The sequence below is a fragment of the Coregonus clupeaformis genome, chromosome 31, assembly GCF_020615455.1.
Source record: "Coregonus clupeaformis isolate EN_2021a chromosome 31, ASM2061545v1, whole genome shotgun sequence".
Taxonomy (NCBI): domain Eukaryota; kingdom Metazoa; phylum Chordata; class Actinopteri; order Salmoniformes; family Salmonidae; genus Coregonus; species Coregonus clupeaformis.
The window spans coordinates 46,414,019-46,558,197 of NC_059222.1; the positions used below are offsets into that span (position 1 = coordinate 46,414,019).

Sequence of the window (144,179 nt, forward strand, 5' to 3'; positions counted from 1 at the left end):
ATCATCACAAACACCAGATAGGTGCAGTGAATGTGTTGTTTTACAGGGTCAGCCATAGTAATACGGGCCCCTGGATCAAATTAGGGTTAAATGCCTAGCTCAAGGGCACATCAACAGATTTTTTACCGTGTCGGCTCAGTTTATCGAACCAGCAACCTTTCAGTTACTGGCCCAACGCTCTAACTGCTAGGCTACCTGGCACCCTATTAGGTCTGTTCATAGCTCTTGAACTTACTACAAGCTCTACGCAAACGCAAGATTCTGAGTGTTGCAATGTCGATTTTCATCACAAAATAATACGTTCCTGCGTTCAACATACTTTTTTACTACCTGAAAATTGAGACACGCACTATCATTCCTTCTGCAGCCGTGGGGGCGGTGTTGTCGCTTGGGTCCTTGATCTGATCTACTGTATAGGCTATATCGGCTGTTCATCAAAGTAGCCTATTTTGCATTGATAACCAAATATAATCTCAGCGACTGTTCAAACAGTAAACCAAACAACAAGAATCCAACCAAAAAGGGTATTTTGTTTAGAAGTAATAACTAGGGATTACAGACTATTGTGAAATGGTAGAACCTGCTGTAGCCAACTAGCTAACCATGTGCTTTTTTCTCCGTGACCAAAACATGATGATGTTCTATTTTTAGCTGATATGGGAATGATTATACAAGCAGCATATCAAACAGGGATAATGTTTTAGGTTACACCGGCAAGTATAAGAATATTTGACAGGGCATATTGTTTCATTATGAATCAGATTATTTCACATGAAGATGTGGGAAGCTAAAAAGGCTAGCTAGCTTGCTATGTTTTTAGCTATGCTTAAGCCAGCTAGCTACTACTAGAAAGGGAAGGTGACTCTTTCTTGCTTTCACCAAATGAAAAGACAAAAATAAAAAACATTGCTACTGCCCCCTTGTGAATGGGAGTCTGACCGGCGAGGATATATTGTTACCAAATAGTGTAGATCAACGAAGTGAAGCTTGTGGTAACCTTTACACACATTTCTGGCACAGCGGTGCAAGCTTTCAAATGTATGAACAATAAAGAACAGAATCTTAATTCCATCTATAAATGTCAATTTTGATTGCAATCAAAATAATTCCACTGCAGTTGGCAGTTAGCAGAAGACATATACTTTTTGACTGTTTATTACTAGCGTTCAGAGTGACATTCTGTATTTTGAGATATTCAAGTAAAATATAGCTGGTCAGAGTGGAAGTCTGTATGTTGAGAGACACTGAAGTAATATACAGTAGGCCCAAGACAGTAAATCACCAATGTACAGCAGATATTCATCATATTGGCATCTTTGGTTGGATGTAATTGAGATTTAGCTGTTGTTTTATAAACGTTGACAGGAGTCCAGGACCATTTCATTTTAAATATTCTGCTCCTTGACCTGCGCTAGATCTAACTCCTCTAAATCCACAGAGCGCCACAACCAGAGTCCACCCTCTCCAGCCATCCAGCTAGCCTTGCAAAACAAGATGTGCAAAACAAGATGGCCTAGCCACAGTTGAACATTTCGCTAACATCCTCCAAAGACCACAATCTATGGAGCCACCTGTGTATTCACGGTCACGAGCGCCAATGTGTTCTACAGCTGCGACCTGATGAAAATGCACGTTGACAGGTAAGTGGACCGGGGACCGGGGTTTGGCCAGAGTAAAGGCCATATTGACCCAGATCTAGACTAGGTCCATCTCTGCTGGTCTCTGGGTGGTTGGCAGTTTCCTTCCTCTCTCCTTCTCTCTATAAAGTCCTACTGACAGCATCTCCATGCAGAGTGCTCATATCATACAGTACAAACATTGATTTATGGCAATAAATTGATTAATGAGAATAAAAAAAATGTGAATGTATTTTTGAATGTTTTTCTACACAGGCGGACGGGATGGGACGCTTGCACAACACATGCGGTCATGTTGCTGTAGGTAAGTGATAAATCACTCCACTGTGAGGATATGGCATACGGCGGTGGGGTTAGAAATTAAAACATGGAGGTTGTTTGCTCGGGGGGGGCAGGCACTTCCTGTGAGGGGCACACGCATCCCGGTAATACGTCCCGGCAGTATGTCCTCCTCAGCAAAGAGTGGCGCGTCGTCAAGGGCGAAACTGAAATACTGTATGTATGCTTTTAGCCTGATAAAGCATGATAAATGAGTTGAGGGTTTCAGAGATGTTTGGATGTAAAATTGGTGTTAAGTTATTTCATACGGAATGAAACCAGGCCGCCAGTATCATTGTTATCAGATGTTAGCCTTCTAGTCAAAATAATATGAATGATTTGTGTCACTAAAGTATTTTACATACATTTTGTCTAACACATGGTTGAACTTGTATATAATATAATATATAATATGCCATTTAGCATATGCTTTTATCCAAAGCGACTTACAGTCATGTGTGCATACATTTTTGTATTTGTTTTTATAGTCCCTGAGGGGCAATTTGGATGTAGAATCTAAATATTCTCAGTTATTCGTCCACGGCTTCAGTCTCGGCTTCTCAAATTACTCAATCTAACATTATCAGATAGATCAATCAGGAAAATATCAACAACATCAAGTGTCACTACTGTTTTGTCTCACTGCGTAATCTTGTTTGACTTCCATACGTCATGCATGCGTTTCACAGAGCTTAGAATCTTGACGATTCAATAGGTTCATTAAAGGGTCAACATGGGTTCAAGTGTTCGCTTAGGCGGCTTGTAGAGCACGGCGCTTGTAACGCCAAGGTAGTGGGTTCGATCCCCGGGACCACCCATACACAAAAAAAAATGTATGCACGCATGACTGTAAGTCGCTTTGGATAAAAGCATCTGCTAAATGGCATATTTATTTTTATTTTTAACTCAACTAGTCGACCCTCACGAGACGCTATGGATCTCAGCTCAAGCCTAGTTGGCCTGCTGTGGCCTAGTCAGGGCAATTGGGTATGTGCTTCTCTCAGCCTCCCCTCTCCTTTGTTCTATAACTAGGTTGGTTAGGAAAACAAACAGTCTTTGAATTGATTTCCCACCCTGTCGCCTTTCAAATGTACCCTCCATGTTTTCGCAGATGAAACATCTACTGTGCCTTCAGAAAGAATTCATACCCCTAGACTTATTCCACATTTTGTTGTGATACAGCCTGAATTCAAAATGGATTAAATGGAGAAAAATGTTTTCTCACCCATCTACACACAATACCCCATAATGACAAAGTGAAAATATGTTTTTTGAATTTTTCAAGAAAGAATTTCAGGAAGAATTTACATTCCGAGGACAAGGATGCTTGTTTGGTCGTTCGTAAAAATCTGTCAGTAAATTTAAGATGACAGGTACATCAATATGTTGAGCTAAGGACTAAGATAAGACATGTCTGCTGTCTCCAGTCTGTCGTTAGTTAAGTTTCCCAGTATTGTCTAAGATAGCCTCTGTTCCGCATTCCCAAATGGCACCCTATTCCCTATTTAGTGCACTACTTTTGTCCAGAGCCCTATGAGCCCTGGTCAAAAGTAGTGCACTATGTAGGGAATAGGGTGCCTTTTGGAACATAGTCCCAGTCTAACTCCATGACTCTGTGATGTATACACACAGATACCAGAGCAAATCCCCTGAATCCAACCTTAAACAACATTCTGTCAATGGAATTTCAGCAAAGTCAAAATATATATCGACCAAAGCAATGGTTGAATAACAAGAAAAAACATCCCTCTCCCAAAGTGCATCCCAAATGGCATCTAATTCAAAAGTAGTGCACTAGAGAAAAGTTTCAAGACCTTACCATCAGAAAACAAACTCATTAGCTAACAAAAGTGTCAGAGCGAATGCACTTACAAGCAATTACCTAACGGCATTGACGCAAGCCAGAAAGACGTAAGACTATGGGCTAAGTCCTTGCTTGGTTTGCATCCAACAATACACTTTCCCTCATTGGTTTGAATTACTTTTTTTATGCACTCATCCAACACTCGTGTTAACTGCTTGCTCTGAAACAATCATATGATGATTGGCCCACCTTGCAGACTTTAAAAGAGGTCAAGTAGATGACCTAAGAAGTAAACGAGACAGAGAGGACAGCAGTATCTGTCTCCTCTCCTCCCAAAAGAAAAAACAAAAGCGTCATGTGGTCCCATTAAAGACTGGAGAAAGGCAGCCAGGAGGAATGTTCTCCTTACTTAAGCAGAAGGGCTCTGAAACAGTGGGCTTGTTTCTCCTAGGGGATTATCCTTGACAGAATCTGGCAAACGTTTCTGGGAAATGGCCTGAATACCTCCCTCCTCCCCTCCTCGGTCAAGTCGCTCCGATCTTCTCCTCAGCGCGTTCTAATTTTCCCAGTTTCCCTCCAGTTTCCCATTCGAGGAGGGGTGGCGGTGAAACAGGACCTGGTTTTTAACGCTATAGAGGGAAAACAAAGCGTTCTGTTGCCCTCGTTGGGAAGAAACGCCTGTGGGATGTGACCCACCATTCAGGGTTTGCCTGTTATGATAATGTTGTCTATTAAAACTGCGTTACCACAAATGAGCCATTGCCTCACTCTCAATACACACTTTACGATGGTCTCGGAGGAGACGTGAAAAATGTACATCTTTCAATGTTCAAAAAAAATATCCTGGTTATATATATTGGAGTATTTAACCACGAGGTTGCAGTATAAAATAATAAACCAAGACATTTCCTCAGATCCAAGTGTTTGAACTTGAATCCAGGGATGTGTCCCAAATGGCACCCTATTCCCTATACAGTGCACTACTTTGGACCAGAGCCCTGGGTGCCATTTGGGTCGCAGTCCAGTTATTTTCCCTCCACTTCTCAGAAGGGTGATGACCCTTACTATTATAGGGACTTCTTTGATGGCTTTATGGAGGGGAAGGAGATGAAGGGTGATGAAGGTGTCCATCATGGCTGACGCCACAGGGAGCCGTCACTCAGCCCCCCAGCATACAGAGGGGCTGACACAGCTGTAGTTTCAGCTCCCATCTTTCAAGTCTATTGTATAACCTCATACTATAGTGTAGTAGAATAATATCAGGAGTATCAACAGATGAGAACCAAGAGGCCAAATGTGTCAAGTCTGGGGTTTCATCGGTTTTTCTCTTTTCTTTGGCAGCGGACCTTTTGCAATTTTGCATTTCAATGCTCATTTCTTATATTTTGACATTCCAGTTGCTCAACGTTCGTGTGGGGTGAGGAGGACATCTTTTTTAAGCATGGCTCTGCTAGTCCAACGCTTGTCCTCCGGCCAAACCCTGTGCGCAGTCAAAGAGACACGGATATACGGATACATGCAAACACACACACACAAACACATGTGAGCGCACACACACACACAGGTACTGTACTATGTCTTCACACACACCTCTCTCCCAATCTGCCTGCATCTCACTGTGTTGACATACATCGTTTTCTAGAGTATTAAATGCTTGTTTCTTATACCCATAAAAGCTTAATGGGATGTCGTAGTATGTCGCCAGGTTTCAGTCAGTCATGGGAATATTCAGAAAGCCTCACTCTGTCTGTCTTCCAACGCTGATAAATTCCCCAAATTCACATTCCAAGTGACTGTTCCGGAGAGAACCTCTGATGAGGGAAGCCAGTGACACTACAAGATTCGTTGTGTGCAAGAGGCTATCAGCTAAGTCATCACTACAATGCGCTCTCTCTTTCGTAATCGGCATCTGCCCTTCACATATAGGCTGTGTCCCAAACACCACCCTATTCCCTATAGGGCCCTGACAAAAGTAGTGCATTAAACAGGGAATAAGGTGCAATTTGGGAGGAAGCCAAGGCCTTGTACTGCTTGATTTCCTGTGTTATGGAGACACATACTTTCAACAGCTTTTGACCGAAAGAGCCATAAATTCCAGGTCCTGCTGGGCCGGTTTGTGCCTAATGAAAGGAATGCGTCACGGTCTAATTTGTTTTTCCACAACCTTAAGTGCTTCTTCCTCCATTACGAGGTTATGATAGGACGTTTGGGGAGCCACATACAACTACGTAGGTCAAAGGTCGAGAAATGCCGAAGAGAGATTCATTGAGCTTCATTTGAAGAGTGGAGCAGAGCTAATATGCTAGCATTAATTAAGCTGTGTCATTTGTACACTGACAGATAAAAATCACATTTGCAGTTGTACGCTGTCAAACTGTTATAGAGACAAAGCAAAATAGAGAACAGCGAGAATAAGGCGGTGTCCCCAATGCCATCCTATTACCTATGTAGTGCCCATGTGTAAGCCCATAGGGCTCTGGTCAAAAGTAGTGCACTTCATAGGAAATAGGGCGCCATTTGGGAAGCATTTCTTTCTAATCTAATTGTACTTTAGGTCATTAGCTCCTTCCATCTGTTAGTCTGACAGTCATCTAATGAGTGCATAGTCTGTGTCCCAAATGGCACTCTATTCCCTACAGAGTGCATTACTTTTGACCAGGGCCCTTAGTGCTCTGGTCATAAGTAGTGCATAATATAGGGAAGAGAGTGCCATTTGGGATGCCCTGTGGTGTGTTGAACTTTTCACCCACAGCTCATTGCAGAAAGCAGTACTCAACACAGCCAGGGAGGGAATTGATACCTTAGCAATAAGCCATTAGATCTGCCAAACCAGACTCATTTCAGGACTTTGTAGCCTTTTCTGCACTATTTCAGAATTCATTGATTAATTACTCCACCTTTTTAATTTAGAGGAAAAAATCACATGAATCACATCGAAATAGCTGAGTCACACATTATGTTTATTATCGTAACAGCCAACGTTTTTAAAAGTAATATTACTACCCACACAACTCCTGCCATTTTATTTACTGGATGTAGATAGACCTGCTTTTTTTGTCAAACAACTCACATTCACTCTCCTGTGTGTGTGTGTGTGTGTGTGTGTAGGGGGGGGGAGAGCGAGAAAGAGCGAGAGAGCGAGAGAGAGGGAGAGTGTCCTGGTCGGTGCAATGCGTGCACGTCTCTCTCTGAGCCTGCCTGGTCGTGATGGGGTGACCCATGCTACATAAACAATAGTAACAAATCCTCTGGCCTGTTCTACTCGGTAATCACCTCTTTAACGTCTGGTAATTACCCACAACCCTCTGGGGGAAGCAGGCTGCCTGGTCAAGGTCCTTAAGCCTGAGACATTCAGACGTTTTCAAGACTGACCTGAAAATCCTACGACTTTAGGGCATAAACTCCCAGGCAGGCTGTTTAATGAAATACTTTGATCGTTCTATGTATGAAGAGCTGTGCTATTTGTGGCATTTGTATAAGGGGATAATATCAATTATTCTACCTTTACTTGGTCATTGAATGTTTCCCTCAGCATTTGGACCTCAAACACATTGCTATAACAACCACTTGCGGAAAGCAGAAACCCACACATGTTTAGACTTTCTCAAGGAGGAAACGACTACATGTAATAACACACGGAATAATCCTACAAATCTGTGTGATGTAAATGTATATTTGGAGTGTGGTGGTTTTATCGCTAACATATTTAACCAGGGCCTGTTGGCCGGCGTGAGGGAGATGTATGCTCTTTAGTTGCAGTGTTTAGTGAACTGGGAGCCAGGCTAATCCCCATTCAGAGGTCTTAAACATAAACTTCCCAGGATGACTGATTTCTATACGAATGCCAGCAGACCCAGAGGTTGGGATAGGAGGGGATCTGTGGGGGCCTTGTGTTGTGGTGTTGCGGCCATTCACGGATCACGTCAAAGCTGCCCGGTCTGCCTTTGAAGGTGGGTTGCTCACTGGCCTGCGAGTAATTTGCTGGGCAAATTTGTTGCTGGGCAAATATGCCAGGTCAAATGGAGACCTGGTACATGACTGTTTTGACGCTTTTGATGAAGTGGGGCACTAGAATGTCAAATGATCCAAGGCTTCCTCTCAGACGCATGTATGCTTCCCAAAGCCCTTCAGGAAAGAGGAAGGGGAGGGGAGAGGAGGGTAGGGGATAGGAGGGTAGGGGAGAGAGGGTAAGGGAGAGGAGGGTAGGGTAGGGGAGAGGAGGATAGGGGAAAGAGGAAGGGGAGAGGATGGTAGGGGAGAGGAGGGGAGGGGAGAGAGGAAGGGGAGATGAGGGTAGGGGAGAGAGGAAGGGGAGAGGAGGGTAGGGGAGAGGATGGGAGAGGAGAGGAGAGGAGAGGAGAGGAGAGGAGAGGAGAGGAGAGGAGAGGAGAGGAGAGGAGAGGAGAGGAGAGGAGAGGAGAGGAGAGGAGAGGAGAGGAGAGGAGAGGAGAGGAGAGGAGAGGAGAGGAGAGGAGGGTAGGGTAGGGTAGGGTAGGGTAGGGTAGGGGTAGGGTAGGGTAGGGGAGGGGAGAGAGGAAGGAGAGAGGAGGGTAGGGGGGAGAGGAGAGGAGAGGAGAGGAGAGGAGAGGAGAGGAGAGGAGAGGAGAGGAGAGGAGAGGAGAGGAGAGGAGAGGAGAGGAGAGGGAGAGGAGAGGAGAGGAGAGGAGAGGAGAGGAGAGGAGAGGAGAGGAGGGAGAGGAGAGGGAGGGTAGGGGAGAGGGGAGGGAGGGGAGAGGAGAGGACGGTTGAAGAGAGGAGGGTAGGGGAGGGGAGAGGACGGTAGAGGAGAGGAGAGGAGAGGAGAGGAGAGGAGAGGAGAGGAGAGGAGAGGAGAGGAGAGGAGAGGAGAGGAGAGGAGAGGAGAGGAGAGGAGAGGAGAGGAGAGGAGAGGAGAGGAGAGGAGAGGAGAGGAGTGGAGAGGAGAGGAGAGGAAAGGAGAGGAGAGGAGAGGAGAGAGAGGGGAGAGGGGAGGGTAGGGGAGGGGAGGGGAGGGGAGGGGAGGGGAGGGGACGGTAGGGGAGAGGAAGGTAGGGGAGAGGAGGGGAGGGGAGAGGAATGTATGGGGAGAGGAGGGGAGGGGAGGGGAGAGGAGTGTAGGGGGAGAGAGGAAGGGAGGGGAGCGGAGGGGAGGGGAGAGAGGAAGGGGAGAGGAGGGTAGGGGAGAGGAGAGGAGGGTAGGGGAGAGGAGGGGAGGTGAGAGGGGGGAGGGGAGAGGAGGGTGGGGGAGAAGAAGGGAGGGGAGAGAAGGGTAGGGGAGAGGAGAGGAGAGGAGAGGAGAGGAGAGGAGAGGAGAGGAGAGGAGAGGAGAGGAGAGGAGAGGAGAGGAGAGGAGAGGAGAGGAGAGGAGAGGAGAGGAGAGGAGAGGAGAGGAGAGGAGAGGAGAGGAGAGGAGAGGAAATTAGCGGAGAGAGGAAGGGGAGTGGAGGGTAGGGCAGAGGGGAGGGGAGAGGTGGGTAGGGGGAGAGGGGAGGGGAGAGGTGGGTAGGGAGAGGAGGATAGGGGAGAGGAGGGTAGGGGAGAGGAAGAGTGGGGAGGGGAGAGGAGGGTAGTGGAGAGAGGAAGGGGAGAGGATGATAGGGGAGATTGGAAGGGGAGATGAGGGTATGGGAGAGAGGAAGTGTGAGAGGAAGGGAGAGGAGGGTTGGGGAGAGGAGGGTAGAGGAAAGAGGAAGGGAGAGAGGAAGGGAGAGAAGGGGAGGGGAGAGGTGAGGTGGGTAGGGGAGAGAGGAAGGGGTGAGGAGCGTAGGGGGAGAGTAGGGTACGGGAGAGAGGAAGGGGAGAGGAGGGAGGGGGAGAGGAGGGGAGGGAGAGAGGAAGGAGAGAGGAAGGGAGAGGGGGTTAGGGGAGAGGAGGAGAGGGGAGAGGAGGGTAGGGGGAGAGAGGAATGGGTGGGGATGGGAGGGGATGGGAGGGGAGAGGAGGGGAGAGAGGAAGGGGAGAGGAGGAAGGAGAGGGGGAGAGAGGAAGGAAGAGAAGGGTAGGGGAGAGGAGGGTAGGTGAGAGGAGGGTAGGGGAGAGAGGAAGGGGAGAGGAAGGGAGAGGAGGGTAGGGGGAGAGAGGAAGGGGAGAGGAGAGGAGAGGAGAGGAGAGGATAGGAGAGGAGAGGAGAGGAGAGGAGAGGAGAGGAGAGGAGAGAGAGAGGAGAGGAGAGGAGAGGAGAGGAGAGGAGAGGAGAGGAGAGGAGAGGAGAGGAGAGGAGAGGAGAGGAGAGGAGGGAGGGGAGGGAGGGAGAGGAGGGGAGAGGAGAGAGAGAGGAGAGGAGAGGGAGAGGAGAGGAGAGGAGAGGAGAGGAGAGGAGAGGAGAGGAGAGGAGAGGAGAGGAGAGGAGAGGAGAGGAGAGGAATGAGGGGAGAGAGGAAGGGGGAGAGGAGGGTAGGGGAGAGGGAGGGAGAGGTGGGTAGGGGAGAGGAGGTGAGGGGATTGTACGGTAGGGGAGAGGAAGGTAGGGGAGAGGAGGGGAGGGGAGAGGAAGGTAGGGGAGAGGAGGGGAGGGGAGAGGAGGGGAGGGGAGAGAGGAAGGGAGGGGAGGGAGGGAGAGAGGAAGGGGAGAGGAGGGTAGGGGAGAGGAGAGGAGGGTAGGTGAGAGGATGGGAGGGGAGAGGGGGGAGGGGGAGAGGAGGGTAGGGGGAGAAGAAGGGAGGGGAGAGTAGGGTAGGGGGAGAGGAGAGGAGAGAGAGGAGAGGAGAGGAGAGGAGAGGAGAGGAGAGGGAGAGGAGAGGAGAGGAGAGGAGAGGAGAGGAGAGGAGAGGAGAGGAGAGGAGAGGAGAGGAGAGGAGAGGAGAGGAGAGGAGAGGAATGAGGGGAGAGAGGAAGGGGAGAGGAGGGTAGGGGAGAGGGAGGGGAGAGGTGGGTAGGGGAGAGGAGGTGAGGGGATTGTACGGTAGGGGAGAGGAAGGTAGGGGAGAGGAGGGGAGGGGAGAGGAAGGTAGGGGAGAGGAGGGGAGGGGAGAGGAGGGGAGGGGAGAGAGGAAGGGAGGGAGGGAGGGGAGAGAGGAAGGGGAGAGGAGGGTAGGGGAGAGGAGAGGAGGGTAGGTGAGAGGATGGGAGGGAGAGGGGGAGGGGAGAGGAGGGTAGGGGAGAAGAAGGGAGGGGAGAGTAGGGTAGGGGAGAGGAGAGGAGAGGAGAGGAGAGGAGAGGAGAGAGGAGAGGAGAGGAGAGGAGAGGAGAGGAGAGGAGAGGAGAGGAGAGGAGAGGAGAGGAGAGGAGAGGAGAGGAGAGGAGAGGAGAGGAGAGGAGAGGAGAGGAGAGGAGAGGAGAGGAGAGGAGAGAGAGAGGAGAGGAGAGGAGAGGAGAGGAGAGGAGAGGAGGGGAGGGAGGGAGAGAGGAAGGGGGGGAGCGGAGGGGAGAGAGGAAGGGAGAGAGGAAGGGAGAGGAGAGGAGCGTAGGGGAGAGATGATGGGGAGAGGAGGGTAGGGGAGAGGAGGGTAGGGGAGAGGAGGAGTGGGGAGGGGAGAGGAGGGTAGTGGAGAGAGGAAGGGGAGAGGATGATAGGGGAGATAGGAAGGGGAGATGAGGGTATGGGAGAGAGGAAGGGTGAGAGGAAGGGAGAGGAGGGTTGGGGAGAGGAGAGGAGGGGAGGGGTGAGGAGGGTAGAGGAGAGAGGAAGGGAGAGAGGAAGGGAGAGAAGGGGAGGGGAGAGGTGGGTAGGGGAGAGAGGAAGGGGTGAGGACCGTAGGGGAGAGGAGGGTACGGGAGAGAGGAAGGTGAGAGGAGGGGTGGGGAGAGGAGGGGAGGGGAGAGAGGAAGGGAGAGAGGAAGGGAGAGGGGTTAGGGGGAGAGGAGGAGAGGGGAGAGGAGGGTAGGGGAGAGAGGAAGGGGTGGGGATGGGAGGGGAGAGGAGGGGAGAGAGGAAGGGGAGAGGAGGGAAGAGAGGGGAGAGAGGAAGGAAGAGGAGGGTAGGGGAGAGGAGGGTAGGTGAGAGGAGGGTAGGGGAGAGAGGAAGGGGAGAGGAAGGGAGAGGAGGGTAGGGGAGAGAGGAAGGGGAGAGGAGGGGAGGGGAGAGAGGAAGGAAGAGGAGGGTAGGGGGAGAGGAGGGGAGGGGAGAGAGGAAGGGGAGAGGAGGGGAGGGGAGAGAGGAAGGGGAGAGGAGGGGAGGGGAGAGAGGAAGGAAGAGGAGGGTAGGGGAGAGGAGGGTAGGGGAGAGGAGGGTAGGTGAGAGGAGGGTAGGGGAGAGAGGAAGGGGAGAGGAAGGTATGGGAGAGGAGGGGAGGGCAGAGAGGAAGGCGAGAGGAGAGGAGGGGAGAGAGGAAGGGAGAGAGGAAGGGGTGAGGAGGGTTGGGGAGAGGAGGGGAGGGGAGAGAGGAAGGGATGAGGAAGGTATATATTTTGACTTGGCTGAAATACCATTGACAGAATGTTGTTTAAGGTTGGATTCAGGGGAGAATTTAGGGGGATTTGCTCCATTATCTGTGTGTGTACATCACAGAGCCATGGAGTTAGTCTAGGGCACATTCAAAATGGCACCATATTCCCTACACAGTGCACTATTTTTGACCAAAGTCCTATGGGCCCTTGTCAGAAGTAGTGCACTGTTTAGGGAATAGGGTTCCATTTGGGACACAACATTGGAATTAGATAGAGACTGTGAAATACCAGAGCTCTTTAACAAGTGTCATGGCTGAGTCTCACACAAGGCATGTTTATGAGACCATAGCACAATCAGCCACACAGACAGAGCTCTAGGTAGATTAAGCTGAAACCCCAAGATTACAGAAGTTCAACACTGAACATTTTGCAAGGTTTTAGTCTAAAATGGATTATGCACTGAAAGAAACTTGCTGTAATGAAGACTGCCTGAGTGAAAAAGTAGAGAAGAATCACTCAACACATCTCCAACTTCTCCTCATGAACTATTACCCATGTTCCTTGCAAATGGAGGTATTTCTGTCTTAGATACTCATTGTAAAGAACATGAAACATTTCCCTCCAACACAGAAACACAACCAGCCCTCACACACAGGGCATTTCCAAATTTCCCTCCAACACAGAAACACAACCAGCCCTCACACACAGGGCATTTCCAAATTTCCCTCCAACACAGAAACACAACCAGCCCTCACACACAGTGCATTTCCACATTTCCCTCCAACACAGAAACACAACCAGCCCTCACACACAGGGCATTTCCACATTTCCCTCCAACACAGAAAGACAACCAGTCCTCACACACAGGGCATTTCCACATTTCCCTCCAACACAGAAACACAACCAGCCCTCACACACAGGGCATTTCCACATTTCCCTCCAACACAGAAACACAACCAGCCCTCACACACAGGGCATTTCCACATTTCCCTCCAACACAGAAACACAACCAGCCCTCACACACAGGGCATTTCCACATTTCCCTCCAACACAGAAACACAACCAGCCCTCACACAAAGGGCATTTCCACATTTCCCTCCAACACAGAAACACAACCAGCCCTCACACACAGGGCATTTCCACATTTCCCTCCAACACAGAAACACAACCAGCCCTCACACACAGCATTTCCAAATTTCCCTCCAACACAGAAACACAACCAGCCCTCACACACAGGGCATTTCCACATTTCCCTCCAACACAGAAACACAACCAGCCCTCACACACATTGCATTTCCACATTTCCCTTTTTATTTCAGGGTAATTAATTGTGTTTGGCATCAACATACTCAACAAAGAACTCTTATCTTGCACCATACATGTTTTCCCTCCATAGATTGCCATGCATCCGTGGCCTCTGCTGGCCCCTAGTAGTCTCAAGCTGATTAAGCTGGTAGTTCTAAACTAGGCAACGAAGGCTAAAAGACAATGTCATCATTTGTAATCCCGGCTCAATTTCCTCCCTCATATACAGTATGCTGCCTTACCCACATGTATGGGTGCATTGTACAATATGGCGTAGACGATTAATCTTGAAACTTGAAACTGAATATGATTACTTCTAGAGAGTTTTAAACTCTTTTAGAGCAGTTAATGATTTAACTCCTATTTAAATAATGAAGTCACATCTTTAAAAAGTTAAGAAAATGAAGGAAGGAAAGGAAGCAGAGGATTGTGGGACTGAGTCCCCACCACCCCGTCATCCAAATCGATCGCCGCCCAGACACGGCTGAACCTGGGGAGGTTTTCTGAGCCGAAGGGGGGGGGGGCAGATGGGAGGGCTGTGTGGACACACACACACTCACTGCAAATTCCACTTTTAACAGGGGCCACCAGTTCCCAAAGCAGAGGCTACAGTCATATGGCCCCTGTCCATTGTTCCCCAGTTCCGCCCAGGAGTCATTCCCACTGTGGGAACTAGCTGTACACATATGGGCAGACAGGCTTCGCTGGGCCATGGGATGCTGCTAGTAGTGTAGTAGCCCCCTCATATATATACATTCCTGAGTGGCCGTCACTCCTTCCTTTAGGGGGGGGGATAGTGGGAGTCTTATGGAGTGCTTATGTTTAACATTTTAAACATTTAGCAGACACTCTTATCCAGAGCGACTTACAGTTAGTGAGTGCATACATTTTTTTTTCATACTGGTCCCCCATGGGAATCGAACCCACAACCCTGGCGTTGCAAGTGCCATGCTCTACCAACTGAGCTACACAGGACTTTCACGGCTCGTGGAAAGTCAAAGTGCCATCCCTCACAGTGGTTTTGTGTGTTGAAATTTTGCAGAGGTGCGACTGTGAGTATAGACCAATCAGAGGAGAGGGTGAAGAAAAGGAAGACAAGTCTTCATGGATGAGAGATGTGTCCATTGTATGGGTTAGCATTACATTTAAATTTTTGTCATTTAGCAGACGCTCTTATCCAGAGCGACTTACAGTTAGTGAATACATATATATTTTTTATTTGATTTGATTTTTGATTTTTTTTTACTGGCCCCCCGTGGGAAACGAACCCACACCCCTGGCGTTGCAAACGCCATACTCTATCAACTGAGCTACATCCCTGCGGCCATTCCCTCCCCTACCCTGGGCCAATTGTGCGCCGCCCATGAGTCTCCCGGTCGCGGCCGGCTGCGACAGAGCCTGGATTCGAACCAGGATCTCTAGTGGCACAGTTAGCACTGCGATGCAGTGCCTTAGACCACTGCGATGCAGTGCCTTAGACCACTGCGCCACTCAGGAGTTAGCAAATAGGGGAACTTTTACCACGCGTGGGAAAATCGAAATGGACAATGAATAATGTCAACAAAGGGTTTTAAATTGGTATTGGCGGACAAATCTACACACTGAGTGTTCCACATCTACATGCATTGACTTGTTGACACTAAAATAGTGGTTTACAGTAGGTTGTCTAAGTAATGAGTGGAAAGAGTAGCAGCTTACATTGTCAAAAGCGGGCGATTATTGTAAAACTAGAAGACAAAGCCAGACGGAGCGAGAGCATTGTTGGAGGGGACGGATTTGACTTTAAATACTTTAAACCCGTTTCAGCTTTAAATTGAGGTTGCTGCTCAGTTTAATCCATGTTGACATCTTTTTGTGTTGCTGTTCAGATATTCTGACAGGAAGTTGATCCGGAGCCACCTCTTTAAATGACACTGTGTTTAGCGGTCCACCATTATAGGTCAGTGAGAATTTCCCAGCCGTCCACTTCCATCCTTCTAGACATTTAACCTCAGAACTCTGCGACAGTGATGGACACAACAATGGCCATTGCCATGGATGACCTGGTGGATGTGATTGGCTATATCAAAGAAAACATGCCATCATTCTGTCAGGAAAGAAAATAAACACACAGGCCCAAAACAGAAAATGTAAATAAAGTGGCCTTATTAAAGTCCAAGAATGTTATCATGTTGCAATTTTCCATAAGGAATACGTCAAAGAATAAGGAAGTCACAAAAACACGATAAGTGCTAATGACCAGTGGCGGCTGGCCGATAGAGGGCGCTAGGGCGCCGCCCCCTTAAATAAAATTATTTTAAAAAATAAAAAAATAAAAAATAATAATAATAATAATAATAAAAACATCAGTATGTCAATATTTGTGTGTTTGAAATATGGAATGCACACAGTAATATGTGTAAGATATGATAGAAAATCATATTCGCAACCTTTCCTCTGCCTGTCAAACGCCTCGTCAGCTCTGGGCGATACAGAAAGTGCCCCGAGGAGGCGGGTCTACGTAGCAGTTAAGCCAATTGCTAATTTAAGATATGAATGTATGACATAAAATGTAGTCAATAAGCGATCTTAAATCGAATCCAAGGAGGGCGATTATTTTACCGCCCTCAAGCTCGCCCCCTGATAAAATAAGGACCGGGGTCCAGTGACGCCATTTTTACTAGACAACAATGGCGAACGCAAAGCGTTACTCCTCCAAGACCCAACCCTAACTCGGTGAAATCTCTCCTCCAAGATCCGTTTGAGAGGAGAACTTTGTCAGAGAAAGTTCGGGTGAAAGAGCTGGGCCCAGATCAACCTGACCTCTCAATCAGACAGCAGGCTAGCGAGAAAGGGAAGCAGTATATGCGCGGCTTCTCCCGTAGCTGGTACACCAGGAAGGCTTGGCTAGCTGGGTGCACTGATGCTAATGCTTTATTTTGCTTTCCGTGCTTGCTTTTTAAAACGACGGGGTCAGATTCAGCATGGACAGGTACCGGAGTGAGGGATATGAAGCACCTGTCAGAGAAGGTAAAGAAACATGAGAACACCAGGGCACACATGGACAACTCTGTAAAGCTAGCTGTATTAGGAAGGGTGAACATTGCTACGCAGCTGGATGACGGCCACAGGATTGCGGTGAGGAAACACAATGAGGAGGTGGATAAAAACAGGCACATTCTATCCAAAATTATCGATTGTGTGAAGTTCTGTGGGGCTTTTGAGTTGGCCTTGCGTGGGCACGAGGAGACTGACTCCTCAGACAACCCCGGCATTTTCCGGGGCTTAGTGGATTTTGTTGCCTCCCTCGACAGTGTGCTGGAGGAGCACCTGAAGACAGCTACCGTTTTTAAGGGCACGTCAAAGACGATACAGAACGAGCTGTTGGACTGTATGCTGTCAATGCTTAAGGATTACATCCTGGAGGAAGTAAAGAGTGCTGATTTTATCGCCATTCAAGCTGACGAGACGACTGACGCTTTCCACCCACTGCCAGTTGGTGCTTGTGTGAGTGATTATCATAGAGCCGTCACAATTATATTTGTTTTAGTATTTTAAAAGGAAAGAGAAGACACAATCAGACGTTGATAATAATGCAGGAAAGTACTACACAGTTTGTAATAATTATTCAGGTGTCCACCAGGTCAATTTCTAGAAGAGGCCTAGTTGTTATTGAATATTAACTTTATTGCTAAGTGAACAGCAGAACAAAATTATGTTGCATCCCTCTCACAAATGTAATAGAAAAAGGCTTTAAAACGTAATAACATCAGTTAATTATGTACATCACAGGTTAAAAGCAGTTACTAGACATAGTTTGTGTGTATATACACACTGTCTGTCTGTCTGTCTGTCTGTCTGTCTGTCTATATATATATATATAAGTCACTGGTTGTGTGTTGAGGGGGAATTACAGTGAGTTAAGAAGTCTGATTGCAAGTTATCAAATTAAACTTTATTTTTTGGACCCAGGGCCTCAATTCCCTCTTTGTGTGGGGACAGCGCATCTGACGAGCAGCAACAGCCCATCAAGCGACGGAGGATGCTGGGACCAGGAGAACAACAGAGGTTGGCTATAGAGGTAAGTTGTGATGTAATTGTCAGTGTTTCCCACCTAGAACTTTTTTCAGGCCTGGTAGTATGTAGCCAAAACCCTGAACAATCAGCACCTTGGTAATCATATACTTGAGTTGGACATAGGCATGTGTCAGTCAGGATCACTTGCATCAAAATAGCTTAATTGCAAATTAAAGCTGATGATGTATCTTTTACAGGTATGTGATACCATCCTGAGTCATGCCAAAGAGAGGTTCTCCTTCACCCAGCACCTCATCAGCGCAACACTATTGCACGGAGAGTTGTTCCCACAACACAGTGTGAAGTTCCCGATACAGCGCTTGAAACAACCGTGGAGGCGTACCCCATGTTGAACAAGGCCAAGCTCAAAACCAAACTGTCCCTCATCTATGAGAACAGTGAGTTCAAGGCTTGTAGTGGTGCAGTGCCCCTGTACCAGTTCTTCATGGAGAACAACCTTCAGAGCACTTTCACAGAGACTGCCAGCCTCCTCAAGATCCTCATCACCACACCCATGACAACTGCTGAGTCAGAAAGGTGCTTCTCTACACTGAAAAGGATCAAGACCTTCCTGAGAAACAGCATGACACAGGATCGCCTGAACGCTCTGGCCATGCTCTCCATGGAGAAGAAACTTGTCAGGGACATTCCTGACTTTAATCAAAGGGGTCATTGAGAGGTTTGCCACTCAGAAGGACAGACGGGCAAAATTCCTGTACAAATAAGATGACAGACACACACACACAGAGCAGCTCTGGCCGCATGTTTCTTTGTATATAGTTGACCTTAGCATAAAAAATCCAGTTATATATGGTACTCTAGAAAGTCTTAATAGTGTCTTTGCTAATATTACTGTATATATGTTGTTTTGTATCAATTAATTGTTGCAGTTCTGGAGCACATTAACAATTAGTCACATTTAGTATGATCATAAAATACTGTATGCTATTCTTCCAGTCAAAGGTTTGAGTTCATCCACTTGATATCCATTTCTATATTATACATCCTTTCATACAGTGTAAGATTTCCTATAAACTTTATAATAATTTCATGTTATTGTCCACTTTCCACTCTGTTCTGACAGCATGCCTGTTGCGTTGCCTGTTTACTACCAATGGTGAAAAGTTCACTTTAAATGCAAATGAAAGGCTTGGGTTTGTGTAATATGTTTTTGTGTAAGAATGCCTCAACTTTTTAATATTGGCATTAAATAATTACTGAATGTTTCACTGAGCACTGCTGTCCTGCAGTTTGTGTTAAAATATATCGCGATGGTTACAGGAAAAAAAAAGTATGGCACAGCCCCACCGAGAATATTTTTCACCAGCCGCCACTGCTAATGACTTCCTTTGAGTGCCAGCTCAAAACAGACTTCTGGTACCAAGGGACTTCTGGTACTTTAGTATGCAGAAAGGTTACAGAGGGACAAATACTTCGACTTTGTGAGTCATACAGACAACCGTGAATCGGTAGGAACATACACATGTATCTGACTTCAACTTCTTCTAACTCTGAGGCTGTCCTAATATGGACACAGTATTTATAGCATTTACTGATCAGGTATAAGAACGGTATAGCTGCATGGTTGCCTGGTAACGTGTAATAACATATACAGCAGCAGTGCTAACGTTCAACAAAACAGTTATTGTGAAATAGTCTGGCATTGGTTATGTCTGCGAATAGACTCCATATTGACAGCTATCCCAAAGGGGAAATCAACATGTGAAACAACATTTGCAAATACACGCTGGTTTAGTTTACATTACGTGCTACAAATTCTTGGTACACAAGAAAACAAAGCAAGATCATGTATCAGATTTACAATTAGAGGCCGAGTCGAAGTTTTGATTCCACCCCAGCTCTTGGCAAAATATTTTATTTACAATCATTCAGCTTGTGGTAGTAATACAATTGAAAATGTCAAAACAGAGGTGACCCGTGACCTGAGTCACTCCCAGCAATACCAGCGACCTCTTTAGTCATGGGCCATTCATAACAGGCCTTAGGGTTTAGGACTCAAGGCGCAATGGTTCAGCCTACAGGGCTTGGGGAGAAAATCCCTTCATCCACCTCAGCATGGTTCAGCTGTTGGTGGATATGGCAAATAGATGTACTCCTTATCCTAGTGTGGGGCATATGGCATATCTACTAGCAGCTAAAGCATGCTGAGGTGTCAGTCGGTCATTGCCAACTGATTCGATGTCTGATGTCTATTATAAAATAATGACTCAATTTCTACTTTAGATTGAACTTCACCCAACTCACCCAACGTCTAGAAATCCAAAGGTTGCGTGTTCGAATCTCATCACGGACAACTTTAGCATTTTAGCAACTTTCCAAAGACTTACTACTTTGTAGCTACTTTACAAATACTTAGCATGTTAGCTAACCCTTCCCCCAACCCTAACCTTAACCCTTTAACCTAACCCTAACCTAACCCTAAACTTAAACATTTTAGCTAATTAGCAACATTGCAAATAATTACAACGTTTTAGCTACTTTGCAACTACTTAACATGTTAGCTAACCTTTCCCCTAACCTTAACCCCTAACCCCAACCCCATAGCACAGCTAACATTAGCATTATCCACCTAGCCACCTAGATAACGTTAGCCACAACAAATCATTCGTTTTGCAAATTCTTAATATATTATCATACGAAATGGATGATGGACACAAATCAATACATACCATAAGAAACGTAACATACCATACTAATTGGAGTGTCCCGGATTTACTTTTACTATGTTATGTCTAACCCTGAGTCCAGGTTGCTATGTCCTAGTGCCATAGCATTGCCAAATGCTGATATTACTGCAACTTGCTACAGTGCCAGACTCCTTATGTTTTAGCTGTGTGTCAGGGACACCAAACAAGAGGATGGACAGTCTCATGGTCAGTCCTTATCCTTGGTGATCACACACCAAAACACCAACATAAAACACAGCGAACATGAAAACACAGTGCACATAAAAAGACGTCACCGCAACACGTGTGATTAACTCGTATTATATAGGTTGACATCCCGTAAACGTTACAATATATCGTGCTCAATTGATGTAGCTGGAACAAATTCTAACTAAGTGCCTAGCATAATACAAAACAGTTTAACAGCGTGTGTTTAACAAATCCATTCAAACTATGTGTGGTTCTCTAGCTAAGTGAAGAGGGGCCACTTACATGACTGTTAAGGTGGAAAGAAATCCTTCAGAGTGGCTTGCATTCCAAAGTATTATAAGAGCCCTCAATGAACTTGAGGATTGAGCATGTCGAGTGACCCCCTGCAGAGCAGAGCTCTCCAAACCATATAAGAATATTGTAGTAAAGTAATCTATTATATACTTAATGGCTCAGGCTTGAGATCATAAAACCCCACTCGCATTATGATATGGATTGTTATGGGTTAAATAAAATCTGTAAATCATTAGTAGGTGCCACAGAATGCACCTTGCAAAAGTTTGTAATGATGGCAATACAGGGAAATTATTCTTATCCTTAGGGTTTGATAATTGGAAAAAGTGTTGACTCATGGCGATATTAAGCATAGTTCCGCTATATAGATATGCATTACAGTCAGTGTACAACCATAGAAATACAGCAAGGACATTTCACTCCACATGTTGTGTCCACAAGGGATTCGCCTCCAACGTCTCCAAGAGAAGGTGCGAGTGTCCCAACTCATATTTCTAGAAGTAAATTGCAGCTATTCCGTGGAGAAACAGACTGAGCTGCTGGAAAGAAAAAACGCATGCAGGGGGAGGAGGAAAATCTAGTGACACCGTGAAATTGCATTAAACATGCCATTCTCTGCTCCGAGGACGTTCATGCTCCCCAAACTCTCATCTGCTCGCTGGATGGATGCCACCGCCGACACAGAAATTTGACGCAGCAAGCTCACAAGTGAAAAGAGTTGTCTTCAGCAGCTTTCGTTTCACCGAGAAAATAACGGCCTTATTTTTACCTGTCATCACCGCACCATCATTTTTATGACAGCGGCTCATGAAAATTCGGATATCTGATGCGAATTAATTTTCTTTGGAGGAAAAAGGACTTGAGAAACAGCGCTTGACCAAAAGAGGTCAATAAATAAGGAGTACGGTTTTTGCTCCGGATAAAGACTTCTAAAATGCACTTATTTGGAATATATGTTCTCCTTGCCAATTCCGTGATTCTCTACGCAAATCTAGCCAGTGAATCGAGTCACGAATTCAGTCATGACTATTATGATTATGATCAGGATCAAGGGGATGCACCGGTATGTATTTGGATAAAAGTTTTTTATTTTACGCATGCTATATATATTATTTTATGCATGGCTATTTTGCATTGTAAATGATTCAATTGATATTCAAACACATTTGAACATTATAATGGGGAATGTGGGATGGAGTGGAGGGTATAAATGTCATAATATTTGACTTTCTACAAATTTGGTGATGATGTAAGTTACTGAATGTAGGCTATCATGGATGAGATGGAGAGAGAGAACAGTGAGAATTCCTCCCAGTGAAAGGATGCAGAGGAGATTAGAGAAGAGCACTTTTAAATTAGCAGAAGAAATGGGGGGTGGAGGCAGGTGTCACTGAGTCAAAACCTGTGTGTGTGTGTGTGTGTGTGTGTGCCACAGTGTGTGTGTGTGTGTGTTCCTCAGTGTATGTGTGTGTGTGTGTGTGTGTGTGTTCCTCAGTGTGTATGTGTGTGTGTCAGTGTTTGTGTGTGTGTTCCTCAATGTGTGTGTGTGTGTGTGTTCCTCAGTGTGTATGTGTGTGTTCCCCAGTAGCAGTAGGAGATAGGGATCATCTTAAACACGTGGCTATTTGATCGTATAATATGACACTTAATTGGTGGGATTAACATTGCTACTAGTTCACTTGTAGTGTCTTAAATGACCCTGCAGCTGTAATGATGCACTGAAAACACAGGTTCTCATTCTTAAACCCTCTTCTCCTTTCTGTGTGTGTGTGTGTGTGTTCAGTAATGATCTTGTTATGTACTCCCATTTGCTCATAAAGGCTATTTACAGTCATACATCTGTATGACCTGACAAAACAAAATGTCCTGTCTGGATAGTTTCACTTACAGTGCCTACCTCTGATATCAAAGTAGTATCATTATGGCTTATGAAATTCATTGTGTAAATAAATGACCTCATATGCCATACATTTAGAAAATCTAATGAAAACGTTAAACACCTCCCATAGGGACTGGTGTGATTGGTCTGAGTGTGTGTGTGTGGGTTTGTCTTTGTGTTTGTCTGTATGTAATCACAGTTATGTTAACCCCCTGGAGTCGTTATCAAATTCAAAGTAATTAAGATACATTTCATTGGAATTCAAGTTCATGTTCAACCTTAATTGTTTTTTTTCTTCAATCCAAGCGGGAGGTATTTATCCTACGGTGACTATGGTTACGATACAGCGGTGAATATTTGTCCAATAACTACACTGGAACCCAGACCATGTGTGATTTTACAGTATGAAGCACATCCTGTGCAGGATCAGTGTCTGCTTCTTCAGTACTGTAACTACACTATAACTCATATATAACTATAAGTCATCTGGCTGCATCACTCAGTGTTGGGTTCAGTGTTGGGTTCAGTGTTGGGTTCTGCAGGGCGCACAGTAGAGATTATTATGATATTCTCCATTTTACTCCTCAGCACCTAGTGTGATTCATCAACTTCATGGGCACACGACACACACACACACACACACACACACACACACACACACACACACACACACACACACACACACACACACACACACACACACACACACACACACACACACACACACACACACACACACACACACACACACACAATAAACAACATGTTGAGGTGAGACATCCACTTCGAAATAGTACCAAGGATGAATGGCTGTTCTCATGGGGCTAGAGAGTAGAGCGAGGCTGAGTTGAGAGGGGCTACGTCCATGGGGGGGGATTGGGAGTTGGGGGTGCTGTTAGAGATAAGAAGGGCGGCTGTAATTTGTGGTCACCTTGAGGTTTGGATCTGACTTCAACCCAACCGTAGCGTAGACCTCTGTGCATGCCGGTGGATCTGTCTCAATAGTCTGGTCTGAATAATTGGTCTGGAGCTATTTCATGTTGAAACGTTGATTGCTTTGTGACTATTTGCTTTATTTCACATACACACACACACACACGCACACCCACACACACACCCACACGCACGCACACGCACGCACACACGCGCACACACAAACACATACACACACATACACACACACACACACCCCTAACCCTTACACACACACCTCTGTAAGGGGGGGCTCTTGGTAGTGTAAGTACAAGAGGCCTGGGTGTTTGTGTTACAGTTGGTGAAGAATGCAGGGTGAAAACCTCCTGAGGCAATGGAGCGCACAGACCTGGAGTGTTAGAGAGTGGCTGTGGGATAGGGTCCATTACCTACTACTCCCTAAGACAATGGACCTGACCTGGACTTAGCACTTAGCCTAGCTTCACACTGTGTTGTTAAGGGGAATCCCTCTGGACATTGGAAGCTAGGGCCCCTGTATAGAGACAACCCCTAGCTCCTAGCACAACCTTTACCCCCTAGGCTAGGGCCCCTGTATAGAGACAACCCCTAGCTCCTAGCACAACCTTTACCCCCTAGGCTAGGGCCCCTGTATAGAGACAACCCCTAGCTCCTAGCCCAACCTTTAAGGGCTGTTTCCTGTCTTCTCCATGACGGTCAGTATAGTATGTGAAGAGACTAGGTAGGGAGTAGGGGTTAAGGGCTGTTTCCTGTCTTCTCCATGACGGTCAGTATAGTATGTGAAGAGACTAGGTAGGGAGTAGGGGTTAAGGGCTGTTTCCTGTCTTCTCCATGACGGTCAGTATAGTATGTGAAGAGACTAGGTAGGGAGTAGGGGTTAAGGGCTGTTTCCTGTCTTCTCCATGATGGTCAGTGTAGTATGTGAAGTAATACGGAGTTGTTCTGGTAAACCCAACAGTTAGATCCCAGGTGGAAGAGATGACCTCACGTCTGCTTTCCTCAGCTCTACTTTATCTCTAAGTTATCTCCGTTACACAACCCACCTGTCCTAACTCCTAGTCTTAAGACTGGATATCAAACCACCTCTTTTCAACACTATCCGTTTTCACCAAGAAAGAACAATGAGTCAGAGTATCAAAAAGGAGCTAAATGAGAAGGTGACATAATGTTGTAGGGTTTGGATGTAGCTTAGGCGAAGTGAGAGAGGGTTAAAGTTCAGCTGTCCTTTGAGTTAGGACACTGTTGCAATTACAGTCGGTATTACAAGAGAGCTGTCACTTTTATGGACAAACTAGCCATTTCACTGTGGTTACGAAATGTCTACAATGGCAAGTATTTGAGTGCCTGCCAAAATTGTAAAAAAAAATATTAAAAAATCTTACTTGTCAAAGGGTCAGTGCAGTACATGGGAGTCTCAAGCATTGGAATACAATAAGAGGACAAAAATATATACAAACATATACAAGGCATTTTCTTTAGATGATGTTGATGTTGCTTCAATAATTGAGTTGTTAATGTTTAGATGCCTTAATGTATACATGCCTGTACCCAGGCAGGAGTACAATGTTCACTCTCTCCATTTCTCTCCCACGCAAACACGTTTCTCTCTCTCTCTCTCTCTCTCTCTCTCTCTCTCTCTCTCTCTCTCTCTCTCTCTCTCTCTCTCTCTCTCTCTCTCTCTCTCTCTCTCTCTCTCTCTCTCTCTCTCTCTCTCTCTGACCCTCTCAAAAACCCAGGCCATATAGTGAACCTTATGAACAACAAGCAGTCAATGATCCTCAGTTGAATCCTCAGTGTGTCCATATGTCTGTGACAGTAGCACAGTGGGAGGCCTTTGACTACCAGTACTGTTTGTCTGTCTGCTTCTGAACCCTCTAGCTCCCTCGCACAGCAGCCAGCAGGTGGTAGCTCATAACAGAACTAGAGCTGACATACCATAAGCTAGGATCAACATCACTGTCAGATGTATGGCTGTGTGCTAACTCTGTGTGGTTAATGTAAAGCTGAGAACAGAGAGAATAATGTATTCCCATGGTCCTTCAGGACAACTAATGGTTCCTCTCTGACACTCTCTTGCCCTCACCTCACCAACTTCCTGGAAGCAGTGCAGTCAGGAAGAGGCCAAATGAGTTCACGGTCCTCAGAAGAAGTTTTGGACGTTTTCAAAACACGTTTATCTGCAGTGGAGACCCTTTAGTTCAGCTCATGTGAGCTGGAAATGAATGGGGCCGTAGTGCCAGGTGTTCAGGGCGTAGTGTGACCAAACAATGCTTAATTCCTATTGTTAAGATGATGCAACAGGTATTTAATGATTTAATGAAGGCTGAACGCATTTTCTCTTGAAGTGCCAAAGCCCCCTAAAAATATTGTGCCTAATTGGTGCAATAAAAATAAGAAATTGCTTTGTGTTTGCCGTTTGATGTTAGCACCAGCTAGCAGTGATGTTATAAAAGTCAAATTTCTTCCTAAGACAGAACATCTGTCATGCTTTCGTGGGGTTACTGAGAAGGTTTGTCCCTTCATACAGGTTTAATCCTAACAGTAATTCACTAATCTGCCTCTTTCACCATCTTTTCTGTACTGTGTTTGACAAAGAACAGAACATCCCATAATAATGGAGGAACTGAACTGCCAAGGACTGTTCCTTTCTTTTCACAACCTATTTGGATTAATGCTTGAACTAATAAACACAAAATCTCTCAAAACACAAAAACAACAAACACAGGCTAGAGAATATCAGTATAAATATTGACCTTTAGCATGGTATCACCTACTATGATATTACATAGCATGTCATTTCAAAGTTTCAACGTTTATTTGTAACGTGCACATGAGACAGCAGGTGTAAAACGGTAGAGTGAAATGTTTACTTGCAAGCTATTTCACAACAATGCAGTATTCAATATCAAGGTGAGAGAAAATAATGTTAAGGAAATAATAAAAGTAAGAATATAAAGTAAGAAAACACACGAGAAATACGGAGAAAAAAACACAGCAATGAAAGCTATACACTGAGTGTACAAAACATTAAGAACACCTTCCTAATATTGAGTTGGATGGACTCTACAAGGTGCCGTAACCCTTCCACAGGGATGCTGGCCCATGTCGACTCCAATGCTTCCCGCAGTTGTGTCAAGTTGGCTGGATGTCCTTTGGGTGCTGGACCGTCCTTGATACACACTAGAAACTGTTGAGTGTGAAAAACCCAGCAGCGTTGCAGTTCTTGACACAAACCGGTGCACCTGGCACCTACTACCATACCCCATTCAAAGGCACTTAAATATTTTGTCTTGTCCGTTCAACCTCTAAATGGCACACATACACAATCCATGTCTCAATTGCCTCAAGGCAAAACAAATATTTCTTTAACCTGTCTCCTCCCCTTCATCTACACTGATTGAAGTGGATTTAACAAGTGACATCAATAAGGGATTCACCTGGAAAGAGCAGGTGTTCTTAATGTTTTGTACACTCAGGGAATTGAGCCTCTAGCTTAAACTGGCAGATTTCGATGGGGATTTCTGTATTATGTTACTTAGATTGATGCACGGGTGTGTCAATAGACTCTTAATTATTAATTAGATACGGCAAAATAATTCAATATCTTAATTTAGGATGATAGTAAATGAAGCAATTTACAGATTTTTTACAATAATCAAATATATGTATCACTAGCTTAACCATTTAGAGATTTAAAAAATGCTCCCAAGCACCATTTCACCAGTTACTCTAGACTAGAGCGTCCGTAGGGTCTGTGCAGCAGGCTGAACGTTTGACGTCCCTAGTATACCTAACATCTTCAGACTGAAGAGTAAAGAGTTTGATTAGACTCACAAAGGATATACAAAACTCCCAACTCCCATTTTCTGCAGTGGGGATATTGAATGGGGGTCAATGAGGTTAGAATGCATAATAAATAGGCTCAGTTGAGGGTACTTGTTGGTAGCAGACATTGTATAAAACAGTGCTCTTGAGCTCTTCAGGTGTTAACATTTAACCTGCTTCTTTTTGTTATAATGATCCTGGCTCTCCACAACAGGTATTTTCTGACTAGGAAAAAAAAGCAGACTAAAGAGAAAGTGAAAGGTGCCTAAGTTGTTTTTCTGTGGGTGAATACATAATCAGATCCAACTCTCTGTAGTCAGAAATCTGTACTAGACATTGTCATGGTCCTTGAATGTAAGCAATTTTGCTATGATAACATCTTAGAGTTTGAGAATATCTTCAGGGACTAGATATTACATATTAGGTAGCATTTCAAAGCTGGACAGATGGGACCCATTTCATATGGGAGACGAATTCTAACAGAATCACAACAGCTCAGATGAGAGACCACACTAGTCTACAGAGACCAACCTAGTCTACAGAGACCACCCTAGTCTACAGAGACTACCCTAGTCTACAGAGACCACACTAGTCTACAGAGACCACACTAGTCTACAGAGACCACCCTAGTCTACAGAGACCACCCTAGTCTACAGAGACCACACTAGTCTACAGAGACCAACCTAGTCTACAGAGACTACCCTAGTCTACAGAGACCACACTAGTCTACAGAGACCACACTAGTCTACAGAGACCACACTAGTCTACAGAGACCACGCTAGTCTACAGAGATCACGCTAGTCTACAGAGACCATACTAGTCTACAGAGACCACACTAGTCTACAGAGACCACTCTAGTCTACAGAGACCACGCTAGTCTACAGACACCACGCTAGTCTACAGAGACCACGATAGTCTACAGAGACCACGCTAGTCTACAGAGACCACTCTAGTCTACAGAGATCACACTAGTCTACAGAGACCACGCTAGTCTACAGAGACCACTCTAGTCTACAGAGACCACACTAGTCTACAGAGACCACACTAGTCTACAGAGACCACGATAGTCTACAGAGACCACGCTAGTCTACAGAGACCACACTAGTCTACAGAGACCACTCTAGTCTACAGAGACCACGATAGTCTACAGAGACCACGATAGTCTACAGAGACCACGCTAGTCTACAGAGACCACTCTAGTCTACAGAAACCACTCTAGTCTACAGAGACCACGATCGTCTACAGAGAATACGCTAGTCTACAGAGACCACACTAGTCTACAGAGATCACGCTAGTCTACAGAGACCACTCTAGTCTGCAGAAACCACTCTAGTCTGCAGAAACCACGCTAGTCTACAGAGACCACGCTAGTCTACAGAGACCACGCTAGTCTACAGAGACCACTCTAGTCTACAGAGACCACGATAGTCTACAGAGACCACGCTAGTCTACAGAGACCACGCTAGTCTACAGAGACCACTCTAGTCTACAGAGACCACGATAGTCTACAGAGACCACGATAGTCTACAGAGACCACGCTAGTCTACAGAGACCAGTCCTGGAAGACATCAATAGCAGGAGACAAGAGATCTGCCTTTCACAACTATATCAGTTTCCTGTCTTTTCTTCTCGTTCCTGTTCAGCCTGTTCTGTTCACATATGGAAGTACATCTGGTCCCCTACAAGTGTTTTACCACTTCTAAAACAGTAGCGTATAAGAGCATCCATCAGCTGAAGTTTGATTAGAAAAGAGAGAACTTAGAGAGGGAAGAAGAATGAGATGTGGAGGAGAGGGACTTTAACCTGCCAGCCGCTCCTCCTAAACTCTTGGCCTCTCTGCGTTGACTTTGTGCATGCGCCTTTAAATGCAGCCCTACAGAACCGAGGTGATTGGCGGTTTTATTCAGAGATTTTTTTTTACATACCGCGGACATAAAGACTTGCCATTTGGAAGTGCACAAAGGGGGTAGAGGTGCAGAGAGGGGGAAAAGCCCCCCATTCATTCTTAGCCTGGTTTCCTTTAAGCTCTGCTGGTTTAAAGAAAGGGGTCATTTCAAATGTCCTGGACCTCAGACAGAGGCACGGGGCAGTCAGAGGGAAAAGCTTTACTGGTTGACTGGAGAAGACCCAGGGTCATTTTAGATAGTATTTCTTTATTGTGGCAATATTACTGTCGTAATGGAATTCAATCAATAATTTCTCTGTCTGCTGCCTTATAACCTAAGCCTGTCATGGTACGTGCTACATACGAACTCCTCCATAGTGATAGTTTTAGTGGGTACACCGAATTGATTGACTTTCATTACAAGTTTCACAATTTACTGTTCTGTTTGTCATGGGTACGTGTTTAGGGGCCCCAGTAACTCTGAATATAGTGACACCATGACTAAACAAGAGGGTTAGCTAGGTGGTCTCCTCATCAGGAGTAGCAGAGTGTGCATGTAAACTGTGTGTAAACTGGTTTGGAGACAACGGGTTAGCTTAGCAGTCTAAGATTCATTGAGAACTCACTAAGGCAAGACGTTTGTTTAGAAGAGGAGTGAGAGTGACTGGTCTGAAGACACGCCACAGTGACACAAACACACATACTCACAGATGCGTGCACACACACACACACACACACACACACACACACACACACACACAGCTCTGCACTCCTAAGTCAGCTTACACCACGACTGCCAGCGTGTAACCGCAGCACTCCAGCGCTGAAACAACAAGTCGTGGGGTAATGCCCTCGCAGCCAATAATGCTAAAAGCGATGAGCTCTGGCGCGTGTGCTCCCTCTGTACTGTCTCATGAAGCTTAGCACTTCCAACTACTCTATGAAAACAAGTACAATTAGAATTCTGTGAGTATAATTCAGATTTTCACACAATTCTCTCTGGACAATAAATGAAATTCAAGTTATGCAAGTGTATCTCAAGGACTTGCACATACTCTATGTTTGTACATGGGTCTTCCCTGTCAAGAGAAACCAACAGGTTAACTATCAGGCTCCAACCAGGACAATTAGCATAGAACAGCATGTAAGACACACTTTTTCTCCTGTCCTCTGCTTTGAGGTTTTCCCTCACCCTTCAACCTGCTGTAGTATTTGAAGGTTGAGATTAAGTTGAAAAGCCTCAGCATGCATTGGCAGACCAGTGGAGGGGTCATGGCTAGAAGAGATCCAGCTTTTGTAAAATGTACGTCATTTAATTAGATTTTTTTGCATTTTAGCTAACCCAGTGGAGGCTAGCTAACCCAGTGGAGGCTAGCTAACCCAGTGGAGGCTAGCTAACCCAGTGGAGGCTAGCTAACCCAGTGGAGGCTAGCTAACCCAGTGGAGGCTAGCTAACCCAGTGGAGGTTAGCTAACCCAGTGGAGGCTAGCTAACCCAGTGGAGGCTAGCTAACCCAGTGGAGGCTAGCTAACCCAGTGGAGGCTAGCTAACCCAGTGGAGGTTAGCTAACCCAGTGGAGGCTAGCTAACCCAGTGGAGGCTAGCTAACCCAGTGGAGGCTAGCTAACCCAGTGGAGGCTGGAGGCTGATGTTTGGGGATGTAAAGTCGGCCAGGCAGAACACCCTGGAAGGGGAGCTCTGGCTCAGAAGGTGGGCTATGCTACATTAGGCTGTAGTTCCCGGTGGTCCTATAGAGCCAGATAAATAGGCTGAACTGATTGCTTTATTGCACGGCAGAAACCCAAAAGCAAGCAGCCGTTCACAGATAAACATATCTAATCCCACTAAAAACACGTCCCTCATGTCCTCCAAGCTGTCAGATATCTGCGAAACGAATCTACAAAGTCAAAGTGGAAGGGTGACAAAATGTAAGTCAGTTGAGGATTACAAGATCAGGGTTCAAAATCCCTTTTTAGCCAAGTTCTTCTGCGAAGCTGATTGTATCTGGGTAATTATTAAATAATAGTTTATTGGGGTTTTCAAAGCTAATCCTATACTGTATACATTGACACTGACTATGATATTTTATTTGCTCAGTCTTTGCACAGTGCCAGTTTTATATCTAATGGCTATAGCAGCTCTAGCGCTAGGAATGGAAAAGCGATTCCCACAAGGAAGAAGGCAAGTGGGGGAGTGAGTGTGGAAGAAGAAGGAGGAGGGTGGAATGATGCTGATCTTATGATGAGCTGTAGCGTGATGTACATGAGGAATGTGTTGGAGTCTTCCTACCTACCGGGAAACATCTCAATAACACCAGGGCTGCATCTCAAATGGCACCCTATGCTCTAGGCAAAAGTAGTGCACTAAAAAGGGAGTAAGGTGCCATTTGAGACGCAACCCAGGAAATGATTAGTGATGAATAGCATTATTCAAATGAAACCTGCGGTCTGTCTGGGTTCTGGTCTGCTGAGCGGTCCGTACATGATGATTTGTATCTCCGGGGACACAGTTCATTTCGGGTCTGTATCAGTAGAATAGGATAGATATCCCTGATATTGGCTTACTATGCACACCAGATGGATGGAGGCATGGTGGTACATGTGCCCTCTCTTCCCCTTACAACCCCCAGTCCTTCTATCTATATTGTGGTGGGTGTCTGCTCAACCATCCAGAGCTGGTGTTTGTGCTGTGTAGCTAGGTCAGTGGAGTCTGATCTTTGTCCTGTTTTACTGTAGCTAGGTCAGTGGAGTCTGATCTTTGTCCTGTCTTACTATAGCTAGGTCAGTGGAGTCTGATCTTTGTCCTGTCTTACTATAGCTAGGTCAGCTCCCCCAGTGCAGTGCTCTCACACCCCCTCAATGGTCCTGCTTCTCCCCCTATGCTCATTCCCCCCACCCCTTCAACAGTCAGGACATGTATTTATTCCTCCCTGCTACAGTTATAATGTATATAGTGCTATTTCTGTTTATATTGTTGTTGTTTTTTATTACCATTTTTATTATTTTATTTCACTTAGTCCTGCATGTTGGAGCTCGGAGCCTAAGATTTTCACTGTACCCTGTAATCACACCTGCAACCCTGTACATGTGATTAAACACTCTGAATCTGAATCGCTCTAAACCAGTCCTGTCTTACTGTAGCTAGGTCAGCTCACCCAGTGCAGTGCTCTCTAAACCTGTCCTGTCTTACTGTAGCTAGGTCAGCTCCCCCAGTGCAGTGCTCTCTAAACCTGTCCTGTCTTCCTCTAGCTAAGTCCGGAGTCGTTTATATGTAGATATATGAATATGGTTCTGGCTAGGTCTGTTTCCCCAGTACAGTGTTCTCTAAGCCTGTCCTGTCTTACTCTAGCTAGGTTGGTTCTAGGTCCATTACCCCCTGCTCTCTGTCCCTAAGCCTGTCCTGTCCAACACTAGCTAGGCATGTTCTAGGTCCATTACCCCCTGCTCTCTGTCTCTAAGCCTGTCCTGTCCTACACTAGCTAGACATGTTCTAGGTCCATTACCCCATGCTCTCTGTCTCTAAGCCTGTCCTGTCCTACACTAGCTAGGCATGTTCTAGGTCCATTACCCCATGCTCTCTGTCTCTAAGCCTGTCCTGTCCTACACTAGCTAGGCATGTTCTAGGTCCATTACCCCCTGCTCTCTGTCTCTAAGCCTGTCCTGAGGGTCTAATAAATATGGATCAAAGTAATGGCTGCAACAGATGCTACACGTGTCATTCCTGTGTTTGTGCAGTTAGCTAGTAGTGGGATCAGGCTATGGAGAAAAAGCCCATATCCTGCTTTAGCAGCCTTCTGTTCCACCTTGCCTTTGGCTACATGCCATTCCATAACCTCTTATCCTCATCTTGCAGTTATGGTTCCTCCTCATGTACAGACCATGGATGACATGCAGACATCAGAGCTTTATGGTCCATCATAGATCTGTTTTGGTTTGAATATTTAGTGGTTTCACATCTGTGGCTATAACATAATGTCATCAGATCAAACTTCAGATGACTGAATGTTGGACCTGACTTGACTTGACCCAAAGAGGATATGCCTTGGTTTTAAAGGATCTGTTTAGTGAGTTCTGTCCTGATGTACAACAGCGAATACAATTCTATGTTTGGTTTCAAATCAATTTAAGCAGATTTGGGAAGTGGAAAACGATTAAGTTTTAAATTGTTGGATGAAGTTAACAGAGTATGTTACTATCACAAGCTAAGGACAGGAAGTTTAAGGTTTTCCTGTCATTCCATTGACATCAAATAGATAATTTGTTGAGTAACTATCATACATATTGCCAATTGGCCACTGCTACAGTGTTTTGCCAAACCACGATGCTTGTTTGTTCTTAAGGGAACCATTTTAAATTGGTTATTTTACTTTAAATATGACTCATATCATTAGATTATGCGGTTAGGACATATTAGGAAATCTTTAATTCACTATTTTTGCATTATTAATGATTCACTGTCTGACTTTGGCAGTATTTTGACTTTGTTTTTATTGATTATGTCATCACTTTTGGGAATGGAAAAATCTTGTCAGGCAGTTTGCTCACTAAATGTCACTCTAATGCAGAACATGACATCAGGCTCTGTCTTTAGGCAGTGTAAACAGATACAAACGGACCATGGCAATACATTCATGGTAATATATTTGAAGAGGTAGATTCTAGTTGAATCCTGGCAACACGGATGAAATCCCTGGCCCTGCAGGAGAACGGAAGAGAGGAATTCCAGGCTCAGATTGGGAAGATCGTTTTGGGCCACTGGATCCTGGATCTTAGAGCATCCGGGATGCCGGTGAACCAGAGGGGGAGGGGGAAGGAGGGAGGAGATGGGGAGGACAGGGGCTTGCCTGGTATCCATAAGTATCCATAAACCTGTTCTGCTCTGCTCTGCTTAGTCAGAGGAAGCACAAACACTGCTGCTTCACCGTTCAGCAAAGGCCCAGGCTGAGGTTTATACTCAGGGCCTGTCATCATAGGACATACCTAGAGCCATACTGTACAGTATAGGATGTATAAGCCTTCCAGTAACTCAGTACTGAGGCCATCACTAAGGCCACAGGTTTTTCCTGTTCATTACTAAATGTAACTCCCACGAACATGATTACATCTGCACATTGTTTATTGTCCGTTTTCCCTGACAAAGGGAATCTCACAGCCCTAGTTGTAGTCTATACAACCAGGGACTGGAGTTTTTCCTGGTCAGATCACATGGTCAGGGAAAACTCCTGGCCCTAGCCATTCCCTCCTAATGGTGTCAAGTGAACAATTGAAAGTCAGTTCAATTTACAATACTGTTAAGAGGTCATTCAAGTACATACAAGTGCAAAGACAACAGCTTTTGGGCAAGGGAGCACATGTTTGTTCGGTAATTGGAACCACACATGCTGATGATTAAACCACACTGGCATTTTATTACTGTCATAGTGGTCAGGATGATTTCCTGTACCTACTTGTCATGTGGCTATAATGTTCCATTACCATCACTCAGTCATACTTTCACCTTCCTGTGTCTGTTGCAGCGCATTCCACTAACAGCAGAGATACGTCCCAAATGGCACCCTATTCCCTATATAGTGCACTACTTTTGACCAGAGCCCATTCGGCTATAAAGGGAATACTGTGCCAATTTGGATGAAGACCAGGACTGACAAAAATGAACTTTGACTGAGATTTTATGCGTTACATTTTGAACATTATTTTATCTGGTCTGTATATCCGTCCACACGGTCATTCATATCCTGTGAATTCAAACTTTCACCGTATGAACCCTAGTCATAATACTCAGTATAAGTGTCATCAGTGGGATTGCTTGGCAGAGTTCTAAACTGCATGGAGCAAATTAAAGTGGTGTGTTTTGTGGTGGACGTGACTGATTTGAAGCCTTTTACTGCAGTGGGATAAATCAGGGTCAAACAGAGTGTTTCTCTGTAGTCTTTAACAAATCTACTTTGAAACAAAAGTATACACCTCACACACATGTTTATGGGCTTAAAAAAAGAAGACACCTGTACCATGTCAGATATAGAGTTGAAATGTATTACATTTTGAGTTTGCATTCCAATATTACACTTTATATACACCACAGTAGACTGAAATATAGCAAAACTGTTTGACATAGAAACACCAGATTTTGGCCATAAAAAAAGAGGAAAAAAGTATTAATAACATTCCACCCATGAGGCCACAGGGTAATTTGACTGCAGGAAAGGGCTACCTATATAATGTTCTTAGAAAGCAGTAGGTGCCTGTCTACTGTGCTATACTGTACAGCATCTACTGCCTGGTGCATGCATTCCACTGTGGATCCTTACTGTGTGTTTCCATATTGGTCTTCTGTACTCTGTGCTCCCATGTCAATAGTAAAACAATGGATTCTATTTGTAGTTAAACGGCACGTTTAGTTCGAGCTACGATTGTTGATTGTTTTCCTTTGTCACTTAAAATTGATTTATGACGTCAGACGTTTCTTTTCCCTAGTGAATGAACGTGAGGCTAGGGTGGACCAAGGTGTGAATATGCTTACACACGCATGCACGCGCACACACACACACACACACACACACACACACAGTGTCCATTGTTTCTGGTAGGAAACAGAACATTGCGTGTTATCTCTGGAAACATTGTAAACTACCACATGGAAGGAGTTTAATACAATAGTCTCGTTCAGGGTTTCTCTGGTGTTTGAGTTTCCTGAATAAATAAAGGGGAAAATGCCTGCTTCCTACAAGGAATAGAATTCTTCCTCTTCACCTGATACTTTGATGAGAAAGCAGTGCTCGGGAGAGAGATGCTGCATGTCCAGAGGACCAGAGTGGTGCACCACTGCCATACAGGCTGTATACTATAGATTCCAAGATATGAACGACTCTAAGGTTCCACAATAACCTGATACAAAGGTCAAGCTCTTTCTCTCTTTGAATTCAAAGTATTTTTGTTATTGGCAGGTTTTTGGATTATGTCAATCACAGAGGAGCTGAGGTCATATTGTCAATTAACTATTGGCGATACAGGAGTAAAAGATGGAACTGCTATTCCATCCAGTTATTTGCTTTGCCTTGTTTATTAAGTCATGACATCTGATGTCAAAGCAAAGGCTTGAACCTGTGTCCTTGGAAAGTATCAGAGTCCAATAAGCATTCCCTGAACTGAATAATACAATCAGTATGTTTATAATCTGTCCATTTTCTGCAAACTCCCCTCTCAGTTCAATCCTTTGCCTTATCTGTTTTGCAAACAGCTCATGGCTCATCTTTGAAGACAAGATGAACTAGACATATCAAGATATCAAGTAACTTTTCCTGGAAACAACTAAACTAGGGAAAACAGAATGGTTAATGTCTTTGTTTAATTTTCCAATCCAGTCCAAATGTTTTAAAACACTACACATCCCATAAACTTTAAGGCAAACGTATGAGTCATGTGTATTTATAAATGATCATGTTCCCCAAGCCAAGCAGTTCAATTAGAGTCAAGAACCTTACACAGCCATCTGTAAACATGGTGGTCAGCACAGAATAAGATGTCATGTCTATTTAATCATCTCAGCCCGGTCTTGGATAATAAACTATGATGAATTACTCAGAGTCTGTCCGAAATAAAATAAAACATTTATCACCCCTTTTTTCTCACTTTCGCTTTTTGTCACCTCGGGCGGAGACGAATGTGGGGGAGGGAGGTTTTCACTCTCTTTCTCTCTGTTTTTTGGTTATCATCGGGGGTGATCAGTCATGAGGGTAACTGGGCATGTTTCCTGGAATGTTCCAGACAGCAGTATCACTTTTCATCGGCAACTCCTGTACGCTCTGTTAGACAGCGCTCATGTTTTCACACTTTGCAAACTCGTATCCCCCAAGGAGTAACGGGGTGATGGGAGAGTTACGTTAGAAGGGGAGGCACGGCTGCGCGATGAAACATTCTCGCTGCAGACGCTGCTTCATCTCAAGATCTCAACTCCCAGGCCGCGTTTAACACCCTGCTCGGTTTACTGAGTAAGCAGCCTGTCAATTGGTTGGTAGGCGAGGGACGACCGGGCGCTGAAAGTGTTCTAGACAATCCTTATGCATATGTCTTCCAGGGCTTGGTTGTGCCGTTGGAGGAGAACAGGTCATTAGCTATAGTAGCTACCCTCACACCAAGCGTTCTGTTGTATTCACGTCTTCCTACCAGTTCAGACAATATTGGTCTGCCTCTCCTCCATGTGTCAGGACACCCTGATGGCGTAAGCCAATAGGCATTGGTGTATTTTAATAATGTCTTAGCCCATAAGTTAAATGCTTTTTATCTTTCAAACCCACACAATTGCCTGGACATTGATTTTTTTTATAACGCTGCACCTATTTGTGGTTATAATTTTTCATTTTGCTTTTCAATACTGGTCGGTGGTTGATACAGCTGTTAAAGGTGATACAAGGGGATTCTCAGCGTTGAATGAGATTATGTTTTGGAATGAATACTACAATTAATACAGTTAGTAGATTTAACGGATTCATGGCAGGTCATGGGAGATCAACAAGTACAGGAACCTACTAAGGGCTGGTTTGCAGTCCATGAATGAATGAGTGACTGATTGCTCAAAGAGCTTACATATTGGGCAGCAGGTAGCCTAGCAGTTAAGAGCATTGGGCCATTAACTGAAATGTCGTTGGTACGAATCCCCGAGCTGATTAGGTGAAGCATCTGTCAATGTGTTCTTGAGCAAGGTACTTAACCCTAGTTGCTCATGTAAGTCACTCTGGATAAGCGTGTCTGCTAAACCTAAAATGCATATCTCCTGATTCAACAGCATCTTTTAATAGTGTTGGCTGTCAGGACAGGAAATGCTTTACCAATGCAATTTAAATGGTTTTATCCAAAAGGCCAACACCAGCACACAGCAGAACCCAAACTATATCAACCAATGAAAAGGCTCAGTATGACTAAACAAGCATTTATCACACTTACTTGGGGGTTATTGACATGTCTATGTCCGTGAGCCAAAACCATCACCATGAGATTCCTTTCTAAATACTCTTCCTCCTCCTAACAAATAACAATAAGATCTAAGTCAATTCATCAGATCATAGTATTGTCTCAGACTGAGTTGACTCCGGTAACACAGTTCCTCATTAACCCTGACTGTATCATTCACCGCACTGTTGTGGGACATCTCCTCAAACCAAATACCTTCATATCATCTCCCCAGTTCTTATTGTGCTGATAACGGTAGCAGTACATCAGTCCTTATATGCTCTCTCTGTTCTCTCCATCCAGGAACCGTCGGAGCCAGACCTTGAGCAGCAGCTGCGCTCCGTGGCCAGTGTTGACGAACTGATGAGGATAGTGTACCCTAACTACTACAGCGTGCTCAAGTGCCGGTCAAAGCGGGGCGCACGCTTCCCCCTGAGAGGGGAACACATAGCCACGGAAACGCGGTCGAGCGACGAACCGCCGGCGTTCGCTGCAGCTTACTTCAACTTTGACATACTGAAAAGTAAGTGTCTGTTTTCAGGAGATGATTTTTCTGTCACTATTGGCCAGTCTAGATTTGTTTGTTGTTGACCAACTGACCTTGTAGCCTAGTAACATTTGACTATAACAACCAATAAGATCAATGCTTAGTTTAGCAAACACATTTATTTCACCTAAAAAAGAAAATACATTTGATTGGCCACTTATCTTGACTGATGTCAATACAGGAAGTGCAATACAATACATGGTTTGTCGAATGATGATGTCATTTTAATGCTCTGGTCTTCCTGTCTGATTCTCTCAACGTGCATCCAACAGGTATTGAGTCAGAGTGGAGAAAGACCCTGTGCATGCCACGAGAAGTTTGTTTAGATGTGGGGAAAGAGTTTGGGGCGGCTACAAACACCTTCTATAAACCACCCTGCGTGTCTGTCTACAGATGTGGGGGCTGCTGCAACAGCGAGGAGCGCCAGTGTATGAACATCAGCACCTCCTACATCAGCAAGACGGTGAGTTACACAAAACCTGGGGGACCGCAAGAGAGAGGGTGGACTGTGGTGTGTGGGGGTGGGGGGCTCTGTGTGTGTGTGTGTGTGTGTGTGTTTGTGTGTGTGTGTGTGCGAGAGTGTGCGTGTGTGTGTTGGCTATGTTGGAGTGGGGTTCTTAAACAGCGGCGGTACTCAACTTCCATCCTCACAGGCCGCAGTATCTTCAGGTTTGCTTTGTTCCTAGGGGCTTAATTGATCAATTAAAGTCATTGATTGACCACAGATCACTCACAGATCATCATTTTACTAGTTGAACGGCAAGACCTGAACACCGTTAAGACACAGAAGCCCCTGAGGACTGGAGTTGGGTTAAAGCATTGCTTCATATGATTTAGAAACGGTTTAATTGATTTGCATGCAAACGCCAAAACAATGCATTGTTTTTACAGTGTGTGATCTGTGGAAATTCCAATGACGTATTGGATGTACTCTGATGGGCTTATAGCTTCTTTAAAGCCTGTGCTTGCTTAGTTTTTCTCTACTAGACTGAGGGGAGTGAGGTGTTCATTCTCAGTGTCCCACCTTGATTTAGGGGGTAAACGGAGGGCAGGGGGTCTTCTGCTAGGTCGTGTGTGTGCCGAGTTATTAGCGGCTAGCACGCTCTTAATTGTCCACTTATTTTGGGTGGGCTGACCCCAGCCGGGCTATTCTGAGTCTGTGTGATTTAAAGCATGACACTCTCACAGTCAGGGGCTTGAGTCTGTGTCCTCCCGGTCAAGGCCTTAACATTACAACTGTTGTTAGACTTCTAATGTTGCTATGGAGACCTACCACAGCCTCTGAAAGTGTAGCTCAATGACCTACTTGACTTAATCCTGGTAACCCCTGGGAACCTAAGGTTTTTTCCTATAATATTTACTGGTCTAACACAGTTTTTTAAATATATATATAGTCCCCTGTAGCTCAGTTGGTAGAGCATGGTGCTTGCAACTCCAGGGTTGTGGGTTCGTTTCCCACGGGGGGCCAGTATGAAAATGAATGCACTCACTAACTGTAAGTCGCTCTGGATAAGAGCGTCTGCTAAATGACTAAAATGTAAATGTAAATAACATGAACCATCAAGAGATTTGATTCTCTATTTTAGGGGATCAGCAAAAAAAACGAATAGTTGTGTAATTCTTTTGTTGTAACTCAATAGTGCAGTGTTTTTTTATGACCAGTGAGCCAGACTCATAGGGCCCTGAGATGTGATCTGCTCTGTGTGGTACAGTAACTGATGTCTCTGTTTATGCTGTGTTTGCGTCAGAGAATAAGTATGCGTCAACATTCAAGGAGACACTGGGGGAGCCTAGATGTTAGATTAGGACTCATCAGTTGAGTGCTGGCGTGCCCTGATCTATGCAGATAAAACATATGTTCTCCATCCAAAGTGGTCAGATTTAAGTGAAGGGTTCTATATTTCCATATAGCTCTCATTAGCAAAACGCAGGGCACCAAGAATGAAATTGAAACCTGCTGTTCAATAACACAGCTAAGTAATATAGCATACATGTGTTTGGTAACCTAACTACTTGTTAAACATTGGCGGTTGGATACAAACCAAATGTGATTTGATTCAGATAGAAAATGTAAGCATTCATTTTCCATGTTATTTTGTCCATACAGATTTGATTGATTTCAAGCCCAACTACAGCTCCCATGACTCTTTGTTGATAGGCTTACTTGGAGACTCATAGCTAAAACACTGACTCATGCTACTGCTGGGGTATCCCCAGAGAAAGACTAGCTTGTTGTGTCTATTCCCCCTGACATCACCCACAACCTTTGGATTACCTGTTGGTCTGTAGCCAGGCAGGTTGGTCTGTAGCCAGGCAGGTTGGTCTGTAGCCATGCAGGTTGGTCTGTAGCTAGGCAGGTTGGTCTGTAGCCATGCAGGTTGGTCTGTAGCCAGGCAGGTTGGTCTGTAGCCAGGCAGGTTGGTCTGTAGCCAGGCAGGTTGGTCTGTAGCCATGCAGGTTGGTCTGTAGCCAGGCAGGTTGGTCTGTAGCCATGCAGGTTGGTCTGTAGCCAGGCAGGTTGGTCTGTAGCCATGCAGGTTGGTCTGTAGCCATGCAGGTTGGTCTGTAGCCAGGCAGGTTGGTCTGTAGCCAGGCCGGTTGGTCTGTTGCCATGCAGGTTGGTCTGTAGCCAAGCAGGTTGGTCTGTAGCCAAGCAGGTTGGTCTGTAGCCAGGCAGGTTGGTCTGTAGGCAGGCAGGTTAGTCTGTAGCCAGGCAGGTTGGTCTGTAGCCATGCAGGTTGGTCTGTAGCCATGCAGGTTGGTCTGTAGCCAGGCAGATTGGTCTGTAGCCATGCAGGTTGGTCTGTAGCCAGGCAGGTTGGTCTGTAGCCATGCAGGTTGGTCTGTAGCCAGGCAGGTTGGTCTGTATCCATGCAGGTTGGTCTGTAGCCATGCAGGTTGGTCTGTAGCCATGCAGGTTGGTCTGTAGCCATGCAGGTTGGTCTGTAGCCAGGCAGGTTGGTCTGTAGCCAGGCAGGTTGGTCTGTAGCCATGCAGGTTGGTCTGTAGCCATTCAGGTTGGTCTGTAGCCAGGCAGGTTGGTCTGTAGCCAGGCAGGTTGGTCTGTAGCCAGGCAGGTTGGTCTGTAGCCAGGCAGGTTGGTCTGTAGGCCTACTGTTAGGTTCCCACTACCAGAACTAATGGCCAATCTAAAGCATCTCCAGTTACCTCTTATCTGGCTTTATTCCCACCTGAGCCCAGACAATGTGCAGGCTCAGTGGATTGTAAATGCCTCAATGACAGGGCCGGGAGTCAGACAGATTGACTCGCTGAATAGTTAGGATGAACTAAATTAGTAAATAGTTTATCTGACTTTTATTTTACGTGACCTGCAGTATAGCTAGTTGATTTTACGGATCTTTTAAGCATTTCTTTCCTATGCCCTCAATTAACTATTCTGCAGGTACAGTATGAGTGTTTTTTAAGACAGCTCTTTGGTAGTGCTCACTTCCTTTCCCCCGATGTAAAAGTCCATTGTCAGGTACAGTACATCAAGACGCCTTAAGGAATCTCTCTCATGTACGTTGCCAGCCTAATGAGGGGTTAGTGTGTTGTCTTTAGAGCGGTGGGGTGGATGTGTGATGCGGTGTAAGTGCGTAAGCAGGGCTGTAAGGAGCCGGGAGTGGATGGGAAGGAGTGGCGGGTAGGGGAAGGTAGGGAAGCACCCCTCCCTGTCACCAGGGAGGACATTCTGAGGCAACGTTAGGGCATGGGGGTCAGATCATCCCATTAATACAGTATTTCTGGTATTCCCCTCACTTATAAACCATTCCCAATCTCGTCAATGTATTGAGATAAGGGCTGCAGTATTTACTGCGGGTGCACGTGTCAGGTTTTAGCGGTTTCTTAAAAGGAAGCTGGAATGGCCTCTGCCAAAGCCCATGTCAAGGTGCTGAGACTAATCAGACTGGGATGCCTTGGTAACGTCTGCCAGGAGGAGGATCGGGGTGATTGCTTAGGTCAGTTTTAATCATCCTAAAGGGCTATAGTCCTCATTGAGTGGTCTATTATTTTATTGAGTGAATGTGGACTGACTTGTTTTATTGAAGGGAAGAAAAGTCTGTTTAAAAGAGTCTGGATTCAAGTCACTAAGACTTTTGTTTTCTATTCATGCTTTGGGGCCAATGGCCATTCACAGACTCACTCTCAAGAACTGCTTGAGTCTACTCCATTCCTCCCTAAAACTCTATGCGGCCCTAGAACTGAGTAACCTCAAAGAATAGTGTTGAATTGATCAAGGCATGATACAGAAAGCTCCTGCAGACACTAATAAAAACAAGCTCCCTTGCCTCATTCCCTCTTTTGTTGCTGCTATCCACTCCACTTCAATGGTGTATATAGTTGGGGTTAGAGAGTTTATACACAGTGTGGTTGTGTGTTAGCGGTCTGTGGATTTAGAGTTGCACAACATGCCCCATTCTTAGCCTCACTTATCTGGTTGTTTTTAGATTTAATCTTCAGCCTTCAAATGATCCTGACTAGAATGCTGCAAAGAAACTGTGGCAAAAGGTTGATCATCATGTTTGGTTGCGCCGTGACATCAACTAGACAAATACAGGTTCTACAAAGTACTATGATGTAGATAGTAGGTATGAGCTGGAAGTAGAGGCCTAAGCATTATTGTTCACTAGTTTACTCCAAGTAGGGAAAGGGTAGTGGGGTTGGAAAGTAATAAAGGGGAATATATATATATTTTTAAAGGATATGTATGTGTATGTATGTATGTATGTATGTATGTATGTGTGTGTGTATGTGTGTATATGTGTATATATATGTGTGTATGTATATATCCATGTATATATACAGTGGGGAGAACAAGTATTTGATACACTGCCGATTTTGCAGGTTTTCCTACTTACAAAGCATGTAGAGGTCTGTATTTTTTATCATAGGTACACTTCAACTGTGAGAGATGGAATCTAAAACAAAAATCCAGAAAATCACATGATGTATGATTTTTAAGTAATTAATTTGCATTTTATTGCATGACATAAGTATTTGATCACCTACCAACCAGTAAGAATTCCAGCTCTCACAGACCTGTTAGTTTTTCTTTAAGAAGCCCTCCTGTTCTCCACTCATTACCTGTATTAACTGCACCTGTTTGAACTCGTTACCTGTGTAAAAGACACCTGTCCACACACTCAATCAAACAGACTCCAACCTCTCCACAATGGCCAAGACCAGAGAGCTGTGTAAGGACATCAGGGATACAATTGTAGACCTGCACAAGGCTGGGATGGGCTACAGGACAATAGGCAAGCAGCTTAGTGAGAAGGCAACAACTGTTTGCGCAATTATTAGAAAATGGAAGAAGTTCAAGATGACGGTCAATCACCCTCGGTCTGGGGCTCCATGCAAGATCTCACCTCGTGGGGTATCAATGATCATGAGGAAGGTGAGGGATCAGCCCAGAACTACACGGCAGGACCTGGTCAATGACCTGAAGAGAGCTGGGACCACAGTCTCAAAGAAAACCATTAGTAACACACTACGCCGTCATGGATTAAAATCCTGCAGCGCACGCAAGGTCCCCCTGCTCAAGCCAGCGCATGTCCAGGCCCGTCTGAAGTTTGCCAATGACCATCTGGATGATCCAGAGGAGGAATGGGAGAAGGTCATGTGGTCTGATGAGACAAAAATAGAGCTTTTTGGTCTAAACTCCACTCGCCGTGTTTGGAGGAAGAAGAAGGATGAGTACAACCCCAAGAACACCATCCCAACCGTGAAGCATGGAGGTGGAAACATCATTCTTTGGGGATGCTTTTCTGCAAAAGGGACAGGACGACTGCACCGTATTGAGGGGAGGATGGATGGGTCCATGTATCGCGAGATCTTGGCCAACAACCTCCTTCCCTTAGTAAGAGCATTGAAGATGGGTCGTGGCTGGGTCTTCCAGCATGACAACGACCCGAAACACACAGCCAGGGCAACTAAGGAGTGGCTCCGTAAGAAGCATCTCAAGGTCCTGGAGAGGCCTAGCCAGTCTCCAGACCTGAACCCAATAGAAAATCTTTGGAGGGAGCTGAAAGTCCGTATTGCCCAGCTACAGCCCCGAAACCTGAAGGATCTGGAGAAGGTCTGTATGGAGGAGTGGGCCAAAATCCCTGCTGCAGTGTGTGCAAACCTGGTCAAGACCTACAGGAATCGTATGATCTCTGTAATTGCAAACAAAGGTTTCTGTACCAAATATTAAGTTCTGTTTTTCTGATGTATCAAATACTTATGTCATGCAATAAAATGCAAATTAATTACTTAAAAATCATACAATGTGATTTTCTGGATTTTTGTTTTAGATTCCGTCTCTCACAGTTGAAGTGTACCTATGATAAAAATTACAGACCTCTACATGCTTTGTAAGTAGGAAAACCTGCAAAATCGGCAGTGTATCAAATACTTGTTCTCCCCACTGTATATATATAAACATATATAAACATGGGGGATTGGAAGTGATACAGACAATTACATTGATGGAAGTTACAATCTATCTGCAATATTAAGCTGATCTACCCCCAAATAGATTGAAAAAAAAAGAAAAAAAAGAGTACTATGATCTCTGTCAGTAGCTTGATAATTGGGTTTTTTCACAGTTATGTTGACTGAAGAAAACTGTCTAAAAGTCCTACTATCTGTTACTTGACTCATCTTCACTCTCTGTTTCTCCTAGCTGTTTGAAATCACAGTTCCCATCACGCAAATGACCAAGCCAGTGACTATCAGCTTTGCCAACCACACTGTGTGCCGCTGTCTGTCCAAACTGGACGTCTACAGACAAGTACACTCCATCATACGACGATCTCTACCAGAGTAAGTGTTCCTTTTCTTAATCCAGTCCACTAACTTAGCTATGTTGATCTGCTCCTACCTCTATAGGAGTTAGCGATAGTAGTAATAGTAGGAGTAGTTCAGTAAAGTATCTTCTCTGCAATATATAGGCCTCTTTAAGTGCCCTTTTTGGGGATTCTAAATCCAGTCTATCCATTGTGTTTTTCTGTCCAATGCAGTGGTTCCGTTGAAGTAACTGCTAAAAGCATTATAACAGATATCTGTCACAGGGACTTTTGTAAATGCCCAGAAAGTGAGAAGGAAGCATTGCCCACCACAGGACAGGAAGTACACTTCAAGAACAGTTTGCAAGATGTTGCGGATGTATTTAAGCCTGCAGAAAGCTCGCTCTCGTACCAAGAAACTTAGGATAGCGTCTCCGCTGTCAGCATGCTAACCAAAAATCCCCAGTTCCAACACATTTGCTCAGTTTTTCCAGGCAGTTTCTGGATTCTGGTTCTCTTTATTGGGAGTATATGTGGCGAAAAGGTTGTGTATGTTTTGGATACAGTGGGAGGTTGCCTTGTGTTGTACAGCAACAGTATTTTCCCTTGAAAGGATATAGAGGTTCATATTGGCCAATTTAGTGTGGACACCTATTGTTCCTGTGCTGTGAAGGCTTCCTGTCAGTGTGTTGATATTGGAGGTGTTACTACAGGAAATCCCAGCAGTGAACCTTGATTAACTTTCCATCTAGGCAGGGCAGTGCACTGTGGAGCATTATGGACTGAGTCCATAATCACTACGTGGAGTGAGGACAGTTAAATGGATGGTGTTTCTGTCATCAGACCTGAAAGCACTTTGACATAATTAGAGTTAGTGTCATTGCCTCCATCATACACACACCTGTGCAGCACCCACTTGGGTGATGCGAAGATGAGATGTTGCTACTTCTGCAGTGAACGTCCCACCTTACCTTATGAAAACGACAGTATATTGTGAGCAAGAGGTTACACAGGAGCTGTATCTACAGACAGATTCTCATTTAGTCTGTGTGCTGTGTTTACGTCAGAGGAGTAGAGGAGTGTAGACTTGGCCCCGGACCCAAACCCCCAGCCCGGCACCCAGTCTCACGCCACCACATGTACTGTACATTAGTAGTACAGTAGTAACAGTAGCAGTAGCAGCAGTAGAAGTAGCAGTAGCAGTAGCAGTAACAGTGGTGATATATGGAGCAGCAGGGTGGGGACGGCCTGTCAACGCCCCAGGGAGAGGAGAGCAAGACCAAGGCTGCGCAAGGCAAGCAAACAGGCTGAAGAGCAACACTCCATAAACACTTAGAATTTACTATAGACAATGAGCTCATAGCTGACCAGGGATAAGGGAAAACTCGGGCCCTATGTATAACTCTGGAGCCTACGTATAATCAACAAGGGCCCAGAGTTTGACCTGTTTCAGTTCACGTGTTCAGGAAAAACTCCTCGCCCTAAATTGAATGGCTAATTTCAAACCTAAATAAGAAACTGTACACCAACCAACGAATTCACTGGCCTTGCCATGTCAAGGACTGTCAATTCATAGTCTCTAAAGTGACACAATGTTTAGATCAATTGTTGAATAATTATGTTGGTGGGATAAATTCTCTGTAAGTCTCATACAAGTCTTAGTATACTAACAAGGGATCTTGCTCTCTATTTCTGCTCGGTATTGCGCTGTTACAGTTTGACTAGTGTAAATGTTTATTGCCCTTGTGTCAGCCCCACAGACTGAAGGATTAGCCTTTCGCCCGTTCTCGACATGCGCCGGCATGCCGAGAAATGACTCATTTCCCAACGAGAAAAACTCTCCTGCAGCAATGCAATGGCAATTGGAACACCATTGATCTGTAAACCGTAATGTTCTCCATGTCCTAAAGCTGTGGTGTTGTTGTGACCGACCAGGGAGGACAGTATTGCCAAGAGAGAGCTGCAGATCGATCCCAGATGAGAGGCCTGCCACGGCCAGGTCCAGGATTACGTTCCAAATGGCACCCTATTCCCTGTATAGTGCTCTACTTTTGACAAGGGCCCATAGGGAATAGGGTGCCATTTGGGATGCAGACCAGAGGTCCAGGTCACGACTACCTGGCTGAAAGATCTATGGCAGGATGTGAGCCGTGCTACAACAAGGCTGTTTCTCACTAGCCGTGTCATAGGGGCCAGTCGATAGGATAGGTTGAAACACGATGAATTACAATAAAGGTGACTGAGTGTTTTGGGAAAGTTTACTCATGGTATAATGCTTGAGTTCAATAGTAATGTTTAGCAATGTGTGATTAATGGATAGAATCTTACATGACGTGACTAATTGAAATGCCTGGCCTCTTTATGTCATTGTGTTTTCAGTCAACTTACCTTGGAAAATAAGGGTAAAATTAAATTAAATACATATCAAATTATGGAATAAAGGTCTTATTTCAGAGGAGAGGAAGTTGACAAATGATCAGTGTTCGTCCCCTAAGACACTGAGTTGGTCCTAGAGTTGTCAGAATTATCCTTCCAGAGAGAGTCAGCAAACCTGTTTATTATTATGTGATATTTTACTACAGTATTTTTCTGCCTGCTCCTCTGTCAGAGGGATTTTCAATAGCAGAAGTAAGGGGGGGGGGGGGAACGCATCATTCCTCAGCGAGTGATCTGCTCTCTCTCTCACACATCGGCAGGCTTCGCTCAGCTCCTCGTGTAAGAAAAAGCAGATGTGTTCCTACGGAGACCAGAACTTTTTTCTGCTGGGATACATCCCAAATGGCACCCTTTTTCCTTTATAGTGCACTACTTTTGACCAAGGCCCATTTGGCTCTGGTCAAAAGTAGTGCACTATATAGGGAATAGGGTGCCATTTGGGACGCATCCCTGGTGTTTTTCTTCTTTGCCTTGACACTAAAGGGTCTCTCTTTCCACAATTCCTCTCTGCCTGTAGCTTCAGTGGGGGTATAGTTACATAGCAGCAACAGTTTATGTTCTGATTGCGGATATAGAGGCATTAAAGCTGTATACAACATCTAGAAGTGACCTAATGGAGTCTAGTCTAGACCAATCCATCCCCAGAATTATTACGGATTACAGAAATAGTACCAAATTAAGCTGTGAGGGCTAATGATAATTGATTAGTTTGGGCTGCGGATTCAGCTAGCTGCTAAAGACTTAAACAGACCCGTGGGTCCAATGGTAGAGCTTTGATCTTTCTCTGGTCGGTTTCTCTGCGGTTCTTTTCCATGGACCTTTACTCTTTACTGTTGTGAATGCTCAGGACACCCAGACCATTGCAAGCACAGGTCTCTCAACATGTGTACGGACCTCACCTATTGATGGCAATACATATCAGTGGAAACATCATGAGGAGATGCTACGGAATGGTAGTCTAATACATGAGTTGGCCGGTTCAGCTGTGATATAAATAGACATGTATCAAAACCTATGGAGAATGCGGTTGTCCGAATGGCAACATCTTGTGATCATATAGTCTGTAGGCTGCCAGCGTTAACACAAGGTGGTCTAACATTACTTATCAAGACCCAGGGCCAAGAAGTGCCAAGGAAGGAGCTCTCTGCCCTCACACATACTGGACATAATAAACCATTAGAGAGATGAGCTACTCTTCAGAGTGAAGAGAAATGCTTTCAACTTGAGAGTGTAAGGTCATCCCAATTCCTCAAATGTGAAATATTAGAGTGTGTTATCCATATCTGTTCTCAGGCAGCTACCGCGGTGAGGTGAAAAGACTGGTAATAATTACAGGTTTTGTGAGTTACTCACAGGCGTAATGAAAAAATCTCTCTCTGGGATATCATAGGATAAACAGTTAGCCATTAGCCGAGCGAGAGGAACGAGGGGGAGCTCAAAGTGCATCCAATCCGTTACCTAAGATGACATTTATCCTGCCGTGCTGCTGTCAGTCAGTCAGTCGGTGGAAGAAAACCTCAGTGCCAGTAAAACGCTTGATGTCAAGAGACGCAGTACAGATGTGCTGCTAAAGCTTTCTGTTTTCTCAAATTTTAAAAGATAAATACTGTGGCTTGCGAAAGTATTCACCCCCCTTGGCATTTTTCCTATTTTGTTGCCTTACAACCTGGAATTAAAATTACTTTTTTGGGGGTTCCTATCATTTTATTTACACAACATGCCTACCACTTTGAAGATACAAATGATTTATTATTGTGAAACAAACAAGAAATAAGACAAAAAAACAGAAAACTTGAGTGTGCATAACTATTCACCCCCCCCAAAGTCAATACTCTGTAGAGCCACCTTTTGCAGCAATTACAGCTGCAAGTCTCTTGGGGTATGTCTCTATAAGCTTGGCACATCTAGCCACTGGGATTTTTGCCCATTCTTCAAGGCAAAACTGCTCCAGCTCCTTCAAGTTGGATGGGTTCCGCTGGTGTACAGCAATCTTTAAGCCATACCACAGATTCTCAATTGGATTGAGGTCTGGGCTTTGACTAGGCCATTCCAAGACATTTAAATGTTTCCCCTTAAACCACTCAAGTGTTGCTTTAGAAGTATGTTAAGGGTCATTGTCCTGCTGGAAGGTGAACCTCAGTCCCAGTCTCAAAACTCTGGAACACTGAAACAGGTTTCCCTCAAGAATTTCACTATATTTAGTGCCATCCATCATTCCTTCAATTCTGACCAGTTTCCCAGTCCTTGCCGATAAATAACATCTCCACAGCATGATGCTGCCACCACCATGCTTCACTGTGGGGATGGTGTTCTCTGGGTGATGAGAGGTGTTGGGTTTGCGCCAGACATAGCGTTTTCCTTGATGGCCAAAAGCTCAATTATAGTCTCATTTGACCAGAGCACCTTCTTCCATATGTTTGGGGAATCTCCCACATGGCTTTTGGCGAACACCAAAGGTGTTTGCTTATTTTTTTCTTTAAGCAATGGCTTTTTTTCTGGCCACTCTTCTGTAAAGCCCAGCTCTGTGGAGTGTACAGCTTAAAGTGGTCCTATGGACAGATACTCCAATTTCCGCTGTGGAGCTTTGCAGCTCCTTCAGGGTTATCTTTGGTGTCTTTGTTGCCTCTCTGATTAATGCTGGCCTTGCTTGGTCCGTGAGTTTTGGTGGGAGGCCCTCTCTTGGCAGGTTTGTTGTGGTGCCATATTCTTTCAATTTTTTAATAATGGATTTAATGGTGCTCCGTGGGATGTTCAAAGTTTGGGATATTTTTTTATAACCCAACCCTGATCTGTACTTCTCCACAACTTTGTCCCTGACCTGTTTGGAGAGCTCCTTGGTCTTCATGGTGCCGCTTGCTTGGTGGTGCCTCTTGCTTAGTGGTGTTGCAGACTCTGGGGCCTTTCAGAACATGTGTATATATACTGAGATCATGTGACACTTAGATTGCATACAGGTGGACTTTATTTAACTAATTATGTGACTTCTGTATGTAATTGGTGGCACCAGATCTTATATAGGGCCTTCATAGCGAAGGGGGTGAATACATACGCACGCACCACTTTTCCGTTACTTATTTTTTAGAATTTTTTGAAACAAGTTATTTTTTTCATTTCACTTCACCAATTTGGACTGTTTTGTGTATGTCCATTACATGACATCCAAATAAAAATCAATTTAAATTACAGGTTGTAATGCAACAAAATAGGAAAAACACCAAGGGGGATGAATACTTTTGCAAGGCACTGTATCTTTGCTTGAGCTTGAGTAGATGTGGGTAAAATGTTGAGTGAAGCTAGTCTTTCGACTCTGAAAGATGAAGGTTTTTTGCAACTGATGCATAGCTAGTTTTACAGATGAACATTTAATGGGGGACCTATTCAAGAAGAGGACGTTTGGCATATGGAATGTTGACGCGCATACTCTGTAGACCTGTGCCATAAATTGGAGCAGGAAAGGACATTACAGCAGGTAACGGCAAGACGGCAGAGCTATAATATATAACATTATGTACAGTGATGCTCTATATCACCAGATACATTTATCGTCAAAAAAGCTACTAAATCAGGTGGATACCTCATCTAACGCACATAGTCTACCTTCTATCGTATGTACACGGTTATTATTTATTTCAATTCATCACATTCCAGGCGAGGCCCTGTACATACCAATCCATTCCTCATAGGAAATATAGACAGTACTTGATTTGGTATATGAATCAAAACAACACATACCAAGAGAGGCCTGCACATTCCACATACAAATCCCATCCTGATATGAATTATAGACAGTAGTTGTACTATATTAATCAAATCACATGCAGCAAAGTTTTATTATTATTATACTATTATATTATTATTTCCCGGCTGCAGTAGAATTAACATGTTCTTGGGATTACCACAGCCTTTGTAATATCAAGGTGGTGACACCTTGGCTGTCTAAACGGACACGTCTGTTGTGTGTTATGAAAGGTGCACAGTGCACGTGCTATTAATCAGATTACGTGTCTTCCTCCGAAGCCACAAACATGTCAGGAGGGTGCGTTTCTTTCCTTCTTTTTCACCCACTTGGAATGTGTTGTCTGTTTAAGCCACTGCGTGTATGGTAATTGGAAGCACATTGACAATCCCTCGAACGTGTAGAGCTGCCAATGAGCCGTTTCATGGCAACTTCAGCAATTTGTTTTATTTCAAATAAATAGTTGAAAGGGTATGTTTCTGTTTTGCGTAGATAATCAACGCAAAACTTTAATTAAGCCAACATCTGTTTGCATTGTTGCATTTGAAACTAATGCTTTTGTGAATTCAAAGCAGTTATTTTTTTCTGAAGTGCTCTAACCACTAACTGTAATTTGTTATCAGGTCGACTAAGCTCATGGATGCTTACTGTGAGCTGCACACCAATAGTGGTATGTCTCAGATATGTTTTCGGAGGTTCAGAGGTTCTGACCTCAGAGGCCTGACTAATTTTGTTATTGCCAGGATTTCCATAATAAAAGCGCCCACCCATCCCCCTTACTCATCACCCCAACACCCTCTGATGACAGAATGTTGTACCAGGGTCATACATCAGACAGGACCTCCATTTGAAGACAGGATGATCTTAGACCTGGGGAGAAGAAGGGGGGCATGAAGCCCGTGATATGGGGGAGGTGAAGGAGGCTTCATGCCTCCCAACCTGAGTCCCAGGTCTCCCTGACCGTCTGTGTCTGATAAACCCCTGACCGTGCCACTCATCTCACTCCCTCACCCCGTCACCCCCCGACAAAGGGGGCTCAATCAATCGCAGAGAGGGGGTAACCTTAGCTGTTACATCCGTCCACTTTCTCAGTTGTGGCTCGGTGCAAAGGTGAGGGGGTGCTCCTCGGAGCATGGATTGGAGGCATGGAGCGGAACATGGGTCTGGGTCCTCCTGTCCCTCAAGTGGACTCGTAGTCAGTCAGCCTGAGGCTGAACCCCTGAACCCCTACCTGCTGGGGCTGATATTGGGGTGATATTGGGGGTGAGGCCCTGGTCGTCCGTGGAGTTGCTTGCCATGACTGGACCACTTAAATCAAACTGCCAGAGCAGAGGGGGAGACGGAGGGGAGATGGAGATAGAGACTGTGGGGGAGACGGAGGTTGAGATGGAGGGGGAGAGTCATAAATCACTACCAGAGAAGGGTAAGACCTGCTTTTTCACTTCCAGGAGGAAACAAACGGTCTAGTTCCCCTGTCTGTCTGTTAGTTCACCTCTCGCAGGGCTCTTGTATGGTTGGCATTTCCTCAGGATAGAGTTATAGAAAAAGGGTATATTACTGAACCAGAGGCCCGTTTTTTAACAGTGGGTTTGCCCTTACGGATGCCTTTTCAACCGCACTAACTGTCTGAATGCACTGTAACACTTTAGTTATACAGTTGTACTGCACGTCGAATGAAGCCTTAGACCGGCATGCACTCACAGTACAGTGGCTAGTTACACAAGTGTGCGTTGAACGCAGCCTTATCAAACTGTTTAGGAATGTTCCGTGCTGGGGGTACTAGAGTTTGTTAGCATTTTTGCACCTAAACACATGAAGCTTCAAGTGTGAGTTCCAGGAGCTACAGTGGAAGCCATAGCTCTAAAACAGTACTTACCCTCGTGTGTAACATACCGGAAAGTAAATGCAATAATTCATTTTATACACGTCTTTTCTTTACCGTAAACTTCCCACCTGCTCCATTCGTATTCTCCACCCTCTTGAAAGGATTACAACAACGATCCCCCCATAGAGGCACTAAAGTGCTATTTGTTGGCTCTCTCTTAAGAGGCTGAATGGAGTTAGTGTGGTTCTCTTTTTATTGCATTTTCATTAGTGGTGATATACTCAGTCTGGCAGGAACTACTGACTAGAGTATACAGGTATATGTAATATCTCTGGTTCTCCGGAAATGTAGTATATTGTCTTTGGAGGTTGGTAAATGGAAAGAAGAAACTGCGGTGTATACAAAGAATCTGATAGTTGAACTAAATACTAATTCACTTCAATCCATTTTAACTGGATTTATAGCCATTTTATTTTTGTATCAAAACACTTGCAGTTCTACTGCTGTTACATTCATGTGGGTCAGATGTTGCATAGCAACAATCATTTTCCATATAAAGTTAATATAAAGTTGACCTGTATTAAATGCACTCCACTGCATCTTCGATAGTACAAACATGTCCCATTTCAGTCCACAACTCCACCATGCTGAGAGCTAACCCTTTTCTTTCACAGCAGTTAAAGCATCCAGAATCAAGTTCATCTTGGTATGCGACTGTGCTTTCACTGGCCAGCGGTTGTACTGTAGCACGAGTCGTGCGTTTGTCTCAGAGCAAAAAGACAGATGGCTGGAGCTGACACTGGCTCTGATAAAGTCAGTGTGGGTCGATTGCCAGTATGTGATTTCAACTGTATTCTCAGCATTGGTCTAGCCTAATGTGTAACGGTCGGAGAAAAAACAAAGCACTGTGCTCCGAAATGGATGATTTCAGACATGTCAAAAACAAAATAGATCCATATTGGTCTGGCAAGTGTCAGATGTGCTTGTGAAACACACTGTCCACGATGGTCAATAATTTGGCTGATGTGTTTTGTCAATGGGAAGCCAATGGAAAGTGTGTGAGTAGTATATTATTGTGGAGGTTGTGAACTCTGAGGGAGGGAGGGAGGGAGGGAGGGAGGGAGGGAGGGAGGGAGGGAGGGAGGGAGGGAGGGAGGGAGGGAGGGAGAGAGGGAGGGAGGGAGGGAGACAGAGAGAGAGAGAGAGGGAGGGAGGGAGAGAGACAGAGAGAGAGAGAGAGAGAGAGAGAGAGAGAGAGAGAGAGAGAGAGGGAGGGAGAGATAGAGAGAGAGGGAGGGAGAGGGAGAGAGAGAGAGGGCTCTGTTCACAAACACAAACAGACCCCACACAGCCCCAGGACAACAACAACAACACAATTAGACCCAACCAAATCATGAGAAAACAAAAAGAGAATTACTTGACACATTGGAAAGAACAAACAAAAAAACAGAGCAAACTAGAATGCTATTTGGCCCTAAACAGAGAGTACACAGTGGCAGAATACCTGACCACTGTGACTGACCCAAACTTAAGGAAAGCTTTGACTATGTACAGACTCAGTGAGCATAGCCTTGCTATTGAGAAAGGCCGCCGTAGGCAGACCTGGCTCTCAAGAGAAGACAGGCTATGTGCACACTGCCCACAAAATGAGGTGGAAACTGAGCTGCACTTCCTAACCTCCTGCCAAATGTATGACCATATTAGAGACACATATTTCCCTCAGATTACAGCGATCCACAAAGAATTAGAAAACAAACCCAATTTTGATAAACTCCCTTATCTACTGGGTGAAAAACCACAGTGTGCCATCACAGCTGCAAGATTTGTGACCTGTTGCCACAAGAAAAGGGCAACCAGTGAAGAACAAACACCATTCTAAGTACAACCCATATTTATGTTTATTTATTTTCCCATTTGTACTTTAACTATTTGCACATTGTTACAACACTGTATATATACATAATATGACATTTGAAATGTCTTTATTCTTTTGAAACTTCTGAGTGTAATGTTTACTTTTAATATTTATTGTTTATTTCACTTTTGTTTACTATCTACTTCACTTGCTTTGGCAATGTTAACACACGTTTCCCATGCCAATAAAGCCCTTAAATTGAAATTGAATTGAAATTGAGAGAGAGAGGTGACGTACGTGCCAGCCTCACCATGTGCTTCGAGTTAGAGCGGCAAAGTGTCTCAGACTTTTATTATTTTCACTTTCCTCCCCCTAAATGATCATCCTCATTGACAGATCCATTTACATTTACATTTACGTCATTTAGCAGACGCTCTTATCCAGAGCGACTTACAAATAGGTGCATTCACCCTATAGCCAGTGGGATAACCACTTTACAATATCTTTTTTTTTTGTTTGGGGGGGTAGAAGGATTACTTTATCCTATCCCAGGTATTCCTTAAAGAGGTGGGGTTTCAAATGTCTCCGGAAGGTGGTGAGTGACTCCGCTGTCCTGGCGTCGTGAGGGAGCTTGTTCCACCATTGGGGTACCAGAGCAGCGAACAGTTTTGACTGGGCTGAGCGGGAACTATGCTTCCGCAGAGGAAGGGGAGCCAGCAGGCCAGAGGTGGATGAACGCAATGCCCTCGTTTGGATGTAGGGACTGATCAGAGCCTGAAGGTACAGAGGTGCCGATCCCCTCACTGCTCCATAGGCAAGCACCATGGTCTTGTAACAGATGCGAGCTTCAACTGGAAGCCAGTGGAGTGTGCGGAGGAGCGGGGTGACGTGAGAGAACTTGGGAAGGTTGAACACCAGACGGGCTGCGGCATTCTGGATGAGTTGTAGGGGTTTAATGGCACAGGCAGGGAGCCCAGCCAACAGCGAGTTGCAGTAATCCAGACGGGAGATGACAAGTGCCTGGATTAGGACCTGTGCCGCTTCCTGTGTAAGGCAGGGTCGTACTCTCCGAATGTTGTAGAGCATGAACCTGCAGGATCGGGTCACCGCCTTGATGTTAGCGGAGAACGACAGGGTGTTGTCCAGGGTCACGCCAAGGCTCTTCGCACTCTGGGAGGAGGACACAATGGAGTTGTCAACCGTGATGGCGAGATCATGGAACGGGCAGTCCTTCCCCGGGAGGAAGAGCAGCTCCGTCTTGCCAAGGTTCAGCTTGAGGTGGTGATCCGTCATCCATACTGATATGTCTGCCAGACATGCAGAGATGCGATTCGCCACCTGGTTATCAGAAGGGGGAAAGGAGAAGATTAGTTGTGTATCGTCAGCGTAGCAATGATAGGAGAGGCCATGTGAGGATATGACAGAGCCAAGTGACTTGGTGTATAGGGAGAATAGGAGAGGGCCTAGAACTGAGCCCTGGGGGACACCAGTGGTGAGAGCACGTGGTGCGGAGACAGCGTCTCGCCACGCCACTTGGTAGGAGCGACCGGTCAGGTAGGACGCGATCCAGGAGTGAGCCGCGCCGGAGATGCCCAGCTCGGAGAGGGTGGAGAGGAGGATCTGATGGTTCACAGTATCAAAGGCAGCAGACAGGTCTAGAAGGACAAGAGCAGAGGAGAGAGAGTTAGCTTTAGCAGTGCGGAGAGCCTCCGTGACACAGAGAAGAGCAGTCTCAGTTGAATGACCAGTCCTGAAACCTGACTGGTTTGGATCAAGAAGGTCATTCTGAGAGAGATAGCAAGAGAGTTGGCTAAAGACGGCACGCTCAATAGTTTTGGAAAGAAAAGAAAGAAGGGATACTGGTCTGTAGTTGTTGACATCAGTGGGATCGAGTGTTGGTTTTTTGAGAAGGGGTGCAACTCTCGCTCTCTTGAAGACGGAAGGGACATAGCCAGCGGTCAAGGATGAGTTGATCAGCGAGGTGAGGTAGGGGAGAAGGTCACCGGAGATGGTCTGGAGAAGAGAGGAGGGGATGGGGTCAAGCGGGCAGGTTGTTGGGCGGCCTGCAGTCACAAGTCGCAAGATTTTATCTGGAGAGAGAGGGGAGAAAGAAGTCAAAGCATAGGGTAGGGCAGTGTGAGCAGGACCAGCAGTGTCATTAGACTTAACAAACGAGGATCGGATGTCGTCAACCTTCTTTTCAAAGTGGTTGACGAAGTCATCCACAGAGAGAGAGAGGAGGGGGGGGGGGGGGGGGGGATTCAGCAGGGAGGAGAATGTGGCAAAGAGCTTCCTAGGGTTAGAGGCAGATGCTTGGAATTTAGAGTGGTAGAAAGTGGCCTTAGCAGCAGAAACAGATGAAGAAAATGTAGAGAGGAGGGAGTGAAAATATCCAGTGGCGATAGAAGTGCCACATTCTAAAGTATTACTTCTGACCAGGAACTATGCAGTGTTTCATAATCAAAATGTTCACTACTAGGACGTGTAATGTGGAACGGAAGGAAGCTCTACAGTTCTACATGACTCCTCTCTCTTTGATGGTTGTTTGTCTAAACTCAGCCAATCAGCATCCCTCTTATCTTTAAGGGGACAGAAATGTTTCATGTCATCAGAGCCAATTGGCTTATTCACTCTCACGCTAGGATTAGATGTGCTGCTAACCCAACTTTGATGTGCTGGGTCGGTGTTGACAAAATAACCCTTAAAATAGCCCTATCAGTCCAGCCCTGTCACATTTCATCCAACAACCAAAACAACATCAAACGCTACATAGCTTAGTGTAGCTTGGGCCAGGTTAATGAATGTCGATGAAGTGAGGAATTTCCTCTCCAGCTACTGGCACCCAAATGGCACTCTATTCCCTATATAGGGCACTACTATTGACCAGGGCCCATATGGCTCTGGTCAACAGCCTTTGTCTGTCGGTTTCCCCCTCTTCTAATGCTAATAACTGCTTTCCCTTTACAGATGTCTGGTAGCCAATAAAACCTGCCCAAAGAACCACAGCTGGAGCAACCGCTTGTGCAGATGTATGGCGGTGCAACGCGACACCCCTCCCCCGCCCCAGACACAACACTCGGGTGAGTAGGACCTAGTACTGATGCTGATACTGCACCTGTTGCACCGCTTATTAGACTGAATTACCGCTTATTAGACTGAATTACATCTTATTTGACTGAATTACAGCTTATTAGACTGAATTACTGCTTATTAGACTGAATTAGCTACCGCTTATTAGACTGAATGAGTTACCACTTATTAGACTGAATTAGCTACCGCTTATTAGACTGAATTACCACTTATTAGACTGAATTACCGCTTATTAGGCTGAATTACTGCTTATTAGACTGAATTACCGCTTATTAGACTGAATTACCAGTTATTAGACTGAATTACTGCTTATTAGACTGAATTAGCTACCGCTTATTAGATTGAATTAGCTACCGCTTATTAGACTGAATTAGCTACCGCTTATTAGACTGAATTAGCTACCGCTTATTAGACTGAATTAGCTACCGCTTATTAGGCTGGATTACCGCTTATTAGACTGAATTACTGCTTATTAGACTGAATTACCGCTTATTAGACCGAATTAGATACTGCTTATTAGACTGAATTACCGCTTAATGTGGTGAATTATGTTTCTCTTTGAGTTCAATATTACTAAGATAGGCTTATGCTGTTCTGAAGGTTTCCTAGTTGTGGTATGTGGTATGGATTGAAGGTGGAGTCAAGAGAAGGTGTTGTGCACGATTAATGGTCTTTTATTGGCCTCTTACAAGACTGTGACAGAGTGAAGCAACATGCTACAGTATAATAAAGAAAGAAAATGGACACAGAGAAGGACAATGTGCTCTTGGTTTTTTACAACAGCCCTCAAAATCCTCACAGAGACACAGACCAGCACTTGAGTCTCTTCAACAACTCACCAACAAGAGAACAACTCATTCCGCTCAATTCAATGTGACGCGAGAATGTACGCGTGATCCCCATACACTATTTACAAACCGAGTCCACAGATGTTGAAAGCTCCCAGGCCACGTCTCAGTGAGTTGCCACTATGAAAACACAACATGGCAGTTGTTTTTCAGCGGACGTGGCTACGCAGTAGAGTGATCTCTGAGTGAACAAACAAGAGACAGAAGAATGCAGAAAGAATCCCAGAGCTCTGGATTCCATAGTATCGTCCCAAATTCGACCCTATTCCCTTTATAGTGCACTACTTTTGACCAGGACCCATAGTGAACTATGTAGGGAATAGGGTGCCTTTTGGGATGCAGCCCATGGCTCACGCCACTCTACCCCTGCCACACAATGTTTATGAAGCACTGAAAGCAGGAAGCCAATCAAACAATTCTGTTGTTGCATGAAAGTTAATCTCTCTTAACAGACTTGGCTTCAAAGTTTACTCACTCGTACTCCTGAGTGGCGCAGTGGTCTAAGGCACTGCATCACAGTGCTAACTGCGCCACTAGAGATCCTGGTTCGAATCCAGGCTCTATCGCAGCCGGCCGCGACCGGGAGACTCATGGGCGGCGCACACTTGGCCGGGTAGGGGAGGGAATGGCCGGCAGGGATGTAGCGCAGTTGATAGAGCATGGCGTTTGCAACGCCAGGGTTGTGGGTTCGATTCCCATGGGGGGCCAGTATATATAAAAAAAATAGGTATTCACTAACTGTAAGTCGCTCTGGATAAGAGCGTCTGCTAAATGACTAAAATGTAAAATGTATATTAAAAAGGGTCTGGGTAAATTGGGGAGATCAAGCCATCAACATTTGGTTTAATGGGGATCACCCCTTTTCATCAGCTGATAAATGTATGATCAAAGCATTGCTGATGTTTCTCATGCAGTTGCCAAATTAAAGATGATGTTGATCATCTGTAGGCTTATTGTCCAGTCATACAATGGCATTTACTGGCTGACAATTAATTGAATTGCTCATTGATTATCATTCAACCCCAATGCCATGTTCTACAATTTGATGGAACCCAAAGAAACATTTAGCTAGGCCTATATCTTCCACATTACAGACGAATAATTCTACGAGAGGACTTGATAGCAAGAGCCATACGAGAGCTGCAGAGCTGATTTATGTTTCCTCTTCACACTAACCAGCTTTGACAGGCCCAATCAGAGGTAGATCTAGAAGCTTAGAGGTGCGTGCTCTGCTCTACTCTGCTCACAGGGACAGTGTGTCCCAAATGGTGCATTAGAGGTGCATGTGTATCCCATGTGTATCCCAAATGGCTCCCTATCCCCTAGATTGTGCACTACTTTTGACCAGAGCCCTATGGGCCCTGGTGAAAATAAGCACACTAAAGGGAATATAGGGAGCCATTTGGGACGCACCCATGGAATAGAATGTCTCCGCTATGCAGTCAGAGGCTCCCCAGGTCAGTATGAAACACTAGCTGAAGTCTTCAGAGGAGCAGACACCAAAACCCTAGATCTGGACAGTTATAGTGCCTGTGTAATATACAGTTGGTGTCATTACTCCTATAGGGGATTAGGACTTTGATTTAGGGAGACAGATATGTCATTGTGCCTTGGTTATGGTCCGTCTGGATTGAACCCTCATCTAGAGTGCGGTATCATTCACAGAGGGAGGTGAGGTAGCTAGATCTGGGTTTAGTTTTTCTTTGGTTTGACTGCATCAGGGTTGTCACTAATAACTAATAGAGGGCTCACTCTCCTATTTCTCTGCGATCACCTCCTCTTGCATAAAGAGAGTAAGAGAGAGAGTGAGAGAAAGAGCGAGAGAGAGATGGAGAGACGAAGGCATACAGTGAGAGTGACAGAGAGATGGAGAAAGCGAGAGAGGGGAGAGATCGGAGAGAGAGAGTGAAAAAGAGAAAATTAGAGAGAGAGGGAGAGAAAGAAAGAGAAAGAGTGAGAGTGTGTGTAGAGGGAATGAACGTTTGTTTTTTGTCTCCAGGTTTGTGGTGATCTCATAAGTCACATAAGAAATGGTAGTTATGGGTGACTCCCTCTGCTAATCAACCAGAGTTTGGCTGGCAGCTACGTCCTCACTCCCTCCTGTCTCTCTCCCTTCAGATAAGCAGAACATTGGCTTATAAGGATCTCTACACAAGACAGAGGAGCTGAAGATCAGTGAGAGACCTTTCTGGCTCCATTAACTACAGTACACTACCTCCCCTGACGATGACCAAAATCAGAGAGACACCGTCGACACATCGTTAATTATGGCGACGTCAGCGGGCACAGTGTCAAACTTCTGTGTAAAACTGTAAAAAACTTTGACTTGGTTGCCACTGAAAATGTGGTGATTTTTTTCAGCTTGCGAAGTTGTTGGAAAAGCCTAACTTGATTTATGATTTAATGTAAATTCGACTCAATAATTGACAAATGACATTGATTCATGGCAAACCACAGTGCAACATTATGCATATTCAAGCATATCCCATAAGGAATACTTGACCAATTATCGGATGTGTTATTGAATAAAATCAATCACTAAAGACTCATGAATTATGAAAAGTGGACATTTATTTTTCTCTTCATCTGAAGCACCACAACAGCAAACAATACAAGCAAACAGTCCATTAATGAGTTAGGGTTAGGAAACCTCTCTGTGGTTAACATCTCTGTGCGTTGCCATCGCAATCTGGGTCTGTTCATCAGCAAACACATAAACACAGTAACGACAGGAATTTAGTTCCTGACTGCAGCCAAATCTCTCTCTCTCTCTCTCTCTCTCTCTCACACACACTTTCTCTCTCTCTCTCTCTCTTTCTCTCTCTCGCTCTCTCTCTCTCTCTCTCTCTGGAAGATATCACATTTGTTTATTCGCCTGTGTTGTAAGGAAAACATCTGTTTGCTCCACTGGGGGGAAAATATATTGTGAGGGATTTAGGGCAGGAATGCTCAATCTTTTCAATCTATCTCCAATAGTTTGCTGCTGTGATGTCAAACAACAACTCTAGCTAACTTCCAAGTCTGCAGGATATTGCTATGTTCTTCTTATGTACAGATATAGGATCTTCATTTGACCAGTTTCTCACAGCAGGAAAGGTTAGGGCAAATCAAGTCTGACATTTTGAAGTGGGAATTAAACTTTAGAAGCAAATTTGCATTTCCTTCTGTGCAGGAATTTTCCTGCAACAACAGGGTGATCAAATTAAGATCCTACATCTGAAAGCTCTTCAGAAAAGTCCAAGTGTTCCATACCATCCGATCCAGGGGGTTACAACATCAACGTCTCCACACGGACGACTAGCCGAAAATAGAACATTTCACAATCTGTTAACAAGTGCTGACAACTCACAAACGATAGCAACCAGGGATATAAAACACATCTGTCTTTAGAACACCTGCATATCATCACTGGCGCCGGAGGGGAGGAGATGGCTGCCATTTTACGGCCCCCTGACCAATTGTGCTATTATGTGTGTTTTTTCGCGTTATTTGTTATTTATTCTGTACATAATGTTTCTGCCACCGTCTCTTATGACCAAAAATAGCTTCTGGATATCAGAACAGCGATTACTCCCCTCGTATTGGAAGAGTATTTTATCTTCAACGAGTCGGACGTGAAGGATATTCAACAGACACCCGACAAAGCCCAAATCCCCGTCATTTGCATGAGAAAGAGACAGAGATATTGTGGATGTAGGTCGGGGTGCCTTGTAAGGATCCAACGGCGAGCGAGTAATCTGCCTCTTCCATCAGTCCTATTAGCCAACGTACAATCATTGGAAAACTAAATGGACGACCTAAGATCAAGGATATCCTACCAACGGGACATTAAAAACTGTAATATCTTATGTTTCACCGAGTCGTGGCTGAACGACGACATTGATAACATACAGCTGGCGGGATATACGCTACATCGACATGATAGAATGGCTGACTCCGGTAAGACAAGGGGTGGCTGTCTGTGTATATTTGTAAACAACAGCTGGTGCACGAAATCTAATATTAAGGAAGTCTCCAGGTTTTGCTGTAGACCACACTATTTACCAAGAGAGTTTTCTTCAATATTTTTCGTAACTGTCTATTTACCACCACAAACCGATGCTGGCACTAAGACTGCACTCAATGAGCTGTATAAGGACATAAGCAAACAGGAAAACGCTCATCCAGAGGCAGCGCACCTAGTGGCCGGGGACTTTAATGCAGGGAAACTTAAATCCGTTCAACCTCATTTCTACCAGCATGTTAAATGTGTTACCAGAGGGAAAAAAAACTCTAGACCACCTTTACTCCACACACAGAGACGCATACAAAGCTCTCCCTCGCCCTCCATTTGGCAAATCTGACCATAATTATATCCTCCTGATTCCTGCTTATATGCAAAAACTAAAGCAGGAAGCACCAGTGACTCGGTTAATAAGGAAGTGGTCAGATGACGCAGATGCTAAGCTACAGGACTGTTTTGCTAGCACAGACTGGAATATGTTCCGGGATTCTTCCGATGGCATTGAGGAGTACACCACATCAGTCACTGGCTTCATCAATAAGCGCATCGAAGACGTCATCCCCACAGTGACCGTACGTACATACCCCAAATAGAAGCCATGGATTACAGGCAACATCAGCACTGAGCTAAAGGGTAGAGCTGCCACTTTCAAGGAGCGGGACTCTAACCCGGACGCTTATAAGAAATCGCGCTATGCCGTCCGAACTATCAAACAGGCAAAGCGTCAATACAGGACTATGATTGAATCGTACTACACCGCCTCCGACGCTCGTCAGATGTGGCAGGGCTTGCAAACTATTACAGACTACAAAGGGAAGCACAACCATGCTCGCTTCCAGGCAAGCCACACTGAAGCATGCATGAGAGCATCAGCTATCCCGGATGACTATGTGATCGCGCTCTCCTTAGCCGATGTTAGTAAAACTTTTAAGCAGGTCAACATTCACAAGGCCAGACAGATTACCAGGACGTGTACTCCGAGCATGCGCTGACCAACTGGCAAGTGTCTTCACTGACATTTTCAACATGTCCCTGACTGAGTCTGTAATACCAACATGTTTCAAGCAGACCACCATAGTCCCTGTGAACAAGAACATAAGATAACCTGCCTAAATGATTACCGACCCGTGGCACTCACATCTGTAGCCATGAAGTGCTTTGAAAGGCTGGTCATGGCTCACATCAACACCATTATCCCAGAAACCCTAGACCCACTCCAATTTGCATGCCGCCCCAACAGATCACAGATAATGCAATCTCTATTGCACGCCACACTGCCCTTTCCCACCTACACAAGAGGAACACATTTACATTTTAGTCATTTAGCAGACACTCTTATTCAGAGCGACTTACATTTTTTCATACTGGCCCGCCATGGGAATTGAACCCACAACCCTGGCGTTGCAAGCACCATGCTCTACCAACTGAGCTACAGAGGAGGCCACCTACGTGAGAATGCTATTCATTGACTACAGCTCAGCGTTCAACACCATAGTGCCCTCAAAGCTCATCACTAAGCTAAGGACCCTGGGACTAAACACCTCCCTCTGCAACTGGATCCTGGACTTCCTGACGGGCCACCCCCAGGTGGTAAGGGTAGGTAACAACACATCTGCCACGCCGTTCCTCAACACGGGGTGCGTGCTCAGTCCCCTCCTGTACTCCCTGTTCACCCATGACTGCATGGCCAGGCACGACTCCAACTCCATCATTAAGTTTGCCGACGACCCAACAATGGTAGGCCTGATCACTGACAATGATGTGCCAGGATAACAACCTCTCCCGCAACGTGATCAAGACAAAGGAGATGATTGTGGACTACAGGAAAAAAAAGAGGACTGAGCACGCCCCCATTCTCATCGACGGGGCTGTAGTGGAACACGTTGAGAGCTTCAAGTTCCTTGGTGTCCACACCTCCAACAAACTATCATGGTCCAAACACACCAAGACAGTTGTGAAGAGGACACGACAAAGCCTATTCCCCCTCAGGAGACTGAAAAGATTTGGCATGGGTCCTCAGATCCTCAAAAAGTTCTACAGCTGCACCCTGACTGGTTGCATCACCGCCTGGTATGGCAACTGCTCGGCCTCCAACCGCAAGGCACTACAGAGGGTAGTGCGTACGGCCCAGTACATCACTGGGGCCAAGCTTCCTGCCATCCAGGACCTCTATACCAGGTGTTGTCAGAGGAAGGCCCTAAAAATTGTTCCCCCGCACATTGACTCTTTACCCGGTACCCCCTGTATATAGCCTCCCTACAATTTTTTACTTAATACTTATTTTTCTTAAAACTGCATTGTTGGTTAAGGGCTTGTAAGTAAGCATTTCACTGTAAGGTCTACACTTGTTGTATTCGGTGCATGTGGCAAATAAAATTGTATTTTATTTTATTTTATTTGATGTGATCAGTTCAGAGCACATCCTGTCTCTTCCTGGGTTGGGGTCAATTCCATTTCAATTCAGTCAATTCAGGAAGCTCCTCCTGAATTGACTGAATTGAAATATAATTGACCTCATCCCTGATCTCTCAATAAGAATATGGTGAACTGACATGGAAATGCTCAATGTGTGTAATGTGTATGTTTTTATACTTTTAATGTCTGTTTTTATCCTTTCAATGCCAAGAGTGCCAAAGCCAATTTTCCATTTTGTGCCAACCTATTGGACAATAAAGTTTTTAATATACACTGAACAAAAATATAAGCGCAATATGTAAAGTGTTGGTCCCATGTTTCATGAGCTGAAATTAAAGATGCCAGACATTTTCCATATGCACAAAAAGCTTATTTCTCTCACATTTTTTGCACAAATTTGTTTACATCCCTGTTAGTGAGCATTTCTCCTTTGCCAAGACAATCCATCCACCTGACAAATCAACAAGCTATAAAAGGCCACTCTAAAATGTGCAGTTTTGTCACACAACCCAATGCCACAGATGTCTCAAGTTCTGACTGCAGGAATGTCCACTAGAGCTGTTGCCAGAAAATGTAATTTTCATTTATCTACCATAAGCCACCTCCAATGTCGTTTTAGAGAAGTTGGCAGTACGTTCAACCGGCCTCACAACCGCAGACCACGTGTATGGTGTTGTGTGGGCGAGCGGTTTGCTGATGTCAACATTGTGAACAGAGTGCCCCATGGTGGCTGTGGGGTAATGGTATGGGCAGGTTTAAGCAACGGACAACGAACACAATTGCATTTTATCAATGACAATTTGAATGCGCAGAGATACCGTGACGAGATCCTGAGGCCCATTGTCGTGCCATCCATCCGCCGCCATCACCTCATGTTTCAGCATGAAAATGCACGGCCCCATGTCACAAGGATCTGAAAATGTCCCAGTTCTTCCACGGCCTGCATACTCACCAGACATGTCACCCATTGAACATGTTTGGGATGCTCTGGATCGTGGCCTGTGGAAAACATTCCACAGGCCACAATCAACAGCCTGATCAACTCAATGCGAAGGAGATGTGTCGCGCTGCATGAGGCAAATTATGGTCACACCAGATATTGACTGGTTTTCTGAACCATGCCTCTACCTTTTTTTGAAGGTATCTGTGACCAACAGATGCATATCTGTATTCCCAGTCATGTGAAATCCATAGATTACGGCCTAATGAATATATTTCAATTGACTGAATTCCTTATATGAACAGTAACTCAGTAAAATCTTTGAAATGGTTGCATGTTGCGTTTATATTTTTGTTCAGTATAATTCTTATCTAATCTTCTCCCCTGTATCTCTCTAGACTCGTTTGAAGCGGATATCTGCGGGTCAGATAAGGAGTTGGACGAGGAGACGTGCCAGTGTGTGTGCAGACGACAGCTTCGGGCCTCGGGCACATGTGGACCCCACCGCTACCTTGATAAGAACACGTGCCAGTGTGTGTGTAAGACGCTCCCGTCGTCCTGTGGGCCGCACCAGATTTTCAATAAAGACACGTGCCAGTGCTCCTGCGGCAGGACGTGCCCCAAGCACCAGCCGCTCAACCGCAGCAAGTGTGCCTGCGAGTGCAACGAGTCACCCAACAGGTGCTTCCTAAAAGGCAAAAGGTTCCACCAGGCCACCTGCAGGTAAATACAGCTTGATGATGATGATGATGAGGATGAGAAGGGTTGATGAAAAGAAAGAGGAGGACGACATGGAGAAAGGGAACGAATAGAGGATAGGGACGTCTGATGATGACAATCCAAATTGCTACCGTGACAACCTTTTCAGATCTTTTCAAAGCATATTTCCGTAGCAAACCATATACATTAGCATAGTCATTGGTAATTCAAGTAGCCAGTTACTGGAGAAGAGACTAGAGCATAGAGCTCTTTGTCAAAGTAATGCACTAAATAGGAAATAGGGTGCCATTTGGGACACAGAAAATAGGGAATAGGGTGCCATTTGGGACGCAGTAAATAGGAAATAGGGTGCCATTTGGGACACAGTAAATAGGGAATAGGGTGCCATTTGGGACGCAGTAAATAGGGAATAGGGTGCCATTTGGGATGCAGTCTAGGTACAAGTCCTGTTAGATCCATGCCGCTAAGCCACAAGGCTGTAATATACAGCTGAGTTTGCCAAATCCTACAATGACATGGCCTGTTTAAGGCTAACCCTTTCCAGCTGGTCTCTATCAGAGCCATGCTAAATGTCCTTGATTTAGAACATCCAGCTTCCAGACTCTGGGTAACGGAGAAAATGTATGCAGCCGCACATCCAGAGCTGTGGAGTGTTCTATCATTAAGAACTCCAACAAAGCTAGAATGACGGGCTCAAATAGAAAGTGAAGAGTTATTATGTCAGCGAACCACTAGAATATATGAATTATATTAACTGATGACTACAATTGAGGATTCAAAAACATGTCTATTTTCACACAAAGAAACTCATATGGACTGCTATACTATATACTGTATCATGTCTGTGACATGACATTGCATGACTGGTAGTCATACATGTTCATTTTCCAGATGCCCTCAGACACGAATTAGACATCAATCATTTTTATTTCAAAGCTTACAACCCCTTTATTTTTAGAAGTCTGCAAGGAGAGAAGTCCTGTGAATACAAATCCGCCCAGAGTTGTAAATGAACTTGCAGTCCTGCAAATTACACTGCGATAAAAACCCTGGAATAAGGGCTGCCCATTTACCAGTGATCTCACTCTTCAGGTGACGTTGCTAGTTCTGCTCCTGTGGTCTTAAACCAGCGCCAGGGTGATAAACTATACCCAGTTTGAGGGCTTGGTGTTAATTGGTTATAGTACAACACATTTCACTGGCAAATAGAAGGTTTCACTGCCTCACTGCTGTCAGTTAACTGCTAGTTCCCCATGTCTGAAGGAACAACCCACAACCCTCTACGGTGACCCCTTGTAACCCCACGTTAATATGATTTATGACTATCCATCTGCAGTAAGGATCCAATGTCAGGAACACGGCCGATAGAATAAAATCAGCTTTCGTTTTGTCCTGTTTTTATTTGATACCAAACTTACTAGAAAATGTTCATTTCCTGAAGCAAATGTGTGCTATTGATTTCGACCCCAACTGAGGTAGTTTTTATCTGACACCTGAGGGACGTCCTTATATTGATGCCATACCATTGACATATACTGAGTAAGAGGTTGTACCTAGTAGGACAACGATGAAAAGAAAGGGTATACCAGAAGGAGGAATAAACCTGTGGTTGTATATATGGTTAAAACTCCTGCACGTTACATGATTTAAAGGGACATTAAAAAAAATGTCAACTTCATACTCATCATCTCCAGCACCACCTCAACATCAACATATGTGAAAATGGCGCGTTTCTATGTTTTGTAGTAAAAAAGATAGAGGGAGATGCGTTTCCAATGACATCATCAACCAATTAGTAGACAATTAGTAGGTAAATAGTAGGTAATGCTCATAGGTGGTTAAAATCACATAATGCACACCGATGATGTCATTGGAAAAACTTACATTCCTCTCTATTTTTTACTACAAAACACAGAAACACACCATTTTCACATATGTTAATGAACATGTAGTTGAAAATCGTTGAAATGTCCCTTTAACATGAACCCTCTTTGTCTTCCCCTAGTTGCTACAGACCACCTTGTGACGTGCGGAGGAATCGGCGCTGTGCATCAGGTTTTTACTTCAGCGAGGAGGTCTGCCGGTGCGTACCAACATACTGGAGAGGACAGGATTAACTTTGAGTTCACATTATGCAGCTGACCTGCTACCCGATTATAATGATTATAATCTATTATGATAGCCGCCATCTTGTGGAGAAGTACCTAGCCTGGACCTAGTTCGGAAATGGTTGAAAGGACACAGAGTTTGTGGGCTACTTTGGAATTATAAAGTGACATTTGGGACATATTATGGACGTATTGATATGAACCCCAAATATCATGAGAGGATCTAATGAAAAGACTGAAGGATGGGGAGCAATTGAAGGCTAAAGCCTTATTCTTGTTATTTTGTAATTGTTTTGTTATTCGTATGTCAGATATTGATTATATAATTTATTGCCATTAATGTTTGCAACCTCTTTGTTTATTGCAATTACAATCTTTCTAAGAAAATACACTGTGATCAATATTTTTGTATCATGTGATGCCTCTTTAAAATAAAAGTTGTATATTGTTAACTTATTTCTAATCTAGTTTATCATATTCAATTGTAGTTACTGATTGTAAATAACTAATGTACAGTAGTGGTCAAAAGTTTTGAGAATGACACAAAGTCTGCTGCCTCAGTTTTGATGATGGCAATTTGCATATACTCCAGAATGTCATGAAGAGTGATCAGATGAATTGCAATTAATTGCAAAATCCCTCTTTGCCATGAAAATGAACTTAATCCCCCCCAAAACTTCCACTGCATTTCAGCCCTGCCACAAAAGGACCAGCTGCCATCATGTCAGTGATTCTCTCGTTAACACAGGTGAGAGTGTTGACGAGGACAAGGCTGGAGATCACTGTCATGCTGATTGAGTTAGAATAACAGACTGGAAGCTTTAAAAGGAGGGTGGTGCTTGAAATCATTGTTCTTCCTCTGTTAACCATGGTTACATGCAAGGAAACATGTGCCGTCATCATTGCTTTGCACAAAAAGGGCTTCACAGGCAAGGATATTGCTGCTAGTAAGATTGCACCTAAATCAACCATTTCTCGGATCATCAAGAACTTCAAGGAGAGAGGTTAAATTGTTGTGAAGAAGGCGTCAGGGTGCCTAAGAAAGTCCAGCTAGCGCCAGGACTATCTCCTAAAGTTGATTCAGCTGCGGGATCGGGGCACCACCAGTGCAGAGCTTGCTCAGGAATGGCAGCAGGCAGGTGTGAGTGCATCTGCACGCACAGTGAGGCGAAGACTTTTGGAGGATGGCCTGGTGTCAAGAAGGGCAGCAAAGAAGCCACTTCTCTCCAGGAAAAACATTAGGGACAGACTGATATTCGGCAAAAGGTACAGGGATTGGACTGCTGAGGACTGGGGTAAAGTCATTTTCTCTGATGAATCCCCTTTCTGATTGTTTGGGGCATCCGGAAAAAAGCTTGTCCAGAGAAGACAAGGTGAGCGCTACCATCAGTCCTGTGTCATGCCAACAGTAAAGCATCCTGAGACCATTCATGTGTGGGGTTGCTTCTCAGCCAAGGGAGTGGGCTCACTCACAATTTTGCCTAAGAACACAGCCATGAATAAAGAATGGTACCAACACATCCTCTGAGAGCAACTTCTCCCAACCATCCAAGAACAGTTTGGTGACGACCAATGCCTTTTCCAGCATGATGGAGCACCTTGCCATAAGGCAAAAGTGATAACTAAGTGGCTCGGGGAACAAAACATCGAGATTTTGGGTCCATGGCCAGGAAACTCCCCAGACCTTAATCCCATTGAGAACTTGTGGTCGATCCTCAAGAGGCGGGTGGACAAACAAAAACCCACAAACTCCAAGCATTGATTATGCAAGAATGGGCTGCCATCAGTCAGGATGTGGCCCAGAAGTTAATTGACAGCATGCCAGGGCGAATTGCAGAGGTCTTGAAAAAGAATGGTCAACACTGCAAATATTGACTCTTTGCATAAAATATAAACTAAATGTAATTGTCAATAAAAGCCTTTGACACTTATGGAATGCTTGTAATTATACTTCAGTATACCATAGTAACATCTGACAAAAATATCTCATAACACTGAAGCAGCGAACTTTGTGAAGACCAATACTTGTGTCATTCTCAAAACTTTTGACCACGACTGTACACACTTATCTTATCATTATGATTTTATGGCAGGCTATCTTTACACAACTAAAATGTCATTTCAATTTCTATATGAATTAATGCAAAATAGCATGTGATTTCTGAACTGCCATCCACAACATACACATACATTTACATTAGATACTTGAAAATATACCATATACCACTTTTATCTTTGGTCAACCACCTCACCAGCAATACTAGCATTGGGCTCTCAGTTCTATGATCATGATGATAGGGCCACAAGTTTTTCCAGGTCTGGCCCATTTTATGACATGATGAGAATATCCTATAAATGAACATCAAGTGAAGGATACCTCCAAGGAAGGAATACAGTGAACTAATACATGAATCCTGCCTTGTCAATTAATGAATACTACTACTATGGAGAACCCTAATCAGCAAAATGGATAAGGATATCCAATCTAAAGTACAGCAGGATTAAGACCAGTATGAGAATGCTCCTAATCCTCTGACCAAAACTCATCGGACAAGTAAATGGATGTTTAAAAGTCTACCATGAAAGAGACAATGGGCTAAGGACAAATGGTTATTAAGATGTTTCTAAGGTGCTCACTCAATATGGGTTTAAACAAGAGTCTTAGTTCTTGTTATAGTGTTGAAGTGTGTCATGGTCATTTTGTACATCAGAAGTATTTGTATTGTTCCTATGTTTTTCTACTGGAAAATAAATCACCAATTTGGCAAGAAGCACAGCTATTCTGAGTCAGTGAGTGGACTGATGTAACTGACTGAGGGTTGATCAATTATGTGGAAGCAAATATTTCCTTTTTACTTCTTCTGTCGTTTGTCTTGAGTGCAGAAAAACTAGAAATAGACGCAGCAAAGCGTTTGGGCGGAAGGGCAACGAAAGACGGCAAGATAGATGGACTGTGGGTTTTGGCTTATTTCAACTGGAGAGTTGGCACACTTTTATCTTGACATGGATATGCAAGCTAGCCACCGGCTTAGTGCGTGAAAGACCACAGATGTCACTTAATAGATGTGTATTTATGAGCTTTGGAACTGGCCTGGTTCCACCTGATATTCACACACACTTTCGTCTGACCACTGTAAATATAATAAATCATCTGCTGCTCTTGTCCCACGCCAATGCGTTAGTGTTAGTGTGGTGTGTATGTGTGTGTTTTTTGCTGTGCGTCTGTGCCTGTGTGTGCGTGTGTGTGTGTGTGCGTGCGTCTGTGTCTGTGTGTGTGCACGCCATTTTCCTGGACATATTCCTGGACAGGACATTCCCGTTTTGGACCTGCCTCAACTACTAGAGGGACCACTCACTATGTTATAAAGTATTTCAAAGTGCATAGCCCCCCAATAATGCCATAAATTCATAGTTCCATTGGGAGGGGAGGGGTGAGAGGTAGAAATGGGGTTACGGCTGGTCTCCTCAGTTAAACAGAGCTCCACCTCTTTCTTATTTACACACCAGGTGGGCCCTTATCCTCCTGAACCCCCAACCCTCACCCCTAAACCATTGTTCGCTTATGAGGTCTCAGCAGCTTCACCACTGCAATGCATCTGGAGCACATTACCTCCATTACCTCCACCTATTCACTCTCTGTTACACTTTATCCAGACGCTTTTTCCTCCATCCAGACACTTTATCTTTATCCAGACTCTTTATTTGAATCCAGACATTTTATCTTAATCCAGACTCTTTATCTTAATCCAGACTCTTTATCTTAATCCAGACTCTTTATCCAGACTCGTTATCTTAATCCAGACTCTTTATCTTAATCCAGACTCTTTATCTTAATCCAGACATTTTATCGTAATCCAGACTCTTTATCTTAATCCAGACTCTTTATCTTTATCCAGACTCACTATCTTAATCCAGACTCTTTATCTTAATCCAGACTCTTTATCTTAATCCAGACTCTTTATATTAATCCAGACTCTTTATCTTAATCCAGACTCTTTATCTTAATCCAGACTCTTTATATTAATCCAGACTCTTTATCTTTATCCAGATTATCTTAATCCAGACTCTTTATCTTTATCCAGACTATCTTAATCCAGACTCTTTATTTTAATCCAGACTCTTTATCTTAATCCAGACTCGTTATCTTAATCCAGACTCTTTATCCAGACTCGTTATCTTAATCCAGACTCTTTATCTTAATCCAGACTCTTTATGTTAATCCAGATTTTGTATCTTAATCCAGACTCTTTATCTTAATCCAGACTCTTTATCTTAATCCAGACTCTTTATCTTTATCCAAACTATCTTAAACCAGACTCTTTATTGTAATCCAGACTCTTTATCTTTATCCAGACTCTTTATCTTAATCCAGAAGAACCAGCACAGCCACATATTCATATGTCTGTTCAAAGTATGACTGTATGTTAAAAGTAAGTTCCTTCCTTTCCAGAAACAGGGCTTTATAATGACATGGTAGAACACGCTCTGTCTCTGAGTCCCGTCCAAATTATTTTCCTGTTGATTCACCTCAAAAGAAGTCGGACAGAACATGTGTTACTGTGGACCGTGAAACACAGACAGATAACCAGAAACAGCCATCGCATCAACAGAGGAAAGAAAGAAAGCTGAAAGAGAAAAAACATTGTCTTACTGATTTAACCCTTCTTTGACTTTTGCGGTCAAGGATTAAAGTTTACGTTCCACTGTATTAAAGTGGGTCGCCACGGGAATGGGATCAGGCCAATGTTTGGTATTGGTGTGTTCCGTCGAGTGGGAAACGAAAACACTTTGCAGGATGGAACAGACAGCCACCTAAACAAACCAGTGTCTTGTTTCGTCGGTTTGTTCTACAGTTCCAGACATTCAACACGGTTTGTTTAGATAGAAAAATTACTAAGACTGTGGTAAAAACAGGTTTTTAACCAAAAAAATGTCTTATATGAAACTTACATTAGATTACATTAGATTACATTCATAATAAGAAATCTCGGGGTAGTCTAAAAAACGAATAACGTTTATACAAGCATGCGATATGTGACACCGTCTACATCGAGGTCTCCCTCTGTGTGTGGTCTGTGTGGAGTGCAGTGCTCATGGCCTAAAATCATTGTGAAACCATTACAGTCTCATTGTCTGGCTATGTAGTAGTTATAACACACCTGAGTGACCTGGCTACATCTGGCCTGAGTTATGTGTCTGTCTGCTGTCAGTGCCAGGGCCAGGTCTCCCGTTGTGAACGAGGCCTGTGTTAGTCCTGTTATTATTGCTCTATTTAGCCCCTCACACTAATCCAGTGTAATGTATGGTACATGGCTGTCAGGTGTGGTGTACGGTGGGGTACTACTATATATAAACTGGGTGGTTCAAGCCCTGAATGCTGATTGGCTGACAGCCGTGGTATATCAGACTGTACATCAAGGGTATGACAAAACGTTTATTTTTACTGCTCTAATTACGTTGGTAACCAGTTTATAATAGCAATAAAGCACCTCAGGGGTTTGTGATATATGGCCAATATACCACGGCTAAGGGCTGTGTCCAGGTACTCCGCGTTGCGTCGTGCATAAGAACAGCCCTTAGCTGTGGTATATTGGCCATATACCACAACCCCCCGAGGTGCCTTATTGATATTATAAGTTGGTTACCAACGTAATTGATGGGTAAAATGAAATGTTTTGTCATAACCGTGGAATATGGTTTGATATACCAGGGCTGTCAGCCAATCAGCACTCAGAGCTCGAACAACCCAGTTTATAATACTATATACAGTATATCATGTCTGTCAGGTGTGGTGTAATACTAGATATATCATGTCTGTCAGGTTGGCAGTATGTTATATAGCAACTGAGCCTTGTAAAAAGTTTTAACTAGAGGGGCTACTGGTATGATGGTTCCCTCTTTCACAGGAAGTTACAGACAGAGGAACTGCAGAGCATTAGGCAAGGTCTGGATATTGTTATTCTTCTGTTCCTTTAAACTTCTATCAGTCACCGGCAGATCTTCCACCTGACTAAGGTTTCAGGCTACACCGTTAGCCTGCTACACCGTTAGCCTGCCAATAGTCTCAGGCTACACCGTTAGCCAGCAAATAGTTCAACCAAAAAGCCTTTTTGGTCATAAGGGGATGTGTTCCTTGAAATTCATTTTAATTTGACAATCAACTAGAAAATGATCCTAAAAACGATTATTCATCTTTGTAACGCACTGATAACTAAGCTCTGGTGCATTACTGAGGCCAAATGGAACACCGTCAAAACTGTACGGCCCGTAGCCAGTAACATACTGTACGAGAGTTGACATCCACACATATATCCATTATGATTTACTTCTTAAGTAACAAATTCTCAGGTTACCGTAAAACACAAACTGGATTATGGTTATGAAGTTATATGGAGTCTGAGGGGTCTGTTGTCTGTACTGTTCGCCTTTAAAACAGCTGTTGAGTTGAAGCTTATTTTCCCAGCTGATTAGGGAACACACCTCCCGCTCAGTCCAACAGAGAGGTCTGGCTTTCACCTCAGTCCAAACTCTGTGGTCTGTCCTTATGCTTTCTTTTTCAATGGGATTATCCTAATGTCTACAGCACACACATATATGCACACACACACACACGCACACACGCACACACGCACACACGCACGCACGCACACACACACACACGCACCCACACAGGCAGGTACACAGACGCACACACACAGGCATGTGCATATGCGCGCACACACACACACACATGCACACCCATGCATACACACACACAAACACACACACACACGTGAACGCACACAGGCATACACAAACACACACACACATTATCCACATTGACTGCATTCCAGTTACAACAACAAGCCTGCCATTTGGTATGGTCCGCTACAATGCGCTGATGTGAATGTGTAGCCCAGCGACATATACCTGGAATCAGATATAGATTGAGTGACAGGTATGGGAAACAGACTCTTTGTCTTTCTGTCTTCTCAGAACTCATAAATCATGTCAGTGTTTGGCTGTTATGTGAGTTGTTGGAAAAGACCATTGTTCTCTATGGTTGCGTCCAAAAATGGCACCCTATTTCCTATATAGTGCACTACTTTTGACCAGGGCGCATTGGGCTGTAGTGCACTACCTAGAGAATAGAATGCCCTTTGAGACGCATCCTCTGTCTCTCCGTTGGTTTATGGATCTGGCCGGGTTGTGTAGTTCTGCTGTTGTTTTCTGGTTCACGTTCTTGCTTTAGAAAATGAGTGACATAAACGTCTCATAATGTTTCTCTAATATTGATCTCTCTCATGCTGATAGTTGTTGGAATTTGGATCAAAATGGGACTTTTGTGTTATAATTGGATGAAACGGTGCATTTCATGTGGAACTGGGCCTACCACAATTAGTCAGCAACATCCACAGGGTTCTTATAGAAAGAGTTTGGAATTCAAACGAATCGTAGATTTTTAGGAACAATGCCTGGCCCTCACTGGTTCTCTTTCTCTCCTCTGTTGAGTAGCCCTGGGCCTGTATTCAAATAGCGTAGGCGTGCTGATCTAGGATCAGGTCCCTGCTTTCCATATGATCTTATTTACTATTATCTAAAAGGCAAAACTGATCCTATATCAGGCCAAAGTTTCCTCCACCCCCCAGCTTTCTCACTACTCCTGCCTCTGGACCTCACCCTCTTCCTGCCTTAGTACTCTGACCACAGTCCTTTTCTTCTACACCCACTCCACAATCAACAAGAGAAATATACCAGTCAATACTAGCTCGAATCGCCTACAAAGAGGTTCCCAGGCGAAAGAAAGCTACGACCGCATCACATACTACTGTAGAACTAAAACCACCATCATTCTTTCTCCCACACACCTCACAACAAAAACAACATATTTTCCCATACCCTGCTTTTCTACAATCCTATATATCTGACAGAGTCATAAAATAACTTGGATTGAAATCAATTGAAAAAAACATACAGTACCATTCAAATGTTTGGACACACCTACTCATTCAAGGGTTTTTCTTTATTTTGACTATTTTCTACATTGTAGAATAATAGTGAAGACATCACAACTATGGAATAACATGTATGGAATCATGCAGTTACCAAAAAAAGTTTTTGTCAAATAGCCACCCTTTGCCTTGATGACAGCTTTGATGCAGCACTCCATCACTCTCCTTCTTGGTCAAATAGCCCTTCCACAGCCTGGAGGTGTGTTGGGTCATTGTCCTGTTGAAAAACAAATGATAGTCCCACTAAGCTCAAACCAGATGAGATGGCGTATCGCTGCAGAATGCTGTGATAGCCATGCTGGTTAAGTGTGCCTTGAATTCTATATAAATCACCAGCAAAGCACCCCCACACCATCACACCTCCTCCTCCATGATTTACGGTGGGAACTACACATGCGAAGATCATCCGTTCACCCACACCGCGTCTCACAAAGACACGGCGGTTTGAGCCAAAAATCTCCAATTTGGACTCCAGACCAAAGGACACATTTCCACCGGTCTAATGTCCATTGCTCATGTTTCTTGGCCCAAGCAGGTCTCTTCTTCTTATTGGTGACCTTTAGTAGTGGTTTCTTTGCAGCAATTTGACCATGAAGGCCTGATTCACACAGTCCCCTCTGAACAGTTGATGTTGAGATATGTCTGCTACTTGAACTCTGTGAAGCATTTATTTGGGCAGCAATTTCTGAGGCTGGTAACTCTAATGAACTTAACCTCATCATCATAGCGCTTGATGGTTTTTGTGACTGCACTTGAATAAACTTTAAAAGTTCTTGAAATTTCCCGTATTGACTGACCTTCTTGTCTTAAGGTAATGATGGACTGTCGTTTCTCTTTGCTTATTTGTTCTTGCCATAATATGGACTTGGTATTTTACCAAATAGGGCTATCTTCTGTATACCCCCCCTATTGTAAAAATAAAGAAAAACCCTTGAATGAGTTGGTGTGTCCAAACCTTTGACTGGTTCTGTTTACGTCAAATCAAATGAATAGAGAACATTGTGCCCTGAGAGTCAGAGTACCTTGAACCCTATCAGAGTGTGTGTGTGTGTGTGTGTGTGTGTGTGTGTGTGTGTGTGTGTGTGTGTGTGTGTGTGTGTGTGTGTGTGTGTGTGTGTGTGTGTGTGTGTGTGTGTGTGTGTGTGTGTGTGTGTGTGTGTGTGTGTGTGTGTGTGTGTGTGTGTGTTGAGGCCAGCCAGGGTGAGCATGAGGTTTTTCTAATGGTTGGTGTTTATTTAGGCTGTGGGAAAGGGAAACCATTAAGTAGTAATGAAAAATGAATCTAAAGGCAAGAAAGGGAGGATGTGGAAATTGCAAAGTGGGAGACTGGGTGTGTTTCTCTTTCTGCAATGAAAACATCCATGCGTCCACCTGTAAAGAAAATAAGTCAATAATTGCAACAAACTCCCTCCCACCACCATACATTCTCTGATTACCGGACCTCAGAAAGCCTACTGCTCGGGGTCCATTCCTAGAGGTTGTGCCTGGTAAATTTGTATGTTGTATGTGTGGTATGCAGAATTCTAAAGGAGCTTGACAGATTCCTTATCTTCGGGCCAACAGGGCTTGGTTGTTAAAATCTCAAAGAGGCACAGTTTCCTTTGTTAACTCGGTCACGTTGTGATTATGCCATTTAAAACTTGCAGTAAATTATGACTCACAGTTTCACTGTAAAAAGACAGCATCCTAACAGAAACTGAAACTTCACAAATCGGCCTGACAATTTAGGCCCTTGACCAACAGTTGGTGTGCTGTATTTTTTGCTCCATCTATCTCTAAAATCCGCTGTCTGAAATTGATAATTATTGTAGTATAGATTAATGACAGTGACTGATATCAGATGTGGGTCCTTCAGTTGAATAGGTAGAGAGTCTAGATAGAGAAACCAATTCAGAGATGGTTAGTAAAACAGACCGAGGGGTATTCAATGACCTTGATTGGGGGACACTGTTACAGTGACTGATTAACTGATTGACTGAGTAATGGATTGGGCAAGCTTGTTTCTCTAAAACCCACAGACAGACAGAGAGTCGGTGGTCCACACCAAGCATGAGCCACTAATCGGGTTACAGAGCAAACAAAACCACTAGTCACTTCAAGATGAAGGGGACAGCACCAAATTCAACCCCACCACAAGGTACACAGAACACTGTTGAAACAAGTAAAAGAAAAGTAAACTGGATATTCATCTAATTTTGTCTTACAGTAGTTCTTCTGCCCTGTCTCGCCATTTTATTTTTCCAAATTGTTGGATTGTTTTATTTGGCTGTAATTGGTTGTTTAAATCTTATAAATGTTTCCTCTACAGACTTGAAGCTTTCATGATAACGATATAATATATTTGGACATTTTTCAAATTAGTCTTTCTTTATCTTCTTAGAATAGCCTTCACTTAAATAAATGAGATCTTGCTATTGCTGTGTAAGCTGAAATACAGACCTTTTTCATTCGAAAGCATAAGTGGAATCAAAAAGTTGTCTTGTCATGGCTTATTAATTAGTAGTGGGGTAAAGGATGAGTATTGAAATGCATCATTACTGATCCAATATTCACTGTGTGTACTGTTACGTTTCCACTATAAAAACAACACACTACATCTGTTTAGCATTTTCCACCACAGATTGCTTTTTAAACGAGACGTTCAGAGAGAGGCGGCAGAACCACGGTTGCACACAAGTAAACCGTTTTCTCCGAGTTACTGTGCATTTAAATGATGTGGTGATCAATGTAAATGGCTCCATGAGACAGCTGAGGAAAACCACTGATTGTTTAGACTGACTAGAGGAGAATAAAGACAGAGACATTATTCTGTTTTAACCTTTTTACTCAAACAGTTTCTCACAGGCACTGAAGTCACTGGAGTCCAATTTCAGTATGCTGTAAGTAACACAAGTTAAGGCAAACAAAGTTGGAACTGAACATGTTTTTATTTTCACTTAAAATTCTTGTTTGTGTCAGTGTAAAACAATTGTAGTTATGAATTTAATCAACTATTGTTTTCATAGGGGAGAAAAACAGCAGAGCACTTAAAACAGATTAGGAGAAAGTATATTTGTGGCACGGCTAGACACGCACAACAAACATTCTGTTTTCTTCCAAAACAGACATATCTTTCATCAAATCCAAAATCTTCTGTCTACTCAGCTATGATTCAGTCTTACTTTCTCTCAAGGTGTCAAGCCATCACCCATATTCTCAAGTGGTCCATAGATCACACAGACGGAGTTATACCCAATAGACTCTGCTGTGTTTATGGGTGGTTTGTAGCTCTACCACACACTGGTGATGCTAACTGAGATGACCTTCTCAGCAATGGATCTCTGAACCCTGACCTCTAGGTCAAACTCCAGCAGTGTGCCTGCCTGAATACAGTGAGGAACTAGTCAGGATGCAGCTTTTTCCAATACTACAAGACTGGAAAAAACCTCTGATATAGCAACAATTTGTCCATAGAATGGGAATAAATTAGATTCCATTCATTCTAATCATATCCATAAAGTAGGCCTATACAGTATTAGGTTCTATTGTATAGTTCTTCCACTATATCACTAATGTCACTCACTAAAGCAAGAGGGTATGAACTTAGAGATTGAGGCTTAGGTCCGAGTATCAGTTGCATTTGATTTTAACAGTAATTGCCAACCACAGTCCCAGACAAACATTTCCTCCAATCATTTTATTTCAACTACACGCATACAAAATTCACTGGCACCCATTTTAGGATTAAAAAGAAAAGTGCTCCAAAAAGTGAATATTTCTCTTCGTTCCATAACTCAAGCTCTTGTAGACGTTGGGGTGCATCGCAGTCCTCTTTAGCTGAGTTATGACCCAGCGTTTCCACAGCAATCTGATAACTTCCATCTGTCCACAACACTACTGCTCCTTTTTTGGCCCTCTCCGCACTCCATAAAGGATTCTCTTTTTTACTCTTGGAATGAAATTCAAACAGAATCAATGGCATGAGCCCCATTTACTAGTAAGCCCTATTTAAGCCATAAACACGGAACACTACTTAGAAAGGAAAGGCTTTTTTTTTCTCTGCTTAAAGATTGCTTTTCTCACATTTTAGAATTGCCTAATTGTCACAGACACTTGTTGGTATGCTGTTTTTGAAGGGGAAAAAAATGCTTTACCTTGCTTAGTTAAACAAACATGAGTTTTACTATGTCTCCCAATCTAAGGTTCATGGTAAGCTTAAGCAATACTGATTTTATATTCTTATAAGAGGTTTATGAGCACCCTATTAAGTTACAGGCAGGATGCATAAATGTATTTTTGTTGGGCATTGTGGAGAAGTCCACTATGTTGAAGACTGATTCGCTACAGCGTGTAAAATCTCATTCTCACACTCCTTCTGCAAACCATGAAAGGCTGAGTAGGCCTCGGCGTGCCAATATCGCCACGGGGAGACACAAACGCGTTTATGTTCATCACGACCACAAACTGCAACACCAAAAACAATACTGGTGGGCTGTGTGAGAATTTGAACTCCCAGCTCAAGAGAGGAAGAGAATAGACTTGGCACAACTAACTGGCTGCAACTATCTAACTGAGTTACCTTTTGCTGACTTTGTGTATGCCACAGGTTGGATTTCCATTCCTAGTCTAAATCCTAACACACACCTTGGTCTAAGCTTCCATTCAGATGTAGGACCTTAATTTGAGCCAGTTTGCTACAGCAGGAAAATTATCCTGCAGCAACAGGAAATGTGAACTATTTATTTGGATTATAATTCATGGACATTTTTGTAGGGGTTGATACATTTCTTGTAAGGGAAAATCAAGTCTGAAATTTCAAAGTGGAAATTACAAACTTCAGAAGCCTATTTAAACCTCAAATACACTACAAGTTTTACATTTCCTGCATTGCAGGATGATCAAATTAAGATCGTACATCTGTACTTCCTCACTTCACCTTTTCCACATTGTGCTCCTTTCCACACTGCAGAAGAGGGCCATCCATTCTAATCAAAGGGAACACACCGCCCACGGACAAGAAGCTTTGTCAGCGTTTTGGAGGAAATTGTGACAGGTTTGTTATACAAATCATCCATGTTCCTTTATGTTTCTCAGGTCTCTCTCTCTCCAGCCAAGAGACAGTCGTCATACTTTCTCTATGGGACACCATTTCTAAGGCACCGTTTAGAACTTCCTCAGAAGACATTAAAATGTGATTGTGTGTATGAGCCAGGAGCTCTTCCTGACCATGTGACTTGAACAGTAAAGACAAGTTAACTTGTTTAAGGTTAGGGTTAGAGATAAGGTTAGGTAAAAAATCAGATTTTAAGAAGACCAATTGTAGAAATAGGTGGAGTTTAGCCATAATTATGACTTTGTGGCTGTGGTAACTAGTGACGACCTTAACTAGGGCCTGAGTTTTCCCTGGTCAGGTCACATGGTCACAATACTCCTGAATCCTGAACCCATTAGGGTTGTGGCATTGAGAACAGAGACACAAATAGACATTTCATGAGACATTGGGTTTATGGTGTGCCAGCTGGTCTAAGTAGCTAAGTCCTCTTGGTTACCAATAAAGCCTGCAGTTTGTTTTTCAGTGCTATTCAATCTTTTGTCGCATCGTTGAATTTCAAACGAGAATGGGCAGTACAGTCTCAAACCTTACAGTCCATGATTGTAAAACCAACATTGTTAGTTTCGCTGTTTGACAGTAAGACCTTTGCCACAAAAGAGCTGCAAAATGTAGCTGCATCAACAAAAATAATATATTTGATGACTTGTATAATTGACTGAAAATTAAGTTTGGCCGATCCAGATGTTTTGCTTTTAATTTCAGTTCTCAACTTCAATTTTTTGCAAGCACCTTGTAGGTTACACAGAGGTCCTGAAGAAAAATACACCAGTCTCAAATGTAAATTATAATATAAAACAAAGCTAATCTTTCCAAATGTGAGACAACCACCATTACAACTAACCAACCCACACCCTAACACCAGTGAATTCATCAAAACTTCACAGGATGTCTTTGGAATATAGTTTGTTGTCCGGGTTGTCCCCTTGGAAACGGTTTGACAATAACAAACGCCTTAACCACCGAAAAAGGTTCTTTAAAGGATGATCAATATCCTCTGCAAAGGGAAGGAAACAGTGTCAATTGCCTTGGTCTTACTGATTGTCAGATAAGCGTTTGTGGCACAGTCGAAGCATTCACACCGTATATTACATCATTGTACCCATTATTTACTATCATGCGATCTTCCTGCTATTGAAATTGTGGAAGACTTATGACCTCTGTGAAGGGGTGGGAGTAGAGGGGTGTGGGGGGTGTAGATTCCTATTATAGGTGTGTGTCTGTGCTAGGAACGGGGTGTGTCTTTGACTCAGTGAACAACAATAGAAAGGGTGGGTGTAAGGGAAGAGGGGTATAAATCCACAGCCCTCACAAAGCTTTTGCATTCAGAAGCCAGTAGTTGCCCTGTATGTGCCTGTTTGGTGTATTATACAAGCAAATGTTATGCAAATTCGACTTGTTTTTATATTATTTTAGTTACTTGTAGCTACATAAAGTACTGAGTGACACTTGGTAGACTGAGGAACACAAACTCAACTCAAACCTGTCGATTCAAAACTATAACTATTGGTCGCCTATCCAAAACAAACTACGGTTTGTTACCCGTGTCCACAGCAGAAATGCCAAGAAAATAATCAAAAGCTGAATGAGATGTAATACAAAGTAAATATGATTGTGTTTGAGAAATATTGTTTTATATCAAACACTTAAAGATTGAAGTTTCAATTATGTTCACATCAAAATCCGATAATTTGAGTAAATATCACAGTCATATTGGTACAAATGTATTTTATACTGGATATTTATAGTGCTTTTGAAGCCCTTAAGAGGAAGAGATTAAAACTAGACAAGAGAACCCTCACTCGAGAAATGCCTCCCAAATGGAACCCTTTTCCCTACATACTGTAGTTCACTACTTTTGACCAGAAGCCCTATGAGACCTGGTCATACGTAGTGCATTATATAGAGAATAGGGTACCATTTGGAATGTAGCCCAGGTTTGTGAATGTAGCTGAAGTCTGGCATGAGAGACTGTTCTTTTGGCACCGTCTGTCCAATGGACTGGTGGTGGGGAAAACACAAGCCATGGGAAAACAATGTAGTATGACCTTGAAATGGAAAACCATGTATTTCAATTTTTCTAAATTAAATTCTGATTTAATAATGTTTTAAAAACGTTCCTCTGTGCCATTGTTAATAAACATCACACAGGTTCCAGACGGAGGCCTTGTGCAGGTAGTCTACTAACTAAGGGAAAGGGTCATCAATATAAGCCTTGCTAATACAAAGATGGCATGTGGGTCTACTGCTCTCTACTAAACCTGTTATCTCCATCAGGACTTTACAGTGTGAGCACCAGCCCATCATACCAGTTTATACATTCAGCCTAATGTCCTGTAAACCCTTGTGGCGGTTTAATAACACGTTGGGGGTCTACTTTACTTTACTGAGTAAAGTTGGCTGTAAAAGCCAAGGAGACCCTCCTCACACTCCACTACCCCGACTAGGGTGGGTGTCTTCAAGTGGGTGGAGGGGGAAACACTCTCAATGCTGCCTGCCTTTGATGCTGGCTGGCTGGTTGACTGACTGACTGACTTTGATGCTGGCTAGCTAGTTGACTGACTGACTGGTTGACTGACTGGCTGATTGACTGGCTAAATGGCTGGCTGGCTGGCTGGCTGGTTGACTGACTGACTGACTGGCTGACTAGCTGATTGACTGGCTGGCTGGCTGGCTGGCTGGATGGTTGACTGACTGACAGACTGGCCGACTGGCTGGCTGACTGACTGACTGGCTGAATGGCTGGCTGGCTGGCTGGCTGGTTGACTGACTGACTGGCTGAATGGCTGACTAACTGACAGACTGAACAGCTGAATGGCTGACAGACTCAATGACTGACTGACTGACTGACTGACTGACTGACTGGATGGCTGGCTGACTAACTAACTGACTGGCTGGAAATGAACTCGGTCCATTGTTGTGCTAGATTATTAACATCTCCATGTCACAGAACAGAAACACGGGGCGGCTGCCAGGATGGAAATGAATCCCAACGCCAATAATCGGCTGGCTGGATTCCTGGTACCACACAACAGAGATCGATTGATAATGAAAAACACTGGTAACAAAACAAAGAGTGGAGGAGAGAGAAATATACATACATGACAGACAGTATGTGGACTGGGGAGAATGTGTGTATTTACATGTGTTTGATTTGAGTGGAACAAATGAAAAGCTCATTCAAGCACTCATATTGAAGAGATAACACAATTCACATCGTGTGCATAGGCTTACATGTAGTCCTTTAATGTGAACATGTGGTGTAGTATGAAATGTGTTGCTATCCAAGGAATGCAGAAAACAAATTCAAAATGCCATGTAACAATGTTTTTACTCTGGTATTCCTCCTCTAAGTGCTTTAATGTCCACAAACATTTAGGTCTACTTCAGTGGAGGCTGCTGAGGGGAGGACGGCTCATAATAATGGGTGGAACAGAGCAAATGGAATGGCATCAAACACATGGAAACCAAGTGTTTGATTTATTTGCTACCATTCCACCAATTCCGCTTCAGCCATTACCACAAGCCCGTCCTCCCCAATTAAGGAGCCACCAACCTCCTGTGGTCTATGTCAACCACCTATGCCCCCATGCAATGCACAGAACAGACCTATGTGCTACATTTCGGCGACAGGAAAGACAGAAGGAGGAAATACCTGAAAGAGTGAAAGAAAGAGATTAATTCTAGAAATGACCCTGGAATGACTCCATCCACGAAGAGACACAAATGACACAATGACACAATGAGTGACATTGGGGTTATTCTCAGGAGAATGCACAGGGACTGGTGGTAATAGACAAACAACAGCAACAACTCCTGTGACTTTGTTTTCCAGCAGTTATTACTTCAATACTAGGGGATTTACAGTAGGGACAATAGCAGGGGACTCACAGCCTATTTGGAATTACACATTTTATCACCAGGGCTATTCTTTGTGTTTGGACTTTGGGGATTGGATCATACAATGTTGTAGCAGTCTGGAGGTACTAGTCACTGCCAACCATTGGCAAAATATGTCTTGGCTTTGCGCTTGGAATGCCAACTGTGCCACCCTGTGCTCTGGGTGGCATTAGATCAAGACAAGAACAATGGAGCATTATGACTAATGTTGCCTGATTTCTATAAAGCAAGCCTGCCTTGCCCTTAACTGCACACACAGAACTATCAACAACATGATAGTCTGTGATATGTGGTTGTCCCACCTAGCTATAGTATCTTAAGATGAATGCACTAACTGTAAGTCGCTCTGGATAAGAGCGTCTGCTAAATGACTAAAATAAAAATAGTATTTAATGGTTGACGGATGAGGAGAAATTGACTACTCTTCTAGTCTTTTTAAGAAACGTTTGTGTGTTGAAAATGCCTAACCACTTGTATAATCTATTTGCATACCCTTCAAACAGACATCCATACCCCACCAGACACACCACTATGGGTTTCTTCACGGTACCCAAACCAAAACCAGATTTAATGCGTTGCTAAGTTATGTCTAGAGCGATAACAAAAAGCAAGTTTAACTTTTTTTTTAAAATAATAAAGATTAAAAACATCTTGTATCACAGCGCCTCTGCTCTTTCTAATGATCTAATTTAACTGTATTTTATGTAGGAATACGAACATGTACAGTACCAGTCAAAAGTTTGGACACACCTACTCATTCAACGGTTTTTCTTTATTTTTACTATTTTCTACATTGTACAATAATAGTGAAGACATCAAAACTTTGAAATAACACATATGGAATCATGTAGTAACCAAAAAAGTGTTAAACAAATCAAAATATATTTGAGATTTGAGATTTTTCAAATAGCCACCCTTTGCCTTGATGACAGCTTTGCACACTCTTGGCATTCTCTCAACCAGCTTCATCTGGAATTATTTTCCAAAAGTCTTGAAGGAGTTCCCACATATGCTTAGCACTTGTTGGCTGCTTTTCCTTCACTCTGCCATCCGACTCATCCCAAACCATCTCAATTGGGTTGAGGTCGGGGGATTGTGGAGGCCAGGTCATCTGATGCAGCACTCCATCACTCTCTGTCTTAGTAAAATAGCCCTTACACAGCCTGGAGGTGTATTGGGTCATTGTCCTGTTGAAAAACAAATGATAGTCCCACTAAGCCCAAACCAGATGGGATGGCATATCGCTGCAGAATGCTGTGGTAGCCATGCTGGTTAAGTGTTAAGTGTATTAAATTCTAAATAAATCACAGACAGTGTCACAAGAAAAGCACCCCCACACCATAACACCGCCTCCTCCATGCTTTACGGTGGGAAGTACACATGCGGAGATCATTCGTAAACCCACACCGCGTCTCACAAAGACACAGCGGTTGGAACCAAAAATCTCCAATTTGGACTCCAGACCAAAGGACACATTTCCAACGGTCTAATGTCCATTGCTCGTGTTTCTTGGCCCAAGCAGGTCTCTTCTTCTTATTGGTGTCCTTTAGTAGTGGTTTCTTTGCAGCAATTCGACCATGAAGGCCTGATTCACACAGTCTCCTCTAACCCTGTCCTTAACCTTACCCTTGTCCCTACCCTTTCCCCTGCCCTTGCGTCTATACTGGGTGCCCCTCTCACTGTGCCGCCAAGGAGCACCCGCCTGAAACCAAGCAGAGAGCTACCAAGCAGGAGAGTACCAGACGGAAGATGGGAGGAGCAAGGGGGGGGGGGGGCGGCCAGTTCAGCACGACCCAGACAGCAACCGCAACTAAGGATCATGGACTACAACGAAACGCATCACAAGCACAGTTAAAAGACAATAACTGAGACCGGAGAGGAGAGAGGATGGAGTGTAGGAGAGTAGGACGAGTGGTCTTTATCTGCTTTGATTTCAGTTATACTTAGACATTTGGGAGTTTTTTGAACAATTTCATATAAATAGAGACACCCTATTTCCAAATCCGTTATTTGAAGTTATAAAAATACTCTATATAAAAAAAGACACAAATTAGACCAATATAAAACACTAAGGTGTAAGAGTCTTGTAGGGTGTGTCAGAAAATGATGTTTCTGAAAGCCTGGTTTTGGTTGACTAATGTCCCTCTTGAGCACCTGTACTGATGTTGTGTGAGGAAGGGGGTGGGGTGCTCCTCAAGGCTTGGAGGGTAGCTGTGCCAAGTATGGGATTGTTGTCCGTAATTCCAACTCCTCTGCTATTCCTGGGGAGGAACCAGGGAGTTTGACTGTTGCATTGTAAATAAACTACACTGTAGCAAGAGGATTGCTTTTCCATGCTAATTTCATTAGGCCTGCATTCCTGACAGAAATGTCCTTTAGTATATGGGTCGTTCCACCAATTCGGTGCCTTTTGATAAGTGTAACTTGATCAAAAAACTTTTGATTTCACCTCATTTTAACATTTTGTCATAAAGAGCACATGTTAAATAAAATAATGACTATAGTAAGTGCTAAATAAAGTAAGAGTTGACGATTTCATCTTAAATCAGCCATAAATCCCCTTGTGACAGAGGAAATGGAAGCTTGTTGTGTGCAGCAGAGTGGCAATTGAATGCAAGCTTCACATTTTAACTTTTTATTGTTAAAACATTTCTAGCCTGTCTATCTATGGGTAACTGGGTTGAAGTGTTATGCTTGACCCACTCAGTTTTCCACCACAAAACACCAGAAAATGACAAAGTAGAACCAGCTGAACTGCTTTTCTGTTTTTTTCTTGTATTTTTTTTAAAATCTTTTTTTTTAAGGAATAGTTTCACCGTATTAAAACGAGTTCAGTTCACGTAACATGGTTGACCTTAAAATGCGGGACAGATGTAAATGAATCACTAATCACATGAGATCAATAATAATCTTCAGAAATGTATTTGTCAAAGCAACAAAATAACTAGGGCTTTACAATGATAGTGAACATTTGGAGAAATGTTGGGATTAAGTGGGCTAAAATCTTCCTATAAGTCACAAGGGGTGCACAGAGGGACATGTCAAAATGCTGAATTGTGGCACTTTAGCAAGTCTTTATTCATGTAAAATGGGACTTTGTGGTTCTATAATTCTCCATGTGGTCTATAATAAAGGCTTTTGAAATTCAATATCGGTGCAAAACAATGTATGCTGGGGCCCCGTGTAGCTCAGTTGGTAGAGCATGGCGCTTGCAACGCCAGGGTTGTGGGTTCGATTCCCACGGGGGGCCAGTATGAAAAAAATATATAAAAAATGTATGCACTCACTAACTGTAAGTCGCTCTGGATAAGAGCGTCTACTAAAATGTAAATGTAAAATGTTGATGTTGAGATGTGTCTGTGACTTGAACTCTGTGAAGCACTTATTTGGGCTGCAATTTCTGAGGCTGGTAACTCTAATGAATTTATCCTCTGCAGCAGAGGTAACTCTGGGTCTTCCATTCCTGTGGTGGTCCTCATAAGAGCCAGTTTCATCATAGTGCTTGATGGTTTTTGCGACTGCACTTGAAAAAACTTTCAAAGTTCTTGACATTTTCCGTATTGACTGACATTCATGTCTTCAAGTAACAATGGACTGTCATTTCTCTTTGCTTATTTGAGCTGTTCTTGCCATAATATGGACTTGGTCTTTTACCAAAAAGGGCTATTTTCTGTATACCCCCCCCACACACAACTACATGATTCCATATGTGTTATTTCATAGTTTTGATGTCTTTACTATTATTCTACAATATAAAAAATAGTTAAAATAAAGAAAAACCCTTGATTGAGTAGGTGTGTCCAAACTTTTCACTGGTAGTGTATATATGAATAGTGTGTAAAAAGTATTTTTGTTGTCTCTTGGAGTAAAAATGTGTTTATTTTGAATTGAATGTACTATATTATGTTGTTCTAGTCTATTACTGATATATACTTTGTCCTGTATTTGTACATTTTATGTGGACCCCAGGAAGAGTAGCTGCTGCATGTGCAATAACCAACGGTGATCCTTATAAACTAAACTAAACTAAACTATAATCTCTTGGTTTCAATAATAATACACACAATGTTCCTCTCTCACTGTAACTCATTCTGTTAGAGGCACGTGCCGAGGTGACAGCGTTCTTACCAGGGTCCATGGCGAGCTCTGTCTTGACTCGGTAGTCAGCTAGCCCAAGCAGATAATTAATGTTGAGGCTAATGACACAAACTACTAATATAAAGACATAAAAATGCATGCTATCGAAAAAAAATTTAATCAAATAAACGCGGGAAGGCTACTTAATTTCACCTCTCCACTATGATTACCTGTGAGCAATCACTTGCTTATCACTCTCAGTACCTGGCCCAGTTTCTGCTGCTTCTAGGGATGTGTGTAGTGGAAGTGTAGAGTGGAAGCCTACCGAAGCCCTAAACAACTCCCATTCCTAACAATACTATGTTTCTATGGGTTGGGGCAGATAAGTCAGGGTAGGGGTCAACTCCAGTCAATTCAGAAAGTAAACCAAATTCCAATTCTAATTCCAAATGTTCGTCTATGAATTGCATAAAAGAGAATAGGAATTCGAAATTCAGTGTGCTTCCTGAATTGACTGGAATTTAAATGGAATTTACCCCGAATCTGACAGGAGTAATTCTCCACCGAGGAGGGTGAGTCTATGAGGGCTGTGCCTCCCAGACGCTGGGAGAAGAGCCAGAATGGCATTATAACTAGGGCCAAAGATAAGGAGGCTGCCTGAGAGGAGCAGGGCTTGCCACGGGTGAATGGGGGGGTAGCTAGGAGAATCGGTCTGCCTCAGAATCACCCCCTGCATTCTTCAAACCTGACTCTAATAGAAAAGTAGCTAAATAAGGCATCACATGATATCAGCTATGACAAAGGGGAATTGCAGTAAGGGTTTTTCCCCGGTATGATCAGCATATTCCACCTGAAGTTGTTTTTAAAAGGGGATTGAATTTCCACAGGGATTGAATTTCCTAATGAACAACTTCTGAATATGCTTTCACAAGCATATTTTGTATAACAGGAAGTGAGCAAATTCAATTTGATTTTGGTCATGTGGCGGTTACAATGTGTCTAAATTCACTTTGCTTGTTGGCTCATTAGCTCACTGCACAGTAAGGGAATTATAGTCTCCTGTTAGCCACTGGCACACTCCAAACCATCATCCCACCTGAGTAATTTTGAACTCCCCCACATGCCTCCGAAAAGCCTATTTCCTTTCCAAATCTTGAATATTCCAATGAAGCAGCTCTTTTAACCTTCCCCTACCCACACTCTGCATAATCACATTGGGATACGGTGCAGTGAATGGAAGTTGGCCTCACACAAAGCATTAGCAACACTACACTTGAAAGGTACATAATGGCAGCAGGCAGGCTGAACTTTGACCTCCCATGTCTCCTGTGCATTGTGATATGGATGCCATGAAGGTGCCATGTAATTGTGAACATCTGCCTGATGACCTAGTGGGGTTCTCTCTCTCTCTCTGCTTGAGGCTTGTGAATAAGATGAATGTTGTTTTTCTTCCTGGAGGTTTGCAGGGGGAGGGTGAATTTAAGTTATCGTGGGGCTCTGCTGTCAAGAATTTCCAGAAACTTAAACGAAAATACAAACCTGCCCGTAATCAATCTCTTTGTCATTTTCAATTTCTTAAAAAGTCTGTTCAACAATATCCATCTAACCCTTATTTGACCTGTCACATTACGAATCAACAATGTTGTTAACGCGTGGATCCAGGGCAAGAGTCTAGAAGATTATAAATGTATTCACTATTCTTCTATCATACAAATATGCATGACTGAACTCTACTACTTGGTTTTGCCCTGTCAGCAACATCACCGTTCTATGATCCAAGCTCTCTTTGTCATTTTGGAATAGGATAACCCTGAACTGTCTTCCTATTTTCTCTGTTCATTGGTGTGTAACCAGAAGGGTGTCCCACTACTGCTAAAACATGCAGATTTAGGATGAGATAGCCCCTGGCTGCAATACATCTGGCCTTCTCTACTTGGTGGGGTGTGACTGTGACTTCAAGGGTATCCCTCAGCTCCAGGGTATCCCTCAGCTCCAGGGTATCCCTCAGCCCCAGGGTATCCCTCAGCTCCAGGGTATCCCTCAGCTCCAGGGTATCCCTCAGCTCCAGGGTATCCCTCAGCCCCAGGGTATCCCTCAGCTCCAGGGTATCACTCAGCCTCAGGGTATCCCTCAGCTCAGTTTTTGCCGAGGAGGTCATAGTCACTCAATTTTACAGTATTTCTCAAGTGAAAGAATTTGCATGAAAACTAGTTGTCTGTTGTTGAATGACAACAAACACTTCATTGAAGAATCCCTACTGTTGACCAATCACCGACGAAGGTGCATAGACTTCGGCTACCGAACTTCGACTAGCCTGAAGAAGAAATGGTGTGTGCATGAACAGCTGAAAATAATAACTGCTTCAACTGGGAAGCATACGGTAAGCTTTAGACACACACACATTCCTGACACACAGTCACACACACTCCCAACACACACACTCCCGACACACACACTCCTGACACAATAATATAATATAAACATAATAACAATAATAATAATAATAATAATAATAATAATAATAACATATGCCATTTAGCAGACGCTTTGATCCAAAGCGACTTACAGTCATGCGTGCATACACACACACACACACACACACACACACACTCCTGATACACACAGACACACATCTTTCTCCCTCTAAAACAGGTTCCCTCCCTGTTCACCAGACAGGTGGATAACGTCGCCCTCCTGCGCTCTATGTCTCTGACAGGAGGAGTTCCCAGGGCAACTTAATATATGCTGATCATGCCTTAGGTTTGAGTGATTACAGACGCCCCTGTGCGGTGCTTCTGGAGAAGAGGTTGTGTGAAGTGGATCCACTCTGGTACTTCTGCTGTTTGTCACAACATGGCAGAGAGACCTTTTATGTACCCTTCTCACACTACTGAGCTGTACTGGTAAAGCATCCACTATAGCTGCTAGATAGGATAATGTTTAATGAAGAATCTGAGTCAGAACAGTCCGGTTAGGCACAATAGTGTGAAAAGCGTATCAGTGACTTCCCGACTTCCCGTAGGAAATGAAAAGCTGCTGAACGGTTTTCTCATCACACACAGTAAAGACGCATTATGCTAATGTGAGAGTTATCGCCTAAATTATTTGACCTATTCGTGTTTCTACTTGTGTGCTAAAAAACACATGGGGTTCTATTCAATCAGATCCGCTTTAGCCGACATCTGCATAGCGGTTGTTTTGGCCAGGTTGGAGGTGGAACTACATTAGGGAGAGTTCCAACTTTAGTTGGTGGTGGGGGGCACATCTCAGAATAATGTTTACGACCACAAATAATATTAACTGTAGCGACTCTGTGTTTCCACACATGGATATTGACTTTGCCACTTCAGCATGCAGTGATATGGGCCAGATGGTTGAGGGTTCGCCGGCCACCACGAACGAGCTCACTCTCCCTGCATGTTTCTTAGGCCTATACTAAGATCAGAGCCGCCTGCAGACAATGGTCAGATAGGAGGAAATCAGATTTTCAACATTTACAGCCTTATTCTAAAATTTATTAAATATATTTTTTTTCTATCTACACACAATACCCCATAATGACGAAGCAAAAACCGTTTTTTTTTTATGTTTGCAAATTTGTTAAAAATAAAAAACTTAAATATCACATTTACATAAGTATTCAGACACGAAATTGAGCTCAGGTGCATCCTGTTTTCATTGATCACCCTTGAGATGTTTCTACAACTTAATCGGAGTCCACCTGTGGTAAATTCAATGAATTGGACATGATTTGGAAAGGCACACACCTGTCTATATACGGTCCCACAGTTGACAATGCATGTCAGAGCAAAAACCAAGCCATGAGGTCAAAGGAACTGTCCGTGGAGCACTGAGACAGGATTGTGTCGAGGCACAGATCTGGGAAGGATACCAAAAAAAGTATGCTGCATTGAAGGTCCCCAAGAACACAGTGACCTTCCAGAAGGACAACCATCTCTGCAGCACTCCACCAATCAGGCCTTTATGGTAGACTGGCCAGATGGAAACCACTCCTCAGTAAAAGGCACATGACAGTCTGCTTGGAGTTTGCCAAAAGGCACCTAAAGGACTCTCAGACCATGAGAAACAACATTATCTGGTCTGATGAAACCGAGATTGAACTCTTTGTCCTGAATGCCAAGCGTCACGTCTGGAGGAAACCTGGCACCATCCCTACGGTGAAGCATGGTGGTGGCAGCATCATGCTGTGGGGATGTTTTTCAGCGGCAGGGAAGGGGAGACTAGTCAGGATCGAGGGAAAGATGAACGGAGCAAAGTACAGAGAGATCCTTGATGAAAACCTGCTCCAGAGCGCTCAGGACCTCAGACTGGGGCGAAGGTTCACCTTCCAACAGGACAACAACCCTAAGCACACAGCCAAGACAACGCAGGAGTGTCTTCGGGACAAGTCTATGAAAGTCCTTGAGTGGCCAGCCAGAGGCCGTACTTGAACCCGATCTAACATCTCTGGAGAGACCTGAAAATAGCTGTACTGCGACGCTCCCCATCCAACCTGACAGAGCTTGAGAGGATCTGGAGAGAAGAATGGGAGAAACTCCCCAAGTACAGATGTGACAAGCTTGTAGCGTCATACCCAAAACTTGAGGCTGTAATCGCTGCCAAAGGTGCTTCAACAAAGTACTCAGTAAAGGGTCTGAAAACGTATGTAAATATGATATTTCAGTTCTTTATTTTTTAATAAATTTGCACACAAAAAAAGTTTTTGCTTTGTCATTATGGGGTAGGTTGATGAGGGGAAAAAAACGATTTAATCAATTTTAGTATAAGGCTGTAATGTAACAAAATGTGGAAAAGGTCAAGGGGTCTAAATACTTTCCAAATGCACTGTATATACACACAGTACAAAGCTGTGTTAAAGTGATTGGGGTTGCACAATAAAGTCGGGAACTTATTTCCATTCTGGTTCCTATTTACATATATACTACCAGTCAAAAGTTTTAGAACACCTACTCATTAAAGGGTTTTTATTTATTTTTACTATTTTCTACATTGTAGAATAATAGTGAATAAATCAAAACGATGAAATAACACATGGAATAATGTAGTAACCAACAAAGTGTTAAACAAATCAAAATATATTTTATATTTCAGATTCTTCAAATAGCCACCCTTTGCCTTGATGACAGCTTTGAACACTCTTGGCATTCTCTCAACCAGCTTCATGAGGTAGTCACCTGGAATGCATTTCAATTAACAGGTGAATTGGGATATGCTTAACACCCCGGCCATCCTACAATCTAAACTAGATGCCCTCAATCTCACACAAATTATCAACGAACCTACCAGGTACAACCCTAAATCCGTAAACATGGGTACCCTCATAGATATCATCCTGACTAACTTACCCTCTAAATACACCTCCGCTGTCTTCAACCAGGATCTCAGCGATCACTGCCTTATTGCCTGCGTCCGTAACGGGTCTGCGGTCAAACGACCACCCCTCATCACTGTCAAACGCTCCCAAAAACACTTCAGCGAGCAGGCCTTCCTAATTGACCTGGCCCAGGTATCCTGGATGGATATAGATCTCATTCCGTCAGTAGAGGATGCCTGGTTGTTCTTTAAAAGTAATTTCCTCTCTAAATAAACATGCCCCATTCAAAAAATACAGAACTAAGAACAGATATAGCCCCTGGTTCTCCTCAGACTTGACTGCCCTTGACCAGCACAAAAACATCCTGTGGCGTACTGCATTAGCATCAAATAGCCCCCGCGATATGCAACTTTTCAAGTTAGGAACCAATATACACAAGCAGTTAGGAAAGCAAAGGCTAACTTTTTCAAACAGAAATTTGCATCCTGTAGCACTAACTCCAAAAAGTTTTGGGACACTGTAAAGTCCATGGAAAATAAGAGCACTTCCTCCCAGCTGCCCACTGCACTGAGGCTAGGAAACAGTATCACCACCGATAAATCTACAATAATCGAGAATTTCAACAAGCATTTTGCTACGGCTGGCCATGCTTTCCACCTGGCTACCACTACCCTGGCCACCAGCTCTGCACCCTCCGCTGCAACTTGCCCATGCCCCCCCCGCTTCTCCTTCACACAAATCCAGACAGCTGATGTTCTGAAAGAGCTGCAAAATCTGGACCCCTACAAATCATCTGGGCTCGACAATCTGGACCCTTTCTTTCTAAAACTAGCCGCCGAAATTGTCGCAACCCCTATTACTAGCCTGTTCAACCTCTCTTTCGTAACGTCTGAGATCCCCAGAGATTGGAAAGCTGCCGCGGTCATCCCCCTCTTCAAAGGGGGTGACACTCTAGATCCAAACTGTTACAGACCCATATCCATCCTGCCCTGCCTTTCAAAAGTTTTTGAAAGCCAAGTCAACAAACAGATCACCGACCATTTCGAATCCCACCGTACCTTCTCCGCTATGCAATCCGGTTTCCGAGCTGGTCATGGGTGCACTTCAGCCACGCTCAAGGTCCTAAACGATATTATATCCGCGATCGATAATAGACAGTACTGTGCAGCCGTTTTCATTGACCTGGCCAAGGCTTTCGACTCTGTCAACCACCGCATTCTTATTGGCAGACTAAATAGCCTTGGTTTCTCAAATGACTGCCTCGCCTGGTTCACCAACTACCTCTCAGATAGAGTTCAATGTGTCAAATCGGAGGGCCTGTTGTCTGGACCTATGGCAGTCTCTATGGGGGTGCCACAGGGTTCAATTCTTGGGCCGACTCTTTTCTCTGTGTATATCAATGACGTCGCTCTTGCTGCTGGTGACTCTCAGATCCACCTCTACGCAGACGACACCATTTTGTATACATCTGGCCCTTCATTGGACACTGTGTTAACAAACCTCCAAACGAGCTTCAATGCCATACAACACTCCTTCAGTAGCCTCCAACTGCTCTTAAACACTAGTAAAACTAAATGCATGCTCTTCAACCGAACGCTGCTTGTACCCGCCCACCCGACTAGAATCACTACTCTCGACGGGTCTGACCTAGAGTATGTGGACAACTACAAATATCTAGGTGTCTGGTTAGACTATAAACTCTCCTTCCAGACTCACATTAAGAATCTCCAATCCAAAGTTAAATCTAGAATCGGTTTCCTATTTCGCAACAAAGCCTCCTTCACTCATGCTGCCAAACATGCCCTCGTAAAACTGACTATCCTACCGATCCTTGACTTCGGCGATGTCATTTACAAAATAGCCTCCAACACTCTACTCAGCAAATTGGATGTAGTCTATCACAGTGCCATCTGTTTTGTCTCCAAAGCCCCATATAATACCCACCACTGTGACCTGTACGCTCTTGTTGGCTGGTCCTCACTACATATTCGTCGCCAAACCCACTGGCTCCAGGCCATCTATAAATCACTGCTAGGCAAATCCCCACCGTATCTTAGCTCATTGGTCACCATAGCAACACCCACCCGTATTCTGCGCTCCAGCAGGTATATCTCACTGGTCATCCCCAAAGCCAACACCTCCTTTGGCCGCAATTCCTTCCAGTTCTCTGCTGCCAATGACTGGAACAAATTGCAAAAATCTCTGAAGCTGGAGACACTTATCTCCCTCACTAACTTTAAGCATCAGTTGTCAGAGCACCTTACCGATCACTGCACCTGTACACAGCCCATCTGAAATTAGCCCGCCCAACTACCTCATCCCTATATTGTTATTTATTTTGCTCATTTGTACCCCAGTATCTCTATTTGCACAACATCTCTTGCACATCTATCATTCCAGTGTTAATACAAATTGTAATTATTTTGCACTATAGCCTATTTATTGCCTTACCTCAATAACTTGCTACATTTGCACACACTGTATATATATATGTATTTCTGTTGTATTTTTGACTTTGTTTTGTTTTACCCCATATGTAACTCTGTGTTGTTGTTTTTATCGCACTGCTTTGCTTTATCTTGGCCAGGTCGCAGTTGTAAATGAGAACTTGTTCTCAACTGGTTTACCTGGTTAAATAAAGGTGAAATAAAATAAATAAAAAGGTGTGCCTTCTTAAAATGTAATTTGTGGAATTTCTTTCCTTCTTAATGCGTTTGAGCCAATCAGTTGTGTTGTTACAAGGTTGGGGGGTATACAGAAGATAGCCCTATTTAGTAAAAGACCAAGTCCATATTATGGCAAGAACAGCTCAAATAAGCAAAAAGAAACGACAGTCCATCATTACTTTAAGACATGAAGTGCTGGTGACACTGTCTGTGATTTATTTAGAATTCAAGGCACACTTAACCAGCATGGCTACCACAGCATTCTGCAGCGATATGCCATCCATCTGGTTTGGGCTTAGTGGGACTTACATTTGCTTTTCAACAGGACAATGACCCAACATACCTCCAGGCTGTGTAAGGGCTATTTTACCAAGAAGGAGAGTGATGGAGTGCTTCATCAAATGACCTGGCCTCCACAATCCCCCGACCTCAACCAAATTGAGATGGTTTGGGATGAGTCGGACCGCAGAGTGAAGGAAAAGCAGATACCTAGGGGCTGAGTTCGTGATAATTCTGTCGACCAGACCAAGTTGAATTAATACTACTCTTTTTTTCCAGATAGCCAGCCTAGCTGCTTAAAATGCTCGACCTCCAGATGAGTATGAGCAGGGAGTTTAAGTACAATTCTTACAAGCTTGTTTTGGCAGGTCCGTAACTTATTCTTTAGATGTTTGTGGCTGTTGGTGAACCATGATGTGCAGGCATAATCAAAGTGACACTGGACTAGAGCACTAGCCAGAGTCTTTAGGGTGTGTATAAATACGTTTCCATCCAATTGGCGACAGATTTTCATGCGAATATTCTAAAATCTGTATAAAAACAATATGTACATTTTCCCATCAGAGTTGTATTTCCATCCATGATGACAGACAGCGCATCTCAGTATCAGAAGTAAAAGTAGAATTTTGTGCGTACTTGAACACAATAATGCAATTATTAATTGTGGTGTTGTAGGTTAGTCTAGGTAGGATAATTGTACATTGTCCCTAAACAAGATCCATAGGGGAGCTTTTTGAGCTGCATGTCTCATGTCTCACTGTTCTTTCATGAGCAATGATGCACCTGGCCTCTCCGCTGCCTATCAGCTATTCCTATTTGCTCTTGTGGATTCATGTTGAAAATGTATGCAGCTTTGAATGGTTTTATGTGTGGTATGGTTGCTAGTTAGCCTATTGCAGATCTGTACAAAAGATCCACCTACCACTATTGTCACTATGAATGGTGGATAGAGGGCAGGATAGACAGTTAGACTGGCTAATAATAATTATAGTAGTATAGTAAAAGTTAGCTTGTGGAAAAGCATAGTGTATGTGGGAAGTACCAAAACACCTTGATATAGTGGAGGCACATGCAAGCAGATGAGGAAAGGTGGCTAGGATGGATGAAATGATATAGTAAAACCTGCAAAAGAGCGAATGTAAACCAGGAAAGAAAACGCACTACCCTCCCATGTGCCCAAGGCTGCTTGTTTACACATTTGGAAACATGCAGCCTTGTTTACAAATTCGAACACTGGAATGAAATCTACCCCACGATTAGAATGATAGAAATCCTCATTTCGTTTAATGACTTTTCATTTTGAGCATAATTATTTCTACATAGCCTACACTTTCTCGTTCTTAACTTCTAACGCCAGTGGGGCGGGTGTTGCTTCTTGACAGTGAACAAGAGCAGCTGTTTACGGATTTGACACCTCCAACACCTTCTAAACATCAGCTATAATGCAGGTGTCGGCTATGGCCAGTTAACGCATGATCCGATTTAGTTTAGTAGATACCCTGCTACCCTGGTGAGCTTCCCGCTTGTCTTAAACTGTAAATCACGTTGGGTTTAATAACCTCTACAACTCTTCACTAAACACCCTTCGTCTAAATAGCAGGGCTCTCTGCAGCTGAATTTCCCCAACTCTTGTTTGTTACCCCCTGCATACCACACAGTCTAAGAACAACGCACATTAACTTATTTTCCAAGATTAAAATCAGTCTCTTGAATACAAATATATGGCTAGCTATAATTACATTTCCCCTTCAACTGCGGCTGCTGTGTCAACAACCTTGGGCTTTTCTGTTCCTATTGTATGTGATACAATGGATTTTTTCCACTCTCCAAACTCACTAAAATGTAAGGCCTTCAATTAAATGTTGAAATTGCAAATCTGTCTAGTCTACTACCCATGGACATTCTTTAGAGGGACACTGATTGAACTATGTTTAGTTATTTGGAGCACCTAGGCTCGAAGGCAAGTTTCAATCGATAGCCATTAAATGTATATACCATGACTTCAAAACATCATGAATAGAACAGAGACATTGTTTTTGGGAACTAAATTCCAAGACATCGACAATTATTCTATGGGCCTACGTCAATCATCCTAAATGTGACGACCACTCTGAACGCTTTGGATATGTGGTAGGTTAGTTGTGTTTGTGGTAATGTGGTGCCATCTTTAGGTAAAATGTAAACATTACATGTTTTTAACCAATCCTCTTTCGCTTCTCTACTAATAACCAATTATACAGAATTCTCTTTCATATGTTTTTTTTATAACAAAGAAAGCAACACCTACAGAGAACAACACAAAAACGTAATTATTCAACAATCTCACATTGCCATTCATTATACAGGTACTGAGTACTGCTGTAGAGTTAAATGAAGCATGATGAGTCCTGACTTTCTAGTTACTAAGTCCGTCTCCGCAATGACAATTTAAACCAAGGATTACTAGCAGTCAAATCCTTGCTTCTTCCTCATTTCCTCACCTCTCTCAAAGTGCATTGAAGTAGAGGATCCAAGGTCTCTCCTCAGGTGGCCTCCTCCAATGAGCTTTGAGAGGAATTGTGGAAAACAATAGCCAAGGATTTCACAGCTAGTAACATTCAGACAGTCTTTATCTGTGGCAGCATCAATGCAAATGCATACAATTGAACCATTCCCAAATGTACACTTTTATTAAAAGTCAAACATTTACAAATAATGGTGGAACAGTTCAGTAGCTCTTGGTGGTCTCGTATGATTCGGGGAAGGGGACGGACATGTGGCCAGAGCCCATGACCAGGGGCAGGATCCCGGCGTTGGGCACCACGTTCCAGGACAGAGTCAGGGTGATGTTCTTATTCGCCCTGGTGGAGAGATCATCACACAAAGGCCTTAAACATCAGAGCATTCCTACAGTATTTCCATTCAAAAGACTGGAGAGGAGTGAGAGAGGTGCCAAAAGCAGACCTATACTGCCCTCTGCAGCATACAAAGGGTGTTACATAAATATTCAACATAATGAAGGCCTAAATGCAAAAAAATATTCATTTCTCTATGTAAAATCAGATTAAATTGTATTTCTCACATACAGTTTACAGCAGATTTAAAAGGTGTAGCGAAATGATTATCGCTGTGCCTTTTATACCTGCTGTAAACTGTCTGTGACGAAAACTATTTTATTTCATTAAATAAAATGGCATCAAGACAAATTCCACACCAGTGCTATAACAAAAACATGATTTGTTATCGTTAGGTTACTGGCACCAGAATAAAAGTGAGAGGGTGAACAGAGGATGCTTACCGAAGACCGTTTCCATCATCAAAGAAGAAGTACTTGGACTTCATGTCTCTGAGATTGAGCTTGGTGCTCTCTCCTCTTAGCACAATCTTATCCCACAGAACCACCTGGTTCAGGGCCTGGAAGAAAGCACAACACGTCGCAGTTAAGTATCACTATTTGGCAGCCATTTTACCATGCATTTCACCTTCCTAGGTGGCCTGATCCCAGATCTCTATCAAATCTAATTTTATTTGTCACGAGCCGAATACAACCGGTTTAGACTTTACTGTGAAATGCTTACTTACGAGCCCTTTCCCAACAACGCAGAGTTAAGGAGTAAGACAAATTTGCTAAATATAAAAAAAGGAAATAGTAACACAATAAAATAACAATAACAAGGCTATATACAAGGAGTACCGGTACCGAGTTAATGTGCAGGGATACGAGGTAGTTGAGGTAATTGAGGTAATATGTACATGTAGGTAGGGGTAAAAGTGACTAGCCAATCAGGATGGATAATAAACAGAGTAGCAGCAGCGTATGTGAATAGTGTGAAAGATTGAAAGTGTGTCTGTGGCGTCAATATGTGTGTGTGTTTTGTGTGTGAGCGGATGTAGTGTGTGTATTGGAGTGTCAGTAGTATGTGTTGGTAGAGTCCAGTAAGTGTGCATAGAGCCGGTGCAAGAGAGTCAGTGCAAATAAAAATGGGTGTCAATGCAAATAGTCAGGGTAGTCGTTTGATTAACCGTTCAGCAGTCTCATGGCTTGGGGGTAGAAGCTGTTCAGGAGCCTTTTGGTCCCAGACTTGATGCTCCGGTACCGCTTGCCGTGCGGTAGCAGAGAGAACAGTCTATAACTTGGGTGGCTGGAGTCTTTGACAATTTTTAGGGCTTTCTTCTGACACCTGCCTGGTATAGAGGTCCTTGATGGCAGAGAGCTTGGCCCCAGTGATGTACTGGGCCATACGGACTACCCTCTGTAGTGCCTTATGGTCGGTTGCCAAGCAGTTGCCATACCAAGCGGTGATGCAGCCAGTCAAGACGCTCTCAATGGTGTAGCTGTAGAACTGAGGATCTGAGGGACCATGCAAAATCTTTTCAGTCTCCTGAGAGGAAAGAGGCGTTGTTGTGCTCTCTTCACAACTGTGTATCCAATTCCTATAGTCATAGTATTTTTTTTTACCATAAGAGTTTACCTGAGTCTAACCCAGGCTACTTCTTAGGATACACTACTTATAAAATGTCACCTTCAACCCATATTGCCTTCAACCCATATTGCCTTCTTGGCTTTCACCAAGTAAATGCGTGCGATCTGTAGAAGCACCAATGTGTCAACAGTGTGTGGCAACCAGCCTACCCAAGCCAAGAGGAGGAACGTGTGATAACGATCATTGATACATCGTAAAGGAAAGAGGTCAGTTCTTACATCGCTCCTGGTGACATAGAAGTATGTCTATTTTGCTGCAATTCTATAGGTAGGGTAATCTACCTATAGAATGTCATCCCTTCCGATCATATTGGCTTTCATCAAGTATCATTTGTGTGATCTGTTGTTGTGGAAACTACCCAAGCAAGCCAAGAGGAACGTATGATAATGATAATTGATAGATGAACAGGAAAGAGAACAGGCCTGGGTTGTATTCATTTTGCAACGAAAATGAGAGTTTCTATTGGATAAATTCAGGTAGATGCCTCCCTGTTTGGTTCCGTTTGGTTCTTAAATGGTAAACGGTTTCTGTTGCAAGATGTAATGTATACACCCGTTGTAAGAGACTTACATTGCTCTTGGTGGCATACTCGGCAGACAAGTAGAGGAAGAGCTGCTTGACGTTCCAGTCAAATACGGGCTTTATGTCAGCAGAGAGGTCAAAGGTGATGAACCCCAGGTCACTTCTTTCCCTGGGTCCTGTGAAGTCATCCACGTTTTTCCTGTCAAATGGTAAAGGCAGAGTTAGTTGTGTGCAGTGCATCCTAGAATTAGGCCAAGACATTTCTTTCACCACATGGAACAGTAAGCTGTCAAAATATATGTTATTTGTCTTGGCTACACCACAGATAGTAGTAGGCTACATTTGCTTTATGGTCTCTGGCTGTACACCTATGGTCTCTAGCTACACCTTGCACAGTATGGCTTGGTATAGCTACTAGCATGACATACCACAGTTTCACGCATCCCCCGCAAGGTCTGAGCAAGGGGAAAAAACAGCTAACTTCCTACAATTCTACACATTTTGCCATGGGGCAAAAAGAAACGTGCAGTTTTCTAGCTAATCTCATGCCATTTTACATATTTTGCCATTAGCCTGAGAGAAAATGTTGCTGTTTTAAAGGCAATTTCCTGCAATTCTACACATACAGCCATGGGGAAGAGATAATTTTTTTGCAGTTTTATAGCTAATCTCATGCTATTCTACACATTTTGCCATGAGGCTGAGAGAACATGTTGCAGTTTTACAGCTAATTTCCTGTAATTCTATTTTTTTTGGCCATGGCTTATGACCTGTTCATATGCTAATAGGGTGTGTGGGGGGGTGGGCTACTATAGATGAGTAGCTACAAATTGTAACGTGATATGTTAATGTATATGGATGGTAGCATTCACATACACTATTACAAAGCTAATGCAAAGGTGTGACGATAGCTAAATGTCAAAAGTAAGGTCTGAAACATTCCATCTGCTGGCAGCTCGTTCACAGTTTGACAAAATATACCACGCTGACGTGCTGTTCAACTATTGGATACAATGTTGCAAGCCGCAGCAGCTGGCATCCTGTCTGGCTGGCTACATTGTAGCCAAAGACAAAAACATCTGTTGTTCATTGCGCAGGCAGTTTTCAATTTTCAATTCACAGGTGTCCGATTTATTGGCGTCAATATTGCCATATGGATTCAGTGATCACCTCGAGCTAGCATTAGTTAGCACCATTGCAAAGACTCATACACCGAACTAGTTATGTAGCCAACTGAGACCAATAACTATTTATACGAATGTGTAAATGTGATAGATCACGGAGCGAAAGATACCTAAACCAAAGCAATGCATGTTCAGTGTATTTTTAATAATAATAACTCGTCATCTCTCACAGCATTACTCTCGAGACGTGGATATCCACCGGCACCCTCCGGTCTTTGAACGCCGTCGTGATAAAACAGCCGAACGTCAACGCTGCCATCACACTGAGCGAAAAGGCGAAGAGGGAATTCGCCCTCGACAACACTGTATTCATTTTTAAATGCAGTTATATTACAGTTTTATAAACAAAGATGCGAACGACTTCCAGCCGCAAAAGCAGGAAGTGTAGTTTGAGACAAAGAAATACGGAAGTGGATGTTTTTTCCGTAATCGATGGAAAATGAAAGTGAAACATTGCCCCCATGTGTTATGGAGGTGAACTACAGTTCACACTACCAGTAAGGGCTTGGAATTTCATGACAGTGGACAATTGATTGGATAACATAATTTTGAAGAAAAATTATATGAGTCAAGATAATGCTAAACCTCAAGAGAATAAATACTCAACAAATCTTTTTGAACCTTTCCGAAGCATCACAACTAAATGGAACAAGATTAAGGCCTGGGTTAGCTTTTTGTAACCACAGGTCACAGTGACAAAGCCCCTGGCTATAGCTGGACTGTATTCCCTGCCCTAGGGCTGCTGGCAGAGTCTGAGTGGCCCTAGGCCTGTATTCACAAAGCGTCTTAGAGTCGGAATGCTGATCTATGTTCAGTGTTGCATTTTTGATCATAATGAATAAGATTACATGGAGAGGAGGAGCCTAAGCCTAGATCAGCACTCCTACTCTGAGACACTCTATGAATACGGGCCCCAGTTGTCCCACAGGCAGGCAGGCAGCGCTATAATACAGCTGCTCTCTCCAACTTATCCTATCTGGTCTCGACCCAGCTGCTGAGGGGAATTTCTGTGTCATTCTGGGCTGGCATATGACCCAGTACCAGTGTCAACACAACACAGATAGCCAGGCCCCCCATTTACATTTCCAAAACATTAGCAGCCAGCCACCGACAGCCAGGCAAGACATAAGCAAGGCTAGACAAGCAAGGAAGCAATGACTCCAAATGTGGATGGCCAGTCTTTTGGCACAGTACACTACTCCAATGTCTACCTCTCCATATTCGCTCTGTTTTGCGTCAAGCTCTTTGTCAAGATCAGCCTGAATATTCTCACCCACTTCTATGTGGTGAAGGGGAATCGGAAGGAGGCTGCCCGCATTGCAGAAGAGTTTTATGATTTTGGACAAGGGCACAGTAAGTAGCTGTTTCTGTGAAAGGCAACAGACTATTATTCTACAGCAGAGAGTCATACACACACTTTCTACAGTAAAGTGTGTGTATTAGGGTATTCCAGCTTTCTAAAAGCTCTGTGTCTGTAACATGCCAGGCAACTGTATCCAGTCTGCCCAGGAACTACTCAGCCTATCGCTGTGGCCGGTGACATTAGAAACACTTAGATACATTTGTGTATTAGATACACTTTCTTCTTGATGTCTTTCAATGCTCTTTTCTTGCTGAGGTACTGGGGGAAAGCACTGCATTCGAACAACCACACCTGGGATGAGGGAAAGGACCCAGAACCTTTGGCATCATGATGGCATGTTGGAATGGCATGCCAGAAGTCTCTGATTGCTTCTGCCCTTAGCGTATTCCATGCACTGTAATCATCAAGAGATCTGATGAGATGACACATGAAATGCACATTTTTTGAGAGTATGTCAAATTAATATGTTCAAACCATCGGTTTGCAGCTGTACGTATTTGTATAATTGTGCATACCTAGGAGCTGTGGCCTTATTAAAATGCCACACAATTCATAGACAGTTTATCTCATAGCTGAGACTTGGCAGTTGCAGGCTGCAGCCTGTACTCGTACTTCACGTAGGTTACACACCGGCTGTCAGCCAAGAATGTTTTGAGCTGAACAGAAGAGTGTTAGAGAGAGGTTTGAGGGGCTCTAGCTTTCCATCCCCAAGTACAACTGTTATAAACAGTACATGGCTTTTGAATATTGCAAGCAAAGGATTGTTACACAAGCAACTAGGCATACTCAAAAGAGCAAATACTGTATTCAACTCAAAGGTCAAACTTTAATATTTCAAACCATGCCGAATTAATCATTTATAAACAGAAAGGTTTCTAACCCTGAGGCCAGCGGGGATAAAGGCTGTTCTGGTCTAAGCCATTACTTAACCTCTGATAAAAATAGCAGGGTGCCACTGCCACAGCCACCACATTCTCTTCCTCCCCTCAGTCGACTCTCCCCTCAGTCGACTCTCCCCTCAGTCGACTCTCCCCTCAGTCGACTCTCCCCTCAGTCGACTCTCCCCTCAGTCGACTCTCCTCTCTTCGCCCTATCACAATATCTCCTTACATTCACACTCATCTCCTGTTCCTCCCCCCTCCTTCTCTCTCTCTCTCTCTCTCTCTCTCTCTCTCTCTCTCTCTCTCTCTCTCTCTCTCTCTCTCTCTCTCTCTCTCTCTCTCTCTCTCTCTCTCTCTCAATTCAATTCAATTCAATTCAATTCAATTTAAGGGCTTTATTGGCATGGAAAACGTATGTTAACATTGCCAAAGCAAGTGAAGTAGATAGTAAACAAAAGTGAAATAAACAATAAATATTAACAGTAAACATTACACTCAGAAGTTCCAAAAGAATAAAGACATTTCAAATGTAATATTATGTATATATACAGTGTTGTAACAATGTGCAAAAAGTTCTCTCTTTCTCTCTCTCTCTCCCTACCTCCCTCTCTGCCTGTTGTTGTTATCGTTGTGCTCGGCCTTGGCTGTGAAACAACAAGCCGTGCAGCCAATCAGAGAGCAGGATTTAGACTGGATCATGGTGCACAGTGCTGCAGGGACAGATAGCCGATGTAAACATGCCTGAAGTTCCATCTGCAGAGAGCTCGAGCGAGCAGCAGCCAGAAAACACGCCGAGGAAAAGAACGTTAGAGTACACAGACGATTACACGGCAAAAAAGAAACCTCGCTGCTGGGGTATTTTAACTAGCCAAGGTCAGTAGCGGTTTACGCACACACAATTGTGTATTTGCGCACTGGGTGAGTGCGTCTCGGACTGGCACTGCAATGTTGTTATAGCATTGCACAGTGCTGTTCGTGTCAAGCTTATTTGAGGTAGACAGAGGGGTTGAAATTGAAATGTTTCGGGGAAAAGGCACCTGTTCTGGAACATTCTCATAGGATTCAGCCTATTTGGGACTGTGCTATAGCATGCGAAATGAAGCTCTATGATATAAGAATATCATGACATAACCAAACAAACGCCTTGGACACATCTGGTCAAATGGGTCCCTAGAGCAGTCCAGTGTTTATCCTATTGATGTGAATACAGATCCGTATATCTTACATCATAACACAATTGTATTTATTTATTTAACACCTATTTATAATTAATTAATAATTATTATTACTATTATTAGTAGTAGTAGTATTACTACTACTACTAGGCCTGTGTGTAGTTGTAGTAGAAGTAGTAGGCCTTGGGATATGTGTCTATTGCAGTTTAATAATGACTGGCCTACAACAGCTGAAGCTACCATGTGCTCTCATGACTCTTTCACACAAGACAATAACAGTTAGACCTTTTAACTGTACTAAGCAGCAGCTTCAGACAATTAAACCTGATTATATCATATATTACAGCCCTTTCTGCTTCCTTGTGTTCTTGCTTAGTGTGGCAAAGGGGAGCCTTAAGCAAAAGCAAAGTCACATGTTCAGGGCACCATTGCAATATTCATGAGAGCCACCATTTTACCCTGCTTAGAATAGAGACACCCTGTGCTGTCCGAATGAGAATAATGTACAAGGCTTCAGTCGCACCAGGCAACCAGCTATAGAGGATCACCGCTGTGGGAAAGGTTGGCTGGTTTCCTGGAGAAAGGATAGAAAATAGAGAGAGGGGGGATTCCAGGTCTCTGTTGCTGCTGTGACTGGAATTAGCTACTTACTGTAGCTCTAACATGTGCTTCCTAAGAATAGCTTCCAAACTCTATTTATCTCTGCACCAGTGGTTGTCCTCATTGGCACCTGTTGTTATGTTATGTATCCCTTGATAGAGGAATCTCTGTTATTGTCCTTTCACCCCCCCAAAAAAGATATATAACAATTAATGTCATTTTTGGTCTATATATTAAAAAGGAATTCAGAATTTGCAACAACAACAAAATAATATACAGTATATTAGTTGTCCTATTTATCAGAAAAGATAGTAGCAACAACAGGCCATGTCAGTGTACTACGTGAGCTTGTCAGGTGATACAAATGCCCTTCCAAAGATGGCCGCCACAGTCACAGCTCTGCCTGTGTGAATCCATGCTGTGACAACAAGAACCTTCAGTACAGTAACAGTACAGTAGGTGACAGGCGCCCTCTTGTCCCACAGGCAGCAATGTCATATACGTATCAATGGCTAGATGTGCCGTGGGGAGACGGAGACATGGGTATGTAGTATTGAATATTGCACTGCATTGCTGTGTTATGTTGTGTGGAAGTATGGCTGACATTTTATTATACTCAAGGCTTCCTCATAAAAGAGGATTTACAGGATTTCACCTGAATAAAGGATTCATAAAATAAAATAAACACCTATATGTTGTTCTCTGACGTGGATGGTAGTGTAGTTGGGTGTGTAGGGAGAGACTGAGCTCTGCTCTGCCAGTTGTACAAGGCTATGCCTGCCAGATGGCCTGCTTGGTTGAGCTACAGCTATATATAGCTCCATCCACACTGTGAGAGAGTGAAAACCTATCCGGCGCTCTGTTTTATGCTCTGTGATATAAGTGACAGCTGTGACAACAGGGTTTCTATTTTCTGAACATGGATAGTGGACTGCTACTACTGGCCTTTGGGAAGTAATTCTAAATGAGGATTACGGTAATGATTGAATAATAAGGATGAATGCTGTCAATGTATCAGACATTAATGGGAATGTGCTGGAAATATACTACCAGTCAAAAGTTTTAGAACACCTACTCATTCAATGGTTTTTCTTCATTTTTACTATTTTCTACATTGTAGAATAATAGTGAAGACATCAAAACTATGAAATAACACATATGGAATCATGTAGTAACCCAAAAAGTGTTAAACAAATCAAAATATATTTTACATTTGAGATTCTTCAAATAGCCACCCTTTGCCTTGATGACAGCTTTGCACACTCTTGGCATTCTCTCAACCAGCTTCATGAGGTAAACACCTAGAATGCATTTCAATTAACAGGTGTGCCTTCTTAAAAGTTAATTTGTGGAATTTATTTCCTTCTTAATGTGTTTGAGCCAATCAGTTGTGTTGTTACAAGGTAGCCCTATTTAGTAAAAGACCAAATCCATATTATGGCAAGAACAGCTCAAATAAGCAAAAAGAAACGACAGTCCATCATTACTTTAAGACGTGAAGGTCAGTCAATACGGAAAATGTCAAGAACTTTGAAAGTTTCTTCAAGTGCAGTCGCAAAAACCATCAAGCGCTATGATGAAACTGGCTCTCACGAGGACCGCCACAGGAATGGAAGACCCAGAGTTACCTCTGCTGCAGAGGATAAGTTCATTAGAGTTAACTGCACCTCAGATTGCAGCCCAAATAAATGCTTCACAGAGTTCAAGTAACAGACACATCTCAACATCAACTGTTCAGAGGAGACTGTGTGAATCAGGCCTTCCTGGTGGAATTGCTGCAAAGAAACCACTACTAAATCACCAATAATAAGAAATGACTTGCTTGATTTTTGGTTCCAACCGCCGTGTCTTTGTGAGACGCGGTGTGGGTGAACGGATGATCTCTGCATGTGTATTTCCCACTGTAGAGCATGGAGGAGGAGGTGTTATGGTGTGGGGGTGCTTTTCTGGTGACACTGTCTTTGATTTATTTAGAATTCAAGGCACACTTAACCAGCATGGCTACCACAGCATTCTGCAGCGATACGCCATCCCATCTGATTTGGGTTTAGTGGGACTATCATTTGTTTTTCAACAGGACAATGACCCAACACACCTCCAGGCTGTGTAAGGGCTTTTTTACCAAGAAGGAGAGTGATGGAGTGCTGCATCAGATGACCTGGCCTCCACAATCCCCCGACCTCAACCTAAATGAGATGTTTTAGGATGAGTCGGACAACAGAGTGAAGGAAAAGCAGCCAACAAGTGCTCAGCATATGTGGGAACTCCTTCAAGACTGTTGGAAAAGCATTCCAGGTGAATCTGGTTGAGAAAATGCCAAGAGTGTGCAAAGCTGTCATCAAGGCAAAGGGTGGCTATTTGAAGAATCTCAAATCTAAAATATATTTTGATTTGCTTAACACTTTTTTGGTTACTGCATGATTCAATATGTGTTATTTCATAGTTTTGATGTCTTCACTATTATTCTACAATGTAGAAAATAGTAAAAATAAAGAAAAACCCTTGAATGAGCAGGTGTTCTAAAACTTTTGTCCGGTAGTGTGTGTGTGTGTGTATATATGTATATGTGGATGTGACCAGTAAGAGCTTGTATGATAGTGAAGGGCTATTACTGTAAACATATGACTGTATTGTGTGTTGTTTTGGAGATGCTCAGGTGTTTTGTCTGTCCCTCTCCCAGGGTCATGGGCGGACCGGTCTCCTCTCCACGAGGCAGCGTGTCAGGGCCGTCTCCTGGCCCTCAGGACCCTACTCTCACAGGTGAGTCAAACACAGAGGGGCGGGGCACCACAACGTAAAGCATTCTGGTCGATGGTTTATACAGTGTTAAGACAGTAAAGAAGGAGAGGAATGTTTTGACACCTTTATGTAAAATTATATGCTGATGCTGTTTCTGTATGTTCCAGATAAGATACATATGATATGTTTGCCATTTCCCCTCGTAATCAGATTTCCAAAAGTTAGGGTAACACTTTATTTGGATAGTCTATCTGTAGATGCTCTACAGACTATCTACAGACTACCAGTAATATTTCAACTATCTATCTACTAACTCTAGCTCTAACCTTAACCCTTATCCTAACCCTAAACTTAACCCTTACCCTAACCCTAGACCTAACCTTAACCCTTACCCTACACTCTTAGGGAAAAAAGGTGCTATCTAGAAACTAAAAGGGTTCTTCAGCTGTTCCCGTAGGATAACCCTTTGAAGAACCCTTTTTGGTTCCAGGTAAAAACCCATTTGGTTCCTTTTACACAGAGGGATCTACATGGAACCCAAAATAGTTCTACCTGGAACCAAAAAGGTTTCTCCTATTGGGACAGCCGAAGAACCCTTTTGGAACCCTTTTTTCAAAGAGTGTAACTCGTATTCTAAACCTAACCCTAAACGTAACCTTAGCAAGCAGTTGCTTATCAACATATAGTGTGTTGATAGTATGATCATCTGTAGAGCATCTGCACAAATAAAGTGTAGGGAAAGTGAGCCCTATATAATGAATGCAAACATTTCTTGTTGTCATCCCAGGGTTACAACGCAAACATCCCTACCATAGACCATGTGACGCCGTTGCATGAGGCTTGCCTGTCAGACCACGCGTCATGCGCCAGGGCGCTTATTGCTGCTGGTGCCAATGTAAGTCATGACCAAACACATGCACACACACACAAACACATACACTCCATGTCAGAACAAGACATCATTATGCTGTGGCAGCAACTCATCTTTTTACATTCCGATTGACTTCCCTTTGTTGTAACTTTGGAACGTTTCCATTTACAATGGCTCATGTATAGATACACATGCTTTTCTGACAATGCCCCATCTATCTGATCAGGTAAATGCCACCACCATTGATGGGGTGACACCGCTGTTCAATGCCTGCTCAGTGGGCAGTGCCACCTGTACAGAGGTACTGCTGGAAAACGGTGCCAAGCCCCAGTCAGAGATATGCCAGCCCTCGCCCATACACGAGGCTTCCAGCAAAGGTACTGTAGGAGGACTTCCATCGCAGGATATGTGCTGTCACTATTGTGAGGTTTTGAAATACTCTGGCTGTAATTTTAGTATGTTCCCCCCCCCAATTCTAAGATGAGACCAGTGAATGCGTTTCTGAATGAGAGTATGCTGGTAACACAGGACGTATTGTGTGTAGGCAAAATTGCTTGTCTGGAGGTACTGATCACATGGGGAGCAGACGTGGACTATGATATTCCTCACCTGGGAACCCCCCTGTACATCGCCTGCATCTCCTCAGGACTCCAGTGCACACAGAAACTCCTCAATGGAGGTCAGTAACTAACCAGACACTTTGGTCCTAACTTAAAATGATCTCTCCCATTGACATCAATGCATTTTGTATTTCGTTTTTACGATTCATCCGTTTGTATTATCTTTTTCTTCTTCTGTTTTCTGTATTTACTAAGAGAAGATATGTCATAGGACATTGATTTACCTGATGCAGTACATTTACATTTTACTCATTTAGCAGACGCTCTTATCCAGAGCGACTTACAGTTAGTGAGTGCATACATCTTTTTTTTTTTTATATACTGGCCCCCCATGGGAAACGAACCCACAACCCTGGCGTTGCAAACGCCATGCTCTACCAACTGAGCTACATCCCTGCCAGCCATTCCCTCCCCTACCCTGGACGACGCTGGGCCAATTGTGCGCCGCCCCATGCGTCTCCCGGTCGCGGCCGGCTACGACAGAGCCTGGATTCGAACCAGGATCTCTAGTGGCACAGCTAGCACTGCGATGCAGTGCCTTAGACCACTGCGCCACTCGGCACAGTGGTCTATTCTCCAAACTGAACAAACATAGGGTGTGTTCAGTTGGGAGAATAGATTTTTAAACTGAGTAAAACAGGAAGGAACTACAAAAACGTGTCCAATCAGAGCATAGATTAATGTTTTCTGTTGCAAACCATTTTCCTAGAGTGTGAACTACTGAACTAAACCAATGGTGTCCGGTTTGCTCCACAGGGGCCAATGTGCAGAAGGGCAGGTTCCTGGAGAGCCCGCTCCATGCAGCAGCTCAGAAGGACTGTACTGAGATCATCAATGTGTTGTTAGAGTTTGGAGCGAACATTAACGCTAAAAACCTAGAGCTGAAGAGACCGGTGGAGTCAGCCCCGCCTAACAGCTCAGCAGAGGAGACGTTACTGCTGCATGAAGGTAAGATTATGCTCAGTTTACATGGGAATATTAGACTGATTCCAGATCAGTTTGTACTGTATAGCTAACTCATATGTTCGTTTTCATGCCAAACTTGTAGTCTGATCAGAAACCGATACTGTTGTTTTCTGATACTAATTCTGATCTGGGACCAGGCCAGGAAATATCCCCATTCAGTCAGAATTCATTGTAAAACATTGATATTTGAATTATAGAAGTGGGTGATATTGACGCTGTCTTGGAATAATCTGATAATCTCTCTCTCTGCAGCAACACCGCGGTCACTACGTCAGCTGTGTCGTCTCAGTATCAGAGATTATATGGGCCGATCTCGACTACACCTCATCCCTCAGTTACACCTCCCCAACCTTCTCAAACGCTTCCTCCAGTACAGATAGGGACACATCAACGCTCTCTCTGTTTCTCTCTCTTTCATCTCTGTCTGTTGCTCTCCCCCTTCTCTCTCTGTTTCTCTCTCTGTCTTTCTCCTGTCTGTTGCTCTCCCCCTTCCCTCTCTGTTTCTCTCTCTGTCTTTCTCCTGTCTGTTGCTCTCCCCCTTCTCTCTCTGTTTCTCTCTCTGTCTTTCTCCTGTCTGTTGCTCTCCCCCTTCCCTCTCTGTTTCTCTCTCTGTCTTTCTCCTGTCTGTTGCTCTCCCCCTTCCCTCTCTGTTTCTCTCTCTGTCTTTCTCCTGTCTGTTGCTCTCCCCCTTCCCTCTCTGTTTCTCTCTCTGTCTTTCTCCTGTCTGTTGCTCTCCCCCTTCCCTCTCTGTTTCTCTCTCTGTCTTTTTCCTGTCTGTTGCTCTCCCCCTTCCCTCTCTGTTTCTCTCTCTGTCTTTCTCCTGTCTGTTGCTCTCCCCCTTCCCTCTCTGTTTCTCTCTCTGTCTTTTTCCTGTCTGTTGCTCTCCCCCTTCCCTCTCTGTTTCTCTCTCTGTCTTTTTCCTGTCTGTTGCTCTCCCCCTTCTCTCTCTGTTTCTCTCTCTGTCTTTCTCCTGTCTGTTGCTCTCCCCCTTCCCTCTCTGTTTCTCTCTCTGTCTTTTTCCTGTCTGTTGCTCTCCCCCTTCCCTCTCTGTTTCTCTCTCTGTCTTTTTCCTGTCTGTTGCTCTCCCCCTTCTCTCTCTGTTTCTCTCTCTCTCTTTCTCCTGTCTGTTGCTCTCCCCCTTCCCTCTCTGTTTCTAAATGAGAGCATTGTCATAATAGAGGATATTCTCTATCCCATCCACTCTCTTTCTCTTTCTCTCTGTTTCTCTCTCGTCCATCTTTATCATCAAGTTAATTTATTATTAGTCACTGAACCTCTTTTTTTAACCCAGAACCTCAAACGCACAGAATCCCTCCCATTCACTGAAATCTGTTTTAACTGATTCTCTGAAGCACCTATGCACATGGTCATGTAAATATGTATATTCTGTTACATTGACCAAAACAAGAGTTTGAATGTTCAAAATAACTAAATATTAACACTGTATAATATTGTGTTATAAGTCCTTGTTAAAATGACACCCCCACTGCAGTGATCGTTGTGATCCCAACGTGTCAGAAAGTTGTCTGTGAAGATGTGTATTGGTGTAAATCATGTTTTTCTGCACAATACTATCTAAGTCAAGTTGATCGTTCATCTTTCATGTTCACTTTGGTTTTGTATCCAATATTCCTGTGCATGCCATACGTTTAACTGCCTAATATTCATTGACCCAAATAATAAAAGGGGTAATTGAATCTTTAACGTAATGTATAACATAACATAATGTACTTTAATGTACACATAATGAATGTTATGTCATCTTGTTTGAATGAGCTGCCTTTATGCTATCAATGATGCAAACAAGATAACATAATGTACTTTAATGTACGCAGTGTTATGTTATCTTGTTTGCATCATTGATAACATATATGCAGCTCATTCATTACACATTGACGTGTACGTTAGACTCAATGACTCCTTGTAATTCCCTGATAATGTGGAAAAAGTGAAAATATTCAAAATGACACCCATGATAATCTGATTGTGTCTGTCCTATATGAAGCTCTTATGCTAATCAGATGTATTTTGTTATTTATTTATATTAAATTAGCCAACTAATATATTAACGTGACCTGTATATGTATAACTCACTCACAAATGTGCAGTATTTTGCCAAAACTCATTTCACATACCTCTCACCTGTTTTACTATAATAAATAAGAATGTTATTCCATGATTGTCTTGGGGATTATACTTCTTGAATTTTTTGGCCGTGGTTTAGTTTTGTCTTTTTTTTTGACAGACTTTTTCATTTTGTCTACAATGGTGCTCTGTAACATGACCAATTTTCTCAATTGATCCTTTACCTTTTCCATTAATCAAAACTCAAATATATCCTGCTTACAAATTTTACATGTTTACATTGGTATCGTCTTTATGTTACAAAAGTAAGATTGTCATATTTTAATTAACACATTTTATAAACTGCAATGGCAGTACAAACAAACTGTACATATGTCAATAAGTAAAACATAATAAATACATAGATACAATAAATGCATTTGAAGATAATTTAAGTTGAACATATACACTACCGTTCAAAAGTTTGGGGTCACTTAGAAATGTCCTTGTTTTAGAAAGAAAAGCAAAAAAATTTGTCCATTAAAATAACATCAAATTGATCAGAAATACAGTGTAGACATTGTTAATGTTGTAAATGGCTATTGTAGCTGGAAACGGCTGATCTTTAATGGAATATCTACATAAGCGTACAGAGGCCCATTATCAGCAACCCTATTGAGCTGTTGTGGGAGCAGCTTGACCGTATGGTACGTAAGAAGTGCCTATCAAGCCAATCCAACTTGTGGGAGGTGCTTCAGGAAGCATGGGGTGAAATCTCCTCAGATTACCTCAACAAATTGACAACTAGAATGCCAAAGGTCTGCAAGGCTGTAATTGCTGCAAATGGAGGATTCTTTGACACAATAATTATTTAAATAAAAAATCATTATTTCTAACCTTGTCAATTACTACATTTCCTATTCATTTTGCTATATGTCCTATTCAAACTCATTTCATGTATGTTTTCATGGAAAATAAGGACATTTCTAAGTGACCCCAAACTTTTGAACAGTAGTGTAGGTGGAAAAGTAATATCAATACATTATTAAAAAAATTACAACACAATTACAAATGATCTGAATAAATGTTTGTTTCATTAAGCAGGAGGAAGAAAACCTATTCTATTTACATGAATGTACCTACTTTCCAATATACTGTATGTTGCAGTGATAAAGATGTAACAAATCGTTTTCTACTTTCTTAAGGCACAACCTTCAGGTATTTAATTTCTTAATTAGCCTATTTATTCAAGTCTGTGTTTCAAAAGCAAAAGGATTCTCAAATATTGCCTTCTTTTTATCATAGCTTTCTGTTTAATGGCATATTATTTAACATATAAGTTAGCTAGTCTTAGCAGGTTGTCACCCTGTCTGCCAAATATTGATTGTAATAATGAATTCCATGCAGAAGCTTATCATCAATACGAAATCACTACAAATTCTGCAGTCAGGTGATGGCTACGAATGATTATGACGGTGTAATGCCGACGAGACTCAGAGACATTCTAAAGCATCGACCCAACCATAGAATATAAATTATAATTCTATGGATCCAGTATCATAACAGCTATTATTCTAGCCTTGTACAGTACCAACTACCTCCCCTTCTAGCTAGCAACTGTGATCCCTGATACAGTACTGCGCAACTCAACAGGAATTACAGTCTTATGTGCAATACAATAACCTATTCACAGGATAATTGACAATTTTACATGTCCACATCCTTATTTTTGGTCGAGTAGAAGTCTTATACATTCACAGTCAAACACGGTACTGTACAGACACGATGCTGCTAAGCTGTTTTAATGAGAAAGCAATCAAGTCCTACATCAATTATTTGGTTGATTGATGCTAAGCTAAATAAAAGGCTAACAAGTATGTTTGCTTTCGATCACCTACCACTGTAGGCCTAGATCATCATATGCTTTGCTCTTGTATCTGTGTGTGTGCTGGCGGATTTCTGTTACAAACAGAAATGATGATGCAACATTGCACAACGTTAAACCAACAGCAATACAACACAAATATGGTATTCATCAATCAAATGATGCTGGTGCTATGACCATGAGTATAATAAGAATCATATAGCTCGTCGACTTGTCTGTCTGTGGACTGATGTGCATGTGATGGCGTGTCTAAAACAAGACAGAGCAGTATTGCAATGGTCTCGCTCCCACATAGCAACACTATAACCCGTTTCAACCATGCAAACACTCTTTGTCAGTGTCTAAGTACGGCAACACGTTTTCTATAAGAAGCTGTAACACTGTTGACTGGATGACTTGTGCTGCACACATTGTAAACCACATAGAAAAAGCACATAGTGGAGGAGAGAACTAATTTTAAGCATATTTGTTTATCGCTTTCGTCCATCCATCTCTCTTCTTCCGTTCTGGAACGTCCATCCCTTCTTCCTTCTATCTCTCAGGGAGAGCAGGTGTCGGTCCTGACGTTGACCTTTTACCATCATGTGACCTTGGCCTCGGAGGCTGACCAATCAAATGCCATTAGTCCTGTAGCCCGTCCTCATTGGCTAGGCTGTGTCTTAGAAGGGGTCGAGACGGACACCCGTCCCCAGAGGTGAGAAAAGGTTCACTTTGGCCCACATAAGGGCATCGTTCAATGATATGGCCGATTTACCGTCCTCAAGGAAAAACACAGGGCCCTGAGTGAAGAAAAGAAAAGCACAACAGTTTAAAGGTTGAAGTAACGTCATATTTCTCCCCTTGAATCAGCTGAGGAAGTGACTGAGACACACTTCAAGCAGAAAGGCACTTCAAATCATCGCAGTGGAGACAGCTTGAGCAGCAGTTTACTGATTACCACCCATTTAGTGATTACCCACCACTAGGGGACTACAAATAGTAACCACTCATGGGCTATATATAGCATGGCCCTCTTTGTAAGGGGTTAGAAAGCATGGTGGTTTGGGTCTGAGTTGCTGCTGAGCCCTTTGTTTCCCTGACCCAGATTAAACCTAGTCCTGGACCCAATTCTGTGTCCTCGAAACTGTCCCTTTGTGACCAATATATTTCTGAATGTATCTTTCTGAATACACTTTGATTTATTAATTGGTTGATTGCTTGAGGCTGACCTGAATCCTGAGTCCGGTAAAGCAGGAGACCTGGACGTCAGAATGGCTGGGCAGGTTGGAGCCTGTGACATAGTCGGGCCCCTCCAGGCCCCTGAGTGGCTCCTTCTGGAGCCTGTCTAGCAGGCGGGCGTGCTCTGCCTTCTGCGCCTCTGACGGAGGGGTGTAGGGAGCATCATCAGGACCCCTGGAGCTGGAAGGCATGGAGACAGAATCAAACGATTCAGACATGTAGACACCGGTGTGTTTTAATGTCAGACTTTGAACCTCAAACTGTCTTGAGTTTGCTAGTCCAATATGTGATGACTAACATCCGGGCCAGGCCAGAGTAGAGTGTATCAGTGTCATGGATTGACAAGACAATTCTTCTACTCACTTGATGAGAGAAGGTGTGCAGGCCATCCATGCCTCCAGCTCTACAGAGAGTTGCTCTATCTGTAGGGGAACAGACACCTCTCTCCTCTTCATCAACTGACTGGGGAGGAAGGTGAGAGGTCAGAGATAGGGCTTTAAATTCAACATTGAAGAATTAGGTGATGTAGGTTCAACATAAACATTTAGAAAGTGTTCCATACGGTGGCTTTTGCATCTTACCTGGTATACTCATAAAGTGCAGGAACGATGCTGGAGTATTGTCTTCTGATGGCCAACAGTGCACCGATGTAACCAGATAGGATGAGCAGCTCACTTCGAGCTCTATAACACAATAAGAAAATCCAAGGTGAGAGGGCTGATGGCCAATCTATAGCAGTATTCTTAACCTTCCTCTCACATTTAGCAGACGCTCTTATCCAGAGTGATTTACAGGAGCAATTAGGGTTAAGTGCCTTGCTTAAGGGCACATTGACAGATTTTTCACCTAGTCGGCTCAGGGATTCGAACCATCAACCTTTCAGTTACTGGCCCAATGCTCTTAACCGCTAGGCTACCTGCCTAGACCCAGGTGACGTTGTCTCACACATTGTGTTTTCCATTCACTTACTCAGTGAACTTGGCAAGTATGAGCCGGTCCGTTCTAATGTAACCCAGAAGGTCCAGGATAGGATGGACAGAGTCTACGGTCCAGTCAGAATCACTCAGTTGTTCTTTGACGTGGGTGATGCCAACAAGCAGGGCTGCCTCGGGTTCTGGACTCAGTAGATAGTACTTGACAGCATTGAAGATGTCTCCCTCACTGACAGCAGACTCAGCCAATGCCTGACATTCCTCCAGACTGGGAAGACCACACTGAAACAACACCCCCCATTATTAACATACATTTTTTCATTCAATGTTGTTGTTGACATTTTCATGTCATATTGTAGATAGGTCTATTTGTATGTTCTTCTGTTTAAACAATTAGGACTGGTTTCCCGGACCCAGTTTGGACTAAAAAGCATGACTTAAAAGAATGCTCAACAGAGAATTTTCGTTGAATTTCTGCACCAACTTTTTTATGGATTTGGTTTATCTCTGAGGAGCTCCCAGGGTAGAAGGCACACAGCTTGGCCAGCAGGACCTCGTTGTCTGGGATCATCTGGAGAAGATCAGCTGCCAGGTCCCTGGGAAGGAGAAGGGTGGTGACATTAGTCTAGTTGTTGGATTGCAGAGGACACATCCACACATCCCTCTGAAAACCTAAGCCGTCTTTATGAATGAGGTAATGTACTGTACAAGACCAGATACAAACGGATGGAACAAAAGATGCAAATCAAACCAGAATAAAGTCAAATCCTTTATCGCATTAAACTTAGGGTTATGATACATGAAACATGTATAATACCTGCTTCCAACTGATGGAAAGCTACAAGAAATGAGAGGATGGAGATGATAAACAAATGCGATCTGTACATTCTCAATCATATGGAGAATATATATATATAATCTAGCCTGTTATGTACAGTAGCCCTCTCATGGAGAGTTGTAATTGGCTCTTACCAGGTGGGTGCGGTCATGTACTTCCTGGCTAGTAGCTCCAGGACGTAGTGAGTGGCCTGATTGGCTGATTCTCCCAACACCAGCCCTACACACACAGCCAGCTCCAGCTCATTACCCCGGATTAGACTGGCCATGGCTAGCTGTGGGGAACACACAACAACATGATAAGTTATGCATCTACTAAATATCTACATTTATGTTCACATTCATAGGCATTAGTGCTCTGTAGGTAGGCTTTTGCGGGAGGGTAGCTCATGACCAGATTTAGGTTTGAGGTGAACAATTAGCATACGGAACAGTGAATATTATGTGTGTATTACAAGAGAACATACAGAGTCTGTGTGTTTACCTCAGTGTTGTCAACAGCCAGGTGACAGCACGCCGCCAGCACAGCACGGCCATCTTGGAAATACCACTCCGCTAGCTCCTTACATACACACTGCAGCAGCCTGGAACAAGAGAGATTACACTTGAGCCACACAAGCCTGGGGTCATGAGGGGATATTCAGTTGCCCGGTATGGATGCAATGCACCATGGACAGGATAGTGATTACGTTTGTTGTTGAACACACCAAAATTAGGCAAATGGTGTATTTTCATGTGAAAAGGACACACCCGTTATATGCCTCTATGTCGTCACTGTCTGTAGTGGCTGTGTGGTTGATTACGGCGGTCTGAGGCACGTGGATGTTGCCTTCACAAGCTCCCTGTACAAGAACAACAACCAAGTTATGACATATGACAGCATTTTGGGTGAATGCACCTTTATCAATCCAAATAGTTCAATTAGCATGGTAGTATCTTGTTCTCTCCTTCAGAGAACAGGGGTTCCAATTGTAACCAATACAATTTTTATATTATGTTACTTTGTTTTCTAATGAATGAATTAATCATAGGCTGTCAATGTCGTCATACCTGAGCCACTAGCAGCGCCTCGTTCAGTTGACCCCTGGCAGTAAAGAAGTTGACCAGCTTCCTCACGTCTCCCGTGGCAATGCAGTACGGGATGACATCATGGTTTTCTTCCTGCATCAGCTGGTCAGCTCTCCTACGAGGACACATGCATTGGTTAATGATAAGAGCGTCCTGCTAAATGACAAAAATGTAACTGTAACCATAACATGACTCTTGAATAAGGTTGATAAACTACCTCAAAACATACCTTTGCATTAGTTTCTTCCAATACTTTATGGATACACCAGGGGCAACTGACAATGCCTTGTCCCACTGGCAAATACAGAAAACAAGACAAACATCATCATTATGTACAGCAATTAATGCTGTGATTGTTAATGGTAACACTTTCAATGACATACTGCAATGCCTTATGAGTCCATATATTGTTCCTGATACACTCATAGTTGTTATACACTCTTAGAAAAAGGTGCTATCTAGTACCAAAAATAGTTCTAACCAAAATGGGTTCTACCTGGAACCAAAAATGGTTCTACCTATGGGGACAGCCGCAGAACCCTTTTGGAACCCTTTTTTTCTAAGAGTGTAGCCTAGGGCCTATAATGAATCAGTCCATTACCTCTCCCAGTTCCACCATGAGTTCACAGTATCTCTGGATCTGCCCCAGTCTGAGATGGATCTCTGCTGCGTCTCTCAGCTGCTCCTCTTTACTGGGAGCCCCAATCCCCCCGCCGAACTTAGACATCTTTACTATGGTCAGCTCTTGGGCCTCAGACTACAGAACAGACACATTGAAATATGTACTGTAAGTGAATAGTCTTTAAAAGTTTGATGTTCTTTTGAAAACGAACCCCTTGGGAATATGATTCATACGCCTGGTCCAAAATCACTCCATACCCCTTTCCTTTGGCACTAACCCTTGAATGTTTGCAGATCTGAAGCAGATCTGAGACAGTCAGTCAGTCAGTGGTCGACTTACGGTTTTGAAGCGGACCAAGTGTTTCATGTGCATGATGCCCTTGCTGTAGCTCTGAGGAAGCAGACTGTCGTCCTGCCCGTTGATCACTGACACCAGGTCCCACAGGTTATGACTGCCCCCTGGTGGCTGGAGGCAAGAACAGAGAAAAAGTATTCATAAGCACTTCATAAGCACTTCATAAGTGTGGGTAGCATGTACATAATGCATAGTGATTCCAGTAATATGTGCTAATATTATCAATTTGACTACCAAATAGGAGTACTAACTTGAAGGATACCTGATGATGTAAAACTATACCAAGGAAAAAACGACTATACTTCCATCAAACCATCAGATTAAACTATGGACTATGGGAATGGAATAACTAAATGACTGTAAATAGAGTACAATTCATTTAAGGAAAATTGCAAGTAAATATACTCACAGAGAAACATTCGGAGAACCACCTGAGTTTCTTCATCCGTACTTCACTGGAGAGTTTATCCAGCTCCTGCTTGATGTCTCTGGACACCTTCCCACAGAGCAGTGGGGTAGCACCAGGTACCATGGCCCTATCTGGAGGAGAGGAGGGGATATAGTACTCTACAATACAGACACGCACAGATTCAGAATGATGTCATTCAGAATAATTGTTATTGTGACGCTCTGTCGTCTTATCACTCTCTCACAGCATAGATATAGGAAGAGGAGTCATACCATCGTGCAGACCACATCATGAGCTAATTATAGCAATTTAAACTGTTCCATATTGATGTTATGAGTAATCAACACTGTAGCGAATATCTCTCCGTCATAGTGCTATTGACTGATGGGAGAGTGATAAAGAGTGTTCACTGATGAATCCCTAATCCTGGAGTGTATACAGAAATGTAGCACATAGAACTAACACGATTCCTTATTCTACATGGCCAGTGATGTAGTGGTAAAAGAAATTGACGGGCGAACGCTAATCGCGGTTCGTGGAGAGTAAAGTTACGCTCCCTATATTTTCAATGCATTTTTTTAGCAAAACGTGGGTAAACGCTTGCACAAAATAAGGGTGTTTAAGTGCGTTACACTCCACTACACCACAGTACATGTTCTACACAAAACATTTCTTCAGTATCGGAACATTTGACTGACCCGTGTTGCCGATGATGTCGTCCCAGCTGTGGTCAGCCAGGATGTTGACCAGGAGCGGAGCGATGAGCGGAGTGAGGGACCACAGCCTGACTGTAGAGTCCCGGGAACATGAGGCCATGGTGAAGGGACGGCTGGGGTGGCAGGTCAGGCCTGGGGGAATCAGATCAGGTTACAGCATTACAGACACAGTGTAACTGTATATTTCATTTCACATTCAGTGGCCTCTATAAAGCATGGCAGGTTTCCCCAACTTTATTTGGCCCCTCAAGTTTTCTGAACAAAACCCCCCCTATATTTTGTATTTTTTCTTGTTGGACATAAAAGGCTGTGAAAACACCAGCAAATCAGCTTCAAGTGATTTTAATTTTGATTCCCACGCGTAATAGAGAGATATATGTGATCGTATACAAATGCAGGCAAGGTTTGAGATGATAATGTTTTAGTCAAATATTATATCTATTTGGGCTTCTTGCGGTCAATTTGCAGTCTACAAATTGTTTGTAATTATGTTCCGGCATCCACTCAATAAATAATCGGCCCTGGCTGAATCTATTTCATTATCCCTGCAGTATGGTGTTCCAGTTTGAAACTTCAATTTGATCAGGAGCATGTTGTTAGATGTCATACACATTCTGATATCCTCCAAGAATCCAACAGTAGGCCAAACTCTAGTATTGGAGGACCATTGTTTCTTCTCACTCATTGACTCATCACTGTGGACTAGTACCATAGACTTTTCCAGTCACCTATACTGATTCATTACTTAGGACTAGTACCATAAACATCAGCTCCATGGTCGTAGCAGGTGTCCAGGCAGGTTCCGTCCCTGGTGTCCCAGACTTTGATGGTGTAGTCCCAGCTACCGCTGGTCAGAAGGTAGGGCACCTCCGTGTTCCACATCAGGCCTCGGACCGGCGCCGTGTGACCACTCAGCACATTGATACAGGCATCCTGGGTATAGTCCCAGATACGCACAGTCCTGGAGAGGGGGAGGGGGGAGAGAGAGAGAGAGAGAGAGAGAGAGGGGGAGAGAGAGAGAGAGAGAGAGAGAGAGAGAGAGAGAGAGAGAGAGAGAGAGAGAGAGAGAGACAGGGAGAGAGAGAGAGAGAGAGAGAGAAAGATAGAGGTTATATTCGGACTCCCATATGCATAATAGAGTGACTACTCAAACCAATGGCATCTGTATTCATAATGGAAGCATATCAAATAACTACCATGAGTATCTGTGTATCAGTACAAAGTGATTACCATGCATTATTCAGGTACTGTTACACATTGGTGGATGTGATGAATTACCCTATTGCAATGTGCTGTGAGACACAGTGAAAGAACCTATATGAATAATGTATGTACTGCATGTACCCGTCATCGGAGCCACTGCAGAGAATACCCTCTCGGAGAGGAGACCAGCGCACGTGGAACACCTTGGCCAGGTGACCCGTGAACACCTTGAGTGGCTGGTCAGAACTGGTGGCCAGGTAGTACACACGCACGTTCTTATCCTCACAACCCGTGGCTATCATGTCTCTGGGAATGGAGAAAGGGAAGGAGAGAGAGAGAGAGAGAGAGAGAGAGAGAGAGAGAGAGAGAGAGAGAGAGAGAGAGAGAGAGAGAGAGAGAGAGAGAGAGAGAGAGAGAGAGAGAGAGAGAGAGAGAGAGAGAGAGAGAGAGAGAGAGAGAGAGAGAGAGAGAGAGATAAAGAGAGAGAGATAAAGAGAGATAGAGATAAAGAGACAGCGAGAGAGAGGGATAGATACAGAGAGAGAAAGAGAGAGCGAGAGAGAGAGAATATAAGATCTAGTAGAATATACAGTAGGTAACTATATCTTCCACTATACTTGTTATACAGTATGAAAGGCGAACTATACAACTGGACTCTTACTTGTTATTCTGGCTCCAGTCACAACCAAACACAGCAGCAGGGTGCTTGTACTTGTGTAAGACCCTGCCATCGATAGTCCTTATAATGCAAAAGCCATCCCCGCTACACGTAGCTATTCTTTTAGAGTCCTTATGGCTCCATGCGATACAGAAGATCCCACTCTTCCCATGCTGTTAAGTACACAAGGGAACAAAAAGGTTATGACATAAAAAAAAAGATTGATAAACTCAAGAGATTATTGATAGATTACTCTATGAACCTTTTCACCATATTGTGCCGACCCAAACCAAACTGTGCTGGCTAGTGGATGCGTAACCAGGATATCTCAGTACAGCTTTAGCACAGGTTTAGCTCGGTTCGGCTCAGTAGTGTGAAATGCCCTTATGACTGTCATGTTCTTCGTCAGTGTTGTTGACGTACTTCATTGAATCGTGTGATCATCTTGCCTTTCTTCACATCCCAGATGAATGCACCGTTCCGGGACGTGGCTCCGGCTATGCAGTTCAGGTCTCCTTTCGAAGAACACACACAAAGATAACAAGAGACATATTTACGACTAACTCAAGAAAGCGCAACATATTTCATATCAACCTGGTTTGAATCATTCAAAAAATCCATAACATTTACTTCTTAATGTATATTCAGTAACTCATTATTAATGGAAAAGAACTCACGGTAACACTTTACTTGAAAGGATATACTTAAGGCATTCATAAAAAATGTATTCATCACCAGCAGAGCAGTTTTCACAATAAAAGTCAACATGACGAATGATGGTATATAAAGGGTGTTTCAAATTAGAGCATGGGAGGGTTGGAGTATGAGTTCAAATCAAAGTATGCGAAACGGAGCAGGGAGTGCACTTGTTGGCTGCCTACTCCGTTTGTACATATTATGAAGCAAGCTTCAACGGAAAGTGTGCACAGAAATATGACGCAACCACGTAAATAAACACGCAAAATGTCAATAGCCATTATTTGAGCTGAAGCGAGAGAAAATTAATGAAATGTTGCCCATTCACATCTCATATACTATATACACAAAGTATGTGCACACCCCCTCAAATTAGTGCTTTCGGCTATTTCAGCCACACCCGTTGCTGACAGATATATCAAATCGAGCACACAGCCATGCAATCTCTATAGACAAACATTGGCAGTAGAATGGCCTTACTGAAGAGCTCAGTGACTTTCAACGTGGCACTGTCATAGGATGCCACCTTTCCAACAAGTCAGTTCGTCAAGTGTCTGCCCTGCTAGAGCTGCCCCGGTCATTTGTATGTGCTGTTATTGTGAAGTGAAAACGTGTAGGAGCAACAACGGCTCAGCCGCAAAGTGGTAGGCCACACAAGCACACAGAACGGGAACGCCATTGTCTGTCCTCGGTTGCAACACTCATTACCGAGTTCCAAGCTGACTCTGGAAGCAACGTCAGCACAAGAACTGTTCGTCAGGAGCTTCATGAAATGGGGTTCCATGGCCGAGCAGCCGCACACAAGCCTAAGATCACCATGCACAATGCCAAGCATCAGCTGGAGTGGTGTAAAGCTTGCCGCCATTGGATTCTGGAGCAGTGGAAATGCGTTCTCTGGAGTGATGAATCACGCTTCACTATCTGGCAGTCCTAAGGACAAATCTGGGTTTGGCGGATGCCAGGAGAACGCTACCTGCCCCAATGCATAGTGCCAACTGTAAAGGTCTGGGGCTGTTTTTCATGGTTCGGGCTAGGCCCCTTAATTCCAGTGAAGGGAAATCTTAATGCTACAGCATACAATGACATTCTAGACGATTCTGTGCTTCCAATTTTGTGGCAACAGTTTGGGGAAAGCCAAAGCGAGGTTCATACAGAAATGGTTTGTGGAAATCGGTGTGGAAGAACTTGACTGGCCTGCACAGAACCCTGACCTTAACCCCATCCAACACCTTTGGGATGAATTGGAACGCGGACTGCAAGCCAGGCTTAATGGCCCAACAACAGTGCTGACCTCACTAATGCTCTTGTGGCTGAATGGAAGTAAGTCCCCGTAGCAATGTTCCAACATCTAGTGAAAAGCCTTCCCAGAAGAGTGGAGGCTGTTATAGCAGCAAAGGGGGGACCAGCTCCATATTAATGCCCATGATTTTGGAATGAGATGTTTGATGAGCAGGTGTCCACATACTTTTGTTCTCCACACTCTCGTCCTCACAAGAACGCACTCAAGAGAACGTCCTCGGAGAATGCACTCGGAGCACGAGCGTGTGGAGCACAATGGTATGCATATTGAGAAACACCCAAAGTATTATGGTCTGTGTGTGTTCTCTCCCCATGTCTTACCAGGAGCCCAGGACAGAGAGTAGACCACACCCTCGTTGCCGGGAGAGGTATACACTGCCGTGAGGGTGTTGATGTCCCACACCTTAATGGTCCCGTCAAACGAGGCTGTCGCCAACAGGTTGGGGTCGTCTGGCTTGAACTTACAGTCAAATATGGTCTCAACATGACCCTGAGAACAACATATTGTTTCATGATCAGGTCTTCTTCAATATGAACTGGATTGGGAGTTATGTACAATAGAATTCCAGACACAAACAATAGATAGAAGAATGCTGTTAGGATCATCCCAATTCCCCTACCTCCCTTGCTATCACTTGTCCCCCCATTCTTTTCCCTCCCTTGTTCCCTCTCTCCATCCTCTCCCTTCTCCTTTCCTCCTCACCCCCCCATCTCCTCCCCTCCCTCCCTCCCTCCCTCACCAGGTCTCGTAGGAAGTCCCACTTCTTGGCTCCCATGTCGTAGAGCCCCACCCCTCCGTCCATGAAGCAGCAGACAGCGTGGCCCGGGGGGAGGGAGAAGGCCTGGTTCTGGGATAGAGTAGGAGGAGGAACAGCCTCACTGGTGGATGACGTGTGGTGGTTCTTTGTCGGGGAGACGGAGCTCATGGCTGAAAAGAGTAGGAAGTAAATAATGGAGAGGTCAGGTGATAGCGAGAATGGGGGAAAGAACTATGCTGCAGAAAAGTTACTATTTTTCCAAGAGATATCTTATTGCACAAGATCAGTCATTCATATCCAAAACTCTGAAGTTATTATACACTTTTAGAAAAAAGTGAGCCACAAGGGTTCTTCGGCTGTCCCTGTAGGGTAACCCTTTTTGGTTCCAGGTAGAACCCTTTTGGGTTCCATATAGAACTCTATGTGGAAAGAGTTGTACATGAAACCCAAAAGGTTTTTTACCTGGAACCAAAAAGGGTTCTTCAAAGGGTTCTCCTATTGGGACAGCTGAAGAACCCTTTTAGATCCTACTGTAGACAGCACCGTTTTTTCTAAGAGTGTACTGTAGACTGTGGATTCTACCGTAATTTGTGGATTATCAGAGCTAATGTGTCAGTAATGTGTCTAATGCTTACATTTCTTGGCTGGGGGAGAGTTTAACACATGTAAAGCATGGAAGCCGGTCTTCTTCAGTTTGAAGTTGTCAAGAGGTGTAGATCTTGACACGTTCCATATCCTCAACACACCAACTTGAGAATCTGGAAAAAGAAGGAACAAGTTGAAACAGTGGTATTGACTCAAGTTCTAAAGGCAAGAGCCCTACACAGCTGACCTCTAGCTACCTACATTGATAAACATACCCTACCTCATGTAAAGAAACAAACCCAGGGCTATGACCTTACCTTAACCCCCAGTACCCTAACCCCTTAAGCCCTATCCCATAACCCAGCTTCTGTTCCTTACCTCCAGTGATGAACATGCCGGGTGCGCTGGGGACCCAGGCCAGACACTGTACTGAGGCAGCTGAACTGCACCCTAACCCACTGTACCCTACCACTTATACCCTACCCCTATATGTCCTTACCTCCAGTGATGAACATGCCGGGTGCGCTGGGGACCCAGGCCAGACACTGTACTGAGGCAGCTGAACTGGGGAAGCTGAAGGTAGTGACACAGGTCAGCCCCTCTGAGTCTACCATTCTGATGCCATTATGCAAGTTGGCCACTAGGAGGTAGTCTGTAGACAGGGGGTCCCACTCCAATGCTGTGACCGGGTCCTCCTCGTCTGTCCCCTCTAAAGACTCCGGGCGCAACACGTGCTTCTGGTTTTTAGATCCTAGGACAGGAGAGGAGACCTACTGCATCAACTGACTAAATAAAGTCAACACAGCCCCTAATCAAATATCTGGAGGTACCTAATAAAGGGCTCGTGTGGAAGAAACTGTCAATAATTACATATTTAAAGGTCTTCCTGGCACTGATTCTGCTGATAGCGGCTATTTTGAAGAAGGGTCTACAGATGTAGGATCTTAATTTGATCACTCTTTTGTTGCTGAGAATTTTCCTGCACAGCAGGAAATGCAAACTTGTAGTGTATTCAAGGTTGAAAAAGGATTCTAAAGTTTGTAATTTCTACTTTAAAATGTCAGTCTTGATTTGCCCTAACTAAAAACGTATCAACCCCATCAAAAAAAATCCATGAATTATAATCAACATAATAATTCACATTTCCTGTTGCTGCAGGATTATTTTCCTCTGGATAAGAGTGTCTGCTAGCTAAATGACTCAAATGTAAAATTGTAATAACAGAGAAATGCCTGCCCAGTTCTTTCACATCAGTGCAGATGAAGGAGATAAGACAAAGAGAGGAAGACACTTTAGACAATTGAGATGCAGCCTCAGCCTAGACTAACTTTAGACAATTGAGATGCAGCCTCAGTCTAGACTATCTTTAGACTATTGAGATGCAGCCTCAGTCTAGACTGTCTTTAGACTATTGAGATGCAGCCTCAGTCTAGACTATCTTTAGACTATTGAGATGCAGCCTCAGTCTAGACTATCTTTAGACTATTGAGATGCAGCCTCAGTCTAGACTATCTTTAGACTATTGAGATGCAGCCTCAGTCTAGACTATCTTTAGACTATTGAGATGCAGCCTCAGTCTAGACTAACTTTAGATTATTGAGATGCAGCCTCAGTCTAGACTATCTTTAGACTATTGAGATGCAGCCTCAGTCTAGACTATCTTTAGACTATTGAGATGCAGCCTCAGTCTAGACTATCTTTAGACTATTGAGATGCAGCCTCAGTCTAGACTATCTTTAGACTATTGAGATGCAGCCTCAGTCTTACCTGGCTGGAAGATGGAGAGGCTCCCGTCCGTGTGTCCGAACGCCACCTTGCCCTTCTTGACGGGGTGCCAGCGGAACAGACAGATGTCGGACAGGAAGCTGTGTGCCTCCTTGTGGACGGTAACGCCGGCGTCCAGCCCACTGATGGCCCACAGGTAGAGAGGGCCCCGGTGGGACACAAACGCCACACCGTCACCCGCGTTCCAGCACCAGCTCAGAGACGCTGGGATGCCTGGGTGATGGTACACAAGGGTTAGAGACACATTAGATACACTCGCACACACACACACACACACACACACACACACACACACACACACACACACACACACAGACAGACAGACAGAAAGAGAAAACACACACAGAAAACACACACACACACAAAGAAAACACACACACACAAACAAACACACACACCCACCCACACACACTCTCTCTCTCTCCTAGGAAAACAAATAACACCAACCCACCCAGCCATCAGCCATCTCCTTCCTGATAGGAGTCAGTGTAGCAGCAACAATAGCCAGTACTAATGACATTAGTAAGCACACAAACACTTCACTACACTGAGTCACCCTCCCAAGGCAACCCAACCTACTCTCTCTAACCTCTCACACAGCCTACTCTCTCTAACCTCACTGACACATCTCCCGTCAGTTGTGTCTAAAGAGGAGCCTACTCCTAGGTAAACTCCCTTACCACTGGTCTACAGTCATTCCTCATTTCCATTCTGATGATTGATTAGAACCAGTATCTTTTGCATTATGTTCAGTACATTTGATGTCATCTAGTCTGGCCACAGCTTTCTGCTCCATCTTGTTTCACTGTGTTTCAAAACGTGTTCTCCCTACTGAACACCACCCTCTGGCCCACCCATTCCCCCTGTACATCTGCCTCCTTTGGACATAGTTCATTATCAGTACCTTTGGTGTTATCCAGCCTGGCCACAATCTTCTGCTCTGCCACATTCCAGATGATGAGCAGGTTGTCAGCGCTGGCACTGGCGAACACCTCGGGGTTGTGTGGGCACCACGATATGGCCGTGATGGTCTTCTTGTGCTCTGACATGATGGCTCGAAGCTTGAACTCATTGTATCTGTGGTCCAACTACATGGGTACAGATGGGAACGATGAGGAATATATTGGTATTGGTGTTGCATTTGTAAACAGATAGAATAGAACAGATAATGATAGATAATGAAAACGTCAATGATAGAAATCACTTGAAGATTAGATATCTCTTTTGAATGTCCTTTAGACAGAGAAGTGAGAGAACATACACAAAGACAGATGCACGCACGCATGCACACACACACACACACACCAATGTTTGTCAAGCTAATTACCTTGTAGACATATATAGCGAGTGTTGCACAGTAAGCAAACCGGTCTCCACTGGCAGCACACACATCTTTGTTCCAGGGCTGGCACCCGGCAGCCAGCAGGCCCACCTGTTTCACCTGGGACATTTTTATCTGCGACACACAGGGAAGAGGAAGAGATGGACTACACCAAAACAAAGGCAATGCTCTGTGATCCTTATTCATGGTTTGAGGGATACATTCAGGTCTAAAGCATTCTCTATTCTCATGTACATCAGTCTTACATTTTAGAACTGATAATATATTGAAACTGCTTACTATTCAGCTGTAATAGACCATTCTCTCACAATGACAATGACTAGAGCGTGGATACAGACTACAAACGAACAGCACAGTGGCCTTAAATGCATACTGATAAGAAATCTGTGAAAAACATGAATCAGAGAAAACACCAGCATGTACAGTATGTTGGTATCACACAGAGGGAGCACACAGGAACAGCCTTGCAGAACTCACATTATAAGAGGAGACAGACATATTCCCCCTATTTACATTCTCTCTCTCTCTCTCTCTCTCTCTCTCTCTCTCTCTCTCTCTCTCTCTCTCTCTCTCTTTATTTTTTATTTTTTATTTTTTTAAATGTCACTTGTATTTATTCAGGGGAAACCATTGAGACCAGGGTCTCATTTACAATGGTGCCCTGAGAACAACAATACAACAAATTCAAAATGATCAATAAAAATAAAATAAACTACAAAATTACAGAATCAACACTACAGGTTCAAACACCACAAATACAATTATTTACAGTGCATTCGGAAAGTATTCAGACCCCTTGACATTTTCCACATTTTGTTACGTTACAGCCTTATTCTAAAATTGATTTAAAAATATGTTTTCCCTCATCAATCTACACACAATATCCACTAATGACAAATCAAAAACTTGAGATGGTTTGGGATAAGTTGGACCGCAGAGTGAAGGAAAAGCAGCCAACAAGTACTCAGCATATGTGGGAACTCCTTCAAGACTGTTGGAAAAGCATTCCAGGTGAAGCTGGTTGAGAGAATGCCAGGAGTGTGCAAAGCTGTCATCAAGGCAAAGGGTGGCTACTTTGAAGAATCTAAAATCTAAAATCTTTTTCTATTTGTTGAACACTTTTTTGGTTACTACATGATTCCATATGAGTTCTTTCATAGTTAAGATGTCTTCACTATTATTCCACAATGTAGAAAATAGTTAAAATAAAGGAAAACCCTTTGAATGAATAGGTGTGTCCAAACTTATGACTGGTACTGTTTGTATTTATGTAAAAAAATAGGGACCAGAATGGAAATAAGTCCCCGACTTTATTGTGCAATCCCGATCACTTAAAAAAATCATTGTACTGTGTGTATATACAGAGCATTCGGAAAATATTCAGTCCCCTTGACTTTTTCCACATTTTGTTACGTTACACACAATACCCCATAATGACAAAGCAACATCAGTTTTCTTTTGTGCAAATGTATTATATATCAAAAACGGAAATATTACATTTACATAAGTATTCAGACCCTTTACTCAGTACTTTGTTGAAGCACCTTTGGCAGCGATTACAGCCTTGAGTCTTCTTGGGTATGACGCTACAAGCTTGGCACACCTGTATTTAGGGAGTTTCTCCCAATCTTCTCTGCAGATCCTCTCAAGCTCTGTCAGGTTGGATGGGGAGTGTCGCTGCACAGCTATTTTCAGGTCTCTCCAGAGATGTTCAATCAGGTTCAAGTCCGGGCTCCGGCTGGGCCACTCAAGGACATTCAAAGACTTGTCCCGAAGCCACTCCTTAATTTTCTTGGCTGTGAGCTTAGGGTTGTTGTTCTTTTGGAGGGTGAACCTGAGCGCTCTGGAGCAGGTTTTCATCAATGATCTCTCTGTACTTTTCTCTGTTCATCTTTTCCTCGATCCTGACTAGTCTCCCATTCCCTGCCGCTGAAAAACATCCCCACAGCATGATGCTGCCACCACCATGCTTCACCGTAGGGATGGTTCCAGGTTTCCTCCAGACATGACACTTGGCATTCAGGCTAATGAGTTCAATCTTGGTTTCATCAGACCAGAGAATCTTGTTTCTCATGGTCTGAGAGTCTTTAGGTAACTTTTGGCAAACTCCAAGCAGGCTGTCATGTGCCTTTTACTGAGGAGTGGCTTCCGTTTGGCCACTCTACCATAAAGGCCTGATTGATGGAGTGCTGCAGAGATGGTTGTCCTTCTGGAATGTTCTCCCATCTCCACAGAGGAACTCTGGAGCTCTGTCAGAGTTACCATTCGGTTCTTGGTCACCTCCCTGACCAAGGCCCTTCTCCCCCGATTACTCAGTTTGGCCGGGCAGCCAGCTCTAGGAAGAGTCTTGGTGGTTCCAAACTTCTTCCATTTAAGAATGATGGAGGCCACTGTGTTCTTGGGGACCTTCAATGCTGCATAAATGTTCTGGTACCCTTCCCCAGATCTGTGATCAGGTGGACTCCAATCAAGTTGTAGAAACATCTCAAGGATGAACAATGGAAACAGGATGCACCTGAGCTCAATTTCGAGTCTCATAGCAAAGGGTCTGAATACTTATGTAAATAAAGTATTTCTGTTAAATTTTTTTTTTTGCAAACATTTCTAAAAACCTGTTTTCGCTTAGTCATTATGCGGTATTGTGTGTAGATTGATGTGGTAAAAAATAATTTCATGCATTTTAGAATAAGGCTGTAAAGTAACAGAATGTGGAAAAAGTCAAGGGGTCTGAATACTTTCCGAATGCACTGTACATTAAATCCAAACAGTTTAATTCTCATTAGATTCATTCAACATTAAAGTCCTGAACTTTCCTACAGGCATCCTGAACTTCCCTACAGGCACCAGAGAGTCAAGATGTAGGGAGTTTTGTAGGCTATTCCAAAAATGGGGGGGGGGGACTAAAACTGAAGGTGGATTTACATAGATCGATAAGTACTAGTGGAACTTCGAGAGTTAGCCATCCCTGTGAACGGGTTTGGTGTCGCATATTTTACATTTTTAACAGTAAGCTTGGTAGGTCGGAAGCTTGTGTAGTAGAGCTTTGTAAACAGAAAGGGAGTAATTTAGTGATCATGGGGACTTTAATGAGGACCAGCCAACCTTTTGATACAGGATGCAGTGACGCTTAGTAAAACTGTCACCTGTGATAAAGTGAAAGGCGCTATGATAGACGGCATCCAGAGGTTTAAGAGTAGTGGCTGCTGCATTCCGATAAATGGTGTCGCCGTATGTTTTTTAAACGTCAAATTATTGTCAATCCAAAAGCCCAGATAATTATAGGCGGGAACCTGCTCGATGAAAGAACCATCCAATGCATAAATGTGTAAGCCATCTCAAATATTTCTACGAGAATTAGAAACCAGCATACATTTAGTACCAATTTTAAATCAACAAGGTCTTTCTGCAAGGCGACAAAATCAGATTGCAACTCCAACATTGCCTGGTCAGCCATAGAGGCAGTAGCGTACATAACAGGTTTTTGCAGATAGACCAATATTATTTATATAAATAGTAAAGAAGACAGGTCCCAAAATTGACCCCTCCGGGACACCTTTAGTAATATCAAGGTAACTTGACTTGACACCATCAGAAAGCACACAATGTGTCCTGTTTGACAGATAGTTGTACAGTCAACTTTATGCAGATTGTACAGTCAACTTTCCTGCCAGTTCTTGACTATGGTAACACCATATTTGGATGCCGTCTACCATTGCGGCCTTCGCTTTATCCAGGTGACAGTTTTACTACGCATAACTGAATCCTGTATCAAAAGGTTGGCTGGTCCTCATTAAAGTCTCATAGATCATAATCTGTCTCATGCTACAACCCAGACAGAAAAAGAAAATAACAGAACCCGTGAGCACGTACATAGACAAAACACAGAGACAAAACACAAAGACAAAACACAAAGACAAAACACATAGACAAAACACAGAGACAAAACACAGAGACAAAACACAGAGACAAAACACAAAGACAAAACACAAAGACAAAACACATAGACAAAACACAAAGACAAAACACAAAGACAAAACACAGAGACAAAACACAGAGACAAAACACATAGACGAAACACAAAGACAAAACACATAGACAAAACACAGAGACAAAACACAGAGACAAAACACATAGACAAAACACAAAGACAAAATACAGCTTGACTCCTCTCCTCCTTTCTCATCCCCTCGTTCTATCCTCTCCTCCCCTCTTTTCCCTACCTTCACGTCGGCATCGTTCTTAGTGTACCACTCCAGATTGTCTGTGTCCATTTTCCAGAAGGATCCCTTCACCCTCTAGTCTCTCCAAAGCAAGATTAACAAGGCTTGCTGTTACAGGGAAGGTAGCTAGCTAACAGATTGACAAGGCTCTCTGTTAGAGGCAAGGTAGCTAGCTAAGCTTACAGAGCTGAGGTGTGGTGGTGTTGTCACAGCGAAGGTAGAGCTGGCGAGTGAAGAGAGAGGAGCCCTGTGTGTACGTCTCAGAGATAGAGACGGAGAAGGAGTGTGTGTATGTGTGTGTATGACTGTGTGTGCACTCATTGACTGGTGCAACGTAGTTGTGTGTGTGTGTGTGTGTGGGAGACAAGTGCAGCCCCCGCCGGTAGCCAGGCAACTGCAGCCTGCTGTATTAAAATGACGTGCCTTATAACTCCCCTGCTACACACACACACACACACACACACACACACACACACACACACACACACACACAGCCCTATACACACATACATCTGTGAACCTACTCATGTACCTACCCACACACACCTACATACACGTTCGTAAACATAAAGACAAAACTCACACACATACGCACAATGCATACACACTCAAACATACAAGTACCTACACACACTCAGGAGCATGACATAAACAATGCACACACACTTCCGAACCCTAACCCCCTGACAGCACCCCTCACCCACACCCAGTCATGGTTGTTTTCCTCAATTTTCTCTCTGACTCAGTGTACAACCCTGTCTCCACCTCCCCCACACCTCAAACTACCTAACTAACCCAGCACAACCTCTGGCAGGGACCCACCGTTCCCCCTTGTCATCCACAGTTCCAGTCTCCTGTGTAGCTGGCTCTCTCCTCCATCAGATAATGGTAACAACACAATCAGTGTACTGGCCCCTGTGATAAGGACACAGTGGAGAGATCCCTCACTGGGTCTAGAGAGGCTAGCGTGCTCTATTATAAAGCCTCAATCTACATGACAATGACGGTGGAAAAAGACAGGATGCTGAAGATAGAGATATTCCTGACTTTGAGTATGGGATTGGTCTCTAAGCTCATCTGAGGATCTGAGGTTGGTTGAGGGGGCTTGGGGGGTCTTTGTATGATATTTTACACAGAGAGAGAAAGAGAGAGAGAGAGAGAGAGAGAGAGAGAGAGAGAGAGAGAGAGAGAGAGAGAGAGAGAGAGAGAGAGAGAGAGAGAGAGAGAGAGAGAGAGAGAGAGAGAGAGAGAGAGAGAGAGAGAGAGAGAGAGAGAGAGAGAGAGAGAGAGAGAGAGAGAGAGAGAGAGCCCTTTGAATTGAATTGAGAGAGAGAACTAGAGAGAGAGCGTTTGTGTGTGTGTGTGTGTGTGTGTGAGTGTGCTTTTGTGTGTGCACGCATGCATCCATCAGTGGAGGCTGCTGAGGGGAGGACAGCACCTAATAATGGCTGGAACGGAGCAAATGGAATGGCATCAAACACATAAAATGCATGTGTTTGATACCCTTCCACTAATTCCTCTCCAGTCATTACCACAAGCCCGTCCTCCCCAATTAAGGTGTCACCAACCTCCTGTGGCATCCATGTATTTATGTGTGTGGACAGGACAGTAGATAGGGGAATGACTAGAGACACACTAGTCTCTAATTAGCAGGAGAATGACAAATGTATCTTCAACTAATGAATGAATGGATTAGATGGAAAGACAAATGGTCCTCTGTAGCTCAGTTGGTAGAGCATGGCGCTTGCAACGCCATGATAGTGGGTTTGATTCCTTGGACAAGCCATACGTTGAAAAACATTTATGTATGCATGACTGTAAGTCACTTAATGGTATATATATTATTATAAGTGTGTCATGTGGGGGACATGGGTGGGTGAGAGGTGGGTAAGTGGGGTTGTTCGGTGATGCAACTACTATGTTCGTGATCGGACTCACATCACAGCACCCTCGGCTGTGGTGGTGAGAGACAGAGAGGAAACTTGGTGCAGCGTTACCTAGGCGATGGAGACGGACTCGGGAAGGCTGTTCAACTGAAGTAGCACTGAGCACCGCTTGAGAGAGACGGGGGATAGAGAGAGATGGAGAGGGAGGAGTGAGAGAGAGAGGTGTAGGTTGCTCTCCCTTACTGAAAGAGTAAAGCCATCCATTCAGAGACATGACATAGGAATGATAAAATCATAACTATAAACCGGGTGGTTCGAGCCCTGAATGCTGATTGGCTGAAAGCTGTGGTATATCATACCGTATACCATGGGTATAACAAAAAAATATTATTTACTGGTCTAATTACATTGGTAACCAGTGTATAATAGCAATAAGGCACCTCTGGGGTTTGTGGTATATGGCCAATATACCAAGGCTAAGGGCTGTGTCCAGGCACTCTGCATTCCGTCGTGCATAAGAACAGCCCTTAGCCGTGGTATATTGGCCATATACCACACCTCCTCGGGCCTTATTGCTTAAGTATAGACTAATGACACCAAGTCCTCTTCTTTCTCCACAAAGCAGCTTTAAAGCCTAGTTGCCTGACAATGCACTCTCCATTAAGCTACTGTATAAATACTGCAGCTGGTCAGTAGGCTGCTACACCAGTCTCTTGGTAAGACGTGTCCTGCAGGACTACTTGGGTGGAAGCCATACACACTGTGGTGTTGGTTTGTTACAGGTCACAAAGGTCAAGGACAGTCCAAGGAGAGGAGCAACAGAAAGAACCAGTCCACAACCTAATAAGGAGTTTTACAATGTTCTATCCTTTTCTTGAACCCCTCCCATTCTCTAGTATGACGCCTGGCATGTATGTTCAAGAAGTCGAATGAATTAATTCCTCACGACAACCGAGTGAATTAAAATGTTTTCGAAGATGACTGAAATACGAACGCAAGACCACAGTCATGTTCATTGGGTAATATTATTCAGACTCCTAGGCCTATATCAGCTCTGCACATGAAAGGCTCTATATCGCTGCAGCCACGTTGCCTTACTGCCAAGGGAAGAACAGCCGTACGGTTTAATTAGCCACCAAAGGACCAGAGGTTGTTCCAACCTTGCAGCAGCACAATCTACAAATGCCAGTCATATGCTGCCTCTCTTCCCCCCTTTCTCTCTAAACTCTGGGAATGTTCATTGATTTCAGGAAGATTAGGTCTAATTGGCATGAAATGTAATGGAATTTACATTACCAAAACAAATTATGACAAGAATAAAAACTCTCTCTCTCTCTCTCTCTCTCTCTCTCTCTCTCTCTCTCTCTCTCTCTCTCTCTCTCTCTCTCTCTCTCTCTCTCTCTCTCTCTCTCTCTCTCTCTCTCTCTCTCTCTCTCTCTCTCTCTCTCTCTCTCTCTCTATCTCTCTCTCTCTCTCTCTGAGTTCTATTAAATGATTAACAGTGTAGAGATGTTTCAAGAGGTATGGGGGCTCAGGGGGGGCTGTCTGTACAGCAGGAAAGAGGGGTTGGATGTATGTTTGTAATGTGGTGCTGGATTGTGTATTGTATTGTACTGTGTTGTTGTGTACTGTGTAATGTGATTGTGTGGAGGTTGGGGTGGCACACTATGCGTTTTTATGTGGGGTTAATGTGGTGTTTTTAGTGTAATGAGTGTCTCTCTCTCTTTCTCTCTCTCTCACTCTTTCGCTCTCAATTCAATTCAATGGGCTTTATTGGCATGGGAAACATATGTTTCCATTGCCAAAGCAAGTGAAATAGAAAATAAACAAAAGTGAAATAAACAATAAAAAAAATAACAGTAAACATTACACTCACAAAAGTTTCAAAGGAATAGAGACATTTAAAATGCCATATTACGGCTATGTACAGTGTTGTAACGATGTGCAAATAGTTAAAGTACAAAAGGGAAAATAAATCAACATAAATATGGGTTGTATTTACAATGGCCTCTCTCTCCTGTCTGCTCTGACAAGCTAGCCGTCTGTTGACCACGAAGAAGAAGAGACTATTATTCACCTCTTCCTTCTGTTCATGGTGGAAAGAATGAAGGATGTACACACTGACAACACACACACCAGAAGTGTTTTCCAATGAAGTGTTTATGGAAATCTCTTTCTATGGAAAAACAAGTGGCAATCAAAGTTGTGACAATCATCTGTGAAAAGTGTTGCTCTTGGGCAATTCCACGATTATGGAATTGAGCTGAGACTGATTTTTCTCTTAAAATGTCTGTCAAACAAAAACCATTGATTTCAAAGTTGAACAAACCATACAACTCTATGCACAATTTACACTGAACATTTTACAAAAACACATTTGCTGGAAGAACTATGGAGATGCAAAGTTTGGTAACATGTCTGTAGAACGAAAGGGGTGTCAGCTATGACATGACACCTTGACTTTGAAAAAATCTATTTTGGTTATTGAACTACAGTAAGTGAAGTGGATTTACACCCGGTAACAGAATTGCGGTAACGGAATTTCATCATGGGTCCCTGATCTGTACTACACAGAAATGTATAATTATGGATATGAATGCAATTCTCTTCATGGGGATGTATCCTAACTAGGTACACAAAGGTAGAAATATGCAATATTCTCATTTGCATATTTGGGTAGTATTCTACACACTGGCTATTATTTTAATGAGCTCTGCCCCCAAACAAGACCCACCCCCTCTTTTACGCTGCTGCTACTCTCTGTTTATTATCTATGCATAGTCACTTTAACTCTACCTACATGTACATATTACCTCAATTACCTCGACTAACCGGTGCCCCCGCACATTGACTCTGTACCGGTACTCCCTGTATATAGCCTCGCTACTGTTATTTTACTGCTGCTCTTTAATTATTTGTTATTTCTTTTATTTTGTACTTATCAATTTTTTACTTAACACTTATTTTTCTTAAAACTGCATTGTTAGTGAAGGGCTTGTAAGTAAGCATTTCACTGTTGTATTCGGCGCATGTGACAAATAACATTTGATTTGATTTGATTATTTGGTTGGTCTGGACCGGACCAAATCCGAACCAATCATAGATGTCTATGTTTCACAAGTTTGAACATCAAAGTACAGCACAGAAGAGCTCAGTAGAGTAGAGTTCAGTACAGTACTGTACAATACAGTACAGTAGAGCAGAGCAGAGTTCAGTACAGCACAGTAAAGTGGAGTATATTATATATATATTATAGTGTACTGAACTCTAATGTGCTCTACTGTGTACTGTACTCTACTTTTCTTTACTGTACTCTACTCTACTGTACTGTACTGTGCTGTCCAAATTTGTGAAGCCAATTGTGGTTTGTGACTACTATGATTTCCGATTGTAGCCAATTCAATTGCAAAACTTCCGTTACCGATTTTTTGGAAATTCCGTTACCAATTTGGTAACAGAATTTAGAGTTTTATTCACTTAATAATCCATGAAAAATTATAACTAATTACTGTAAAATCAGTAAAATCACTATAACTAATTGATAGGTCTACCTTTACTTGTTACTTCTGTGAACTTTCCTTATCCTCCCTTCTCATGAGGGAGAGAAATTAGAAAGTGTCTTACAGATATCTGTTTTTGGGACTGGAATTTCAAGGCACAAAGCAATATTTCTGAAACTTACAGAAGGCAGAAACATTTCTCCAAAACTAAATATAAGTGTTGATATTATTTACCTTTTAAGACTTTTTACTGGTAGATGTTTTCTAAGACCCCTTTTCCATCTGTTTGACCAGAAATCAAAGTCTTTGCTTATTCCAAATTTGTTGGATGAAAAATTGTTGAAAAATGTATATATGCCTTAATTTCTAAAAAATATAGACTCTTAGCTTTCATTTGACATCCAATTTGACATGCTCCTATGAACTTCACATGTTGGTGCTCATGGGTCATTTTACATGGAAATTATATTTTACATCAAGTACCAATCTACATGTAAGGCTTTGTATAGATTCAAAGCATTTCAAAGGAATGAAAACCATTTATAACAAAGGACTGCTGGACAAAAATGGACACTAAATCCTTGATCCTTTGAAGAAGCAACAAACGGCAGTAATGTTTTAATTCAACATGTTAATATACAGTCTTAAAATTCCAGTTTTCAATTCCATACGATAGGCTGCATAATTGACATTTCGCAGTGTTGTGGCTATATGAGAGAGGAACAGGACTAGGCCGACATAGTTGCCATCCACACACACACACACACACACACACACACACACACACACACCCCTCTGTGCCCTAAGGGGATCAGCATGATTGTCAGTGAAAGTGACTTGCAGAGGATTCTGAACTAAATCTGATTTCCTATTGGCTGAAGTCTGGTCCTGTGCTCACGGTAGACTCAATACCACCTGACATCAACTAATCTGTGTCACAAATGGAACCCTATTCCCTAAGTAGTGCATTACATTTACATCATTTAGCAGACGCTCTTATCCAGAGCGACTTACAAATTGGTGCACTACTTTTGACTAAAGTTCTACGGCAAAAAAAGTACACTACATAGGGAACTACATAGGGAATAGGGTGCCATTTGGGACACAGCCCTGGCCTACAGGCTACAGGACCTTGCACTCACCCTGACACACTACTATCTAGTAAGGACCTGAGTTGTGTGCAGCATGTCAGTCAGTAGGAGGATTAACCACACTCTTTCCTCTCTTTTCTCCCTGACCCCTGACCTTAGAGCGTGAGATGCCATGGATTCAGTTGAATGGATTGAATTATTTATGGTTGGCTGTGTGTCTGACTATTTCCACCTGAGAATGTCATTCACATTGTGTGGTGTCAGATCTGTGTTGTGTGTGGACCTACGGAAATATGCATAGTGGAAACCAAACACCTCCTAGGACTATGTCGTTAACCTGTGGGAATGGTTTATAAAGTGGTACCGAAATTAAACCAGAGGGACACTGTATCCCCAATCTAATTGTTTCCCATGTAAATGATGCAGATGGTTCACCACAATAGCCTTCTATTTACAATAATGTATGATCATTAGGTATGATCATTAGGCTTGCCATAACACTGTTCTATTATTAGTTTAGTTGAGACACATCCAGTTAGAAACAGTGATGAACTCATCTGACAAAAGGAAGAATAGGCTAGCATCTGAACTGAGGTATTCTCATGTGATAGGTCGGCTACAACATACATCAAAATAATAAGCTAAATCTACAGTGCTTTCGGAAAGTATTCAGACCCCTTGACTTTTTCCACATTTTGTTACGTTACAGCCTTATTCTGAAATTGATTAAATTGTTTTTTTTTCTTCATCAATCTACACACAATACCCCATAATAACAAAACAAAAACTGGTTTTTATAAATTTTTGCAAATGTATAAAAAATAAAAACTTTAATATTCTATTTACATAAGAATTAAGTAGTCTCAGGTGACGGTTGTCTTGGCAACCCATGCACACAGGTGACATCTTGTACGTTGTTTGACTTTGTGCGGTGGAGT

At 43.5% G+C, this 144,179-nt stretch overlaps 4 protein-coding genes across 9 annotated transcripts in view; 2 read left to right on the forward strand and 2 right to left on the reverse strand.

Annotated features, from left to right (window-relative positions):
• Nucleotides 1–21,124: 21,124 nt before the first annotated feature.
• Nucleotides 21,125–69,973, forward strand: vegfc (vascular endothelial growth factor c). The gene is made up of 7 exons (XM_041859194.2): nt 21,125–21,678; nt 38,403–38,622; nt 38,919–39,109; nt 45,314–45,453; nt 58,236–58,348; nt 66,963–67,287; nt 69,290–69,973. The coding sequence occupies exons 1-7, from the start codon at nt 21,550–21,552 to the stop codon at nt 69,399–69,401; spliced, it is 1,230 nt and encodes a 409-aa protein (XP_041715128.1). The 5' UTR covers nt 21,125–21,549; the 3' UTR covers nt 69,402–69,973.
• A 30,998-nt stretch (nt 69,974–100,971) lies between these two features.
• On the reverse strand, nt 100,972–105,308 carry spcs3 (signal peptidase complex subunit 3). The gene is made up of 4 exons (XM_041859195.2): nt 105,069–105,308; nt 103,763–103,913; nt 102,007–102,122; nt 100,972–101,569 (listed from the first exon to the last, which is right to left on the reverse strand). The coding sequence occupies exons 1-4, from the start codon at nt 105,209–105,211 to the stop codon at nt 101,437–101,439; spliced, it is 543 nt and encodes a 180-aa protein (XP_041715129.1). The 5' UTR covers nt 105,212–105,308; the 3' UTR covers nt 100,972–101,436.
• A 703-nt stretch (nt 105,309–106,011) lies between these two features.
• asb5b (ankyrin repeat and SOCS box containing 5b) lies at nt 106,012–114,584 on the forward strand. 3 transcript variants are annotated; one of them, XM_041859198.2, is made up of 8 exons: nt 107,932–108,015; nt 109,403–109,460; nt 111,598–111,677; nt 112,444–112,551; nt 112,754–112,904; nt 113,072–113,206; nt 113,904–114,095; nt 114,366–114,584. In XM_041859198.2, exons 2-8 carry the CDS (start codon nt 109,409–109,411, stop codon nt 114,491–114,493), a joined length of 846 nt encoding a protein of 281 aa, XP_041715132.1. In that variant the 5' UTR covers nt 107,932–108,015; nt 109,403–109,408; the 3' UTR covers nt 114,494–114,584. The 3 variants fall into 3 exon arrangements, with proteins under 3 accessions (XP_041715130.1, XP_041715131.1, XP_041715132.1); XM_041859196.2 differs by lacking the exons at nt 107,932–108,015; nt 109,403–109,460 and adding an exon at nt 106,012–106,251; XM_041859197.2 differs by lacking the exon at nt 109,403–109,460 and having other exon boundaries at nt 107,730–108,015.
• A 2,575-nt stretch (nt 114,585–117,159) lies between these two features.
• Nucleotides 117,160–144,179, reverse strand: part of wdr17 (WD repeat domain 17) — a 31,660-nt gene continuing 4,640 nt past the window's right edge. Inside the window, exons 1-28 of one of the 4 annotated variants that reach the window (XM_045209909.1) lie at nt 136,765–137,081; nt 132,530–132,658; nt 132,107–132,290; nt 131,185–131,415; nt 129,917–130,168; nt 129,468–129,590; nt 128,815–129,002; nt 128,396–128,564; nt 126,503–126,591; nt 126,083–126,252; nt 125,563–125,727; nt 124,977–125,179; nt 124,201–124,350; nt 123,503–123,633; nt 123,079–123,204; nt 122,719–122,874; nt 122,347–122,411; nt 122,100–122,232; nt 121,800–121,891; nt 121,534–121,633; nt 121,185–121,324; nt 121,030–121,050; nt 120,697–120,808; nt 120,250–120,494; nt 119,862–119,963; nt 119,644–119,742; nt 119,271–119,460; nt 117,160–118,841 (exon numbers count right to left, since the gene is read on the reverse strand). In XM_045209909.1, the coding sequence (XP_045065844.1) occupies nt 118,722–118,841; nt 119,271–119,460; nt 119,644–119,742; nt 119,862–119,963; nt 120,250–120,494; nt 120,697–120,808; nt 121,030–121,050; nt 121,185–121,324; nt 121,534–121,633; nt 121,800–121,891; nt 122,100–122,232; nt 122,347–122,411; nt 122,719–122,874; nt 123,079–123,204; nt 123,503–123,633; nt 124,201–124,350; nt 124,977–125,179; nt 125,563–125,727; nt 126,083–126,252; nt 126,503–126,591; nt 128,396–128,564; nt 128,815–129,002; nt 129,468–129,590; nt 129,917–130,168; nt 131,185–131,415; nt 132,107–132,290; nt 132,530–132,658; nt 136,765–136,815 (3,936 nt within the window). In that variant the 5' untranslated portion in view covers nt 136,816–137,081 and the 3' untranslated portion in view covers nt 117,160–118,721. Of the gene's footprint in view, nt 118,842–119,270; nt 119,461–119,643; nt 119,743–119,861; nt 119,964–120,249; nt 120,495–120,696; nt 120,809–121,029; nt 121,051–121,184; nt 121,325–121,533; nt 121,634–121,799; nt 121,892–122,099; nt 122,233–122,346; nt 122,412–122,718; nt 122,875–123,078; nt 123,205–123,502; nt 123,634–124,200; nt 124,351–124,976; nt 125,180–125,562; nt 125,728–126,082; nt 126,253–126,502; nt 126,595–128,395; nt 128,565–128,814; nt 129,003–129,467; nt 129,591–129,916; nt 130,169–131,184; nt 131,416–132,106; nt 132,291–132,529; nt 132,659–136,764; nt 137,082–144,179 lie in introns of those variants that run through there. The other 3 variants (XM_045209908.1, XM_045209911.1, XM_045209910.1) reach the window with 3 other exon arrangements.

What these genes read in the sequence shown, in the direction of transcription:
- vegfc (XM_041859194.2), top strand. Translation starts at nt 21,550, where the DNA reads ATGCACTTATTTGGAATATATGTTCTCCTTGCCAATTCCGTGATTCTC. An exon ending in CAACTTTGACATACTGAAAA is followed by an intron (nt 38,623 to 38,918) that starts GTAAGTGTCTGT and finishes TGCATCCAACAG; the next exon opens with GTATTGAGTCAGAGTGGAGA. An exon ending in ATACGACGATCTCTACCAGA is followed by an intron (nt 45,454 to 58,235) that starts GTAAGTGTTCCT and finishes TTCCCTTTACAG; the next exon opens with ATGTCTGGTAGCCAATAAAA.
- spcs3 (XM_041859195.2), bottom strand. Translation starts at nt 105,211, where the DNA reads ATGAATACAGTGTTGTCGAGGGCGAATTCCCTCTTCGCCTTTTCGCTC. An exon ending in CACGTCTCGAGAGTAATGCT is followed by an intron (nt 103,914 to 105,068) that starts GTGAGAGATGAC and finishes ACCATTTGACAG; the next exon opens with GAAAAACGTGGATGACTTCA. An exon ending in GATGATGGAAACGGTCTTCG is followed by an intron (nt 101,570 to 102,006) that starts GTAAGCATCCTC and finishes TCTCTCCACCAG; the next exon opens with GGCGAATAAGAACATCACCC.
- asb5b (XM_041859196.2), top strand. Translation starts at nt 106,053, where the DNA reads ATGACTCCAAATGTGGATGGCCAGTCTTTTGGCACAGTACACTACTCC. An exon ending in TGATTTTGGACAAGGGCACA is followed by an intron (nt 106,252 to 111,597) that starts GTAAGTAGCTGT and finishes TCCCTCTCCCAG; the next exon opens with GGTCATGGGCGGACCGGTCT. An exon ending in GACGTTACTGCTGCATGAAG is followed by an intron (nt 114,096 to 114,365) that starts GTAAGATTATGC and finishes CTCTCTCTGCAG; the next exon opens with CAACACCGCGGTCACTACGT.